The sequence below is a fragment of the Chiloscyllium punctatum genome, chromosome 37 (assembly GCF_047496795.1).
Source record: "Chiloscyllium punctatum isolate Juve2018m chromosome 37, sChiPun1.3, whole genome shotgun sequence".
NCBI lineage: Eukaryota > Metazoa > Chordata > Chondrichthyes > Orectolobiformes > Hemiscylliidae > Chiloscyllium > Chiloscyllium punctatum.
The window spans coordinates 10,951,439-11,095,617 of record NC_092775.1 but is presented as its reverse complement, the minus strand read 5'-3'; the positions used below and the strand labels follow the sequence as shown (position 1 = coordinate 11,095,617).

The window sequence follows — 144,179 nt, the reverse complement described above, 5'->3', positions numbered from 1 at the left end:
AGTTTGATGGCAACCTTGCACGAATGATTAACTTGTTGTGCAACTCTGCACAGTTGAAGGTTAAGATTCATGATACACTTAATTTCATTTGAATTGGTTTTCTTTAGAAGTAGAAGGTTTAGTTACTAAGATACCATCACTTTGGTTGACAGAGTGACTTCCCTCTACTGTTTTACAGAGCTTCCAGTCATCCATATTGATACTTACCAACCACTGAGGTTGGATTACGGCCAATGATCATAGTTATGCTTACCTGATTAGCATTTAATACATTGCTGTTAACAAAGTGTTTGCTGACACAACAATAATTACCAACTGTACAATCGCGCATTGATTGCACATACACATGTGCAATTAAAAATGTTTTTAAAAAAAAATTAACAAAAATAACTACTTTGCTTGACACTTATTGTCATTGAAAAGTGTGGCGCTAGAAAATCACAGCTGGTCAGGCAGCATCTGTGGCGTAGGAGAGTTAAGGTTTAGGGCATAAGCCCTTCATCAGAAACATTCAATTCTTTGTATTTTGATTTGCTAAGTGGGGATGTTAGCAGGCTTTTTTTGTAACCATTTGTTCACAGGATATGGTCATCATTTACTGATCATCCATATTTGGCATCCAGAAAGTAGTGTGAATAACCTCGGTGATGTGCTGCAGCTCATGTGAGGTAAAGTTAGAAATCACACAGCGCCAGGTTATATTCCAACTGGTTAGAAACTGCACAGCACCAGGTTATAATCCAATAGATTAGAAATCACACTACACCAGGTTATAATCCAATAGATTAGAAATCACACTACACCAGGTTATAATCCAGCTGGTTAAAAATCACACTACACCAGGTTATACTTCAACAGGTTTATTTGGAAGCACTACCTTTCAAAGCGCTGCTCCTTCATCTGGTGGTTGTGGAGTATAAAGCCATAAGACACAGAATTTATAGCAAAGGATTGCAGTCATATACAGAGGAACTTCGATTATCTGGCATTTGATTAACCGTACTTTGGATTATCCACACAAGATCGTAAGGTCCCAATGCTTGGCTACACTATGTTATCCGGCATATGATTATTTGGCATTTGATTAATGGAACAAAATACAGGGGAACCTCGATTATCCGAATACCAATTATCTGAAAATCAGATTATCCGAAAAAGATCTCTAGGTCCCAATGGAAACATTACATCAAAGGTGTGTTTCTAACAGAGATCACGTCTTTCGTTTACAGTGATTAAACAGGCACCGTCTCCAAATAACTGTCTGCTTGCCCTCTCTCTCACCCCACACTTTCCCTGGAGTTCCGCAGAAGGGTGTACCCTAAACCCCCCCTTCCCTACATAATCTCTCCAATATTGTCCTGTACAGGGCAAAGGTGGAATCTGTCAAAACGTTGCAGTAAAAAGTTGTGTGTGTTGCTGTGTGTGTGTGTGTATTTGTGTGTGTGTATGTATGTGTATGTGTGTGTGTATGTGTGTGCGTGTTGTATGTGTTGTGTTTGTGTGTATGTGTGTGTGTGTGTATGTGTGTGTGTGTATGTGTGCGTGTTTGTGTGAGTGTATGTATGTGTATGTGTGTGTGTGTATGTGTGTGCGTGTTGTATGTGTTGTGTTTGTGTGTATGTGTGTGTGTGTGTATGTGTGTGTGTGTGTGTGTGTGTGTGTATGTGTGTTTGTGTGTGTGTGTGTGTGTGTATATGCTAAATGGAGACTTACCACACAAAGGCGACTGCAGCAGCAGTCTTGTTGGTGTACAGTCCAGCTGCCCCAGACAGGGGGCGGGTGGGGAGGCGGTGTTCGATGGGCTTGGGGGGCGGGGGGCAGTGTTGGGGTTGCGGCTTGGGGGCGCTGTGGGATTGGGGGGCAGTGTGGGGTGGTGTTGGGGGCGGGGGTTGGTGTTGGGGTTGCAGCTTGGGGGCACTGTGGGGTTGGGGGGCAGTGTGGGGTGGTGTTAGGGGTGGGGGTGGTGTTGAGGTTGCGGGATGGGGGCACTGTGGGGTTGGGGGGCAGTGTGGGGTGGTGTTGGGGGCGGGTGGGTGGTGTTGGGGGTACGGCTTGGGGGCACTGTGGGGTTGGGGGGCAGTGTGGGGTGGTGTTGGGGGTGGGGGTCGGTGTTGAGGTTGCGGGATGGGAGCACTGTGGGGTTGGGGGGCAGTGTGGGGTGGTGTTGGGGGTGGGGGTCGGTGTTGAGGTTGCGGGATGGGAGCACTGTGGGGTTGGGGGGCAGTGTGGGGTGGTGTTGGGGGTGGGGGTCAGTGTTGAGGTTGCGGGATGGGGGCACTGTGGGATTCTGGGGCAGTGTGGGGTGGTGTTGGGGGTGGGGGGTCGGTGTTGAGGTTGCAGGATGGGGGCACTGCGGGGTTGGGGGCAATGTGGGGTGGTGTTGAAGGCGGGGGTGGTGTTGTGGGCGGGGGCACTGTGTGGGGGCGGGAGGGGCAGTGTTGTACGGTGTTGTGGATGGGCGGGCAGTGTTGGGGGTGGGGGCAGTGTTGATTGTAGTTGGGGGGTGGGGAGACAGTGTGAGGGCAGGGGAACGGTGTTGCAAGGGGTTAGGGGGTGATGCCTTGCGTGTTCTGCGCTGCTGCATCGTCTTCTGAACGGGGAACAGATTTAAGAACTCTGACCCCCAGAGGAAAGGCATTTAATCGATTAACCAAATAATCGATTATCCGAATGAAATAGTGCCCGGCCATCATGTTCTGATAATCGAGGTTCCTCTGTACTCCCACCCATGTCCTCTGGATAATCGAGGTTTCTCTGTATTGAACAAACCTGGATTGTTAATTCTTTCATCTTTTAGAATGCAGGTTTCGGCTCAATAATATGCAAATCCCAGAAGGTCTGGGATTTGCATATTATTGAGCCGAAACCTGCATTCTAAAAGATGAAAGACTTAACAATCCAGGTTTGTTCAATATATCACTATATGACACTGTAATCTTTTGCTATAAATTCTGTGTCTTACAGTCTTATACTCCACAACCACCTGATGAAGGAGCAACGCTCTGAAAGCTAGTGCTTCCAAATAAACCTGTTGGACTATAACCTGATGTTGTGTGATTTTTAACTTTGTCCACCCCAGTCCAACACCAGCTCTTCCACATCACGTGAGGTAAGTGCCCCACAGGGCAGTCACGAGGGGTGGCACTGAGGGAACAGTGATATATTTCCAACTCAGGATGATCATGGCTTGCAGGTGGAAGTGATGTTGCCATGTATCTGCTGCTGTTGTCCTTCAAGTTGGTAAGGGGCATGGATTTGGAAGGCATTGTTGAAGGAGTCCTGGTGAGTTGTTGCACTGCATCAGGTAGATGGCACACACTGCTGTGCCTGTGTTGGTGGTTAAAGGAGTGACTGAGTGAGTAAGGTGGTGAATAGAGTGCCAATAGGATGATTGCTTTGTCCTGGATGGTGCTGAGCTTCCTGAAAAGTACTGGAGCTACTCTTATCCAGGCAAGTGGGGAGTATTCCAGCCTACTCTTGGCTTGCGCCTTGTGAATGGTAGACAGGCTTGGGGAGTCTAAAGGTAAATTATGTGCTTCAGAATACCTCACCTCTAATCTGTCCTTGTAGCCACTATATTATTATGGTTGGTCTAGCTTAGATTCTGATCAGTAGTAAACCCCAGATGCTGACAGTTGGGACTTCAGTGAAGGTAATGATATTAACTGTCAAGCAGTGATGGTTAGGTTCTTAGTTGTGTGGTCTGTTATATCTAAAACTCCAGGAAAGCAAAAGCATAATGAGTTTAAGGATTTGTCACAATTTACATGAGCTAATCTTGAATAAAACAAAGAACTTCGAACACTGGAGACCTGAAATGAAAACAAAAATTGCTGCTGAATCTCAGTGGGCATGGCAGCATCTGTGGGGAGAAAGCTGAGTTAATGTTTCGAGTCCAATGACTCTCATCAGAATTAATCTTGACGTCTGTTCTTTCAATGTTGCAATGCACTATTTTAACCACAGCAATAATCTGTGATGATTGAGATTGTTAAATGTTGATATAAGGCATAAGTTACTTTACAGAGATGCATCCAAGTAAGGGACATCAAACTAGGAGATGGTAACTTAGTGGACAAAGAGATTAGGTTAATGCTTCCAAAAGAGGGAGGTAAGTGAAATGAGTGGAGAGTTAAGAGTGGAGAGTTAAGAGAGCACCACTTGGCTCTGGCCAGTTGAAGACATGGGCACCAATGGTGAAGGGAGCAGGTGAACGAGGAATGAATTCACCTGAGCTTCAAGTTGAAGGATATGAGAGACATAGAGTGCCAAGTTGGGTGGTGGTTAATATTGTGCCTGAGGTGGTTATGAGAGTGAGGGAGAAGACTGAGAGTGAGAGAGAGTGAGTGAGAAAGAGAGAGAGAGAGAGGTGAGCCCAATGAGGGATCTAAATACAATGGTAAAATATTAACACTTAAGACCTTGGAGAACTGGCAAAAGACTTGAGAGGGTACTCCTGATTGAGGTGCTGTCTTTTTGGTGAGAAGTTAAATCGAGGCTCCAATATCTTTTGGGTAGAGGGAGAAGCATTCCATGGTGCAGCTTTGAAATGAAAGGTGCCATGGAAACCCAATACTTTCCAGGTTCCTGTTGCAAGGTTAAGGTCATTGAGGTGCGCATTCCACTCCAACCACCCAACCCTTGTTTTACATTTTAATAAACAATCACTTCTCCATATAAAATAGCAGAGCCCAGTAAATACACGAATAAACCATATGATTGGCAGTGATGTGTGCATTTGAACATTGCCAGTCAATTGGTCATTAGGAATTGATTAACTCTGCGGGTCCATTTACTTAAAACAACAAAACACGTTGTAAGGTATTAAAGAAACACTACAACAAAGGAACAGATTTCTCTGAGTGCAGCTTCTAAACCCAGAGATAATTGTCAGGTGGAGTGACAATGTTGTGTACTTAGAGCACATGAAGTCCTTAAAGATGAACTCTCTTAAAGGTAAGACACACACATACAACAGTGAATCTCATTAAAATGTATAAGGTTGAGGGAGTTTGACAGAGGAGATGCTGAGATGCTGTATAAAATTCATGACTTTTCCACCTCTCTCTTCAGTTCTGAAATGTTAACAGTTTCTGCCTCTCCACAGATGTTGCCTGACTCAATCTGTTTCTCCAGTATTCTGTTTTTATTTCAGATCCACAACATCTGCAGTATTTTATTTTTGTTTGAGATGCTGAGATGACAGTTCCTTTATGGGAGCATCGAGAATGAGAGGGCTCCCATTAAGACGGAGACAGGAAAGAATTTGTTCCTTGAAAGGTTGTAAATGCTTAGAACAGTCTTATCTTGTCATAGAATCATGCAACATGGAAACAGGCCCTTCAGCCCAACTCCTCCATTCCGAACAGCATGCATTTCCCAGATGCCAGTCAGCATTACCCAGGCGACTAAGAATTGCACAATCTGCCAAATACCAGCATCTGCCCTCAAAAACCCTTCCTTTGCATGTATCCATCCAGATGCTTTTTAACCATTATAATTGTACCAACCTTCACCACCTCCTCTGGCAGCTCATTCCATACACGCACCACCCTCTGTGTGTAAAGGTTACCGCTTACGTCCCTTTTAAATCTTTCCCCTCTCACCTTAAACCCTCTAGTTTAGGACTCCCCACCCTGAGGAGACGACCGTGTCTATTTACCCTATCTATGCCCCTCATGATTTTATAAACCTCTCTAGGGTTACCTCTCAGCCTCTGATGCTCCAGGGAAAAGAGACCTAGCATATTCAGCCCCTCCCAATAGCTCAAACCCTCCAATCCCAGCAACACACTTGTAAATCCTTTTCTGAACCCTTTCAAGTTTAACAACATCTTTCCTATAGCAGAGAGACCAGAGTTAGATATAGTATTGTAAAGGTAGCCTCACCAATGTCCTGCAGCAGTAAGATGACATCCCAGCTCCTATACTCAATGCACTGATCAATGAAGGCAAGCGTGCCAAATGCCTTCTTCACCATCCTATCGACCTGCAACTCCACTTCTAAGGAACATTTGCACCTGCACCTCTAAGTCTCTGCTCAGAAATACTCCCCAGGGTCCTACCTTTAACCGTATAAGTCCTACCCTGGTTTGCCTTATTATTATGCAAGACTTTACATTTATCTAAACTAAACTCCATCTGCCACTCCTCAGCCCATTGACCCATCTGATCAAGGTCCTGTTGTACTCTGAGGTAACCTTTTTCACTGTCCGTTACACCTCCAATTTTGATGTCCTATATTCACATCCAAATCATTTATATAAATGATGAAAAGCAGTGGACCCAGCACCAATCCTTGCTGCATTTTAAACATTCTGAAAAACGAGGGTGGAAACATTGTATTAAGGTCTAACAGAAAATTGACATATCTAGTTGCTTAGTGAAAAATGTGAGTTTGGTTGGGGGAGTTTAGCAGTCATTCTGTGGGAAGTAACCACAATATAAGAGTCAAGTTCTCCTCACACTGAGTTAACATTTCAAAAATTGAAGAAGTGTCATTAACTCTATTTCTCCCTCTACAGACGCTGCCAGATCTGCTGAGTTTCTCCAGCAATTAATGATCTGAAGTTTGCTACTGGACAGCGAGCTAAACAATAATTTTCAAAACAAAAAGAATTAGATAAAGAGGAGGAATAATTGCAAGGCTATAGGAAAAGAACTGAAGAGTTATATTAATTGGATAGACTTTAAGAATATTCTTTATGCTGCAATCAGAATTGAAGTGCTCTCTGTGAACAATAATACTTCACTCTTTAGCTTGGTTTGGTATTTTAAATTCACAGAATCCCTATAGTGCAGGGAGAGGCCATTCAAACCTTCAAAGAACATCCCACCCCATTTGTTTAACTCGAATGGCAAGTCCACACATGATGGGCAATTTAGCACGGCCAATCCACATAATCTGCACATCTCTGTATTGTGAGAGAATATACAAGCTCCACAGAGACAGAATAGAACAGGGTTCTGTGTATTAATGCATGTAGCCACCCAAGGCTGGAATCAAACCTGGGTCCCTGGTATATGCGGCAACAGTGCTAACCACTGAGACACCGTGCCATCCTAATAACTGCTAATAGGTTTAACCAGTGTGAATGAAGGGTTGGATAAAGCAGGTTACTGATTAACAGGGCTGACTGTGCAATAGGTTCTCATCTGGGAAACCGTCACAGCTCCTCATTCTTCGCCTCATGAGACAGAGCTTCCTCACATCCTGCCTAGGGGCGACTCAGCCCTGTCTCCTCCTGGGAAACTTTGGCAACTTTCCAAAGGAAGAATCTTTCTCTGGTAAATCGGTCTCGGGTCTCTCCACTCTCCCACTCCCTGCACACTCACATCCTCTTCCCAGATGCCAGTCAGCATCTCCCAGGCCACAGTGGGTTGCACAATCTGCTGTGATGAAACGTTAACTCTGTGTGCAAACCACAATCACAGGAAGAGGCTGTGTTTACTGAGGTGCACAGCCAGAATCCTGCCTTCTCAGACTCGACGCAATACCTCACCCTCGAGTCACTGCTCACTTGAGAGCAAAAGGAGGCTTAAAAATAACATTCTTCAAAATCAGGAAGGGTTTTGCGAAGTGAAATGTTTCCACCGTAACTGGAGTGTCGGTAACTAGAGAAGACTGATTAAAAAACAAACAAGATGGGGGGGGGGGGTTGAAGAGAATTTTTTTCCGCACAGTCAGTTCTCATTTGTAATGGTCAAATTCAAGCAAGATATTGCGGAAATCTGAAATAGAAACAGAAATTGCTGGGGAAATTCTGCAGGGTTGGCAGCATCTGTGAAGAGAGAAATTTGGAGGAGGTCTACAGCGTGGGTTCAATTCCTGCACTGACCAAGGTTACCATGAAGGACTCTCCTCAACCTCCTCCCTTGCCTGTAGTGTGGTGACCCTCAGGTTAAACCACCATCCGTTGTTTCTCTCTATGAGAATCATATCTCTCTAATGACAGTGCAGCCCCGCGGTGTGGTAGGACTATGACAACTTCACCTTTTGCAACACAGAAAAAGGCCCTTCAGCCCGTCGAGTCCATGCTGGTCAAAATCAAGCACCTAATTATTCTCATCTATACTATTTAATCTACTCTATCCCCAACAGAGTTAATGTTTCGAGAACTGAAAAAGAGTAATTGACTCTGTTTCTCCCTCCACAGACGTTGCCAGACCCTCTGAGTTTTTCCAGCAATTAATGATTGATATTTGCTGCCTGACAGCTGCTTAAATAATAATTTCAAAAAAGGTTTTGGGCAAATATTTAAACAATGGAAGAGGAACAGTTGCCAGGCTATGGGTAAAAGACAGGATAGTAAGATTAATTGGATAGATCTTGCCTAGGACAAAATAGGCATATTGGGCCCAATCACTGCCTTTTTCTCCGGGTCAGACTAAGATTCTCAGTATGCTCAGGCTGCACTCACAATGGAACATTTATAGTGTAGTCTGTCAGCCAGTTCAGTTGAACTTAGTCTAAAACAAGGTTATTGATATTGCCACTTAAGTGCAGTAAATGATATTTGGCACAATGGTTCCTTTAAGATGTGTTTATACAAGATCACATGAGAATTTTAAAGAGACAGTATATGGATGGACACGGGAAAGAGAAATCAAAGGGCTCTTTGGTGGCCACAATAACTTTCATCAAAGTATTACTGAAAAAGATGCATTTTGTCAAAAGTTTTCATCTTGCACTGATCAGGACATTTTACATTAATACAAAATCAAGAGGAAATTAGAATTTATACTTCATCGGGGAGAGTGCAAATTGCTTGACAAGTGGACTATAGATGTGTTGCCATTAAGAATGCAGCCATCAGTGCTGATTGACAGTTAATTGTCAGGTTTTGTTCAATTTATAAACCATGCAGGTTGACTCTGATTGGATAGGGCATTGCCAGAGAAATGAACCAGCAAATGCTGTCCCTTATTTAACTGAGGTGAAAGAGGTGAAGTCTGTGTACATGTTCTTTCTGACTGAATAGAACAGGGACCTGTGTATTAATGAATGTAGCTACTCAAATTCAGGTTACCACAAACCTCACTGACTAAATTGGTTGCCAGTGCAACTCCTGACACTTTCAGCATTATCCAGCAAAAAATTACCAATTGCAGAATCACAGAATGATTAGACACAGTGATATGAGTTTTGCAGGTGTATGCTAGTTGGGTGCAGTCAATACCTTGTTTGTTGCAAACAGCAGAAGGGACATTCTTATGCATTTGTATAGCATTTTCTAACATAGTAAAGCTTGCCAAGGAGCATCATGGAAATCAATTTGATGTTGAACTATTGGAAATGTTAAGGCAAGTGAGCAAAGGTTATGTCAATGGGTTAGGAGTGGGAGTGAAGTCAAGGTGCTGAGAGAGTTAGAGGCAGAGAATGTTGGGGGGATGGTACGGCAGTGAGAGTATACACCCTTGGCAGCCGAAGACACAGGTCAGAAACAATGGGCTGAATGGTATTTTTCTCGGCTCAGTCGTGAGTTTATTGGAGAGATTCTTGCTGAGAGGCTGAGCAAGATTTCTCATTGCATCTTACTGAACTTTGCCACATTAACTACCTTTCCCCTCCCCTGTGATGTCCCTCTTGTCTGAATCTAGCCCCATCTCTGCATACACCCTTCCCAGAACCACTCACAACTCTGTGGATATCTGCCAAAAGGCCAGTACCCTCACCCTGGTGCCACTTCTAGCACACATAGCTAAGCACCATCAATTTGTAACAACAACAGAGGTTGCTGGAAAAGCTCAGCAGGTCTGGCAGCATCTGTGAAGAGAAATCAAGTTAATGCTGTGGGTTGGGTGACCCTTCCTCAGAACACAGTCAGTCTGTGGCTGTTTCGCACAGGTATACCTGACAGAGGGAAATTGGTGACATTGGTGCCTTGCTTTGTAAGCAGGGACCTGGATGTCCTGGTGGAAGGGATGGTGCAGATGCAGGACTTCCTCATCCCCCAGGACCAGAAGTGGACCTCATGACTCCAGACCATGACAACCTGGTGAGAGGTTGCCACCAAGGTCAGTGCAGTCTCAGCTGTCTGGAGGAATGCCCAGCACTGTAGGAGGAAGGTCAAAGCTCTCCTCCATTTTGCTATCTTCTCTGTGATATCCCACACTTGGGCAGCACGGTGGCACAGTGGATAGCACTGCTGCCTCACAGCGCCAGAGACCCAGGTTCATTTCCCGCCTCAGGCGACTCTCTGTGTGGAGTTTGCACGTTCTCCCCGTGTCTGCGAAGGTTTCCTCCGGGTGCTCCGGCTTCCTCCCACGGTCCAAAGATGTGCAGGTCAGGTGAGTTGGCCATGCTAAATTGCCCGTAGTATTAGGTGAAGGGGTAAATGTAGGGGTCTGCTTGGGTTGTGCTTCGGCGGGTCAGTGTGGACTTGTTGGGCCGAAGGGCCTGTTTCCACACTGTAAGTTATCTTTCTAATCACTCACTCTATCTGTGCCCACCTCCCAGCAAGGTTTCTGCTCTACCATTCTCTCTGTTGCCAGCAACATTGTCCCCAATTGATTTCATTCATCCTAACCTTTGACCTCACGAACCCTGCATCCCCTCCACACTGCCTACAGCTCCCCACCTGCAGTGCCAATAACTTTCATCCCCTGGAACAACTACCTCACTCTCATTCCAGGAAGAAGACCGCCCACAATAGGATGGAAAGAGTCACATTGGATTGTGTAGTGCTCAATATTTGGCTCCCCACCTCTTATTTCGAGAGGATCCTGGACTTTGACTGCTCCAAGGGGCTCACTGTCAATGACTGGTATCAGAGGTTGCCGTTGTCTTGGGACCTGAAGGCTTTGCTCTTGATTTGAATGAGGACTGATGACGGTCCTGCCAAGTGTCCTGGTTTTGTGTCTGTGCTCAGTGGCACGGCAATCCAGCTGTACTCTGAGCCTGGTATCTCTGGCTGAGGGGGCAATGAGCACAAAGTAAAGGCACAGGTCTATAGGAACAGGAGAAGGTCATTCAGCCCCTTGAGCCTGTTCCACCATTCAATGAGATCATGGGTGAGCTGTGGCCTAACTCAATATATCTCCCTTTATCCCATATCCCTTAACACCTTTGCTTGACAAAGATTTATCCATCTCAGGTTTAAAATTAGCACCTCCTCCACTGCTATTTGTTTGATTAGATTCCCTCCAGTGTGGAAACAGGCCCTTCAACCCAACAAGTCTACACCGACCCTCCGAAGAGTAACCCACCCACACCTATTCCCCTACATTTATTAATGCACCTAACACTATGGGCAATTTAGCATGGCCAATTCACCTGACCTGCACATCTTTGGATTGTGGGAGGAAACCCACTCAGACACAGGGAGAATGTGCAAACTCCACGCAGACAGTCTGCCCGAGACGGGACTTGAACCTGGGTCCCTGGTGCTGTAAGGCTGCAGTGCTAACCACTGAGCCACCGTGCCGCTTGCAGAAGAGAGTTTCAAATATCTACCACCCTTGTGTATAGAAGTGCTTCCTAATGTTTCTCCTGAGCAGTCTGGCCCTAATTGTTAAAGTATACCCCTAGATCTAGAACCCCTGACAAATAGAAATAATTTGTCTTCATCTACCCTGTCTTTTCCTATCATATTGGGAAGACTTTAACCAGATCACACCTTTACCTTCTAAATTCTAGAGAAAACCTAATTTGCATAATCTCTCCCCATGACTTAACTCCTGAAGTATAGGTGTCATTCTTGTAAACTGTACTCCCTCCAAAGCCGATATAACCATCCTGAGTTGTGGTGCCCAAATCTGCTGACAGTATTCCAAATGGGGGTCTAACCAGGGCTTTATATAGCTGCACCATAACTTCTGCATCCTTGGCAGGGAAACTGTGAGCATTCAGGTTGGCTCAGAGGGTGTGAGTGCTGTGAGAGGGGGTGAACAGTCCAGAGATGTAGCCTGGCCGAATCCATGAGCTGGTACAGTAGTCCTTACTGCAGCATTACAATGACCGTTTGCAGTGCAGCCCAATGTAAGTAGATCTGAGATGTGCCCTTTGGGTTCTGAGTTACTGAGCTGTATGTAGCTGGTGCCCGTAGAGTGTGCCCTGAGAAGAGAGTGCTCAGTGTCCCACATGGAGGTCCCTTGGATCAAGTGGCGAGCTGTCATTGCCAGGTACCTGCTCTGAGTTCCTTGTCAAGAATTCTTGGCGTTGAGCTTGTTTGGTGAGGTTGGTAAACTGGAAAGCTGAGTTGCATAATTAAAAAGACAATTAACAAGCAATAACACCCCTAAATTAACAACAGTGTGTTGCCTAATGAGAAATTTGCCACGGTGTTTGTCAAAGTCAAGATTGCATGAGATATTCCTAACACCAAGATGGACCTTGGTGGAAGACTCATCTGATTTTGCTGTAAATCTGGCCAGAGTAGACAGGCAGGAAGCTGGAAGAACACAGCAAGCCAGGCAGCATCTGGAGGTGGAGAAGTCAAAGTTTCGGGTGTAATCCAGAACGTCAACTACTCCACCTCCTGATGCCACCTGGCTTACTGTGTTTTTCCAGCCTCCTGCTTGTCTACAAATCAGGCCAGAACCCACATCGTTCAGACTCCTGTAAGATTCCACCCACTGGACCACTGACTGCAGAGGGTCAGCCCTGTCTTTTCAGAGAACAGGGAAGAACTGAATGCCAACAGAAACTCCATTGTTCCAAGATTAATCCTGATCTTCAGCTATCCTCTGGCTCATCGCACTTTCTGAGAAGACAGTTGTGAAATCTCATGTTTACACGGACGACCAGAGTTAATGCCCCTGCTCTGTAATGGATTACAACAGTAACATCATTACTCAAGAGGTTAATTTGGCTTTCAATCCCTGAAACTATTCTGAGTAATCAAGAGCTTGCATTATTTTGATTTTGCAATCAAATATAGCTTCTTATCATTAAAGGAAAATGTTACACAATGAAGGACATTGCAAAAAGTCAGTTTTCAAAATGATGTTCATGCTTTATATAACAAATGCATTTTTGCACATAATTAATATGCCATCTATTCTCACAAAGTTGTTTATTTGATGCTAGAATTCCAGGGCTCGGAGAGGCCACTTTTAGAAAACTGCGTACAATTTTGGTCACTCTTGTATCGGAAGGATATTGTTAAACTTGAGAGGATACAGAAAAGAATGAGGGGCATGGGTGGGGTAAATAGACAAGGTCTTTTTCCTGGGGGGAGGGAGTCCAGAACGAGAGGGCATAGGTTTAGGTTGAGAGAGGAAGCACTTAAAAGGGACATAAGGGGCAACCTTTTTATGCAGAGGGTGGTGTGTGTATGGAATGAGCTGCCCGAAGTGGTGGAGGCTGATACAATTACAGCATTTAAAAGGCATCTGGATGAGTATGTGAATAGGAAGGGTGTAGAGGGATATGGGCCAAGTGCTGGCAAAAGGGACTCGATTAATTTAGGATATTTGGTCAGCATGGATGAGTTAGACCGAAGGGTCTGCTTCCTTACTGTACATCTCTCTGACACAATGACTCTATTTACAAGGACGTTGCTGGGACTGGAGTGTTTTAGTTACTGGGGAGAGGCTGAATAGTCTGGGGCTTTTTTCCCTGGAGCATCGGAGGCTGAGGGGTGACCCTTTAGAGGTTTATAAAATCATGAGGGGAATGGATAGGGTGAAAAACCAAGGTCTTTTTCCCAGGGTTGGAGAGTGCAAAACTAGAGGAAATAGGTTTATGGTGAGAGGGGAAACATTTAAAAGGGACCTAAGGGGTAACGTTTTTTTGCAGAGAGTGGTGCGCGAGCTGCCACAGGAAGTGGTGGAGGCTGGTGCAATTACAACATTTAAAAGGCATCCGGATGGGTATATGGATAAGAAGACGGACAAGAAAAATGATTGGAATGGAAGTCTGTTGGAGAGAGGAGCAAAACGTTTTCAAGGTGGATATATTGATAGAGAGATGTGGCAATGTGTTAATTACAAAATAACTGAGGATGCTGGAAATCAGAAACAACAACAGAAATTGCTGAAAAAGCTCAGCAGGTCTGGCAGCATCTGTGGAGAGAAATCAGAGTTAAATTTCAGGTTCAATGATACTTCCTCAGAATAGTTCAGTGTGGATGTGGAAATGTTTCTCTGCGTGGGAGAGTCGAGGGCCAGAGGACATAGTCTCAGAATAAGGGCTTACACATTTATGACAGAGATAAGGAAGAATTTCTTCTCTCAGAGAATAATGAATCAGTGGAATTCTTGACTACAGAGTGCTGTGGAGTTTGGGTCATTAAGTGTATTGAAGGCTGAGATAGACAGATTTTTTTGACCATGAAGGGAAATCAATGGCTCTAGGGAAAAGGCAGGGAAATGGAGTTGAGGATTATCAAATCAGCCATGATTCTGTTGAAAGGCAGTACAGTCTCAATGGACTGAATGGCCTGTTTCTGCTCCTATTTCATACAGTTTTATGATCTGCAAATGGTAGCAACGGATTGTGTCAGCATTCATGTCCCAATGGAGTTAAATACATATCTTTTTAAATATCTGTGTCTGCCTCAGTCTCAAGAGAGTTCACAGCACGGTCCCTCAAGTCATGAACGAATATACAAATGAAGTATGAATAGGGAGGAGGTGGATGCCAGTGAATCTCTCACACATATTCCCTTCCAGAAGTTAAAAGAAAGACATGTATTTATGCAGAGACTTCCACAACCACTGGATATCTCCAGTCACTTGACAATCCAATGGAATACTTCTGAAGATGATTTGAAATATTAACTGTGTTTCTTTCTCCACAGACGCTGCCAGACCTGCCGAATTTCTGCAGCACTCAGAGCGTAATTACTGTTGCAATGTAGAAAAGATGACACCCAATTCGCAAGCAGCAAAGCTCCCTCAGACAAATGTGATACTGACCAGATTAACAAGTCTTTGTGATATTGCTTGAGGGATACATCTTTTGGCCAGGTGTAACTTTCTTCTGTGGATTTGTAGCTGGGGGACCTCTCATACCCACCTGAGATCGCAGTCAACAGGGAATGATGACAGAGTCTTCAGTTTAATATCCCCATCCAAGAAATAGTACTTCCAGTGAGAGCAGCACTCCCTCAGGACTGCATTATGTTTGTACAGGATATGATGCAGAGGGAATCGACAATATTCCCTGTTAATAACGTTGGGGAATCTCAAAGGTGTGTGCTGACTAACACAGCACACCTTCCATTATGTCACAGGATAATTCAATACATTTACAGTCAGCGGTGGACTTTCCGAGCATAACCTCCGTGTTAATGCAGGAAAGGAACCCACAAAAAGCAATGATATAATGAACAGGTTCCTATAGAATAGTGACTGTCAGATCTTTTCCATTCACGAGAGTGGGTACATGGACCTTTGATTTAATATCTCGTCTGAAAACCTGTAGCTGGAGCTGGTGAACATTTATAAACCATTAAACAAATTGGCGCTGTCTGTCTTTACTGTCCATAAACTACTCAAAGTGGCCATCACAGATTTCACTGTTTGTTTGCATCTCCCTGCAGTAAAACAGAGAAGATCAGTTAATGTTTACTCCCTCACCTCCCTCTCTCTAGCTCTGTTAGAAGTACTGAGTCTTGAGGTTAGCATTCTGTGAGTACCAACAGCCCATTTAAGATTGCTTCTGTGTCAGTGCACTAGCTAGATACCCAGGCTTTATGAGTTCAAGTTGTGAAATCCAACATGATCATTTACATCTACGTAAAGGAGCAGATGGATCCACAGTTTAAAGTCTCATTCAAAAGAGAGTATCTCTGACTGTGCACTACTGCTCTGGAGAGTCAGCATAAATTCAGTAAGGATCAGTGCTTACCCAGCTATTACCATAATATATATATTATAATATATATATATATAACTGACCCGGCTGAGTAAACCAAGACCAATCTCCAAGTTTGCTGATGAGACAAAACTGAGCAGGATTGTGATTTGTAAGGAAGTTGAAAAGTGATATGGACTAGTTGAGTGATGGACAAGCACAAGGCAGATGCAGTACAAAATGACTTAGTGTGAAGTTACCTGCTTTGGTATGAAAAACAGCAAGGAAGAGAGAAATATTGGGAATTGTGGACATACAAAGGCATTTGGTTGTTGTACACCAGTCAGTGAATGCAAACAGATGCAGCTAGCAATTAACAAGGCAAATTGTATATTGGCCTTTTTTGCAAGAGGACTTGAGTTCAGAAACAGGGATGTTTTACTGTGGTTATATAGGGCCTTGGTGAGTTTTGCTGCAGTTTTGGTCTCCCCACCTAGGAAGGGATATACTTGCTATTGAGGGAGTGCAGTGGAGATTCATTTGGCTGAATCTGGGAATGGCAGCATTGTCTTATGAAGAGAGATTGCTTCAACTAGGTTACACCAGAATTTAGAATTGTATAAGATTCTAACAAGGCTGGGCAGACTAGATGCCGGGAGAAGGTTATTGGTTGGGAAGTGTAGAAGTAGGGCACACACAGTCTCAGGATAAAGGGTGGACCTTTTAGGACTGAGATGAGAAAAGCTTTCTTCACTTGAAGAAGAGTGAACCAGTCGAATCCTCGACCACAGAAGTCTTTGGAGCTAAGCTACTGTTTATATTCAAGAAAGTGATCGATACATTTTTAGATTTTAAAGGCATTAAGAATTACGGGAGAAAGCGGGAATATGGCATTGAGGTAGAGGATCAGCCATGATCATAGCATTTAAATACTTGAAGGGGACAAATTACAGGGGAGTAGCATTTATATGAACAATCAAACCAGGAACAGGAGTGGGTCACTCAAGCCTGCCACATTATTCAATAAGATCGTGGCAGATCTAGTTGCATTCCCACCAACTTCTGATAACCTTTCAACACCTTGCTCACCAGGAATCTATCTATCCCTATCTCAAAAATGTGCAATGACTTAGATTCTGCCAGCTTTGGAGAAAGAGAGCTCCAAATACTCATGACCTTCTGTGAGAGAAAAAAATTCACCTAATCTCTGTCTCAAATGGGCAATTCCTTATTTTAAAATAGTGACCCCTACTTACAGAGGTTTCATGAGGGGCATGGATAGGGTAATTAGTCAATGGTCATTTCCCCAGAGTGGGGGAGTTCAAACATTGAGGACATAGGCTTAGGGTGAGAGGGGAAAGATTTAAAAGGGACCTGAGGGGCAACGTTTCCACACAGAGGGTGGTGCATGTATGGAATGAGCTGCTGGAGGAAGTGGTGGAGGCTGGTACAATTGTAACATTTAAAAGGCATCTGAATGGGTATATGAATAGGAGGAGTTTGGAGAGATATGGGCCAGGTGCTGGCTGGTGGGACTAGATTGGGTTGGGATATCTGGTCGGTATGGACGGGTTGGATGGAAGGGTCTGTTTCCGTGCTGAACATCTCTATGACTCTATTTGCACAGAGATTTTAAGAAATGCCTGTGGCGTAGGTGGGACTTGAACCAAGGCTACAGGTATGGCCACTACCATGTACCACAAGAACCCATCTGCTTGAGTTAAGTAATTCCCATCGAAACCTTTCCACCGCTCTCTCCTCCCTTGGATTCTCTGTAAAACAATCCCTTTGTCCACATTTTTTGTCACTCGTCCTGGTCACATTGTGTCAAAATAATTATTGACGATATGCACATTGATTATCTTGAAATATTTTATGTAAAACCCAGCACAAATTCAAGTTGTTTTGAACTTGATGATACTTTTTAAAAAAATGTCTCAATATGAATGGTGTGGGGTCAGGGTAAGGGCAAGGTGGAAATTCACATTTTCACTTCTCCCTTCACCCGCCCTACCCACTGCTTCCCTTCTTTCTTGTCTTGCTTTCGTTTTGTGCTGTGCTTATATGCAACACAGAGTCCGTGCTCAAGGGAGGGAGAAGGATGAAGCAGAAACCTCCCACGTTATCCTCTGGGAGCAGATACTTGGCTCGTGTGAAAGTTCCGTGGGAAAGCAAGTTGAAACAAAGTGGGAAAAGCCACCAACACCACCCCCTCCTCCTTGGAACAGAGGTCAAAAGAACTACACTGAGGATAGCAAGAGGGAAGCAAACAAATACATGCTAACGGCAATTTTCCGAGTCAGAAAGGCAGTACTTTCCTGTGAATTTAAGACTTTTTTTTAGCTCTTCACCTAAAGTATTGCAGCAACATGAAAATTACATCTTAGCATCAAGTGTTGCCTCTGTCACTGCCCCAGGATTGCTGTGGCTCAGTTGGAAGCAGTCTTGTTTCTCCACGGCGAAAACATGAGTTTAAATCTCACTCCTGAGAGCTACATCAGTCCTGGCACGCCCAATGCAGTTTTGAGGCAGGTCCCATCTCTCAGTTGAGATGTTGAACTGAGGGTTCTGCCTGTCCTGATGGGTGAAGGTTAAAAAGATATCCAGCTTCCACTGGGTTAAAGAAGAGCAAAAGAGCTCTACCTGGGCCAATATTTGTCATTCCAACAATACCGCACTGCCACACTGCTGTTTGTGAGAGCTCGCTGTGCTTAAATTGGCTCTACATTTCTTACAATGGTGGTTTACAAACCAAAATACAATTTCTTTTTCTTTACCAAGCTTAGAAGTGAGGTAAAGGAAATTGCACTTACCTAGCACCCCTTGCAAGCACTCAATGACTCAGAGCCTTCATGGTGAATGGAGCACTGTTGAATTGTCGCTACTGTTGCTAAGTGTCATGACAACGGATCGAAGCTGTGAACTATTTATGAACATCTCGGTCTTTTAATTTCAACAGGTACTTTTAAAGCAGAGCTTTGGTCCAGCCGACAACTGACTTCAAATAGTAAATCCAGTGACTGTCTGGCATGGTCCTGTTTGGTGAAATATCACACTTGCACAGACTCAGGGAAATTCAAACCGAAATAACGAAAAGGAAGAGATATCAAGAGATATCTCTTGATACCCCTTTCCTCTCACCCCATCAGGAAGCCATCTCTTGCAGACATGATTGTGTTTTATCCTTCCAAGGATATCTAGAAAGTTTGGCTAAAAACTGACTACAACCCCAAATCTGTCTGTTAGTGGCCTAATGTACAGGTGTGCAGATTACTGTACTGCAAGGATCACAGTTTGAGAGCAGCCATTAATCACCCCTGCAATGCAAGTAAAAGAGGAATTATCTATGTTACGCTGAGTGTTACCAGCTTACTACCCAAAAGAAACCAGGACAAAAGCATTTTAATCAACCTGCAAAGCTAGATTGTTGAAATCAACTGCTCAACAATCAATAATTTTTTATTCTTTCATGGGATGAGGGCATCACTAGGTAGGTCAGCATTTATTGCCCATCCCTAATTGCCCAGGGGCAGTGATAGGGCATGTAGGTCAGACCAGGTATGGATGAGAGCTTTCTTCCCAACAGGACCAGATGGGATTTTCCTGGCAATAGCAATGGATTCATAGTCCTCATGAGAGTCTTAAGTCCAGGTATTTATTGGAGTCAAGTTCCACCATCTACCATGGTAGGATACAAAGCCGGGTGCCCAGAACGTTTCCTGGGTCAACAGTCCAATGGTCATAACACTCCAAAGGAGTCCATTGCTTCCACAACGTGAATGGTAATGATGCCATCCAATGTTTAGATTAGATTGGATTACTTACAGTGTGGAAACAGGCCCTTCGGCCCAACAAGTCCACAGCGCACCCACCGAAGCGCAACCCACCCATACCCCTACATCTACATCTACACCTTACCTAACACTACGGGCAATTTAGCATGGCCAATTCACCTGACCTGCACATCTTTGGACTGTGGGAGGAAACCGGAGCACCCGGAGGAAACCCACGCAGACACGGGGAGAACGTGCAAACTCCACACAGTTAGTCACCTGAGGCGGGAATTGAACCCGGATCTCTGGCGCTGTGAGGCAGCAGTGCTAACCACTGTGCCACCATGCCGCCCACGGTGTTGCAATGTTCTATCATCTACTCTTTACAAAGACTCAGAAACTGATCGATAAAACCATAAGACTATAAGACAGAGGAGCAGAAAATAGGCCATTTGGCCCATCAAGTCTGTTCCACCATTTGCTCATGGCTGATAGGCTTTTCAATCTCATTTCCCTGCTTTCTCCCCGTAACCTTTGATCCCCTTGGCAATCAAGAACTTATCCACCTCTGTTTTAAATGTACTCAATGACCTGGCCTCCACAGCATTCTGTGGTAATGGATTCCATAGACTCACCTCTCTCTGGTTAAGGAAGTTTCTCCTTATTTCCGATCTAAAGGGTCTTCTCTTTACTCTAAATACAGTAGTGCCTCGATATACGAACGACCCCGTTCACGAACAAATTGGTTTACGAACAGGATAGCAAGTAAAATTTTGCTTCAAAGTACGTACGAAATTCAAGGTACAAATGAAGGTACAAACACAAAAAGCCCGTGGTTTCATTGTCATTGTTCTGCTTTTCTACACACGCTTTGAGCGCAAAATCTCTCGGGCCCAGCATGATCTCATTCAGTTCATCTTTGGCGCGTGCGCGCTGTGAACATCCAACGTCCAAGTATTCTTACGCTTGTTTTTGTTCTTTGCCTTAAAGTAGCCCTCATTGTGGCTCCCAAGAAAGTGAAAAGTGGTAGTGTTAGTGGTGTTAAGAAGCCTAAACGTATTACTGTAGAAGCGAAGAGAAGGAAATAATAGCTAAACACGAGAATGGTGCTCGCGTACCTGATCTTGCTATGCAATACAACATGGCAAAATCGACTATCTGTACTATCCTAAAGAACAAAAAGGCACTATAGGCAGCTGACGTGGCTAAAGGAGTGACTATTTTAATGAAGCAAAGGTCTAAATTGTTAGACAAGGTTGAAAAATTATTATTAGTTTGGATAAATCAAAAAGAGCTTGCTGGAGATAGTGTTAACGAGACTATAATCCACGAGAAGTCTCTACACATACACCGTGATTTGTTTGCGACACCGCCGAGTACAAGTACTGCTAGCGTTGAAGAATTTAAAGCCAGCAGAGGGTGGTTTGATAAATTTCGTTGACGACCTGGAATCCATAGTGTAATAAGGCATGGAGAAGCAGCTAGTTCAGACAAAAAGGCAGCGGAGGATTTTGTGAAGGGATTCAATAAGTTTGTTGAAGGTGAAGGTTATGCCTCACATCAAGTTTTTAACTTGGATGAAACTGGACTTTTCTGGAAAAAAATGCCCATAAGGACCTACATAACCCAAGAGGAGGAGGCACTACCGGGCCACAAACCAATGAAGGACAGGTTAATGCTTTCATTGTGCGCAAATGCAAGTGGGAATTGCAAGATTAAGCCTCTATTAGTCTACCACTCTGAAAATCCTCGTGTTTTTAAACCTCGCATGTTGAAGGCTAAACTCCTGGTAATGTGGAGGGTGAATAGCAAGGCTTGGGTCATGCAAATGATTTTTATGGAATGGTTGACGAATGTTTTTGCACCAGCTGTCAAGGAATATCATGAAACAAATAATTTGCCACTTAAGTGTTTTCTAGTAATGGACAATGCTCCTGCCCATCCTCCAAATTTGGAAGAAGACTTGGACATTGAACACGACTTCATAAAAGTAAAGTTCCTTCCTCCCAATACCACTCCTCTCATCCAACCCATGTCATTGGAATGTCATTGTAAATTTCAAAAAATTATATACGAAGGCTCTGTTCGCCAGGTGTTTTCAGGTCACCAACGACACAGATTTGACCCTTGGTCAGTACTGGAAGGACCACTTCAATATTCTCCACTGCATAAGCCTTATTGATAAGGCATGGAGCGAGGTCTCTTTCCATACGTTGCAGTCAGCCTGGAGGAAACTTTGGCCAGATTGTGTACCTGAGAGAGACTTCGAGGGTTTTGAAGAGGAGACATCAGTAAATGTAGTGAACGAGATTGTGACCCTGGGCCAAAATATGGGCTTGGAGGTCGACGAGGATGATGTGGTGGAGCTGGTGGAGGACCACAGACAAGAACTCGGCACAGAAAGATCTTGTTGAATTGCAACAGGAGCAGGTGAAGGTTATGCAGCAGGAGCATTCTGGAGAGCACGAAGAAGAGAGGGAAGATGTATTGAGTGTTCAAGTCAAAGACATTTGTAGCAAATGGAGTGAAGTTCAGGCTTTTGTTGAGAGGCATCACCCTAACAAAACTGTGACCAACAGAGCAGTGAACATTTTAAATGACAATGTGATGTCCCATTTTCGGAAAATTCTGCAACAAAGTAAAAAACAAGTTTCTCTGGATTGTTTTCTTGTGGCATCACCAACCTCCAAGAGACAAAAAAGAGAAAAGACTCCGGAAATATCTGAACAATGAGAAAATTGATTCAGTTCGCGAACTTTTCGGTTCGCGAACCGGGTCCCGGAACAGATTAAGTTCATAAGTCAAGGTGCTACTGTATATCCATTTTCAACCCTTATCTTTTTCTGTGGACTCACTTCTTCTTGCTAAAGTCACTCTGTTGTTAACACAAGCAAATCTGGTTAAATTATTCCCTTAAAAGCAAACATTCATTTGGCCTGGGAGAAAGGTATCCACAAAGGAAGGACTCTATCTCAAATTAACCTTGTCCCCAATGAAGGGGATGTGTGCATAAAGAAAGGGAGCCAATTCACCCATCCTCAAATGGGAACGTAAAAAATTTGACAGATCCTGCCTGGACCTGTCACACCTTGGGGAACCTTGCCTGCTGACTGGTTGGAACAGATGTGGGCCATTTTGTACAGAGAAGGATCCCACAGACAGCAGCATGATAATGACTGGCTGATTTGTTTCCCCACTGTTAGAAATTGATCAGGAAGCTGAGAAAAAATCAGAGCAGGAGCAAATACAAACAACATCTCTGCACGCGCCGATTGATTTCCAAAACACCTTCAATAACTAATCCTAGAAAAGGCCATTTGAAATGGCCCCTAGGACCCATCGGAATGGTGTGTAGACTTTAGGGCTGATTGCCATTTAGTTTTGTTCAAGTCCAAAAGGTAAAGTGAATAGGCCAGGCTAAATTTCCCATAGTGTCCAGGAATGCATGGGTTAAGTGGATTAGGCATGGACAACGCAGAGTTATAGGGACAGGGTAGAGGGATGCTCTTTGGAGGGTCGGTGTGGACTCGATGGGCTGAATGGCCTAGTTCCACACTGTAGGGATTCTATGATTCCAAGTGTGTTTTTGCAGGGCGGGGGGGGGGGGGGGGGGGGAGTGGGGGGGGGGGGGGGTGGTGGGGGGGAGTTATTGACAATGGCAGCTCATAAGCTGGAGTTCCATGGAAATCACTGGCAAGGGCACTGCTTTTTCAGGCTCTGTATCAATAATTTAGATGCAATGAAGAATTGCAAGTTCACACAGATTTTTTTAATTTTTCTTGTGGTACAGAAATAGGCCATTCAGCCCCACAGGTCAAAGTTTGTTCTGCACATGAGTGTTCTCCCACCTTATTTCATCCACCCCTGTCAATGTATTTATCTCTTCTTACCTCATGTACATTGCTGGCTTCCCCCACAATGTAATGAATAGAAGTAGGGGAAGGACCTTGTGCTGACTCCACTATTCAATTAGATGCAGGCTGACCTTCCATCTCAACTTTACCTTCCCACCTGATCCCCACCTCTCTTATGGTCGAACAAACATCCATAGTTTTTTGTGATAGAGAATTCAAAAGATTCACAACTTTCTAAGTCAAGAAATTCCTATGTGTTTCAATCTCAAGCCCTTCTCCTGAGGATATAACCCCTTAGATATCAACTTTCTAGCCAGGGAAATGTCTATGCTATTTGTTCTCAGCTACTCTGTGTGTCAGTAAGCTCCATGTTCCCACACTCACTGAAGTTTACACTTGACACAATGGTTTCTGTGAGAACTAGGATATTAACCTAAATAAATATACTACAACCAGAACTAGATACACTGGGGCAACAGGTTCATGTACAGCAGGTATGTTGCAATATAAATAGCTTCAGCATGATGTATTTAGGTCGGAATCATTGCAAACCTATGTACACCAAACTGGCCTGTGCATTTAAGCTTGGGTTTGTAGATCATGAAACATTGAACATTCTTTTCACACAGAAGGTGCTATGTATACGGAATGAACTTCCAGAGGAAGTGGTAGATGCATGTAGAGTTACAATATTTAAAAGACATTTGGACAGGTCCAGGGATAGGGATATGGGCCAAACGCAGGGAAATTGGACTAGTTTATTTTGGGGAACTCTGTTGGCATGGACAAATTGGACTGAAGGGTCTGTTTCCATGCTGTATATCTTTATGACCCTATGATTCTATCTGAAGCTGTACAGCAAGTGGGTGAGGCAATAGCATGCGAGGTTAGAATAATCCAATATCAAATTGGAAATGCAATCTTACCATTGCATCATTCTAATAATATTGTGTAGCAACTCTTACATAGTCTCAAGGCACTGCACAGAAGTATGAGCAAAGATTGAATATTAAATTCCAAACACTGGGGCACCGGGAATCAATGTAGGGGACAATACTTGTTGAGTTGGGAATTGGTCTGGTATTAAAATTCTAGAAGAACTGGAAGTTGATGGAGTGTGTAAAATGGGAGTCTGACTGGGAGAGTTCAGGAATTATTTCATATTTCAGGAAATAATTCTTCTTGAATTAGATCATGGATTGGTTGGTGTCAATTCCAGTAAAGAAGATCTTTTAGATGCAATCTTCTATTCACTTATTTATCGGGAATTTACACTGAAGCATTGGTAAGAGCCTTGCATTGCACAATAATTATAGTGAGTGTGGAGGTGACTATAGAGTAACATGCATGAGGCTGTAATCTTCATTGAGAATCTTGTCACTCGCTCCCCCTAATGGTCCTGTTAGGAAGTGCAGCAAACTGTGTGGGGCCGACAAAGGCAGCTTCAAGTTGATTATCAGTTGGTGCCTGAGTTAGCTGTTAACCGAGACAGTGAAAGAAAAATTCACAATAACTTCATTGACTCGGCTTGATAAAAGGGCAAGTCAACCAGAGCTCAGAACTTGACTTACAAACAAAAAAGTGTAGCAGAAACTCAAGCAGGTCTGGCAGCATCTGCGGAGAGAGAAAGAGAGTTAATATTTTGAGTTCCAAAGTTTCGAGTTCAGAACAGACTCGAAAAGTTACAACTCTAGTTCTCCCTCCGCGGATTCTGCTAGATCTGCTGAGTTTCTCCAGATTTCAGATTTCCAGCATCCGCAGCATTTTGCTTTTATTTGAGAGAGACTCTGTGTTCTCCTGACACTGTTGTTTGAGAGGAATAATGCTATTCAGGTATTGCCCAGGGTGTTCTTGTAACGATTCCCTGGCACTGCCCAGTGTGTGGATACAGCGACTTGGCATTGCAAATTCTTCTTTCATCTTCAGATGGATGTATCCAGAAATATAGCACTTGCTGTTTTTTTTACTGTTGTTTTAAATCCATACCTTGCTGTTTATTTTTTAAAGTTGCCCCCTAATAACATTGCTCTCACACATTCGCAGTAACGGGAAAGATGAATACATTGAAGTTCAGAAACGACCACATGTAGGTTCTGTCAACTAATAATTGTACTACACTGCCACCGATTGGCGAAACACGAATATTGCAGATTACATTGCATTTCATCGACCTCTGTCATTCATCAAAAATAAATTAAGACGCAGAGTTTTCCATTTGAGAGTGTGAGCAAACACAAAATGCCGTGCCTCAGACTTTGTTAAAAGCTCTTGATTGTTTTATAAAAGTCAGATCTTGTTTCCTCAAATCATGAACAGCTGGAGACCTAAGATGTTAATTTATGCAGTTTTATTGTTATCTCTGCAGACATACCACTGACAGCACATCAGATTATATAGATGGTACTGAGAATAAACCAAGTAAAATACTTCAGTAATTGAGCAATGTAAATGCTCCCTGTGTCCCGTCAGAATTTGCAGGGAGTCAGCTTTATAAACAGCATCGCATGCGACATTTGGAGCTTGTTAGTTCAGTTGGCTGGATTGCTGGTTTGCAATACACCACCACACCAACAGCATAGCTTCAATTCTCACTCCAGCTGAGGGTACCATGAAGGAGTTTCCTTCTCAACCTCTCTCCTCAACTGAGGTGTGGTGACCTTCAGATTAAACCATCCTCAGTTTGCGTGTAGTCTCTTTCTCTAATATTAGAGAGACTCCCACATAGTCTGGAAAGACAATGGTGACTTTGCACTTACATACCTTCCACACATCAGTATTGATCTATGAGCTCAGGCCCAAGTTATCTGAGGGGCAGCAATGTGGAGGACATGCCTCCAATGTTGAGGACATGTCTGTATCAATGGTGCTGAGGTGGAGATGGTTGATAGCCTCAAGTTCCTAGGCGCAATGATCATCAACAATCTGTCCTGGATATCCACGTCAACGCTATGGTCAAGAAATCACACTCAAAACCTCTACTTCCTCAGATGGCTCAGGTAATTTGGCATGTCCACAATGATTCTTACCAATTTCTATAGATGCACCATAGACAGCATCTTATCCAGATGCATCACAGCGTGGTATGGCAACTCCTCAGCCCAAGATCAAAAGAAATTACAGAGAGTTGAGAATACAGCCCTGTCCATCACGAAAACCATTGACTCCCTCTGCCTCGGTAAAGCATAATCAAAGACCTCTCTGACACCACTTATACTCTCTTCCACCATCTCCCATCGGGCAAAAGATACAAAAGTTTGGAAACATTTCAAAACAGATTCAACAACAGCTTCTTCCCCGCTATTATCAGACTTCTGAATGGACCCTTCATGTATTAAAGCTGATCTTTCACTGCACCTTCTCTGTAGCTGTAACACCACATTCTGCAGTCTGTTCTATTATCCTGGTGTACTTATGTAAGGTAGGACTTACACACAAAACAATACTTTTCACTGTATCTAAGTACATATAACAATAATAAATCAAATCAAATCAAATGTTCCTTGTGATGAGATGAAGAAGATGGTCATCATTCTGCAACATTCTGTAATTCACGATTTTTAACACATAACCCAGAGAATGCTGGAGAACCTCAATAGGACAGGCAGCATTTGTGCAGAGAGAAATGGAGTGATATAGGACTCAAAACGTTAACTTTGTTTCTCTCCACAGTTACTGCCAGACCTGCTGAGTTTCACCAGCATTCTCTGTGTTTGTTGCAGATACCCAGCTTCCTTGTAATTTTGCTTTTATTTGATTTTTAAAATGACTGCCCATGGACTGACCTGATTTTAACTCTGCCTAACGGAGGTTCCAACATGGAATCCTTTATAGTGGAGTTTGATGCTATGTTCACTCAAGTTGCAGCAGACTGAAGGGCAGAACCTGCATTTACGTAGCACCATTTATATATTGAGGCATCACAAAGCTGTTTGTAGCCAAAGAAGTGTAATTACAAATACAATTTTGGGATACAGCAAGCTCCCATAGAGAGCAATGTGACCACAACCAGATCATCTGATTCACTGATTGATCACAGGGTAAATGTTGGCCAGAGCACCAGAGAAAGCTCACATTGCACTGCTTTGAATTGTGAATTGTGTGGTCTTTTAGATCCACTGCAGATGACAGATAGGATCACAGAGGAACACTGTATTGCTTTGAAGGGCCAACTTGGATCTTGTCATGTTGCCCCTGTGGGACTCTGTCCTTCAGAAGAGTGAGACTGGCAGAATGCCCAGCAGTGATGTAAGGATGATTCTTGACTGAATTGCCTCTCCTGAGAGGTGTTGAGGCTAATGGCACCAGCCTGATTGCTGCTCTAGCTGAGTTGAAAGGGCTCAAGCAGGGGCTGACATTTAAGAGGGGCACCTTCATGTCTTGCCTGGCTCTGTATCACCAGGGTTGATATGTCTGAGCTTGAGTGGTGTGGTCATACTTGAACACATCCAAAATAACGCCAATGGCAAATAGGCACACAAGGGGCAGATAATGTGGAGAGGTCCAAGCCAGAGAGTAAATGAATTCCCCTGTCAATCATTCCCTGAAACAGCACAGTTGAGATCACCTTTATACCCATAATGTGCAAGGGGGATATGCTGGCCCAAGGCATTATCATTAGACCATTAGACCATTAGACCCAAGACCCTGCAACCATAGGGAATCAATATGGATTTCACCAGTTTCCTCATTTCCCCTCTCCCCACATTATCCTAGTCTTAAGCCTCCACTCTCTCAACCTGTCCACCATCTTTCCCACTTATCCGCATCCACCCTCCTCTCCAAACTATTACCTTCTCCCCCTCCTTCTCTCTATGGCATTGTCAGCTACCTTCCCCCCAACCCCACTCCCCTCCCATTTATCTCTCAGCCACCCGGCTCACAAGCCTCATTCCTGATAAAGGGCTTATGCCCGAAACGTCGATTCTCCTGCTCCTCGGATGCTGCCTGACCTGCTGTGCTTTTCCAGCAACACAATATCAACATTATTCTCAAGACCCAAGAAATGTTCTTGGGACCTGAGTCCCAGTGATGGAATTTGAATTAAACAAAAATACTTGGGAATTAAGAGACTAATGATGACCATGAAACCATTGTCAATTTTTGGGAAAATGCCCATTTTGCTCACCAATGACGTTTACTGAAGGAAATCTGCCATCCTTACCTGGTCTGGTCTACATGTGACTCCAGAACCACAGCCATGTGGTTTACTCTTAACTGCCCTTTGGGCAATTGGAGATGAGCAATAAATGTTGGCCTAGCCAGTGACGCCCTCATCCCATGAATGAATAGGAAAAAATAACTATCCTCCAACTGCAATTTGTTGGGATATTTTTCTTCCCCTGTGAGATGCTACTTTGCAGTTTCAGTCCCGAGTTCTGTTTCCTATTGTGTCAAAGTATTCTTTTTAAATAGACTTTGTAGACTGCTGCAGAGTAAATAGACAAATTGCTGTAAAGTGGACTCCTTTGGTTGGAAATTCCCTCCCTCTTCCTTCAGATTGAAGGCAACTGACACATCCTACCCTCTCCGTTATTTTGCTCAAATGGACAAGGCAAACGATTTGGTTCTTGCTCTCCAGAAATGAAGTTGTGGGAGGTGGTGGTGACTGGTGTCCCAATCGCATGAGGTCATTTCCAAGCTTATTCCTCCAGTAAAACTTCAGAGTGGGGAATAGTTACATAATATTGTGGATGCCCGTGGAATCCTACACACTTACAGCAGTGCTGTGTCAGGACATGAGTGATAGAGGATTTACACAAGTGTAAGTATAACATCTATTACAACTGCCCAACAGTCCCCACCACCAAATCCCCCATACCTCTCCATCCCTCCTCCCCCCTCCCCCCTCTCCGCCCCCAGCCCACTGTCAGCTACCTTGAATCTGAAGGGAGAGATGGAATAACACAGAAAGAAAAACATGGAAATAGGACTTATAAACAAGATTAGGGAGAATCCTAAAATAGTTTATAAATACATTAAAAGGAAGAGGTTAACCAAGGGCCCATTAGGCAACGTGCGTGTGAAGCCACAGGGTTTTGAAAGGATTAACTACATATTTCCCTTTGATTTTTCACTCTGGAAAAGGAGAACATAGGTTCTGGAATTCAGGAAAAGGGACTATGAGGAATCTACACGGTTTGACATAGGAAATTGGAGGCTCTGTTGGGCTTAAAAATGGACAAATCCCCTGTCCTTAATGAATTGCAGAAACTCTAACACAAATTTTTAATTCCTCTCTGGCCACAGTGCAAGTTCCAGGGGACTGGAGGACAGCTAATTGGTTCCACTTTGTAAGAAGGGTGATAGAGGTGAACCAAGAACTTACAGACTGGTGAGTCTCACATTAATGGTAGCGAAACTATTGGAGAAATTTCTGAAGGAGAGAATAAATATCCACTTGGAAAGGTTTGGATAATTAGTGATGGAGTCAGCATGGCTTTGTCAGAAGGAGGCCATTAGATTTTTTCGAAAATGTGGTCAAGTGTGTGGATGAGGGAAGTTCAGCTGATGTAGTTTATATGGATTTTAGCAAAGCTTTTGACAAGGTTCTGCATGGGATTCTGATTGAGAAGGTTAAAGCACATGGAATTCTGGGAAACACGGTGAGATGGATCTGACACTGGCTTAGTCATAGACACAAAGTTTAGTGGTAGAAGGCTGTTTGAGTGACTGGAGGCTGGCATCTGGCAGGGTACCACAAGGATCAGTACAGGGACCCTTATTGTTTGTTTTATACATAAATGGTATAGATGAAAATGTGGGGGGAATGTTAAGCAAATTTGCAGATATCACCAAGATTGGTTAGTAGCGGAGCAGATGGTTGTAGGTTACAGGAAGATGGGTTAGAAGAGTTGGCAGAGCAATGGCAGATGGCATTTAACTTTCGGTAAGTGTAAAGTTATGCACTTTAGAAGAAACAAGATGAGTGTGCATTCAATGAATGGCAGAACACTTGGTAGCTGGAAGGAACATAGGGAGATTGGGGTAATTACTCACAGATTCATGAAGTTGACAGACAACATGAATAGGATAGTTAAGACGGTATATGAGACACTTGCTTTCATCAGTCGTGGCTCAAGAGTTTAAGAGTGAGGAGGTTATGTTGGAGTTATACAGCTGCAATAAGTGTACTGTGAGCAGTTCTGGTCACCTCACTGCAGAAGAATGTGATAGTGCTAAATGGAGTACAGAGGAAATTCTCCAGGATATTACCTGGGTTAGAGCAATTGAGCTATAAGGAGAGACGAGATAGGCTTTGATTATTTTCTCTAGAGCAGAGAACACTGGGGGCGGGGTATGACTGAGATGATTAAAATTATGAGGGATATGGAGAGGGTGGATAGAACGCCGCTGTTCCCCTTGGTTGAGGGGTCAATCACGAGAGGGCATAGTTCTAGTGTAAAAGACAGGAGATTCACAGAGGATTTGAGAAAAAATCTTTTTCATTCAGCAGGTGGTGGGAATCTGCAATGCACTGTCTGAGAGAGTAGTGGAGGCTGGAAACCTTACAACCTTGAAAAGATATTTGGATGAGTATTTGAAATATCATAATATTCAAAGATATGGGATAAATACAGGAAATTGGGATTAGTGTGCCTTTGTGGTAGTTATCACAGACTCAATGGACTGAAGGGCCTTTTCTGCACATTTGAATCTGTCTTTATGAAAGTTCAAAATACAACAAGTGGAACAAGGAAAGAGAACTATAAGTAAAGGATTAAATCTCAGTAAATGTTCACAATGAAAAAAAAAGACTCTGCAGTCAGCAGCAACACAGTTATTTTTATTTTATGTTTATTTTCATGAAGGTATGCCAACAGCAATTTTAGAATGAAGGTGGAGTCTGTTGCGATTGGTTTGTTTAAATACACTGTCTGTCAGGAGGTGGGTTATCAATGAACATCTCTAACTGAGAATTGGTTTCCCTTCATGGAACAGGTCAAGTGGTGAACCCTGAAAGCAGCTGTTTGGATTATACATGCTGCATTGATCAGAAACCCATTTAATTCAGGTTGCCTGAACATTTATTGGACTCAAGGCAGCCCTGAGGTGTTTAAGGTTATGGGAATATGAATACAGTGGGAAAAATGGAGGTGATGTAACATTGTGCCTCTAGAGTAACAACCTTCCAAAAGTGTCTGGGGAGGGGGGTTGAGGGGTTCAGGGACACTAAAACAAATTAACACAGAAAACAAAATTCTGAACGTTTTTATTTATTAAACTGTAAGATTTGGGCAATTGATGGCAGTTTGACTGCCTAATTGAACCTGGAATGATCCGATCAGATAATGAAGAGTCTTCTTTGCTTTCCAATTGGTTTGGGAGGATAGGATGTCACAAAGAGGGATATCTTAGGCAACCAACGGTGGGAGAGTGAGGGTAGGGCTGTTGACACCTGGAGGTTATGTGATGACATCAGCATGAATAAATTGTGACAAAATTGGTGACCCAAATTTGCAACTCTCTTCTGCAATTATATTTTCTGTCAGTGGGTCCATTCTTGAGATGAGGAGTGTGTCTCATGAAGAGAGTTTGTGCAGTTTGGGCCTACTCTTTCTGGATCTAATTGAGACATATATGGTGCTAAAGAAGATTGACAAAGAATATGTAAAGTAGATGTTTTCCCTTATGGGGCAATGAGAAGTCATTGTGTTAGGATAAGAGGTTACAGCTTGACAGTAAATGTTGAAGAGGATGTTTCCTCCAATGGGAGAGTCTGGGACCAGAAGACACAGTCTCAGAATAAAGGGACACCAATTTAAGACTGAGATGAGGAGGAATTTCTTCTCTGAGGGCTGTGAATCTTTGGAACTCCTTGCTACAGAGAGCTGTGGGAACACAGTCCTTGTGTATACTTAAGGCTGAGATAGATTCTTGATCAGTCGGGGAATCAATGGTTATGGGGAAAAACACAGGAAAATGGGCGTGAGGAATGTCTCACTGGATCAGCCGTGATCCTACTGATTGGTGAAGCAGGCTTGAGGGCCTGAATGGCCTACTCCTGCTCCTATTTCTCACGGTCTTAGTTAAAACAGAGATATGGGGAAATTACTTGTCTGAAAAGATTATGAATCTGTCAAGTTCACTGCCCTAGAGTATAGTGTATGCTGGAGCATTGAGTAAATTTAACGAGGAGATAGACAGATTTTTAATTAGTAATGGGTTGAAGGGTTGGGGAAATCAGGCAAGAAAATGGACTCGAGGCCGAGATGAGATCAGCCATGATCATAATAAACGGCAGAGCAGGCTTGAGGGGCTGAATGGCCCACTCCTGCTCCTAATTCTTATGCCTTTTTAATTCTTTTTGTCTTCTAACCAGAATGAGAAACTTTATTGAGGTGAAGGAAATTCACACAAATACACTTAGATGGGGGAGCAAGTAAGAAATAGGCCGTTTGGAGCCTGCTTTGGTATTAATTAGATCGCAGTAGATTTGATTGTGGCCTTAACTTCACTTCCTTGTCTATCCCTCATAAACCTTGACTCACTGAGAAATCAGAAATTTGTCAAACTCAGCCTTCGACAATCCACTTCCATTTCTGTCTGTGGTAGAGAATTCCAACCACGCTTGATAATCTAAGAGGAGGAGTTTCTCATCTCTGTTTTAAAAGGGAGACCTCTTATTTTTAAACCATGCCCCCAGTTCTAGATTTCCCATAAGGGAAGCCTCTGCCCTGTCAAGGTCCCTTGGATTGTTTCAATATGATCACCTCCTGTTCTTCCAAACTCCAATGAGCATCAGCCCAACCTGCTCATCTTTCCCTCATAAGCCAACCCCTTTAACTCAGGAATCAATCGTGCCAACCTTCGCTGAGCTGCTTCAAAAAATGGAGAAAGTTTCTAGTCTCCTTGCCTTGACTTATTGGCTATCTTGGAATAATGAAGGGACAAAAATTGGATGTGAGTAAAGGGCACCATAAGTGGAGTGTCCAATTTTGTGCAGTCTAACTTTACATCCATTTTGGTGACTTGATGGTGAATCGGACTAGCTCTCTGCGATGTTGGGAGAACCCGTTGGAATTTTCTCTGTGTCAAAGACCCTTTGGTGCAGGAGCTGGAAAGAAAAGTCTCAGTTTTCACAAACCGATCAATAGGAAATTGCAACCTTGGAGAAAGGGTGCAAAAGATACCTCAACATAACTAAAACTCTCCACATATGTGGAACTTCAGTTCCATAACGAGACAAGAAAAGCAGGAATTGTTCTCTGCATGGAAAAGTTGGTTAGGCCGCGGCTGAGACTGTTGTTCACTTCTGGAATCCACATTATAGGAGGGTTGTGACAGTACTGGAGAGGATGCAGAGGAGATTTACCAGAAAGTTGCCTGGACTGGAGAGTTTTAGTTATGTTGAGGTATTGGAGTTGTTTTCCTTAGAGCAGAGGAGACTGAGGGGTGACATGACTAAGATGTATCAAATTATAATGGGTGTATACAGGATAAACAGGAAGGAACTTTTCCCATTGATGGAGCCATCAATGACCAGGGGCAGAGACTTAAGGGCAGGAGGTTTAGAGGAGAAATGTTGTTCCACTCAGAAAATGGTGGGAATTTGGAACTCACTGCCTGTAAAGGTGATAGAGACAGAAACCATCTTAACACTTAAGAAATATTTAAATGCGCACTTGTGATGCATACAATACTGTGGGATAGAAAATGGGATGACAATAATGAGGTGCCTGTTTTTGGCCAATGCAGATTCGATGGACTATTGGGTCTTCTTCGGTGCTGGAAACGTTAATGACTTCAAGAGGGGCTACTCAAAGTTGTGTGGGTTTTCTTAAGAGTGTATCTAAAGAGGTATTTCCACCGGTGAGAGGTCAGTAATCACAGAGAAATTTCAAATCAAAACAGAGGGACGATGAAGACTGTGTTTTAAATTGTGAATTGGAATGAGCTGCTCAAAAGCTTGTCAAAAGCAGCACTTTCAAAGGGAATTCAATAAAATAACAAAAGGGGGAATGAAATCACCTCATAATATTGAGATGGCCTCCGACACAGGCCTCAGAGCTGACAACATGATCTGATCCAATAAGGGGCAGTCAGTCCAATCCAATTACTTCTTCGATAGATCTCCACATGCCTCACAGTTTCTTCAGGTGAGAGGGTTGCACATGTCTGTTCTTTAGTTCTGGTCTATATCACTGCTGCGTTGCTGGGATATTCAGCACTCTCAGTGGTCACTCATGCTGAGGAAGTGACATGTCAATCTGCCACCATCCACACAACAGTTCACTGAGGTGGGTAAACATTGCACAGGACGCCATGCCTAATCATCTCTCACATGGCACAAGATATGTCGTAACTCGGATCTTCGCATGCACAGATCAAACACTTTAAACAGCAGTAAGTGCTCTGAAATGGAAAACTAGTCGTGGATCATGGAATTCTGGAGTCATGGAAGCAGTGAATAACAGACAAAAGGAGGCTACTCCATCCATCTTGTCTGTGCTAACACATAAATAATAGAGTAAGGGATTGCACACCTAAGACAGAGATAAGGAGGAAAATCTTCTCTCAGAAGGTAGTGAATCTGTGGAATTCTTTCTTGCAGAGGACTGTCCAGATTAAATATATCCAAGACTGAGACAGACAGATCATTAATCAGCAAAGGGAATGGAGAGTTATGGGGAAAATGGCAGTAGAGTGTTGAGGGTTATTGGAATAGCCATGATCTCACTGGATGACGGTTCAGACTTGATTGGCTGACTGGGCTGATCACTGCTCCTGTGTCTGTTTTAGGAACAGTTTGATTTGACCCAAACTCCTGCTGTGATCCCAAAACCCTGCAAATGTCTCTCTTTCGATTATATATCCAATTCCTTTTTGCAGAGAAGTAAACAGAATCATTCCAAAATTGGACTCAATGCTCTTGCTCACTGAGAAAATAAATTTATCCAGAATCCTTTATTGGATTTCTTAGTAATTATCTTATGTTTATGGTAATCAAGTTTTTGGTCACCCCGTCCAAATGAAAACATTTTTGGAAAATTACAAATGAATCTGCTTCCCCCATGTTTTCAGGCAGTACAGTCCAGGTGCTAAGAGGTCCTTTAAGGACAAGCCTGTCACTGATCCAGAGCCGCATGTTTTTATCATTCCAAGCCACTTGCTTGCATTATGTTGTGTCTTTCCCAACATTTCTATTTGGAGTGGGGAGGGGAAGAGATGCTTGCAATTCTATTAAAGAATCTGAGGCTCCCAAGCAAACAAATCTGGATATACTTCCTGATCAACTTGTTCACAGATGCTCTGACATACTTTTAAAGCAGGTGGGGCTTGAACCTGGGCTTCCTAGACTCAGAGCTAGGGACACTACCACTGCACCACAAAGCCCTCAGCAAAACCCAGACAACATTTTTCTTGTCTCAAAAGCTAATTGATTTGCCAATGGATTTAGTTCCCATTTCTGTCTCCTGAATTACCACATGGGTAGCAATTACAACTGGTAATTAAAGAGGGCAGCAGCTTGTTAAAGGCTGAGCTAAGTTACCAGAACACTCATGGAACATATGGGGATGTCATGACTCAGAGTGTCATTATACTTGTCTTCTTGCCAAAATCTTCTCCTCAACAATGTTGCTGACAGGAACTAAGGAAATCAGCAGCAATAACACTAAGTTCTATTATGTAACGTCTTAGCATTGTTAAAATTCCCGAGGCATTTCAAAGAAGCCTGAATGCAACAAGATTGAACACTGAGGCAGATAAGGAGATATGAGGACCTGGTGCTTGAAAACTTTGCCCATGAGGTAGATTCTAAGCAACGTTGTAAAGCAACAAAGGTATATGGAGATTTTTAGAAAGGGAAGTCCAGGGTTTAGGAGGAAAGAGAGCAGAGAATGTTGGAGAAACTCAGCAGGTCTGGCAGCATCTGTAGCAAGAGAAACAGAGTTAATGTTTCACGTTGTGAAGAAAAGTCTCATTAGACTCGAAATGTTAACTCTATTTCTCTCTTTCGGGTGCTGTCAGACCTGCTGAGTTTCTCCAGCACTTTCAGATTTCCAGCATTAAGAGCCTTTTGTTTTTATCCAGAGCACAGGCAGTGGAAGGAATGAGTGTCAGTGGTGAAGTGATGGAAATTAGAAATGCACAAGAGGACAGGAAAAGACTCAAGGTGGCAGGTTTTACTGATATAGACCTTCAAATGAAACACCCCTGGATAAGTAAAATGCAGGATTTTTGGGTTAGGAAAGGGCTGGGGCCCTAAATATTCAGATCAGCCAGAAATCTTTTCACATCAGTAAGGAATCACCTCTTAAAGCCAATCTATGGAAGTGGGACCATTTGATTAAGACTTCACACTGGAATTCACATTATAAAGGAGACCTGTTTCATAAAGGGCTTAGGCACTGGTCCCTCAGGTTCCCGTTTTGGGTTGGATACTCTGTACTCTTGACAAGCTAACAGGGATTTGGGCATCCCCTGGTGACCCAGTTGTTAGAGCCATTTTGTGCTTTGTTTCAAGTGGGCCCCGTTTCAGAATGGGTGAAAATTGTCTCTCTTCATCTCTGGGGGGATGCCTGGAAAGGGTCAGAACCAGAATGCACGCTGCGATTGCTGTTCCTCCCACGCTGAAAAGGATGGCGCCCACCAGCTTGCTGACCTCCAGCGCCTCATTGTACTCGATGGCACGCCTGTCCACCACGAGGAAATCAGCCTCCCCGATACCTTCGATCTTCGGGGGCACCAGGTAACCAGTAGTGACTGTTGCTAGGCCAACGAGGAAAAGGATGGTCCCTGCTGACAGGCCCACCTAAAAATGCAAACACAAAGAAGTCTTTGAGCTATCAGACAGTCCGGTTAATGTTCAAGGAGAAATAATGAGGCTAACTTCCACAAGTCGGCCTCCCAAGGTGGAGCTTTTCCCAACAGGAACACATTCCCAGCAGGAATTCATGTCCTTTCTCCATGGACGAATTCCTGCCCTAATGAATATAAATTATGCGCTCAGGTCCTAGTCTCTCCTACTAGTGGAAGCATCTTCTCCATGTCCACTCTATCCAGGTCTCTCAGTATTCTATAAGTTTCAATCATGCCCAGGATCATCCTTGTAAACCTTCTCTGGATCTCCTCCAACACCAGCCGATATGAGGCCCAAAGCTGCTCACAATATTCCAGATTAGAGCTTGACCCCAGTGTGAAATGTATTACTGACTGGCTGCACGCTCAGCAGGAGATCCAAATGTATTTGCTTATGTTTGCTAAAGGTAGTCTGTATCTCTTAAACAGAAGGTACATTCAGACTGCAGCAAGTGCTGGAACTGTCAACATCAGAGCACAATTTGGATTGACAATGATGTAGCAGGATAGTGAGAGAGGGGTGGCATGGTGGCTCAGTGGTTAGCACTGCTGCCTCATAGCACCAGGGTTCCAGGTTCGATTCCAGCCTTGGGTGACTGTCTGTGTGGAGTTTGCACATTCTCCCCGTGTCTGCGTGGGTTTCATCCAGTTGCTCCGCTTTCCTCCCACAGTCCAAAGATGTGCAGGTCAGGTCAAGTCAGGTGAGCTGGCCATTCTAAATTGCCCATAGTGTTAGGTGAATTAATCATAGCGAAATGGGTCTGGGTGGGTTACCCTTTGGAGGGTCGGTGTGGACTGGTTGGGCCGAAGGGCTTGTTTCCACATTGTAAGGAAGGAATCCAATCTAATCTTTGTTGTGATGTTGGACAGTGTTTCCTCTAAGTTGTTTCATAGTTAGCTACTGTAAGTTGCTACTTAGAGGAAACACTGTCCAACATCACAGCAAAGATTAGATTGGATTCTTTCCTTACAGTGCAGAAACAGGCCCTTCGGCCCGACCCTCCAAAGAGTAACCCACCCAGACCCATTTCGCTATGATTAATTCACCTAACACTATGGGCAATTTAATCATAGCGAAATGGGTCTGGGTGGGTTACCCTTTGGAGGGTCGGTGTGGACTGGTTGGGCCGAAGGGCTTGTTTCCACATTGTAAGGAAGGAATCCAATCTAATCTTTGTTGTGATGTTGGACAGTGTTTCCTCTAAGTTGTTTCATAGTTAGCTATTGTAAGTTGCTACTTAGAGGAAACACTGTCCAACATCACAGCAAAGATTAGATTGGATTCTTTCCTTACAGTGCAGAAACAGGCCCTTCGGCCCGACCCTCCAAAGAGTAACCCACCCAGACCCATTTCGCTATGATTAATGCACCTAACACTATGGGCAATTTAGAATGGCCTCCCAAGGTGGATCTTTTCCCAACAGGAACACATTCCCAACAGGAATTCATGTCCTTTCTCCCTGGACGAATTCCTGCCCATAATGAATATAAATTGTGGAGGGGAATGAGTGAGTCATGTTCTCCAATAGACTCACTTCACTCTGGGAGCAGAGGAATGAAAGAAGCATAAGGAATCAGAGGAACCCTAACAACTTGGCGAACATTGTTCCCCACCAGTTCCCTGCTTCTGCCTTATGTCCTGGGAAAGCTTCTCCAGCAATAGAGAAGTGTCAGTGCATTGCAACATGTTTGGCTGATATTCTTGTCTTAGCAGAATAGTTGCAAGTATGTGGAGGCTGTGAGATGTGGGTAGGAGTGGTAAATGTGCAAGCTGAGCTTGATTTCTGACTACTGACTGATGGAGTGTGGTGCATTGAGCAGCATATGAAGCTGATGGTGTGGTAGTGGGAGATAACAGTTGAAACTACATCCATTGACCTTGATGACTGAAGAGAGGTCTTTTAAATTCCTGCAGACAAGATTACCAGGTCAGGCTAATGACTCACATTGTTTTTGACAGTCTGAGTCTTCAGGGTCTCCTGGCCTTCTATAGAAACATTATTTCCCTCTGCCTTTCTACCTCATGGACTCAGGCCTCCACTACAACTGTCTTATTTGGCATTGCGATGGCAATTTATTTAGCTGCAATGTCTCTTTAAATTTTTTTGCATGGGCGTGGAAGTTGTAACGTGAAAGGGCTGCGTTGTGCATGACCAACTTACAGTAGCTAACTATGAAACAACTTAGAGGAAACACTGTCCAACATCACAACAAAGATTAGATTGGATTCCTTCCTTACAGTGCCTGCATCATGCCAATCGATTATGTCAATGTATTATGATACCCATGCTGCAAAGGGTTTGATTGAATGGAGGCAGGCTATCCCATAATTCATAGCTGCAGTGAAAGCCCTCTGCCATAGCTGCAGCTAATCCACTCTTGTGTCTACTTGTTTAATTCCACTCACACATTTCATCATTGGGCCACTGTGAAGATAAACAGCAAGATACAGAAGGAAGAAGTGAAATGAATGCTGAAGATAAACAGAAAAGTCTATAGCCATATAAAATATCCACAGAGAATGTAGGTGAAATTCAGCAGGACCGGCAGCATCTGTGGAGACAGAAACATAGTTAATGTTTCAAGATTCATGGAAGGATACCATTAGCCATCTCTTGTGTCTTGTACACTAGTCATAGAGTTTAACTACATGCACTCAATGTTGCTAAAGTTTCCAGGTCCATTAAAAATGACAGTCATTATATCAGACATGGAATCATGGAATGATTTCAGCACAGGAGGCCATTTGGCCCATCCTGTCCCTACCTGTTCTCTGTCAGAGTTGCTTCATCTATTCCATTATTTCCTCAAAATTCTGCAAGTCTTATTTTCTCTTTGGATAAGTATCCAATTCGTGCATGAAAGTGCCAATGGAACCTCTCTCCTCTGCACTATGAGGCACTGCATTCCAGACCCTAACAATTTGCTGTATAAACTCACCACTGCTTCTTTTCCCAGTCACCTTAAATAATATCCCCTGCTTCTCCATTTTGCTGCCGATGGCAACAGTTTTTGTTTCGATTTACTTGTCTAAACCACTCATGCTATTTTTTTCTTTTATTCTTTCACATTGCATGGGTCTGTTTAGAAAGACCAGCATTTATTGTCCATCCCTAGTTGTCCTTGAGCTAAGTGACTTGTCAGGCCATTTCAGACAACACTAGAGAGTCAATCACATTGCTGTGTGTCTGGAGTCATATATAGGTCAGGAGGCAGGAGGCCACCTGAGGAATCCTCCAGGAATAGGCAAATCTCCCTCCATTCTCCAGGAATTCTACAAGAACTCTAGACTTAGGACTTTGTCTGACTTGATATCAAATTTCCTTTAACAACTGTCCCTGCAGAATGCCCGGGCAAGTTCCACTAAATTATATCTGCCAGATAAATGCACTTTGTTGTTGTACAGCTGCCTGACTAATGTCAGCAATTTGTAGTAACAGCGTCTTTTGGACTCTGAGCTGCTTTTTAATTCATTGCAAGTCCCATCTCCTCAATGATATGACTCATCGTGGAACACTGTGCGTCTGGAGCTGAGGGCCGTTCACAAGTGAAGCTCACCCTGTCAAATGCTCTTTTGCCCTTGGATCTGTTGCCAGCGATTACAAATGGCTTCACCAAATTATAAGCAGACACACCTTCCCATCTCCCCATCCTCCACTGTCTTTGTCGCCACCCTTCCCCCACTACCCAGAGGCTGGACCCTGTCTCTTCCCTTCCCCCCCAACAGACCTAGAAAGCTCTATTTCCACGACGTTGCCTAGCAGCCGAGCTGTAAGCTGACACATCCCATTACGTGAATGATTTAATGGCCCTTTCATCTTTAAAAGCGCAAACAATGAATGCGTGACCAGAAGGCATCAGTTAAGACATCATTTGACTTAGCACTCTTAACTGTCCTTGCTCTCCGACTCGGAGTCCAGGAATTAATGCGACTCCCTGTGTCACGAACTGGTGAGGGTAGAAATAGGAGGACAGAGCAGATGAATGCCTGGCTGAGAAGCTGGTGATGGGGAGAAGGATTCACATTTTTGGATCATTGGAATATCTTCTGGGGTAGAAGTGACCTACATAAGAAGGATGGATTGCACCTGAATTGGAAGGAAGCCAGTAGACAGGCGGGGAGATTTACTGGAGCTGCTCAGGAGGATTTAAACTAGTAAGAGGGGTGGGGGTGATGGGAGCCAGGGAGATATTGAGGAAAGATATCAGTCTGAGACTAGAACTGTTGGGAGAAAGAGTAAGTCAAACAGACAGGGCAGGAGGGAACAAAGTAGAGAACAAGACAGCACTGATAAATTAAACCACATTTATTCCAATGCAAGAAGCCTAACAGGTAAGGCTGATGAACGGAGGGCATAGTTTGAAACATGGGACTGAGTGATCATAGCAATTAGAGAGACATGGCTCAGGAATGGACAGGACTGGCAGCTTAATGTTCCAGGGTTTGGAGCTATTGGAAAAATCGAAAAGGAGGGCAGGTAAGGGGAGGAGGCGTGGTGTTTTAGTTTAAGGATAACATTACATCAGTCTTTAGGGAGGATATTCATGGGAATAAGTTCAAGGATGCTATTTGGGTGGAACTGAGAAATAAGAAAGGGATGAACACCTTATTGAGATTGTATTATAGACCCGTCAACAGTCAGAGGGTAGTCAGAGGGAAATTCAGAAGCAAATTTGTAAGAAGATCTCCATTATCTGTAAGAAAAATAGGGTGGTTATGGTAGGGATTTTAACTTTCCAAACATAGATTGGACTGTAAAGGGTTTAGATGGAGAGGAATTTGTTCAGTGTGTACAAGAAAATTTTCTGATTCAGTATGTGGATGTACCAACTAGAGAAGGTGCAAAACTTTACCGACTGTTGGAAAATAAGGCAGGACAGGTGACTGAGAAGTCAACTGGAGAGCACTTAGTCTAGATTAGTTCTAGTGCTCGTCTAGACTAGCACTTAGTGGCCAGTGACCATAATTCTATTAGCTTTGAAATAGTGAAAATTCTAGAAGATAAAGTTCTAAATTTGAGGAAGGCCAATTTTGATGGTATTTGGCAAGAACTTTCAAAAGTTGATTGAGGCAGATGTTCACAGGTAAAGGGATGGCTGAAAATGGGAAGCCTTCAAAAATAAGACAATGACAGTCCAGAGACAGTATGTTCTTGTTAGGGTGAATGGCAAGGCTGGTAAGTTGTAGGGAATGCTGGATGATGCCAAAAATGGAGGTTTTGGTTAAGAATAAGGAGGAAGCATCTGTCAGGTATAGACAGCAGAAATCAAGTGATTCCCTAAGAGAGTATAAAGGCAGTAGGAGTATTCTTAAGAGAGAAATCAGGAGAGCAAAAAGGGACATGAGATAGTTTTGGCAAATAGGGTTAAGGAGAATCCAAAGGGATTTTACAAACACATTAAAGGACAAAAAGGTAAGAAAGGAGAAAATAGGGTCCTTAAAGGTCAGCAAGGCAGCCTACATGGAGATTCGCAGGAGATGGAGGAGATACTGAATGAGTATTTTGCATCAGCATTAATTGTGGAGAAGGAAATGGAAGACAGAGAACGTGGGGAAATAAATAGCAACATCGTCAAAAATGTCCATATTACAGCAGAGGAGGTGCTGGATGGCATAAAGATGGTCAAATCCCTGGGACCTGATCAGGTGTACCCGAGAACTCTGTGGGAAGCTAGGCAAGTGATTGCTGGGCCCCTTGCTGAGATATTTGTATCATCGATAGTCACAGGTGAGGTGCCGGAAGACTGGAGGCTGGCAAACGTGGTGCCACTGTTTCAGAAGGGCGGTAAAGACAAGCCAGGGAACTATAGACCAGTGAGCCTGATGTCAGTGGTGGGCAAGTTGTTGGAGAGAATCCTGAAGGACAGGATGTACATGTATTTGGAAAAGCAAGGACTGATTAGGGATAGTCAACATGGCTTTGTGCTTGGGAAATCATGTCTCACGAACTTGATTGAGCTTTTTGAAGAAGTAACAAAGAGGATTGATGAGTGGTGGATGTGATCTATATGGACTTCAGTAAGGCATTTGACAAGGTTCCTCATGGGAGACTGGTTTGCAACATTAGTTCATGTTGAATACAGGGAGAACTAGCCATTTGTATGCAGAACTGGCTTGAAGGTAGAAGGTGGTGGTGGATGGTCAATTTTCAGACTGGAGGCCTGTGACCAGTGATGTGCCACAAGGATCGGTACCTTGTCCAATGCTTTTTGTCATTTATATAAATGATTTGGATGTGAATAAAGGAGGTATAGTTAGTAAGTTTGCAGATGACACCAAAATTGGAAGTGTAGTGGACAGCGAAGAAGGTTACCTCAAATTACGATGATCAGATGGGCCAATCTGTCAAAGAGTGGCAGATGGAGTTTAATTTAGATAAATGTGAGGTGCTGCATTTTGGAAAGGCAAATCATGACAGGCCTTCTGCACTTAATTGTAAGGTCCTGGGGAGTGTTGCTGAACAAAGAGACCATAGAGTGCAGGTTCATAATTTCTTGAAAGTAGAGTCGCAGGTAGATAGGATAGTGAAGAAGACATTTGGTATACTTGACTTTATTGGTCAGATTATTGAGTATAGCAGTTTGGAGTCATGTTGCAGCTCTATAGGACATTGGTTCGGCCGCTACTGGAATTCTGATTTCCTTCCTATCGGAAGATTGTTGTGAAACTTGAAAGGGTTCAGAAAACATTTACAGGGATATTGGCAGAGTTGGAGGTTTTGAGCTATAGGGAGAGGCTGAATAGGCTGGGGCTGTTTTCCCTGGAGCGTCAGAGGCTGAGGGGTGACCTTATAGAGATTTATAAAATCTGGGGACATAGGTAGGGTGAATAGACAAGGTCTTTTTCCCTGGGTGGGGCAGTCAAAAACTAGAGCTTTAAGGTGAGAGGGGAAAGATTTAAAAGGGACCTAAAGGACAACTTTTTCATGCAGAGGGTGGTACGTGTATGGAATGAGCTGCCAGAGGATGTGGTGGAGGTTGGAACAATTACAATATTTAAAAGGCATTTGGATGGGTATATAAATAGGAAGGGCTTAGAGGGATATGGGCCAAATACTGGCAAATGAGACTAGATTAATTTAGGATGTTTGGTCAGCATAGATGAGTTGGACCAAAGGGTCTCTTTCCATTCTGTACATTTCTATGACTCTATGACTAACACACGCAGTGTTCTTTCATAAGTGGATATAGGGAAATCTATAACATTGTGGTCCACTTTCATCTATGCTGCTTGGTCTGTAAAATGTGTCATAGCGGATCCACTCATTCAGTAACACAAGTGATGGGCATTCCCATCAATTTTAGTGGTGAAACAAAACTTCTGCTGTGAGTTATATCATGTAAGTTTGAAAGAAGAGTTAAACTCAAAATGTTAACTCTGTTTCTTTCACCTCAGATGCCACCACCAGACCTGCTGAGCCCTTCCAGTGTTTTCTGTTTCAACTTCCGATCTCCAGCATCCACAGCTATTTGTTTTTTTATTTCAGGGCAATCTTCCCTGTCGGTTACATATAATGCAGGGTCAATCAAACATTGACTCTATCATAATAACAGATATACCCTTACTCAGGGAGGGGGATCTAGGGCATAGTGGGTCCTTCCTTTTGGTCAGAGCTCAGGGTTTTGTCCCATTGATGAACCTAAATAGAGTCATTCAGCACCGAAACAGACCCTTCAGTTCAACTCGTCCATGCTGACCAGCTTTCCCAAACTAAACTCGTTCCACTTGCCTGCGTTTCACCCATATCCCTCTAAACCTTTCCTGTCATATACCTGTCCAATGTCTTTAAAATGTTATATCTGTATCTGCATCTACCACTTTCTCTACAGAAGTCTACGGCACAGAGGGATTTGGGAGTCCTCATGCATAACTCACAATAAGTAAGTATTCAGGTTCAGCAAATAATAGGGAAAGCAAATGAAATATTGGCCTTTATTTCAAAGGGAATAGAGTATAAAAAAAAGATTTTGCTAACACTACATCAGGCACCAAATAGAATATTGCTGGAATACTGTGAACAGCTTTAATCTCCTTCTTTAAGGAAAGATATACTGACATTGGAGCCAGTTCCAAGAAAGTTAACTGGGCTGATACCAGCTATGGAGGGACTATCATATGTGGAGAGATTGAGCAGATTGGGCCTGAACTCCCACTGGAGTTCCGAAGAGTGAGAGAAAGCCTTATTGAAATATACAGTATTCCGAGGGGATTTGTTGGGGTAAACACAGAAGAGTCGAGGATCAGAGGACATCGTCTCAAAATGGAAAGCGAGGAGAATCACTCATTTAAGGCAGAGCGAAGGAGGGATTTCCTTTCTCAGAGGGCAGTGAATCTGTGAAATTCTACAGTGCAGAAGGCAGTTGACACTGGGTCATTACATATATTCAAAGCAGTGATTGACAGATTTTCAATCAGCAAGACAATCGAGGGTTATATGGAATAGAAAGGAAAGTAGAATTGAGGTTTTTCAGATCAGTCATGATCTCATTGAATGGACCAGCAGACTTGAAAGGCTGAATGGCATATTTTGCTCCGACATTTTATAAACATAACGTTGATGGTCAAGGAAGGTGCATTTGTACTTGATAAAGTGTGGTGCTGGAAAAGCCACAGCAGGTCAGGCAGGATCTGAGGACCAAGAGGTTCAATATTTCGAGCATAACCTTTCACCAGGACTCATAGCCTTCCTAACATGGCCAAAAGGATTAAGCTGCAAATGCTTCTAACAGATGCTAATGGTAAGCAGTAAGAGGGGGAGCGATTTCTGGGATGGAAACCAACTGGAGCCTCTACCATCACTAGCTGTAGCTCTAGGCTATAACATACAGATAAAGGTGTACATTTCTGCAGTGACTGGGACTTCCTGAGTGAACTGTAATGTTCTGCCATCACTGTACATAGAGATGACTGAATTATCACTCATAGTTGAGGTGCTAATTCTGTTAAAGTACTCTTTATATGAATGACAAGGGTCAGCATTGTCATCTTGTCCCTGAGTATGGTCCTCGCTGATGTCCGTTTTCCGATGCTGTTGACTTTGATTGCTTTCCGATACTGTGAGATGTTAACAGGATTATTTCAGTGCGATTTGTGGTGAATGGCGAATTCACTCTGACAGGACTACAGCTGAGTTTGGATCTCTGCTCTGTCCTCACTGAACCCTCTGGTGTGATGCCTGGAACAGAGCTAAATTAAGAATGTGTTCCTTTCTCTACAAGAAATAATCCTTCACCTCCATAAGTCATTTTGAAAAATGTCATTTAGGAAATGTCGATACGAATCTCTCCGCAATAAACACAAACATTGAGCAGGGGTAGGCTACTTAGTGCCTCCAGCCTGCTCTGCCATTTAATAAGATCGGATTTTAGTCTCAACTCCATATTCCTGAATATCCCTGATAATCTTTCATCCCCTTGACCATCAAGAATTTATCTACTTCTGCTTTAAAAAGATTTAAAGTTTCTACCTTTCAAGGAAGGGAATTCCAAAAACCATAACCCTCTTTGAGAAACAAAAGCTTCCTAATTTCTGTCTTATATGGGTAACTGATCATTTGTAAATGATGATTTCCTTGTTCTCGATTCTGCCAGTAAAGGACATCGCAGCGGCTATGTGAGATCCTTTAACTCCTGCAATCTCAACAGGTAGCAATTAGAATCACACAAAGAAAGATACCCATTGAGTGACCTCCCCCATGATGCAGTTGGTATCTGGGGGAAAGTGGTTACAACAATGGGAAGACTTGCCCACCGCGTCACTAATTGTGGGCCTTAAGTGCACTTCATTAATGCCCACATAAAGTCCAACCTCACCACTACACCTGAAACCTCCTGATGCTGCCTGGCTTGCTGTGTCCTTCCAGCCTCAGGCCTGTCTACTTTGGATCCCAGCATCTGCAGTTTTTTTGTCTCTAATCCTGCAGTGGGCCAGATGCCTCTCCGTGCGGGAAGCCTGAGGAAGAAACCCCTGTGGGGTTGTTTGCAGACGATCAGGGTATTGTGGGGGGAGGGGGGGCAGTGGATTTGGTTCCTTGACCACAGGCCTATCAAGAGAATGGGGGAGCCATGCTGATTCCTTTCCCTTACTGTTGCTTCCAACCACTCCTTGATCACCCCCTCACCACTGTAACCCAACCCGTTACACCCCATTCTGCCATCACTGTCACCCATGGCCTGGTTTTAACCTGGCTCCTATGCCCAAGCTCAGTTTGTCAACAGCAGCACTTTACTGGTGATGCTGCCATTGAATATTCCAGCCTCTGATTTGGTCAGTTCTCAATTGGTGGAACTTTGACCCCAAGGCTCCGTCAACCTGGGGTAAGTCAGTCACTGCTCTGTCAAAGTGCCTGAGACTTCTCAAAAAGGCTATTGCTGACTCTCTAATCAACAGGTGAGACCCTCATCACCTCCATGTGGGGAAGCAATGGCTTAGTGATATTATCACTGGATTATTAATGCAAAGAGCCAGGTAATATTCACTGGACCCAGGTTCAAATCCCTACAGGGCAGAGAATGGAATTTGAATTTAATAAAAATCTGGGATTAAAAATCTAGAGATGATCATTAGATTGACAGAAAAATCCATCTGATTCACTAATGTTCCTAAGGGAAGGAAATTTGCCACCTTTACCTGGTCTGGCCTACATGTGACTCCAGACCCACAGCACTGGGGTTAATTCTCAAATGCCTTCTGAGCAAATTAGGTTTGACTGGCAACATCCAATGTGAATGAATAACAAAAAATGCCACTCACAATCAAGATTCAGACTTAATCAAAAACATCGACTCACACACACGCACATTCTCTCATTATTATATTTTGACTGTGTTTGATTGTTTGTAGGAAGTGAGCATTAACAGAGGATTGACTTATACTTTTATATAAGGAAAATTGGGAACTCTTGTGGGTGCAGTGGTAATGTTCCTACCTTTGAACTCAGAGACCTGATTCAAATCCAAACCTTTGCAGATGTGTTTAATAATATCAGTGAATTGACTGATTACAAAACATACATAAAGGAATGGTTTGAAATTAAGCTAGCTGGATTTGAAATGTTTGTAATGTGTACATTTGTAAGTAAATGCTTATAAAAATAAAGATTTAATTCTGGTTTATTGTTTTTCACCCTGGCTTTCTGGTGTACAACATGCATGAATTCTCACATGCCCACACTTGCGTATAAACTTGCATGGACGCACACACATACATTTGTGCATTCACACTCTCATATATGTACTTACACAAACTTCTGCAAATGGTACTTGCACATATGAACGGACTGGCTGAGATTAACAATGAGGCCCATGTTCAGAAGAAAGTGATTTGGAGGAAAAATTTGAATAACATTGGAGAGGGTGCAGAGGAGATTTCCCAGTACGTTGCCTGGTCTGGAGAGTTTCAGTAATGTAGAGAGATTTGACAGTCTGGGGTTGTTTTCCCTTGAGCAGAGGACACTGAGAGGGAACATGATCGAGATGTATAAAATTATTAGGGGCAGGGATAGGGCAGACAGGAAGTAACTTTCCCTTTGATGGAGTTATCAATGACCGGGACAATAGATTTAAGGGCAGGGGCAGGTGGTTTAGAGAACATGTGAGGAAAAACCAATTCACCCAGAGGGTGGTGGGAAACTGGAACTCAATGCTGGTCAGGGTGGTAGAGGCAGAACGCCTCATTACATTTAAGAAGTATTTAGATATGCACTTGGGATGCCAAGGTGCCCCAAGGTTATAGGCAAAAGCTGGAAAATGGGATTGGAATAGTTAAATGGCTGTTTTTGACTGGCACAGATGCGATGGGCCGAAAGGCTGTAGATCTCTATGATTCTATGATAATGAATGCACACACACACACACACACACACACACACACACGTGTAGATGGTTATTGTACACTTGCACACTCACACACCTACACTCACACACACACATTCTCATGCACAGACTCACTCAACTCTGGACACGAATGAACCTTTGTGATGGTTCTGCAGAGAATGGGTTTAATCTAAGCAGAGCCACACTCAACACAGGTCTGGGAATTGACTCAATGAGTGGGAACAAAGATGGGAAGGAAACTACCCCTTTGGATAGCAAACCTGGCTATAGAAGTAAAGCACCCAAACCCCTGGAATCTGACAGACTCATTGAACCAGCAATAAGTTTTTTAGAGATGAAATTACCCAGATTCATGACCATTTCCTGGATTGATAAACGCTGTCTGTTTGTACACAGCCATTTGTATTTTCACATCATGTTTTGTTGCCTGAGATAATTTGTCAGATAAATTGTGCTGATGTAATATTTAACAGGCAATGTCTACAGTGTTCTAAAATAGAACTGACTGAGAGACAGCTCACTTTAGCACATCAGGAGCAAAACTGAGTAGGAATGGTAAATAACAATGACATTTTCCTTACATTCTTTCAACAGGAATTGATGGTTGCATTGTTTACCAATCCCAAATTGCCCAGAGGGCATTTAAGATTCAGCTGTACTGCTGTAGGTCTGGAGTCACATGTAGATCAAGTTCTCATCCAAGCCACTCATCATCCTGACTTGGAAATATATTGTCGTTCCTTCACTGTCGCTGGAATTCTCTCCCTGATGGCATTGAGGAATGAGCAGTGAACTGCAGCGGTTCAAGATGGCAGCTCAACAGCACCTTCTCAAGGGGCAACTAGGGACAGGCAATAAATGCTGGCCCAGCCAGTGGCATAAATGAATGAAAGAAAAAGGCCTGACCAGGTAAGAACTTCAGATTTCCTTGCCTAAAGGGCTTTAATTGAACCAGATGGGTTTTTCCCTGATAAATGATTCCTTGGAGACCATTAGATTCTTAACTGCAGTTTGTGTTTTAAAAAGTGAATTCATGTTTCACCGTTTTTTTAATGAACCAATGCGCCCTGAACATTTTCTGGGGTTTGGAATTACTCGCCCAATGACATTATCACTCGGCCATCACCTCCCACTCTCTGCTTCAATATACCAACTTTAGTTTAATAAAACATTGCCAGGCACTTCACAAAAGCAAATACCAGCATGCAGGGTTTGACATAAAGATATTGTAATGATTGGAAACAGGTTAGCCAGGTGGATCTCACTGAGTTTGAATTCCCTGATTGGGGCTATTAACCTGGGCCAACCAGGGATCCCAAACTCAGAGAGCCACCTGGCTCTTGTTCCAATCGCTGCAGGGATCAACTGAGTTATTAGAGGAGGTGACCACAAGATTGATTTAAAGGAGATTCTTAGAGGTCAGCAAGGCAGAGAGGTTTTGGGAGGTAGTTCTATCAGTGGACTCAGACAGTTGACTACCAATGGAGGAGTGATTAAAGTCACTGATACCAATGAGGCCAGAATTAGAAAAACACAGTGGATAAAACAAGCTACTCTAAAATGTTAAAATGCTAATCTGTTGTGAGGAAGAAATAGTTTGGTCATGGTTTGTGAAGTAGAGTTTAGTGTAGGTCTATAATAGTTCCAAAGAGCCACTTGCTGTTGAGGGGCCTAGGTGAGATCCTAGATCCATCAAAGAAAGGTTGCTAGTGTTTGTGCAATAATTCAAGTGATGGAGTCTTTTCACTCTTTTAGGGGCTCCTGGGTAGACCTGAATCTCAGTCTGCTCTCACCATTCACACCTCAGCTGGTGCACAGGCAAAATCAGGTTTTACAAACCCACCGACTCCCACAGCTAACTGGATTACACCTCTTCCCACTCTACCTCCTGCAAAATGTCATCCTGTATTCCCAATTCCTCTGCCTCCGTCGTACCTGCTCCCAGGAGGACAAGTTCCACCACAGAACACACCAGATGGCCTCCTTCTTTAGAGATCACAATTTCCCTTCCCACGTGGTTAAAGATGCCCTCCAATGCATCTCTTCCACATCCCAACCCTCCACTCTCAAACCCCACCCCTCCAAACGGAACAAGGACAGAACGCCCCTGGTACTCACCTTCCACCCTACCAACCTTCGCATAAACCACATCATCCGCTGACATTTCTGCCACCTCCAAACAGGCCCCACCACCAGGGATATATTTCCCTCTCCACCCCTTTCCGCAAAGACCGTTCCCTCCGTGACTACCTGGTCAGGTCCACATCCCCCAACAACCCACTCTCCCGTCCTGGCACCCTCCCCTGCCACCGCAGAAATTGCAAAACCTGTGTCCACACCACCTCCCTCACCTCCATCCAAGGCCCCAAAGGAGCCTTCCACATCCATCAACGTTTTACCTGCACATCCACCAATGTCATTTATTGTATCCGTTGCTCCTGATGAGGTCTCCTCTACATTGGGGAGACTGGATGCCTCCTAGCAGAGCGCTTTAGGGAACATCTCCGGGACACCCACACCAATCAACCCACCGCGCTGTGGCCCAACATTTCAACTCCCCCTCCCACTCTGCCGAGGACATGGAGGTCCTGGGCCTCCTTCACCGCCGCTCCCTCACCACCTGATGCCTGGAGGAAGAACGCCTCATCTTTTGCCTCGGAACGCTTCAACCCCAGGGCATCAATGTGGACTTCACCAGTTTCCTCATTTTTCCTTCCCCCACCTCACCCCAGCTCCAATCTTCAGGCTCAGTACCGTCCCCATGACCTGTCCTACCGGCCTATCTTCCTTTCCACCTCTCCACTCCACCCTCCTCTCTGACCTATCACCTCCATCCCCACCCCCATTCATCCATTGTACTCTTTGCTGCCTTCCCTCACCCTCCTCTCTGACCTATCACCTCCATCCCCACCCCCATTCAGCTATTGTACTCTATGCTACTTTCTCCCCACCCCCACCCCCCTCTCATTTATCTCTCCACTCTGCAGGCTCCCTGCCTCTATTCCTGATGAAGGGCTTTTGCCCGAAATGTCAATTTTCCTGCTCCTTGGATGCTGCCTGACCTGCTGTGCTTTTCCAGCACCACACTAATCTAGACACAGGCAAATTCAGTCTGTCAGATTAAATAACATGTCGTCATGTAAAACCAAGGCTGAAAGTCCAGGCGTCCTGGACACAATCTAGTCTCTGACACTTCACACACTTTGCACTCCATGAAGAGCCAGCTCCAAGGTGCATTATTCTACAGACCTAGGCACTGAAACGTCTTGCCCACTCAGCAGGTTTCATCGCTTCTATGTACCTGTGCAAGGAAACTCATGAAACATACAGTAGTTTGGACGGAATGGCCTATTTCTGTGTTGTAAACTCAATGTAATTATTGACTTCCTTAATCCTGCTGTGACCATCCGTTCAACAAGCAATGTATGTTAATTCCTGCGTTTCAGAGGGATATAAAACAAGCATGTTCCTCATATCTAAGGGAAAATATCTGAAAATAAGGGAAAGTGTGTGTGACTCTGTATGAGTGACTGTTTGTCTGCCGATATGTGTTTCTGAATGTTTCTGTCTGCCTGTGTCAATGTTTCTGTGTGTCTGTCTGCCCATGTTAATGTGTATCTGCCTGTGTGTGTGTGTTTCTGCGTGTGTCTGGCTGCCCATGTTAATGTGTATCTGCCTGTGTGTGTGTTTCTGCGTGTGTGTCTGCCTGCCCATGTTAATGTGTATCTGCCTGTGTGTGTGTGTGTTTCTGTGTGTGTCTGCCTACCTGTGTTAATGTGTATCTGCCTGTGTGTGTGTTTCTGTGTGTGTCTGCCTACCTGTGTTAATGTGTATCTGCCTCTGTGTATGTTTCTGCGTGTGTGTCTGCCTGCCCATGTTAATGTGTATCTGCCTGTGTGTGTGTGTGTTTCTGTGTGTGTCTGCCTACCTGTGTTAATGTGTATCTGCCTGTGTGTGTGTGTGTGTTTCTGTGTGTCTGCCTACCTGTGTTAATGTGTATCTGCCTGTGCATGTGTGTCTGCCTGCCTGTGTTATTGTGTATCTGCCTGTGTGTGTGTGTTTCTGTGTTTGCTTGTCTGCCTGTGTTAATGTGTATCTGCCTGTGTGTGTGTTTCTGTGTGTGCCTGCCTGTGTCAATGTGTATCTGCCTGTGTGTGCATTTCTGTGTATGTCTGACTGCCTGTGTCAATGTGAATCTGCCTGTCTGTGTCTGTGGGTAACTGCCTGCCTGTGTTAATATGTATCTTCCTATGTCTGTGTTTGTGTGTGTCCATCTGCCTGTGTAAATGTGTATCTGCCTGAGTGTGTATTTCTGTGCGTGTCTGCCTGCCTGTGTTAATGTGTATCTGCCTGTGTGTGTCGGGCTGCCTGTGTTATTGTGTATCTGCCTGAGTGTGTCTGCCTTCCAGTGTTAATGTGTATCTGCCTGTGTGTGTGTGTTTCTGTGTGTGTCTGCCTGCCCGAGTTAATGTGTATCTGCCTGTGTGTGTCTGCCTGCCTGTCATATTGTGTGTCTGCATGAGTGTGTCTGCCTGCCTGTGTTAATGTGCATCTGCCTGTATGTGTGTGAGTATTTCTGTGTGCGTCTGCCTGCCCATGTTAAAGTGTATCTTTCTGTGTGTGTCTGCCTGCCTGTGTTAATGTGTATCTGCCTGTGTGTGTCTGCCTGCCCGTGTTAATGTATACTGGCCTGTGTGTGTCTGCCTGCCTGTGTTATTGTGTATCTGCCTGTGTGTGTCTGCCTTCCAGTGTTAATGTGTATCTGCCTGTGTGTTTCTGTGTGTGTCTGTCTGCCTGTGTTAATGTGCATCTGCCTGTGTGTATTTCTCTGTGTGTCTGTCCGCCTGCCCATGTTAATGTGTATCTGCCTGTGTGTGTCTGCCTGCCTGTGTTATTGTGTATCTGCCTGTGTGTGTCGGGCTGCCTGTGTTATTGTGTATCTGCCTGTGTGTGTCGGGCTGCCTGTGTTATTGTGTATCTGCCTGAGTGTGTCTGCCTTCCAGTGTTAATGTGTATCTGCCTGTGTGTGTGTGTTTCTGTGTGTGTCTGCCTTCCAGTATTAATGTGTATCTGCCTGTGTGTGTGTGTTTCTCTGTGTGTCTGCCTGCTCGTGTTAATGTGTATCTGCCTGTGTGTGTCTGCCTGCCTGTCATATTGTGTGTCTGCCTGAGTGTGTCTGCCTGCCTGTGTTAGTGTGCATCTGCCTGTATGTGTGTGAGTGTTTCTGTGTGTGTCTGCCAGCCTGTGTTAATGTGTATCTGCCTGTGTGTCTGTTACTGTATGTGTCTGCCTGTGTTAATGTGTATCTGCCTGTGTGTGTGTTTCTGTGTGTGTCTGCCTGCCTGTGTTAATGTGTATCTGCCTGTGTGTCTGTTACTGTGTGTGTCTGCCTGTGTTAATGTGTATCTGCCTGTGTGTGTGTTTCTGTGTGTGCCTGTCTGCCTGTGTTAATGTGTATCTGTCTATGTGTGTGTTTCTGCATGTGTGTCTGCATGCCAGTGTTAATGTGTATCTGCTTGTGTGTGTGTATTTCTGTGTGTGTCTGCCTGTGCATGTGTATCTGCCTGCCTGTGTTATTGTGTATCTGCCTGTGTGTGTGTGTGTTTCTGTGTGTGTCTGCCTGCCTGTGTTAATGCGTATCTGCATGTGTGTGTGTGTTTCTGTGTGTGCCTGTCTGCCTGTGTTAATGTGTATCTGCATGTGTGTGTGTTTCTGTGTGTGTCTGCCTGCCCATGTTTGTGTGTTTCTGTGTGTGACTGCCTGTCCGTGTTAATGTGTATCTGCATGTGTGTGTGTGTGTGTTTCTGTGTGTGCCTGTCTGCCTGTGTTAATGTGTATCTGCATGTGTGTGTGTTTCTGTGTGTGTCTGCCTGCCCATGTTTGTGTGTTTCTGTGTGTGACTGCCTGTCCGTGTTAATGTGTATCTGCATGTGTGTGTGTGTGTGTTTCTGTGTGTGCCTGTCTGCCTGTGTTAATGTGTATCTGCCTGTGTGCGTGTTTCTGTGTATGTCCACCTGCCCATGTTAATGTGTATCTGCCTGTGTGTGTCTGCCTGCCCGTGTTATTGTGTATCTGCCTCTGTGTGTGTGTGTGTGTGTGTGTGTGTGTGTGTGTGTGTATTTCTGTGTGTGTGTCGGCCTGCCTGTGTTAATGTGTATCTCCCTGTGTGTGTTTTTCTCTGTGTGTATGTCCGCCTGCCCATGTTAATGTGTATCTGCCTGTGTGTGTCTGCCTGCCTGTGTTAATGTGTATCTGCCTGTGTGCGTCGGGCTGCCTGTGTTATTGTGTATCTGCCTGAGTGTGTCTGCCTTCCAGTGTTAATGTGTATCTGCCTGTGTGTGTGTGTTTCTGTGTGTGTCTGCCTTCCAGTGTTAATGTGTATCTGCCTGTGTGTGTCTGCTTGCCTGTCATATTGTGTATCTGCCTGAGTGTGTTTGCCTTCCAGTGTTAATGTGTATCTGCCTGTGTGTGTGTGAGTGTTTCTGTGTGTGTCTGCCAGCCTGTGTTAATGTGTATCTGCCTGTGTGTGTGTGTTTCTGTGTGTGTCTGCCTGCCTGTGTTAATGTGCATCTGCCTGTGTGTCTGTTACTGTGTGTGTCTGCCTGTGTTACTGTGCATCTGCCTGTGTGTATTTCTGTGTGTGTATGTCTGCCTGCCCATGTTAATGTGTATCTGCCTGTGTGTGTCTGCCTGCCTGTGTTAATGTGTATCTGCCTGTGTGTGTGTGACTGCCTGCCTGTGTTAATGTGCATCTGCCTGTGTGTATTTCTGTGTGTGTATGTTTGCCTGCCCATGTTAATGTGTATCTGCCTGTGTGTGTCTGCCTGCCTGTGTTAATGTGTATCTGCCTGTGTGTGTGTGTTTCTGTGTGTGTCTGCCTGCCTGTGTTAATGTGCATCTGCCTGTGTGTCTGTTACTGTGTGTGTCTGCCTGTGTTAATGTGTATCTGCCTGTGTGTGTGTTTCTGTGTGTGCCTGTCTGCCTGTGTTAATGTGTATCTGTCTATGTGTGTGTTTCTGCATGTGTGTCTGCATGCCCGTGTTAATGTGTATCTGCTTGTATGTGTGTATTTCTGTGTGTGTCTGCCTGCCCATGTTAATGTGTGTCTGCCTGTGCATGTGTATCTGCCTGCCCATGTTATTGTGTATCTGCCTGTGTGTGTGTGTTTCTGTGTGTATCTGCCTGTCTGTGTTAATGTGTATCTGCCTGTGTGTGTGTGACTGCCTGCCTGTGTTAATGTGCATCTGCCTGTGTGTATTTCTGTGTGTGTATGTCCGCCTGCCCATGTTAATATGTATCTGCCTGCCTGTGTTATTGTGTATCTGCCTGTGTGTGTCGGGCTGCCTGTCATATTGTGTATCTGCCTGAGTGTGTCTGCCTTCCAGTGTTAATGTGTATCTGCCTGTGTGTGTGTGAGTGTTTCTGTGTGTGTCTGCCAGCCTGTGTTAATATGTATCTGCCTGTGTGTGTGTGTTTCTGTGTGCGTCTGCCTGCCTGTGTTAATGTGCATCTGCCTGTGTGTATTTCTGTGTGTGTATGTCCGCCTGCCCATGTTAAAGTGTATCTGCCTATGTGTGTCTGCCTGCCTGTGTTAATGTGTATCTGCCTGTGTGTGTGTGTTTCTGTGTGTATCTGCCTGCCTGTGTTAATGTGTATCTGCATGTGTGTGTGTTTCTGTGTGTGTCTGCCTGCCCATGTTTGTGTGTTTCTGTGTGTGACTGCCTGCCCGTGTTAATGTGTATCTGCCTGTGTGTGTGTGTTTCTGTGTGTGTCTGTCTGCCTGTGTTAATGTGCATCTGCCTGTGTGTATTTCTCTGTGTGTATGTCCGCCTGCCCATGTTAATGTGTATCTGCCTGTGTGTGTCTGCCTGCCTGTGTTATTGTGTATCTGCCTGTGTGTGTGTGTGTCGGCCTGCCTATGTTAATGTGTATCTCCCTGTGTGTGTTTTTCTTTGTGTGTATATCCGCCTGCCCATGTTAATGTGTATCTGCCTGTGTGTGTCTGCCAGTCTGTGTTAATGTGTATCTGCCTGTGTGTGTGTTTCTGTGTGTATCTGCCTGCCTGTGTTAATGTGTATCTGCCTGTGTGTGTGTTTCTGTGTGTGTCTGCCTGCCTGTGTTAATGTGCATCTGCCTGTGTATCTGTTACTGTGTGTGTCTGCCTGTGTTAATGTGTATCTGCCTGTGTGTGTGTTTCTGTGTGTGCCTGTCTGCCTGTGTTAATGTGTATCTGTCTATGTGTGTGTTTCTGCATGTGTGTCTGCATGCCCGTGTTAATGTGTATCTGCTTGTATGTGTGTATTTCTGTGTGTGTCCGCCTGCCCATGTTAATGTGTGTCTGCCTGTGCATGTGTATCTGCCTGCCTGTGTGTGTGTGTTTCTGTGTGTATCTGCCTGTCTGTGTTAATGTGTATCTGCCTGTGTGTGTGTGACTGCCTGCCTGTGTTAATGTGTATCTGCCTGTGTGTGTGTGTTTCTGTGTGTGCCTGTCTGCCTGTGTTAATGTGTATCTGCATGTGTGTGTGTTTCTGTGTGTGTCTGCCTGCCTGTGTTAATGTGAATCTGCATGTGTGTGTGTTTCTGTGTGTGTCTGCCTGCCCATGTTTGTGTGTTTCTGTGTGTGACTGCCTGCCCGTGTTAATGTGTATCTGCCTGTGTGTGTGTGTGAGTGTTTCTGTGTGTGTCTTCCAGCTTGTGTTAATGTGTATCTGCCTGTGTGTGTGTGTTTCTGTGTGCGTCTGCCTGCCCATGTTAATGTGTATCTGCCTATGTGTGTGTGTGTGTTTCTGTGTATGTCCACCTGCCCATGTTAATGTGTATCTGTCTGTGTGAGTCTGCCTGCTCGTGTTAATGTATACTGGCCTGTGTGTGTCTGCCTGCCTGTGTTATTGTGTATCTGCCTGTGTATGTCTGCCTGCCTGTGTTAATGTGCATCTGCCTGTGTGTATTTCTGTGTGTGTATGTCCGCCTGCCCATGTTAATGTGTATCTGCCAGTGTGTGTCTGCCTGCCTGTGTTATTGTGTATCTGCCTGTGTGTGTGTGTGTGTATTTCTGTGTGTGTGTCGGCCTGCCTGTGTTAATGTGTATCTCCCTGTGTGTGTTTTTCTCTGTGTGTATGTCCGCCTGCCCATGTTAATGTGTATCTGCCTGTGCATGTGTGTCTGCCTGCCTGTGTTATTGTGTATCTGCCTGTCTGTGTGTGTTTCTGTGTGTATCTGCCTGCCTGTGTTAATGTGTATCTGCCTGTGTGTGTGTTTCTGTGTGTGTCTGCCTGCATGTGTTAATGTGTAACTGCCTGTGTGTCTGTTACTGTGTGTGTCTGCCTGTGTTAATGTGTATCTGTCTATGTGTGTGTTTCTGCATGTGTCTGCATGCCCGTGTTAATGTGTATCTGCTTGTGTGTGTGTATTTCTGTGTGTGTCTGCCTGCCCATGTTAATGTGTGTCTGCCTGTGCATGTGTATCTGCCTGACTGTGTTAATGTGTATCTGCATGTGTGTGTGTTTCTGTGTGTGTCTGCCTGCCTGTGTTAATGTGTATCTGTCTATGTGTGTGTTTCTGCATGTGTGTCTGCATGCCCGTGTTAATGTGTATCTGCTTGTGTGTGTGTATTTCTGTGTGTGTCTGCCTGCCCATGTTAATGTGTGTCTGCCTGTGCATGTGTATCTGCTTGCCTGTGTTATTGTGAATCTGCCTGTGTGTGTGTGTGTTTCTGTGTGTGTCTGCCTTTCAGTGTTAATGTGTATCTGCCTGTGTGTCTGGTACTGTGTGTGTCTGCCTGTGTTAATGTGTATCTGCATGTGTGTGTGTTTCTGTCTGTGTCTGCCTGCCCATGTTAATGTGTATCTGCCTGTGCATGTGTGTCTGCCTGCCTGTGTTAATGTGTATCTGCCTGTGTGTGTCTGTTTCTGTGTGTATCTGCCTGCCTGTGTTAATGTGTATCTGCCTGTGTGTCTGTTACTGTGTGTGTCTGCCTGTGTTAATGTGTATCTGCCTGTGTGTGTGTTTCTGTGTGTGCCTGTCTGCCTGTGTTAATGTGTATCTGCATGTGTGTGTGTTTCTGTGTGTGCCTGCCTGCCTGTGTTAATGTGTATCTGTCTATGTGTGTGTTTCTGCATGTGTGTCTGTATGCCCATGTTAATGTGTATCTGCTTGCGTGTGTGCATTTCTGTGTGTGTCTGCCTGCCCATGTTAATGTGTGTCTGCCTGTGCATGTGTGTCTGCCTGCCTGTGTTATTGTGTATCTGCCTGTGTGTGTGTGTTTCTGTGTGTATCTGCCTGCCTGTGTTAATGTGTATCTGCCTGTGTGTCTGTTACTGTCTGTGTCTGCCTGCCTGTGTTAATGTGTATCTGCCTGTGTGTGTGTGTTTCTATGTGTGCCTGTCTGCCTGTGTTAATGTGTATCTGCATGTGTGTGTGTGAGTGTTTCTGTGTGTGTCTGCCAGCCTGTGTTAATGTGTATCTGCCTGTGTGTGTGTGTTTCTGCGTGTGTCCGCTTGCCCATGGTAATGTATATCTGCCTGTGTGTGTGTGTGTGGGGGTATTTCTGTGTGTGTCGGACTGCATGTGTTAATGTGTATCTCCCTGTGTGTGTGTTTCTGTGTGTGTATGTCAACCTGCCCATGTTAATGTGTATCTGCCTGAGTGTGTCTGCCTGCCTTTGTTATTGATTGTCTGCCTGTGTGTGTCTGCCTTCCTGTGATATTGTGTATCTGCCTGAGTGTGTCTGCCTGCCTGTGTTAATGTATATCGGCCTGTGTGTGTCTGCCTGCCTATGTTGTTGTGTATCTGCCTGTGTGTGTCTGCCTTCCTGTGTTAATGTGTATCTGCCTGTGTGTGTGTTTGTTGCCTGTGTTAATGTGTATCTGCCTGTGTGTGTCTGTTTGTAACTGCCTGCCTGTGTTAATATGTATCTTGCTGTGTCTGTGTGTCTGTGTGTGTCTGCCTGCCTGTGTTAAGACAATAGACAATCGAAGCAGGAATAGGCCATTCAGCCCTTCGAGCCTGCACTGCCATTCAATATGATCATGGCTGATCATTCCCAATCAGTATCCTGTTCCAGCCTTATCTCCATAACCCTGGACTCCACTATGTTTAAGAGCTCTATCCAATTCTTTCTTAAATGAATCCAGCGACTGGGCCTCCACTGCCCTCTGGGGCAGAGCATTCCACACAGCCACCACTCTCTGGGTGAAGTAGTTAACGTGTATCTGCCTGTGTGTGTCTGCCTGCCTGTGTTAATGTGTATCTGCATGTGTGTGTGTTTCTGTGTGTGTCTGCCTGCCCATGTTTGTGTGTTTCTGTGTGTGTCTGCCTGCCTGTGTCAATGTGTATCTGCCTGCGTGTGGGTGTGTTTCTGTGTGTGTCTGTCTGCCTGTGTTAATGCGTATCTGCCTGTGTGTATTTCTGCGTGTGTCTGCTTGCCCATGGTAATGTGTATCTGCCTGTGTGTGTCAGCCTGCCTGTGATATTGTGTATCTGCCTGTGTCTGCCTGCCTGTGTTAATGTGTATCTGTCTGTGTGAGTGTTGCTGTGTGTGTCTGCCTGCCTGTGTTAATGTGTATCTGCCTGTGTGTGTGTTTCTGCGTGTGTCTGCCTGCCTGTGTCAATGTGTATCTGTCTGTGTGTGTGTTTCTGTGTGTGACTGCCTGCCTGTGTCAATGTGTATCTGCCTGTGTGTGTCTAACTGCCTGCCTGAGTTAATATGTATCTTACTGTGTGTTTCTGTGTGGGTCCGTCTGCCTGTGTGTGCCTGCCTGTCGATGTTAATGTGTATCTGCCTGTGTCTGTGTGTGTCTGCCTGCCTGTGTAAATGTATATCTGCCTGTGTGTCTGTTTCTCTGTGTGTGTGTCTGCCTGTGCTAATGTGTATCTGCCTCTGTGTGTGTGTGTGTGTGTTTCTGTGTGTGTCTATCTGCCTGTGTTAATGTGTATCTGCATATGTGTGTATTTCTGCGTGTGTCTGCTTGCCCATGGTAATGTGTATCTGCCTGTGTGTGTGTGTCTGCCTGCCTGTGTTAAAGTGTATCTGCCTGTGTGTGTGTATTTCTGTGTGTGTCTGCCTGCCTGTGTTAATGTGTATCTGTCTGTGTGTTTGTTTCTGCGTGTGTGTATGCCTGCCTGTGTTAATGTGTATCTGCCTGTGTGTGTGTATTTCTGTGTGCGTCTGCCTGCCTGTGTTAATGTGTACCTGCTTGTGTGTGTTTGTATTTCTGTGTGTGTCGGTCTGCCTGTGTTAATGTGTATCTGCCTGTGCATGTGTGTCTGCCTGCCTGTGTTATTGTGTATGTGTGATTCTGTATGTTTCTGCCTGCCTGTGTTATTGTGTATCTGCCTGTGTGTGTCTGCGTTCCTGTGTTAATGTGTATCTGCCTGTGAGTGTGTGTTTCTCTGTGTGTCTGCCTGCCCATGTGTGTGTGTGTTTCTCTGTCTGTCTGCCAGCCCATGTTAATGTGTACCTGCCTGTTTGTCTCTGCGTGTGCGTCTGCCTGCCTGTGATATTGTGTTTCTGCCTGTGTGTGTGTATTTCTGTGTGTGTCTGCCTGCCTGTGTTATTGATTATCTGCCTTTGTGTGTCTGCCTTCCTGTGATATTGTGTATCTGCCTATGTGTGTCTGCCTGCCTGTGATGTTGTGTATCTGCCTGTGTGTGTCTGCCTTCCTGTGATATTGTGTATCTGCCTGTGTGTGTGTTTTTCTGTGTGTGCCTGCCTGCCCATGTTAATGTGTGTCTGCCTGTGCATGTATGTCTGCCTGCCTGTGTTATTGTGTATCTGCCTGTGTGTGTGTGTTTCTGTGTGTATCTGCCTGCCTGTGTTAATGTGTATCTGCCTGTGTGTGTGTTTCTGTGTGTGTCTGCCTGCCTGTGTTAATGTGTGTCTGCCTGTGTGTCTGTTACTGTCTGTGTCTGCCTGCCTGTGTTAATGTGTATCTGCCTGTGTGTGTGTGTTTCTGTGTGTGCCTGTCTGCCCATGTTAATGTGTATCTGCCTGTGTGTATTTCTGCGTGTGTCTGCTTGCCCATGGTAATGCGTATCTGCCTGTGTATGTCTGCCTGCCTGTGTTAAAGTGTATCTGCCTGTGTGTGTGTGTGGGGGGGTATTTCTGTGTGTGTCGGCCTGCATGTGTTAATGTGTATCTCCCTGTGTGTGTGTTTCTGTGTGTGTATGTCCACCTGCCCATATTAATGTGTATGTGCCTGTGTGTGTCTGCCTGCCTTTGTTATTGATTATCTGCCTGTGTGTGTCTGCCTTCCTGTGATATTGTGTATCTGCCTGAGTGTGTCTTCCTGCCTGTGTTAATGTATATCGGCCTGTGTGTGTCTGCCTTCCTGTGTTAATGTGTATCTGCCTGCCTGTGTCAATGTGTATCTGTCTGTGTGTGTGTTTGCCTGCCTGTGTTAATATGTATCTTGCTGTGTCTGTGTGTCTGTGTGTGTCTGCCTGTCTGTGTTAACGTGTATCTGCCTGTGTGTGTGTTTCTGTATGTGTCTGCCTGCCTGTGTTAATGTGTATCTGCCTGTGTGTGTGTTTCTGTGTGTGTCAGCCTGCCTGTATTAATGTGTATCTGCCTGTGTGTCTGTTACTGTCTGTGTCTGCCTGCCTGTGTTAATGTGTATCTGCCTGTGTGTGTGTGTTTCTGTGTGTGCCTGTCTGCCTGTGTTAATGTGTCTCTGCAGGTGTGTGTGTTTCTGTGTGTGTCTGCCTGCCCATGTTTGTGTGTTTCTGTGTGTGACTGCCTGCCCGTGTTAATGTGTATCTGCCTGTGTGTGTGTTTCTGTGTGTGTCTGCCTGCCCATGTTTGTGTGTTTCTGTGTGTGACTGCCTGCCCGTGTTAATGTGTATCTGCCTGTGTGTGTGTTTCTGTGTGTGTCTGCCTGCCCATGTTTGTGTGTTTCTGTGTGTGACTGCCTGCCTGTGTCAATGTGTATCTGCCTGTGTACGTCTGTGTCTAACTGCCTGCCTGAGTTAATATGTATCTTCCTGTGTCTGTGTTTCTGTGTGGGTCCGTCTGCCTGTGTGTGCCTGCCTGTCGATGTTAATGTGTATCTGCGTGTGTCTGCCTGCCTGTGTTAATGTGTATCTCCCTGTGTTTGTGTTTCTGTGTGTGTATGTCCGCCTGCCCATGTTAATGTGTATCTGCCTGTGTGTGTCTGCCTGCCCGTGTTAATGTGTATCTGCCTGTGTGTGTGTTTCTGTGTGTGTCTGTCTGCCTGTGTTGATGTGTATTTGCCTGTGTGTGTGTCTGCCTGTGTTTAAATATAACTGCTTGTGTGTGTGTGTGTTTCTGTGTGTGTCTGCCTGCCCATGTTAATGTGTATCTGTCTGAGTGTGTGTTTCTGTGTGTGTCTGCCTGCCTGTGTTAATGTGTATCTGCCTGTGAGTGTGTCTGTGTGTGTGTCTGCCTGTGTTAATGTGTATCTGCCTGTGTGTGTGTGTGTTTCTGTGTGTGTCTGCCTGCCCGTGTTAATGTGCATCTGCCTGTGTGTGTGTGTTTCCGTGTGTATCTGCCTGTGTGTGTGTGTCTGCCTGCCCATGTTAATGTGTATCTGCCTGTGTGTGCGTGTTTCTGTGTGTGTCTGCCTGCCCGTGTTAATGTGTATCTGCCTGTGTGTGTGTGTTTCTGTGTGTGTCTGCCTGCCCATGTTTGTGTGTTTCTGTGTGTGTCTGCCTGCCTGTGTCAATGTGTATCTGTCTGTGTGTGTCTGCCTGCCTATGTTAATGTATACTGGCTTGTGTGTGTCTGCCTGCCTGTGTTATTGTGTATCTACCTGTGTGTGTCTGCCTTCCAGTGTTAATGTGTATCTGCCTGTGTGTGTGTGTGTGTTTCTGAGTGTGTCGGCCTGCCCGAGTAAATGTGAATCTGCCTGTGTATCTGCCTGTGCATGTGTGTCTGCCTGCCTGTGTTATTCTGTATCTGCCTGTGTGTGTCTGCCTGCCTATGTTATTGTGTATCTGCCTGTTTGTGTCTGCCTTCTTGTGTTAATGTGTATCTGCCTGTGTGTGTGTGTATTTCTGTGTGTGTCTGCCTGCCTGTGTTAATGTGTATCTGCCTGTGAGTGTGTTTCTGTGTGTGTCTGCAAGCACATGTTAATGTGTATCTGCCTGTGAGTGTGTGTTTCTGCGTGCGTGTCTGCCTGCCTGTGATATTGTGTATCTTCCTGTGTGTGTGTATTTCTGTGTGTGTCTGCCTGCCTATGTTAATTTTGTATCTGCCTGTCTGTGTGTATTTCTGTGTGTGTCTGCCTGTCTGTGTTAATGTGTATCTGCCTGTGATTGTGTCTCTTTTGTGTCTGTCTGCCTGTGTTAATGTGTATCTGCCTGTGTGTGTGTGTGTCCGCCTGCCTGTGTTAATGTGTATCTGCCTGTGTGTGTGTTTCTGCATATGTGTCTGCCTGCCAGTGTTAATGTGTATCTGCCTCTGTGTGTGTGTGTATTTCTGTGTGTGTCTGCCTGCCTGTGTTAATGTGTATCTCCCTGTGTGTGCGTGTGTGTCTGCCTGCCCATGTTAATGTGTACCTGCCTGTGCATGTGTGTCTGCCTGCCTGTGTTAATGTGTATCTGCCTGTGTGTCTGCCTGCCTGTGTTATTGATTATCTGTGTGTGTGTGTGTCTGCCTTCCTGTGATATTGTGCATCTGCCTGTGTGTATCTGCCTGCCTGTGTTAATGTATATTGGCCTGTGTGTGTCTGCCTGCCTATGTTATTGTGTATCTGCCTATGTGTGTCTGCCTTCCTGTATTAATGTGTATCTGCATGTGTGTGTGTTTCTGTGTGTGTCTGCCTGCCCATGTTTGTGTGTTTCTGTGTGTGACTGCCTGCCTGTGTCAATGTGTATCTGCCTGTGTGTGTGTTCCTGTGTGTGTTTGCCTGCCTGTGTCAATGTGAATCTGCCTGTGAGTGTCTGTGTGTAACTGCCTGCCTGTGTTAATATGTATCTTGCTGTGTCTGTGTTTCTGTGTGTGTCCGTCTGCCTGTATTAATGTGTATCTGCCTGTGTGTGTATTTCTGTGTGTGTCTGCCTGCTTGTGTTAATTTGTATCTGCCTGTGTGTGTATTTCTGCGTGTGTGTCTGCCTGCCAGTGATATTGTGTATCTGCCTGTGTGTATTTCTTTGTGTGTCTGCCTGTCTATGTTAATGTGTATCTGCCTGTATGTGTGTATTTCTATGTGTCTGCCTGCCTGAATTAATGTGTATCTCCCTGTGTGTGTGTTTCTGTGTGTGTGTCTGCCTGCCCATGTTAAATGTGTATCTGCCTGTGCATGTGTGTCTGTGTTATTGTGTATCTGCCTATGTCTGTATTCTGTGTGTGTCTGCCTGCCTGTGTTAATGTGTATCTGCCTGTGTGTCTGTGTTCTGTGTGTGACTACCTGCCCGTGTTAATGTGTATTTGCCTGTATGTCTGTGTTCTGTGTGTGACTGCCTGCCTGTGTTAATGTGTATCTGCCTGTGTGTGTCTGTTTCTGTGTGGGTCTATCTGCCTGTGTGTGTGTCTCTGTGTGTGTGTCTGCCTGCCCGTGCTAATGTGTATCTGCCTGTGTGCGTGTGTGTGTGTGTGTGTTTCTGTGTGTGTGTCTGTCTGCCTGTGTTAATGTCTATCTGCATGTGTGTGTGTTTCTTTTACTGTGTGTCTGCCTGCCCATGTTTGTATGTTTCTGTGTGTGTCTGCCTGCCTGTGTCAATGTGTATCTTCCTGTGTGCGTGTATTTCTGTGTGTGTCTGCCTTCCTATGTTAATTTTGTATCTGCCTGTCTGTGTGTATTTGTGTGTGTGTGTGCCTGTCTGTGTTAATGTGTATCTGCCTGTGATTGTGTCTCTTTTGTGTTTGTCTGCCTGTGTTAATGTGTATCTGCCTCTGTGTGTGTCTGCCTGCCCATGGTAATGTGTATCTGCCTGTGTGTGTGTATGTGTCCGCCTGCCTGTTATAATGTGTATCTGCCTGTGTGTGTGTTTCTGCGTATGTGTCTTCCTGCCCGTGTTAATGTCTATCTGCCCCTGTGTGTGTGTATTTCTGTGTGTGTCTGCCTGTCTGTGTTAATGTGTATCTCCCTGTGTGTGTATGTGTGTGTCTGCCTGCCCATGTTAATGTGTACCTGCCTGTACATGTGTGTCTGCCTGCCTGTGTTATTGTGTATCTGCCCGTGTGTGTGTTTCTGTGTGTGTCTGCCTGCCTGTGTTAATGTGCATCTGCCTCTGTGTGTCTGCCTGCCTGCCTGTGTTATTGTGTATCTGCCAGTGTGTGTCTGCTTGCCTGTGTTATTGATTATCTGTGTGTGTGTGTGTCTGTCTTCCTGTGATATTGTGCATCTGCCTGTGTGTATCTGCCTGCCTGTGTTAATGTATATTGGCCTGTGTGTGTCTGCCTGCCTATGTTATTGTGTATCTGCCTATGTGTGTCTGCCTTCCTGTATTAATGTGTATCTGCATGTGTGTGTGTTTCTGTGTGTGTCTGCCTGCTCATGTTTGTGTGTTTCTGTGTGTGACTGCCTGCCTGTGTCAATGTGTATCTGCCTGTGTGTGTGTTCCTGTGTGTGTCTGCCTGCCTGTGTCAATGTGAATCTGCCTGAGTGTCTGTGTGTAACTGCCTGCCTGTGTTAATATGTATCTTGCTGTGTCAGTGTTTCTGTGTGTGTCCGTTTGCCTGTGTTAATGTGTATCTGCCTGTGTGTGTGTTTCTGCGTGTGTGTCTGCCTGCCAGTGATATTGTGTATCTGCCTGTGTGTATTTCTTTGTGTGTCTGCCTGTCTGTGTTAATGTGTATCTGCCTGTGTGTGTGTATTTCTGTGTGTGTCTGCCTGCCTGAATTAATGTGTATCTCCCTGTGTGTGTATTTCTGTGTGTGTCTGCCTGCCCATGTTAATGTGTATCTGCCTGTGCATGTGTGTCTGTCTGCCTGTGTTAATGTGTATCTGCCTGTGTCTGTGTTCTCTGTGTGTCTGCCTGCCTGTGTTAATGTGTATCTGCCTGTGTGTGTGTTTCTGCATATGTGTCTGCCTGCCAGTGTTAATGTGTATCTGCCTCTGTGTGTGTGTGTATTTCTGTGTGTGTCTGCCTGCCTGTGTTAATGTGTATCTCCCTGTGTGTGTGTGTGTGTCTGCCTGCCCATGTTAATGTGTACCTGCCTGTGCATGTGTGTCTGCCTGCCTGTGTTAATGTGTATCTGCCTGTGTGTCTGCCTGCCTGTGTTATTGATTATCTGTGTGTGTGTGTGTCTGCCTTCCTGTGATATTGTGCATCTGCCTGTGTGTATCTGCCTGCCTGTGTTAATGTATATTGGCCTGTGTGTGTCTGCCTGCCTATGTTATTGTGTATCTGCCTATGTGTGTCTGCCTTCCTGTATTAATGTGTATCTGCATGTGTGTGTGTTTCTGTGTGTGTCTGCCTGCTCATGTTTGTGTGTTTCTGTGTGTGACTGCCTGCCTGTGTCAATGTGTATCTGCCTGTGTGTGTGTTCCTGTGTGTGTCTGCCTGCCTGTGTCAATGTGAATCTGCCTGAGTGTCTGTGTGTAACTGCCTGCCTGTGTTAATATGTATCTTGCTGTGTCAGTGTTTCTGTGTGTGTCCGTTTGCCTGTGTTAATGTGTATCTGCCTGTGTGTGTGTTTCTGCGTGTGTGTCTGCCTGCCAGTGATATTGTGTATCTGCCTGTGTGTATTTCTTTGTGTGTCTGCCTGTCTGTGTTAATGTGTATCTGCCTGTGTGTGTGTATTTCTGTGTGTGTCTGCCTGCCTGAATTAATGTGTATCTCCCTGTGTGTGTATTTCTGTGTGTGTCTGCCTGCCCATGTTAATGTGTATCTGCCTGTGCATGTGTGTCTGTCTGCCTGTGTTAATGTGTATCTGCCTGTGTCTGTGTTCTCTGTGTGTCTGCCTGCCTGTGTTAATGTGTATCTGCCTGTGTGTCTGTGTTCTGTGTGTGACTACCTGCCCATGTTAATGTATATTTGCCTGTGTGTCTGTGTTCTGTGTGTGACTGCCTGTCTGTGTGTGTCTGTTTCTGTGTGGGTCTATCTGCCTGCGTTAATGTGTATCTGCCTGTGTGTGTGTCTGTGTGTGTGTGTCTGCCTGCCCGTGCTAATGTGTATCTGCCTGTGTGTGTGTGTGTGTGTTTCTGTGTGTGTCTGTCTGCCTGTGTTAATGTCTATCTGCATGTGTGTGTGTTTCTTTTACTGTGTGTCTGCCTGCCCATGTTTGTATGTTTCTGTGTGTGTCTGCCTGCCTGTGTCAATGAGTATCTGCCTGTGTGTGTCTGTGTGTAACTGCATGCCTGAGTTAATAAGTATCTTCCTGTGTCTTTGTTTCTGTGTGTGTCTATCTGCCTGTGTTAATGTGTATCTGCCTGTGTTTGCCTGCCTGCCTGTGTTAATGTGTATCTGCCTGTGTGTGCATTTCTGTGTGTCTGCCTGCCTGTGTTAATGTGTATCTGCCTGTTTGTGTATTTCTGTGCGCCTGTCTGCCTGTGCTAATGTGTATCGGCCTGTGTGTGTGTGTTTCTGTGTGTGTCTGCCTGCCTGTGTTAATGTGTATCTGCCTGTGTGTGTGTGTGTTTCTGTGTGTGTCTGCCTGCCTGTGTTAATGTGTATCTGCCTGTGTGTGTGTCTGCCTGTGTTAATGTGTATCTGCTTGTATCTGTGGGTATCTGCCTGCCTGTGTTAATGTGTATCTGCCTATGTGTGTTTGCCTGTCTGTGTTAACGTATATCTGCCTGTGTCTGCCTGCCTGTGCTAATTTGTATCCGCCTCTGTGTGTTTGTCTGCCTGTGTTAATTGTATCTGCCTGTGTGTGTGTGTGTGTGTGTGTGTGTGTTTCTGTGTGTGTCTGCCTGCCCATGTTGATGTGTTTCTGCTTGTGTCTGTGTATGTCTGTTGCCTGTGTTAATGTATATTTGCCTGTGTCTGCATGCCTGTGTTAATGCGTATCTGCCTCTGTGTGTATTTCTCTGTGTTTCTGCCTGCCTGTGTTAATGCGTATCTGCCTGTGTGTGTCTGTCTGCTTGTGTTCATGTGTATCTGCTGTGTTAATGCGTATCTGCCCATGCATGTGTTTCTGTGTGTGTCTACCTGCCTGTATTATTCTGTATCTGCCTGTGTATGTCTGCCAACTGTGTTAATGTGTATCTGCCTATGTGTATGTGTCCGTGTCAGCCTCCAGGTAAGTGTGTGTATATCCGCCTGTGTGCATGTGTGCCTGTGTCTCAATCCTAGAAGAGAACTGAGACAGTAACAGCGTTTGTATAATGAATACAACAGCTTGGTTGAATGTGGCACCATTAAGGGTTAGCTGTATCAAAGCACCAGGCCACAGAAGTCACTAACTTGGACAAAGATGTATGTTTTAAGGAGCACCTTAACTCAGGTTGCTTGCACATCTGAGTTCAGCTACTCCACCAACATCGGTTGTGCTTTCACCCAGAGTCTAAGTCCTGGAGTTCTTTCTGAAGCCTTTTCGCGTTGCTGCTTATCACTCTTCTCCTTTGACAGGCTCTGTCAAATCTATCTCTCTGAGCACGCTTTTTGATGGGCCCTTCTCGTATCTCCGACGATGCATCACTTGGATGTGGACGTACCCTGGGGGCGCGTTTCCCTGGGTTAACGGCAAACTGTTGATGATGCTATATTGGGGTCAGATGGAGCACATTCTAATGAAGCATCTTACCTTCCAGAGAGCTGACCGCCAGCCACTGGAGGAGCGCTGCCTGTTCAGCTCATCCGGTTCATCATCCTCCAGCATTGAGCCAGTGCAGTCCTCATAGAATAAGTGCAGATAGGATCGTACCCCATAGCGCTGCTGCTGCTGCTGCTGCTGATCCCCTCTCATTTGGGTCATGCACAAATCTCCGCAGCCCGCCATGGAGTTGGTCTGGAAAACAAAAAATACCAACAAGCTATTTGATTTGCACAATAAAGAGAGAGGAGCAAAGAGACATCAAGGCCACTCCTTGTGCGTAGTGCCTACTATTGCGCACACCACTGCCTCTTCTGTTTAAATGTGTAAGGAAACAGGCTGGGGATTTTCTCCTTCATTAAAAACTCGAAAACGCTCACTCACTCACTCACACACACACTTTTACACTAACACACACACACACTTTCACACTCTCGCACAAACACACACATTTACACTCTCTCAAACACACACACACACTCTCTCTCTCACTTACTCTCACCCACAAACGAAATCATAATGAGTATTAAAAATCACTGCCTTTTATGCAATGTTCAACTGGACCATGAAGCTTAGCCTGAGCTCCATGGTCACACTGATCTCTCTGCATGTGAAAAAACATAGAATGACGTAGTACCACAGCGTCCCTCCAGCCATGGAGTCTGTACAGCCAAAGATACACTGCCACCTACACTAGTCCCACTTTCCAGCACTGGGCCCATAGCCCTGAATTTTATGACACCTCAAGTGCTCATCTCAAATACTTTTTAAAACTGTGAGGTTTCCTCAACTACAAGCCCAGGCAGCACATTCCAGATTCCCATCATCCTCTGAGTGAAAATTTTGTTTCCTCAAATCTTCTCTAACTTCCTGCCTTCCACTTTAAAATTTTGCCTCTTTGTTGAAGTCTACTCAACAATCAGAAGCAATGTGCACCAATCAACTAATTTCGTCATTTTAGTTGCTTCTACTATATTGCCACACAGTATTGGCCCAATTTACTTCTTCATCCCAGGCAACCTCTTCGTAACTCTGTGTTGCGTCCTCAAAAACTCTCAATATCTTTCTGGTAACGTGAAGCTCAATATCTCGGACAGTGTGTCAACTGCAGGTCCTTCCCAAACTCACAGCTTTGGCTTTCTCGCTTTCCCACTTTCCTATTCCAATTAAAATTCACAATTCCTGTAGTGTGGCCTATTATAAAACCCTTCTGTTCAAACACAAAGGCTCCACAACAACCTACCTCCTCACTTCCATTGCCATTAACACAAGAACTGAGATCACAAAGTTGGACACAGGTAGTCTTCAAAATTAATTTTCACTTGTAGGCATTTCGCATTACAATTGCTTTATTTTATTCAGTGCACCATCATTATTTATGAAGAGCAGCTTTTCCGGGAGTGCTAAATGTACTCGGCCAAGCCTTGCGGTTGGCAGCCATTGATGGTTACAGGAGAGTGAGGGACATTTTCTTTATTGTGGAAAAAACAACACGGTTTTGCATTCATTCTTTATAAAATCTTCATATTCATCTCTAGTATTACAGTTGCCACTCTGTAGGGTGGGTTCAGCTTACCCTTTCTTCTATGCATTATAAAACATAGAAAATAGGAACGGGAGGAGGCCAGTCAGCCCTTCGAATCTGCCCTCCATTCAATGTAACCATGGCTGATCATCCAACTTAGTCTCCTGTTCCCACTTTCTCCTCAAACCCTTTGATCCCTTTAGTTCTGAGAACTATATCTAACTTATTGAAAACTTTCAATATTTTGGCTTCAACCGCTTTCTGTGGCAGTGAATTCCGGAAGGTCACCACACTCGGGATGAAGAAATTTCTCCTCAATTCAGTCCTAGATGGTCTGCCTAGCAGCCTTAAACTGTGACTCCTCGTTCTGGACTCCCCAGTCATCAGGAACATCCTTAAAATCTGTAAGGGATATTTTCAAAGAGCAATCTCAGTGATGGCATTTAAGATACAGATGAACCGGAAGTCCTGCAGGCAGAACGGAATAAGAGGCCTTTTGGCCCCTTATTCTCTTACCTTGAATGACTCATTCTGCTACATCTTCCCCTACCCTCCCAAACATTCCCAGGAACACCAGGGCCTTCCATGCTCCTGTATACCTACTCCACATGCCCTCCCCAGCCACAAGCCTTTGTGCAGAGGCTAGTCTTGTGGCTGTCCCCTCCCTTGTGCTTGTGGAGTTAAATGACTTTACAATTGCTCACAGCCGACTGGTGCATGGCTATTTCAAACAATTATGAACTGTGAGATTCTTGTGTTTGGTTTCCCTAATGCCCTGAGGAAGGATTCTCATTTACGGTTCATTCTGCATTTCCACAGAGCCAGGAGGAAATATGGCATCAGTCAGGGTGGAAGAATGACATAGCAGGAACAGCAATCCCACAGGTACATTCCTGGAGGGTTCAGGCCATTAATTCAGCTCCTCTGTTACTGAAATTTTTATTCAGTAATCTGTTGCCTACAGACTGAAATAATTCCACTGCAATTCTACTTAGTCTTCCTTGCATAAACCCCGAGTCATCCAAACAGCCAGATTTTAATTTCCTCCAAATCTCTACACCACCCCCGCACCCCCTCTTCACTGACCCACAAGCCGGTTTCAAACGCGTTGGGACAGTATTCCAACACATGGTGGTTAGAATGCAGTTCCACCACTCTCTCTACTCCCTCGTTCTGATATTAATCATTTCAAGGACACGGTCTCTGGTTGATCTGGAATGGTATAACAATAGTGCTCTTTTGTGATCTGATGTCCTCTCTATGGTCTCTTGCTCTATCCCATGGAGTACTGTGAGCAGATCTGGGCACCACAACTTTGGAAGGATACACTGGCCTTGAAGGAAGTAGAACATAGGTTAACAAAAATGATACCTGGACTTCAGAGGTTATGAGGAGAGGTTACATTGAACATAGAACAATACAACATAGGACAGGCCCTTTGGCCCTCGATGTTGTGCCTGCCTTTTATCCTACTCTACGTTCAAGCGAACCTACATACCCTTCATTGCACTATCTTCCATGTGTCTATCCAAGAGTCGCTTAAATGTCCCAAACGTATCTGACTCTACTACGACCACTGGCAGTGCATTCCACACACCCACCATTCTCTGTGTAAAGAACCTTTCTCTGACATCTCCGCTAAACCTTCCCCCAATCACCTTAAAATTATGCCCGCTCATGATAGCCATTTCTGCCCTGGGAAAACGTCTTCGGCTATCCACTCTATCTATGCCTCTCATCATCTTGTACATCTCTATCAAGTCACTTCTCATCGTTCTTTGCTTCAACGAGAAAAGTCTTAGCCTTTCTTCATAAGACATGTCCTCCAGTCCTGGCAGCAGCCTGGGAAATCTACTCTGCGCCCTCTCTAAAGCTTTCACATTCTTCCTATATGAGGCCTTTTTTCTCTAGAATTTAGAAGATTAAGGGGTGATCTGATTGAAGTCTTCAAGATATTAAGAGGGAAAGCCATGGTAGATAAAGATAAATTATTTCCACTGGTTAGGGATTCTAGAACAAGGGGGCGTGGTCTGAGAAATAGAGCCAGACTGTTCAGGAGATATGTTATGTAGCTCTTCTACACACAAAGGAAGGTAAACTCTCTTCCACAAAAGGCAATGTTGGATCCATTGTTCATGTTAAGTCTGAGAAATTAAATATTTTGTTAAGCAGAAATATTAAGGGATATGGGCCACGCTTTATGGAGTTAGGCCACAGATCAACCATGATCTCATTAAATGGTGGAACAGGCTGGAGGGGCTGAAGGGTCTACTCCCTTTCCTATGTTCCCATGGTTCCAGTATCCCTTACTGTAAGATTATGGAGTGTAGGGGGTTAACAGCTATGGCGCTGACTGTTGGAGTGCATCATCAGTGATGTCAAGTGATGTCAGATCCACTGGTAGCTAGAACCTGAGACTTAAAGGTTCTGATGAATTCCTCTAAATCCCTATCTTGTCAATCCTATAAATATTCAATGTTCAACTCTTTGCACCAGAATGAATCACAGACATCACAGAAGCATAACAGTGCAGAAGACAGAACTCTGTGGGAAGCTAGGGAAGTGATTGCTGGGCCCTTTGCTGAGATATTTGTATCATCAATAGCCACAGGTGAGGCGCTGGAAGACTGGAGGTTGGCAAATGTGGTGCCATTATTTAAGAAAAGTGGTAAGCACAAGCCAAGGAACTATAAACCAGCAAGCCCAACGTCGGTGGTAGGCAATTTGTTGGAGGGAATCCTGAGGGACAGGATGTACATGTATTTGGAAAGGCAGGGACTGATTAGGGATTATCAACATGGCTTTGTGTGTGGGAAATCATGTCTCACAAAGATGATTGAGTTTTTTGACGAAGTAACAAAGAGGATTGATGAGGGCAGAGTGGTAGACATCATCTATATGGACTTCAGTAAGGCATTCGGCAAGGTTCCCTATGGGAGACTGGTTAGCAAGGTTAGATCTCATGGAGTACAGGGAGAACTAGCCATTTGGATACCGAACTGGCTCAAAGGTAGAAGACAGAGTGGTGGTGGAGGGTTGTTTTTCAGACTGGTGGCCTGTGACCAGTGGAATGCCACAAGGATCGGTGCTGGGTCCACTACTTTTCATCATTTTTATAAATGATTTGGTCGTGAGCATAAGAGGTATAGTTAGTAAGTTTGCAGATGACACCAAAATTGGAGGTGTAGTGGACAATGAAGAAGGTTACCTCAGATTACAACAGGATCTTGCTCAGATGGGCCAATGGGCTGAGGAGTGGCAGATGGAGTTTAATTTAGATAAATGTGAGGTGCTGCATTTTAGGAAAGCAAATCAGAGCAGGACTTATTCACTTAATGGTAAGGTCCTAGGGAGTGTTGCTGAACAAAGAGACCTTGGAGTGCAGGTTCATAGCTCCTTGAAAGTAGGGTCACAGGTAGATAGGAGAGTGAAGAAGGCGTTTGGTATGCTTTCCTTTATTGGTCAGAGTATTGAGTACAGGAGTTGGGAGGTCATGTTGCGGCTGTACAGGACATTGGTTAGGTCACTTTTGGAATATTGCATGTAATTCTGGCCTCCTTCCTATTGGAAGGATTTTGTGAAACTTGAAAGGGTTCAAAAAAGATTCAGAAGGATGTTGCCAGGGTTGGAGGATTTGAGCTATAGGGAGAGATTGAATAGGCTAGGGCTGTTTTCCCTGGAACATCAGAGGCTGAGAGGTGACCTTTTAGAGGTTTACAAAATCATGAGGGGCATGGATAGGGTAAATAGACAAGGTCTTTTCCCTAGGCTAGGTAAAAACAATGACTGCAGATGCTGGAAACCAGATTCTGGATTTGTGGTGCTGGAAGAGCACAGCAGTTCAGGCAGCATCCAAGGAGCTTTGAAATCGACGTTTCGGGCAAAAGCCCTTCATTGGAGGGATATGTGCCGGGTCCTGGCAGGTGGGACTAGATTGGGTTGGGATATCTGGTTGGCATGGACAAGTTAGACCAAAGGGTCTGTTTCCATGCTGTATATCTCTATGAATCTATGTCTGCAACAGAATAGTTTCCAAATCTCTCCTATCAAAGACACCCAGAGCCCAGTCATGATAATAACACAGATAACACTTACTTGATCATTCAGTTTGTTGGTTCTGCAGGCTGCGAATCACAAGAATTTATACTAATCTCTTACAATATTAATCATGCAGATTCTGTATCTACTTCTTTCATATTTACTCATTCACCGAATCTAGCAATTAGAAATTCAGTTTTCACCACCGATATTTTCTTTTGACATTTTCATACATCCCTCTGTCTCTTGCAGTTTCCCATCCCTGGGAGACGGTGAAGGTTTGGAAAAGGATAGGCAGCATCTGATCTGTGTCCCTAATAGTGTTGTATCATTAGCCACTTAGGAAATTGAGGGAACAACAGTATTTGTCTTTATCAGATACCATCTGGGATATCCCAAAGTGCTTTGCGTCAAATGATGTGTTGTCATTATTGTGTAGAGTGAAATGAAGCAAACAATTTGTGCAGGACATGAATCAAATAGTGAGAGAGACTACAGAATGTTGTGGTGCAGAGGGAGTCAGGTATTCCCAACAATTAATTAGAGAGTTAGTGTGCAGCTATGTTTCCTCATTTCTTTTTCCTCTTGTGGGACCTCCAAGGTCTGTCTGCGGCAAAGACTTCCGAAACTGGAAATCAGTGCTGGGAATGGTATCAGCACAGACCCTCAGAAGGGCTGCAAAACTGCATAGAAGGTGTGGCAGGGAATACAAGCAATTAAGATTTGGAAACGAGGGTGAGAATTTTAAAATTGAGAATTGAGCTGATATAGATCAGTGAGCCCAGGACGGACAGGTGAATGGGGTTTACTGTGAGTTAATAAGACCATGAGATCATAAGATATAGGAACAGGAGTAGACCAATCATCCCCCTGAGCTTGCTCTGCCCTTCAACAGGATCATGGCTGATCCAACATTCCTCACTTTCCTGCCCTTTCCCCATAAACCTTGATTCCCCAGCTGATCAAGAATCTATCTCAGCCTTAAGTATACACAAGGACTCTAACCCTCCCCCACCCCACCACCCCCCCCCCCCACCCCCCCGCCCAACCACCACCACCCAACCACCACCGCCCAACCACCACCGCCCAACCACCACCGCCCAACCACCATCGCCCAACCACCACCACACACATACACACACAGCTCTCTGTGGCAAGGACTGCCAAAGACCCAACCCTCTGAGAAAAGAAATTCCTCCTCATCTCAGCCTGAAATTGATGGCCCTTTACTCTGAGATTTTATCCACTGGTCCTACACTCTTCCCTGTGGGGAAACATCTCTCAGCATTGACCCTGTCAACTCCCTGAAGAAACCGATACGTTTTAATGAGGTCACCTCTCAATCATCTAAACTCCACTGAGTAGAATCCTTGTTTAGCCTTTGCTTGTAAGACAATTCCTCTATACTAGGATCATCCCAGTGAAACTTCTCTGAACTTGCTGCAATGAAACTGAATCCTTCCTTAAATGTTAGGAGATGGGCAGTGCTAGAAGAAATTATGCTAAAGGAGAGAAGGAGAGACTGGCCAGGAGAAATATCCAGTGGAATAGTCAAATTCAAAGGTAACAAATGAATGGGTAAGGGTTCCAATAGCAAATGTTAAGAAGTAGCTGCCTAGACAGGCAACTTTTCGAAGATGACAATCTTGGTGATGGAGCTGATATGGGGTTGGATGCTCACTTCAGGGTCTAGAACTATGGGTTGACTAATTCAGCCTCAGTCGTTAGCCAGACAGAGGGGTGTAGTCGGTGATTAGGGGAGAGGAAGTGATCGAGATCAAAGACAGTCATGGATTTGGAGGTCTCTTTCGGTTTCTTTCCAAAATCCTAGTCTTGTTCCATGAGGAAGGTAGCACCAAGGGTGTGACCAGGCTGTGTTAGTCGCTCAATTCAGCATGAAAACAAGAAGGTGTACCCCCACCCCCCAGGATGAAGAAAAGATTTCAGGGTCAGGAAAACTCCCATCTCCCAACATCTGTCTCCGATGAAAGTCTCTGCACAGAGAGTTTGTGTTTATAGAGCAACATTAATGTTAGAAAATCATCTCAATGTAATTTGTCAGACACAAACCTATCACTGAACTCTGTTGGCAGATGACAGAACAGCTTGATCCAAGGTAAGTTTTAAGTAGTGGCTTATAAAAGGGGATTTTCTTTGGGTGTACAGTTTGACTGTGGACAGGCATAACCTTGACTTGTGTTGATACATTGCCTCAATTAGGTCTCTTGTTCATAACAGGATCCCAGCGAGCTGCAGCCATTATTTATTCATCAGCCCCTTTGGCATCTCCTTGCAGATAAATCTAGCATTCTAGAACATTTGTACACCTGTCTGGGACATGTGGAAGCAAAGCGGTTGGAAATTACTGTAAGTGATGTTAACGCACGATTACTTAATAAATTAATGTGAGATGACTTTGTCAGTTCTTTGATTCAAAAAGCTGTGCATTTTATTTTACAAGCTGGCTAATAGATTCAAATTAATTTACCAATGGGAACAGCAAAATTAGTCATCGCAACATATTCGTTTGAAAACTAATTTTAGCACCAAGGGCAACTAAACATGCTACATGGACTGGAAGCGGGATACTAATACTGCCCAAGAATATTCTACATTTTGTAAAGCATTGCAGATTGTGCAATTAAGATTTGCAAGATGATACCAGATATGAAGCGGGAATTGAACCCGGGTCTCTGGCGCTGTGACGCAGCAGTGCTAACCACTGTGCCACCGTGCCGCCCACAGTGAGGGGGATAAAGGGGCATTCTGCTCAGGGCTAAGCTGGTTCATAAACCCTCTAGGGTGGTGTGAACCATGCCTGCTCATCAAATGGCTCCATTAACATTGAGACAGGAGGGGAGGGTGGTGGGCATGTTGAATCACCAATCCCGCCCAGAGCTGGCAAATGTGGAAGTGCAGCATAGGCACGCAATGCCCAACCCTGGGAGGAAGTCCTGGAAATGGGAAGGGAATCCTGGAATCGAATCACATCCACCCACCCAATTCGACGTGACTTCCCGAAAATCTAAGCCTTTCATTCTATCATTACTGGGTCACGTCCAAACCAGAATCAAATATCTTCCTTTCCCTTTGGTGTTTAGAAACCTATAAGGATGATATCATGTCACACAGATCAGACGATCATGATCGTACACCCATCCAGCAAGACAGCAACTCATTCAATTTTTTATGGTGCATTAGTAACTCAAAGTCGTTCTTGCTGCTCTCCCTATAGCTGTGGGTGACTGCAGTAGGTGAGTCAAAACACAACTCGTCTCAAATGCGTAGAGTTGAAGCTATAATCTAATCTATCATGATCTTACTAAATGGTGCAGCAGGCTAGAGGGGCTGAATTGGCCTACTCCACCTCATTCAGAGGAATGATGTTAATTGTCCCACCAATGCTGGCTATACCTTCAGCTGCTTCAGTTCCAGAATTTCCCCCAAACACCTCTTCACCTTTCTTTCCTTTTTCGATCGAATGTTTGAAGACTTTAAGCCAGTTATGGGCCAGCTGTCCTTATGCTGTTCAGTGCCAAATTTTATACTGCCCCATATTTTACAATGCCCATCCTTACCTGGTCTGGCCTAAATGTGACTTTAGACCCACAGCAATGTGGTTGCCTCTCAACTGACCATTTGAAACGGCCTAGCAATTCACATAGTTCAAGGACAATTAGGGGCAGACAACAAATACTGGACCAACCAACAACACTCACGGCCTGTGTGTCAATAAAAGGTATAGCGACCAATGGTAAATCAATTACAATTGAAGGTGCTGTAGAGACCAGAAACAGAGGGGCACACATATCACAGAGGATTGTGGGTCTGGAGGAGAGTGCAAAAGTCAGGAGAGACAGACAAACCAGTAAGCTTAAAGCTAATTGTAGTATCTTCACCAGAGGAGGGGAAGAGAGTCAAGATGCTTTATAAACTAGAGATTGGATGATCCACAAATGGAAGGAGAGAATGGCAGAAAGAGAATTAAATAAAGAGAGAGAGAGGTTGGGGTTACAGAGAAGACATGGCCCTGTTCCATCCTTTCAGGTCATTTACAGCACAGTTTAGATACATCTCCTCAAAGCTGCCTCATTAAATATTTCCCAAGTGGATCTTGATCACCTGGGCCAGTGGGCCAAAGAATGGTAGATGGAGTTTAATTCAGATAAATGTGAGGTGTTGCATTTTGGTGAAACAAACCAGAGCAGGACTTACACAGTTAGTGGTAGGGCCCTGGGGAGTTTTGTTGAACAAAGAGACCTGGGTATGCAGGTACATAGCTCCTTGAAAGGGGCATCACAGGTAGACAGGGCGGTGAAGAAGGCATTTGGTATGGTTACCTCCATTGGTCAGAGCATTGAGTACAGGAGTTGGGAGGTCATGATACAGCTGTATAAGACACTGGTAAGGCCACATTTGGAGTACTGGGTACAATTTCGGTCAGCCTACTGTAGGAAGGCTGTTATTAAACTGGAAAAGGTGCAAAACAAATTTACAAGGAAGTTAAGGAGACTGAAAGGTTTAAATTATAAGGAGAGGTTGTTTAGGTTGGGACTGTTTTCCCAGGAGTGCAGGAGGGTGAGGGGTAACCTTATAAAGGTTTATAATATTATGAGGGATATAGATGAGGTGAATAGCCGAGGTAATTTCCCCATAGTAGGGGGATCCAAAACTAGAGGACATAAGGTGAGAGGGGAATGATTTAAAAGGGAGCTGAGGGGTACCTTTTTCATGCCGAGCATGGTGTGTATATGTAATAAGCTGACAGAGGAGGTAGTAGAGGTGGGTACAATTACAACATTTAAAAGAGATACATGGGTAGGAAAGACTTACAGGAATATGGGCCAAATGCAGGCAAATGGGACTAGTTCAGTATAGGATACGTGGTCAACATGGATGAGTTGGGCTGAAGGGCCTGTTTCTTGATGTAATACTCGATGTAACTCTACGTGTGGCAACACTGTTTAGATCCAGAGTAAATGTCCCACTACATTAATACTCTATAATGAACCACACCAGATCAGGCTACACTGACTTCAAACAGAGTTCTTGCTTGACATTAACACCTATGCTGACATGCATTTATGAGATAAGCTTTGAGCTGCTTAGGTGCTCTACATTTCTCCACTTAGTGGATTTGTTGAGGCATTAGATGCTATTGTTTTGATGGGAGCTGGTGCTATTTTTTATAGTTACTCCACGTTCAAGTTCTGCTCTGTCTTTATTTTGGCTTCTTGACAAGTAACTAAAAATAAAACTGCAATGTTCCCTGTGTATTTATTACTCTGGGCTTCAGTTTTTGCTGAGCTGGTGATGTATCTCTCTACACCTTGGTTAATACACAAGAAGTGACTTTAAATTACTGCTGCCTGTCTCCATCAACATAATATGGTAGTAGGAAAAGTGATCACATACATTTGTATGGATACATTTAATGGGAAAGGAGAAGTGTATGTGAGGGAACAAGGGAGAGAAGGAAAAGATAATGGGTGAGATATATTCACATGGCTGGATTAACAGTACAGTAGCACAGCAGAGCAAACCTGGGCTGACCAGCAACAGGAGCTACCAGATAAATACCTGGGGACTGGGTCAGTCAGGGCGGGACTGGGGTCAGTCAGAGTGAGCCTGAGGTTAGTCAGAGCTTTTGCCAGAAACGTCGATTCTCCTGCTCCTCGGATGCTGCCTGACCAGCTGTGCTTTTCCAGCGTCACACTCTCGACTCTGATCTCCAGCATCTGCAGTCCTCACTTTCGCTAGTCAGAGTGAGTCTGGGGTCAGTCTGAGTGAGACTGGGGTCAGTCAGAGCAGGACTGGGGTCAGTCAGAGTGGGACTGGGGTCAGTCAGAGCGAGACTGAGGTCAGTGAGAGCGAGACTGAGGTCAGTCAGAGCGGGACTGGGGTCAGTCAGAGTGAGACTGGGGTCAGTCAGAGCGAGATTGGGGTTAGTCAGAGTGGGACTGGGGTCAGTCAGAGTGGGGCGAAAGTGAGGACTGCAGATGCTGGAGATCAGAGTCAAGATTAGAGTGGTGCTGGAAAAGCACAGCTGGTCAGGCAGCATCCGAGGAGCAGGAGAATCGACGTTTTGGGCAGGAGCCATTCCTGATGAAGGGCTTTTGCCCGAAACGTCAATTTTTCTGCTCCTCGGATACTGCCTGACTTGCTGTGCTTTTCCAACACCACTCTAACCTTGACTCAGAGTGAGGTTGGGGTTAGTCAGATCAAGACTGGAGTCAGTCAAAGTGGGACTGGAGTCAGTGTGAGACTGTGGTCAGTCAGAGTGAGTCTGGGGTCAGTCAGAGTGAGATTGGGGTCAGTCAGAGTGAGATTGGGGTCAGTCAGAATGAGACTGTGGTCAGTCAGAGTGGGACAGGGGTCAGTCAGAGTGAGATTGGGGTCAGTCAGAGTGGAAATGTGTTGCTGGAAAAGCGCAGCAGGTCAGGCAGCATCCAAGGAACAGGAGGATCGACGTTTCGGGCATCAGCCCTTCTTCAGGAATGAGGAAAGTGTCCCCAGCAGGCTAAGATAAAAGGTAGGGAGGAGGGACTTGGGGGAGGGGCGTTGGGAATGCGATAGGTGGAAGGAGGTCAAGGTGAGGATGATAGGCTGGAGTGGGGTGGGGACGGAGAGGTCAGGAAGAAGATTGCAGGTTAAGAAGGTGGTGCTAAATCCGAGGGATTTGACTGGGACAAGGTGGGGGGAGGGGAAATGAGGAAACTGAAGAAATCTGAGTTCATCCCTTGTGGTTGGAGGGTTCCCAGGCGGAAGATGAGGCGCTCTTCCTCCAACTGTCGTGTTGCCATGGTCTGGCCTGGGAACCCTCCAACCACAAGGGATGAACTCAGATTTCTCCAGTTTCCTCATTTCCCCTCCCCCCACCTTGTCTCAGTCAAATCCCTCGAACTCAGCACCACCTTCCTAACCTGCAATCTTCTTCCTGACCTCTTCGCCCCCACCCCACTCCAGCCAATCACCCTCACCTTGACCACCTTCCACCTATCGCATTCCCAACGCCCCTCCCCCAAGCCCCTCCTCCCTACCTTTTATCTTAGCCTGCTGGACACACTTTCCTCATTCCTGAAGAAGGGCTGATGCCTGAAACGTTGATTCTCCTGTTCCATGGATGCTGCCTGACCTGCTGCGCTTTTCCAGCAACACATTTTCAGCTCTGATCTCCAACATCTGCAGTCCTCACTTTCTCCTCAGTCAGAGTGGGACAGGGGTCAGTCAGAGTGAGATTGGGGTGAGTCAGAGCGAGACTGGGGGGAGTTAGAGCGAGACTGGGGTCAGTCAGAGTGGGATTGGGATGAGTCAGAGCGAGACTGGGGTCAGTCAGAGTGAGATTGGGGTCAGTCAGAGTGAGACTGGGGCCAGTCAGAACGAGACTGAGATCAGTCAGAGCGAGGCTGAGATCAGTCAGAACGAGACTGGGGCCAGTCAGAACGAGACTGGGGTCAGTCAGAACGAGACTGGGGTCAGTCAGAGTGAGATTGGGGTCAGTCAGAACGAGACTGTGGTCAGTCAGACGGGGACAAGGGTCAGTCAGAGTGGGACAGGGGTCAGTCAGAGTGAGATTGGGGTCAGTCAGAGTGAGATTGGGGTCAGTCAGAGTGAGTGTGGGCTCAGTCAGAGTGAGACAGGGGTCAGTCAGAGTGAGATTGGGGTCAGTCAGAGTGAGACTGGGGTCAGTCAGAGCGAGACTGGGGTCAGTCAGAGCGAGATTGGGGTCAGTCAGAGTGAGACTGGGGTCAGTCAGAACGAAACTGTGGTCAGTCGGAGTGAGTCTGGGGTCAGTCAGAGTGAGACTGGGGTCAGTCAGAACGAGACTGTGGTCAGTCGGAGTGAGTCTGAGGTCAGTCAGAGTGAGACTGGGGTCAGTCAGAACGAGACTGTGGTCAGTCAGAGCGAGTCTGGGGTCAGTCAGAGTGAGATTGGGGTCAGTCAGAGTGAGATTGGGGTCAGTCAGAGTGAGTCTGGGGTCAGTCAGAGTGAGACTGGGGTCAGTCAGAACGAGACTGTGGTCAGTCGGAGTGAGTCTGGGGTCAGTCAGAGTGAGACTGGGGTCAGTCAGAACGAGACTGTGGTCAGTCAGAGTGAGTCTGGGGTCAGTCAGAATGAGATTGTGGTCAGTCAGAGTGAGTCTGGGGTCAGTCAGAACAAGACTGAGATCAGTCAGAGTGAGTCTGGGGTCAGTCATGGTGAGACTGGGGTCAGTCAGAGCGAGATTGGGGTCAGTCAGAGTGAGACTGGGGTCAGTCTGAACGAGACTGTGGTCAGTCAGAGTGAGTCTGGGGTCAGTCAGAGCGAGACTGGGGTCAGACAGAGCGAGACTGTGGTCAGTCAGAGTGAGTCTGGGGTCAGTCAGAGTGAGATTGGGGTCAGTCAGAACGAGACTGAGATCAGTCAGAGCGAGACTGAGATCAGTCAGAGTGAGTCTGGGGTCAGTCATGGTGAGATTGGGGTCAGTCAGAGTGAGATTGGGGTCAGTCAGAGCGAGACTGGCATCAGTCAGAGCGAGACTGGGGTCAGTCAGAGCGAGATTGGGGTCAGTCAGAGTGAGACTGGGGTCAGTCAGAGTGAGATTGGAGTCAGTCAGAGTGAGACCGGGGTCAGTCAGGGTGAGACTGGGGTCAGTCAGAGGGAAACTGGGGTCAGTCAGAGCAAGACTGGGGTGAGTTAGAGCGAGTCTGGGGTCAGTCAGAGTGAGATTGGGGTCAGTCAGAGTGAGACTGGGGCCAGTCAGAGCGAGATTGGGTTCAGTCAGAGTGGGACTGGGGTCAGTCAGAGCGAGATTGGGTTAGTCAGAGCGAGTCTGGGGTCAGTCAGAGCGAGATTGGGGTCAGTCAGAGCGAGATTGGGGTCAGTCAGAGCGAGACTGGGGTCAGTCAGAGCAAGACTGAGATCAGTCAGAGCGAAACTGAGATCAGTCAGAGTGGGACTGGGGTCAGTCAGAGTGAGATTGGGGTCAGTCAGAACGAGACTGAGATCAGTCAGAGCGAGACTGAGATCAGTCAGAGTGAGTCTGGGGTCAGTCATGGTGAGATTGGGGTCAGTCAGAGTGAGATTGGGGTCAGTCAGAGCGAGACTGGCATCAGTCAGAGCGAGACTGGGGTCAGTCAGAGCGAGATTGGGGTCAGTCAGAGTGAGACTGGGGTCAGTCAGAGTGAGATTGGAGTCAGTCAGAGTGAGACCGGGGTCAGTCAGGGTGAGACTGGGGTCAGTCAGAGGGAAACTGGGGTCAGTCAGAGCAAGACTGGGGTGAGTTAGAGCGAGTCTGGGGTCAGTCAGAGTGAGATTGGGGTCAGTCAGAGTGAGACTGGGGCCAGTCAGAGCGAGATTGGGTTCAGTCAGAGTGGGACTGGGGTCAGTCAGAGCGAGATTGGGTTAGTCAGAGCGAGTCTGGGGTCAGTCAGAGTGAGATTGGGGTCAGTCAGAGCGAGATTGGGGTCAGTCAGAGCGAGACTGGGGTCAGTCAGAGCAAGACTGAGATCAGTCAGAGCGAAACTGAGATCAGTCAGAGTGGGACTGGGGTCAGTCCGAGCGAGATTGGGGTCAGTCAGAGCGAGACTGGGGTCAGTCAGAGTGAGATTGGGGTCAGTCAGAGCGAGATTGGGCTCAGTCACAGCGAGACTTTGGTTACTCAGAGCGAGACTGGAGTCAGTCAGAGAAGGACTGAAATCAGTCAGAGGGAATCTGGGGTCAGTCAGAGCAAGATTGGGGTCAGTCAGAGAAGGACTGAAATCAGTCAGAGGGAATCTGGGGTCAGTCTGAGCGAGACTAGGGTCAGTCAGGGTGAGACTGGGGTCAGTCAGAGGGAACCTGGGGTCAGTCAGAGGGAAACTGGGGTCAGTCAGAGTGGGACAGGGGTCAGTCAGAGTGAGATTGGGGTGAGTCAGAGCGAGACTGGGGGGAGTTAGAGCGAGACTGGGGTCAGTCAGAGTGGGATTGGGATGAGTCAGAGCGAGACTGGGGTCAGTCAGAGTGAGATTGGGGTCAGTCAGAGTGAGACTGGGGCCAGTCAGAACGAGACTGAGATCAGTCAGAGCGAGGCTGAGATCAGTCAGAACGAGACTGGGGCCAGTCAGAACGAGACTGGGGTCAGTCAGAACGAGACTGGGGTCAGTCAGAGTGAGATTGGGGTCAGTCAGAACGAGACTGTGGTCAGTCAGACGGGGACAAGGGTCAGTCAGAGTGGGACAGGGGTCAGTCAGAGTGAGATTGGGGTCAGTCAGAGTGAGATTGGGGTCAGTCAGAGTGAGTGTGGGCTCAGTCAGAGTGAGACAGGGGTCAGTCAGAGTGAGATTGGGGTCAGTCAGAGTGAGACTGGGGTCAGTCAGAGCGAGACTGGGGTCAGTCAGAGCGAGATTGGGGTCAGTCAGAGCGAGACTGGGGTCAGTCAGAGCAAGACTGAGATCAGTCAGAGCGAAACTGAGATCAGTCAGAGTGGGACTGGGGTCAGTCAGAGTGAGATTGGGGTCAGTCAGAACGAGACTGAGATCAGTCAGAGCGAGACTGAGATCAGTCAGAGTGAGTCTGGGGTCAGTCATGGTGAGATTGGGGTCAGTCAGAGTGAGATTGGGGTCAGTCAGAGCGAGACTGGCATCAGTCAGAGCGAGACTGGGGTCAGTCAGAGCGAGATTGGGGTCAGTCAGAGTGAGACTGGGGTCAGTCAGAGTGAGATTGGAGTCAGTCAGAGTGAGACCGGGGTCAGTCAGGGTGAGACTGGGGTCAGTCAGAGGGAAACTGGGGTCAGTCAGAGCAAGACTGGGGTGAGTTAGAGCGAGTCTGGGGTCAGTCAGAGTGAGATTGGGGTCAGTCAGAGTGAGACTGGGGCCAGTCAGAGCGAGATTGGGTTCAGTCAGAGTGGGACTGGGGTCAGTCAGAGCGAGATTGGGTTAGTCAGAGCGAGTCTGGGGTCAGTCAGAGTGAGATTGGGGTCAGTCAGAGCGAGATTGGGGTCAGTCAGAGCGAGACTGGGGTCAGTCAGAGCAAGACTGAGATCAGTCAGAGCGAAACTGAGATCAGTCAGAGTGGGACTGGGGTCAGTCAGAGCGAGATTGGGGTCAGTCAGAGCGAGACTGGGGTCAGTCAGAGTGAGATTGGGGTCAGTCAGAGCGAGATTGGGCTCAGTCACAGCGAGACTTTGGTTACTCAGAGCGAGACTGGAGTCAGTCAGAGAAGGACTGAAATCAGTCAGAGGGAATCTGGGGTCAGTCAGAGCAAGATTGGGGTCAGTCAGAGAAGGACTGAAATCAGTCAGAGGGAATCTGGGGTCAGTCTGAGCGAGACTAGGGTCAGTCAGGGTGAGACTGGGGTCAGTCAGAGGGAACCTGGGGTCAGTCAGAGGGAAACTGGGGTCAGTCAGAGTGGGACAGGGGTCAGTCAGAGTGAGATTGGGGTGAGTCAGAGCGAGACTGGGGGGAGTTAGAGCGAGACTGGGGTCAGTCAGAGTGGGATTGGGATGAGTCAGAGCGAGACTGGGGTCAGTCAGAGTGAGATTGGGGTCAGTCAGAGTGAGACTGGGGCCAGTCAGAACGAGACTGAGATCAGTCAGAGCGAGGCTGAGATCAGTCAGAACGAGACTGGGGCCAGTCAGAACGAGACTGGGGTCAGTCAGAACGAGACTGGGGTCAGTCAGAGTGAGATTGGGGTCAGTCAGAACGAGACTGTGGTCAGTCAGACGGGGACAAGGGTCAGTCAGAGTGGGACAGGGGTCAGTCAGAGTGAGATTGGGGTCAGTCAGAGTGAGATTGGGGTCAGTCAGAGTGAGTGTGGGCTCAGTCAGAGTGAGACAGGGGTCAGTCAGAGTGAGATTGGGGTCAGTCAGAGTGAGACTGGGGTCAGTCAGAGCGAGACTGGGGTCAGTCAGAGCGAGATTGGGGTCAGTCAGAGTGAGACTGGGGTCAGTCAGAACGAAACTGTGGTCAGTCGGAGTGAGTCTGGGGTCAGTCAGAGTGAGACTGGGGTCAGTCAGAACGAGACTGTGGTCAGTCAGAGCGAGTCTGGGGTCAGTCAGAGTGAGACTGGGGTCAGTCAGAACGAGACTGTGGTCAGTCGGAGTGAGTCTGAGGTCAGTCAGAGTGAGACTGGGGTCAGTCAGAACGAGACTGTGGTCAGTCAGAGCGAGTCTGGGGTCAGTCAGAGTGAGATTGGGGTCAGTCAGAGTGAGATTGGGGTCAGTCAGAGTGAGTCTGGGGTCAGTCAGAGTGAGACTGGGGTCAGTCAGAACGAGACTGTGGTCAGTCGGAGTGAGTCTGGGGTCAGTCAGAGTGAGACTGGGGTCAGTCAGAACGAGACTGTGGTCAGTCAGAGTGAGTCTGGGGTCAGTCAGAATGAGATTGTGGTCAGTCAGAGTGAGTCTGGGGTCAGTCAGAACAAGACTGAGATCAGTCAGAGTGAGTCTGGGGTCAGTCATGGTGAGACTGGGGTCAGTCAGAGCGAGATTGGGGTCAGTCAGAGTGAGACTGGGGTCAGTCTGAACGAGACTGTGGTCAGTCAGAGTGAGTCTGGGGTCAGTCAGAGCGAGACTGGGGTCAGTCAGAGCGAGACTGTGGTCAGTCAGAGTGAGTCTGGGGTCAGTCAGAGTGAGATTGGGGTCAGTCAGAACGAGACTGAGATCAGTCAGAGCGAGACTGAGATCAGTCAGAGTGAGTCTGGGGTCAGTCATGGTGAGATTGGGGTCAGTCAGAGTGAGATTGGGGTCAGTCAGAGCGAGACTGGCATCAGTCAGAGCGAGACTGGGGTCAGTCAGAGCGAGATTGGGGTCAGTCAGAGTGAGACTGGGGTCAGTCAGAGTGAGATTGGAGTCAGTCAGAGTGAGACCGGGGTCAGTCAGGGTGAGACTGGGGTCAGTCAGAGGGAAACTGGGGTCAGTCAGAGCAAGACTGGGGTGAGTTAGAGTGAGTCTGGGGTCAGTCAGAGTGAGATTGGGGTCAGTCAGAGTGAGACTGGGGCCAGTCAGAGCGAGATTGGGTTCAGTCAGAGTGGGACTGGGGTCAGTCAGAGCGAGATTGGGTTAGTCAGAGCGAGTCTGGGGTCAGTCAGAGTGAGATTGGGGTCAGTCAGAGCGAGATTGGGGTCAGTCAGAGCGAGACTGGGGTCAGTCAGAGCAAGACTGAGATCAGTCAGAGCGAAACTGAGATCAGTCAGAGTGGGACTGGGGTCAGTCAGAGTGAGATTGGGGTCAGTCAGAACGAGACTGAGATCAGTCAGAGCGAGACTGAGATCAGTCAGAGTGAGTCTGGGGTCAGTCATGGTGAGATTGGGGTCAGTCAGAGTGAGATTGGGGTCAGTCAGAGCGAGACTGGCATCAGTCAGAGCGAGACTGGGGTCAGTCAGAGCGAGATTGGGGTCAGTCAGAGTGAGACTGGGGTCAGTCAGAGTGAGATTGGAGTCAGTCAGAGTGAGACCGGGGTCAGTCAGGGTGAGACTGGGGTCAGTCAGAGGGAAACTGGGGTCAGTCAGAGCAAGACTGGGGTGAGTTAGAGCGAGTCTGGGGTCAGTCAGAGTGAGATTGGGGTCAGTCAGAGTGAGACTGGGGCCAGTCAGAGCGAGATTGGGTTCAGTCAGAGTGGGACTGGGGTCAGTCAGAGCGAGATTGGGTTAGTCAGAGCGAGTCTGGGGTCAGTCAGAGTGAGATTGGGGTCAGTCAGAGCGAGATTGGGGTCAGTCAGAGCGAGACTGGGGTCAGTCAGAGCAAGACTGAGATCAGTCAGAGCGAAACTGAGATCAGTCAGAGTGGGACTGGGGTCAGTCAGAGCGAGATTGGGGTCAGTCAGAGCGAGACTGGGGTCAGTCAGAGTGAGATTGGGGTCAGTCAGAGCGAGATTGGGCTCAGTCACAGCGAGACTTTGGTTACTCAGAGCGAGACTGGAGTCAGTCAGAGAAGGACTGAAATCAGTCAGAGGGAATCTGGGGTCAGTCAGAGCAAGATTGGGGTCAGTCAGAGAAGGACTGAAATCAGTCAGAGGGAATCTGGGGTCAGTCTGAGCGAGACTAGGGTCAGTCAGGGTGAGACTGGGGTCAGTCAGAGGGAACCTGGGGTCAGTCAGAGGGAAACTGGGGTCAGTCAGGGTGAGACTGGGGTCAGTCAGAGGGAAACTGGAGTCAGTCAGTGCAGGACTGGGGTCAGTCAGAGTGAAACTCTGGTCAGTCAGATCAGGAACTGGGTGAGTCACAGTTGAGGACGTGTGGGGAGTGGAGGTGAATCTATAGGTGGGTCTCGATGTGAATGTAGGAGTTATAGTTAGTAAGTTTTCAGATGACACCAAAATTGGAGGTTTAGTGGACAGCAAAGAAGGTTATCTCAGAGTACAATGGGATCTTGATCAGATGGGCCAAAGGGCTGAGGAGTGGCAGATGGAATTTAATTTAGATAAATGCAAGGTGCTGCATTTTGGAAAAGCAAATCAGGGCAGGACTTATACACTTAATAGTCAGGTTCTGAGGAGTGTTGCTGAACAAAGAGAGCTTCGAGTGCAGGTTCATAATTTCTTGAAAATGGAGTCGTAGGTAGATAGGACAGTGAAGAAGGCGTTTAGTATGCTTTCCATTATTGGTCAGAGCAAATTTAAAAGGGACCTAAGGGGCAACTTGTTCAAGCAGAGGGTGGTGCGTGTATGGAATGAGCTGCCAGAGGAAGTGGTGGAGGCTGATATAATAACAAAATTTAAATGGCATCTGGATGGATATATGAATAGGGAGGGTTTGGAGGGATATGGGCTGGGTGCTGGCAAATGGGACTAGATGAGGTTAGGATATCTCATTAGCATGGATGAGTTGGACCAAAGGTTCTGTTTCCACGCTGCACATCTCTATGGCTCTATGACTCCAAAGGTGGTGTCAGTTTGGCTGCTCAGGACCAGGTCTACAGGGTGAGTGAGTAGTGTCAGGAGGGCGATAGAGTGTAGTCTGTTCTGATATTATGTGATAGTTCTATTCCTGTGCAATCCCACATTATAAGGATATTGTGCAAGAGCATCACCATTTAAACTAACAGGGCCAGAATCACATTATTGCTAATACAGGTAAGAAACATTCTTGTTCAACAAATAACAGCCTTAATTTTTCAATCACATTATTGTTAATTCACATGGAAGAAAAACTTGTTAACATGGAAGAAGTACTCGCTTCTGTTGATGTAGTTTGGCAGGAATAGAATGCAACAGCAATAAATCTGATTTTGGGACTATTGGGCACGGTTGTGTAATTGGTTTGCAGGTTATATATCACTGATGCCAGGGTCAAGGGTCTCTCTAAGCAGGCACAAGATATTCTAAATTGGGGAGGGTGAACAGCCAGAGATTGTGATCCATATTGATACTACTAACATAGGGAGAAAGAGAGATGAGCTTCTGCAAAGGGAGTTCAGTAAATGAGGTAGGAAGTTGAACAGCAGGTCCTCTAAGGTTATAATCTTGGGATTACTCTGTGTCATGTACTAGTCATACAGTCATGGAGTCATAGAGATGTACAGCATGGAAACAGACCCTTCGGTCCAACCCATCCATGCCGACCAGATATCTCAACCCAATCTAGTCCCACCTGCCAGCAGCTGGCCCACATCCCTCCAAACCCTTCCTAATCATATACCCATCCAAATGCCTCTTAAATGTTGCAATTGTACCAGCCTCCACTACGTCCTCTGGCAGCTCATTCCATACACATATCACCCTCTGTGTGAAAAAGTTGCCCCTTAGGTCTCTTTTATATCTTTCCCCTCTCACCCTAGACCTATGCCCTCTAGTTCTGGACTCCCCAACCCCAGGGAAAAGACTTCGTCTATTTATCCTATCCATGCCCCTCATAATTTTGTAAACCTCCATAAGGTCACCCCTCACTCTCCAATGCTCCAGGGATAACAGCCCCAGCCTGTTCAGCCTCTCCCTGTAGCTCAGATCCTCAAACCCTGGCAACATCCTTGTAAATCTTTTCTGAACCCTTTCAAGTTTCACATCTTTCCGTGAATAGGAAAATAATACAGTTGAACGTATGGCTAAAGAGCTGGTGTTGGAGTGACAGCTTCAGATATCTGGATCATTTGGATCTCTTCCAGGCAGGTGGGACCTGTACAAGAAATACAGTTTTCACCTAAACTGGAAAGAAGATCAATACCTGTGTGTGTGTGTGTGTTGGGGGAGGGGGTGAAAACCAGAGTCGTTGGCCAGCATGTGGAGTGTTTGAAAAGAACAGAGTAGCTAAATCAAGAAAATTTAATTGGAAGAATAAGTATGGCCAGTTTAATCAACACAGCGAGGACTAGTAGACTGAAGTATATTTATTTTAATGCAAAGAGTATAACAGGCTTATAAGAGGCTTAACATCCTTAGAGCTTGGATGAGCACATGAGATTACGATGAGGTAGCCATTACAGAAACCTGCTTGAGAGAAGGGTGGGCCTGGCAGCTCAATGTTCCATGGTGTAGATGTTTCAGTCACGATAGAGAGGAATGTAAAAGTGATGAGGGGGTGTTGCATTACTGATAACTAAGGGAGAACATTTTGGAGGGCTCATGCAGCAAGGTAGTATGGGTAAAACTCAAGAATAAGAAAAGTGCAATCACTAGGATGGGGTTATATATAGGCCTTCCAATAGCCAGTGGGAGATAGAGAAACAGATATGTAAGCACATCATGGAAAGATGTAAAACAGCAGGGTTGTTGTAGTGGGATTTTAATGGGATTTTAATTTCCCCAATATTCATGGGGGGGGGGGATCCTTTAGTATCAGGGACATAGATGGCACAGAATTTAATAGGCACATCCAGGGAGAATTCTTGAAACAATATGCAGATAGTCCTACAAGGGAAGGGTCTGTATTAGACCCAGTATTGTGGAATAAGCCTAGCCAGGTCATCGAAGTTTCAATGGGTGAGCATTTTTGGATCAGTGACCATAATTCTTTAGGTTTTAAGATAGTTGTGGATAAGGATAAAACTGGTCTTGGGGTGAAAGTGCTAAATTAGGAGGAGGCTAATGACAACAGTATTAGGCAGGAACTGGGAGAATTGTTCCTGTGTTGTACTGTTCTATGTTCTGAAGTTTTCACACTTGTGAAAATGCAAATTAATTAAGATGACGACCAGACACAGGCTCCCAGTGCAAGCAGTAAAAACCCACTGGACTACTGGGTGAGATAAATAGTGGGGGATGGATGTTTGTGTGGAGTGAAAACAATTATCGATAAGTTGGGTTGAATGGCCTGTTCCTCTGCTGTAAACTCCATGTCATTCTACACAACTCTCTTTATTGTAAAAAAAACCCTGGAACTTCACAAACAGCTAACTGGGAAGGACATGTATTGGAAGAAAGACCAAGAGGTGGAATTTAACATGACTCCTAAAGGGAGTGAGAAACACAGGAGTTTGAGGTTTGGGTTGAGATGAGATGGTGACCACCTCTATACAGACAACATTCCAATCAGTTCAGGAAGGAGGAGCTGGGGATGTATTGTGGCAAGTTGGTGGGATTCCACTGTCAAAGCAAATCTGACTTTTCCACCAGGGAAGAGAGATAGATTTTGATGGTAAGCATGTTGTTATTTTATAAAACTAATGCTAAAAATGTTCCAGATTGTTAAGCTGCCTTCAGCTGACTGTAGATTGTAGAGAATGTGAAAGGTGGCATGACTCCTGGTCAACATACCATATCGACAAATCCTGATAGCCCTATCGCTATTGCCCAATGTAAAAGAAATGCAATATGTTGGACAGGAGGACTTCAGGTCATTCTGCCATAACGCTCATTTTGTCAATGCAAATTCACTGTAACATGATTGATGAATTTGGGACCCTGTTTCTAAAGTGCAAACTTTTAAAACTTGTGTTAACTGTAATGCAATTATATCACCAACACTTTAAGCGCTGTTTCTCTAGTACGATTCTTCTATACTGCCGGGTTGCACAAGAACACAACTATCGTGTTAATGGAGAACTGACTGTACTTGGCCATAATTTAAGTTTTATTACTTGATTAATTTATTTTGAAGCAGTTGAACAGTTTTGACCGTTTTCCTGAATTGACATATATTCTGATATTCAGAGAGGGTCCATATGCATATCAATATGGTAGCATTCTGCAGACAAAGCCTATGGTAGGCAGATTAGAAAAGATGCTTGTGTGCTGTAGATAAGCAGATATACATAGCACACATCAGTTCGAGGTTAACTCTATATGTGCATCAGGCAGTGTTGTTGGATTATGTAGGTCTGACATAACATCACATGCTGGGGAACATGAGGCATGTTGTGTACAGATAACAGCACAGGACAAGTGGTACTGATGATAGATGAGCTGCTATTCACCCTGAGGTCGACAGAATGTTGACCAGGCACAATAACAAAATAAAGTGACAAAAATTGAATATAACACTTTTCACACTCTCGTGCTTTACAGCATTCATTTCTGTCATTGCAGGGATACATCACATCCGTTTACACACAATCAGCAATTTAAACACATGCTGAATACTGTTTTGTGAGGAATAAATATTGGACAGGGAGAACTTCTCAGCTCATCTTTCAAGTTGTGCAATGACATCCTGTAAGTTCGCATTTTATCCTCAGGACTGTGAGTGCCTGCTGCGGCTCTGTGATAAAGTTGCCACTTGAACCCCCAACCTTCTCACTCCCAGAATGAACATGTTACCCAGAGCCAACAAATTAAGGATGTTTATGGTACATTTAGCTCTCTGTATGACACATGAATATCAAGTTTAAAAGATTTGTACTGTGCGTGCACATGGAAAGCAAGGGCTAAATAGACATCATAAGATTACAGCAGATGACTGCTGGAACTATTGCTAAGTGGAAAGATTTCAGCTGTCACACCTTTACATGGGTTGGTGCCAGTATAAGATACAATTTTCCGTTTTCTTTCTCTTACAAAATTATCAAACAGAAGGATTCTCATTGCCAAGATGTTCAAAAAAAACGTGTGTGCAACTGTGAATGAGTCAGACTTGACAGCCAGAGACAGACACATTTAGACATATCAAGTTACAGATACAGACAGACAATTATATTTATGTCATGCATCAATATCAGTAAAACACGCACGTACAAATACAGACATGTTTTATACATACTTATAAAGGTGAATATTGAAAAGCACATTGTTGAATACAGTAAATCATATACCTGCTTTTTGATATCACTCACAATACTGGCCCCCGTCCATAATGTCCCCTTACATAATTAGAAGGAACTGGAGAGAAAGAAAGACGTGGAGGTGAAGTAACAAGCAAAACAAAAACAGTTGGTGGGGTCAATTGACACAATTAAAATGGAAATAATGAAGGAGCAGATTAGTGCAATCAAAATCAACAAGAGGCCATTGGAAAGGAGAAATGTAACAGATCATTTGTGAAAAGGTGTCATGTGGAGCTGAATACAGAGGAAGGAGAGATGAGGCGTGCACCTGAGTGCAGAACAGAATGTACAAACACAAATCTGTGGAGAGCTTTAACTCTTACTGGGGTGTAGTGAATGGTAAGGCTAGCCTTTGTTAGTTAACTTCTCCCAAACAAGCGCATCTTGTTCAGCTATTCCAATTCCTTCCTTTGCCAAGAAGAAGTATTTGAATAAAGAGATGCAGGAGTTCAGTGAGAACCAGCTTTCAGAAACCCTGAACTTTAGCTGATGTAGGCACAGGAAGAGGCCATTCAACCCTCAAAGTTAATTCAGCCATCACTGTGTGGCCCCCAAGGTAGAGATTTGGAAACGTGGGTTTGAGCCCTCACCATGGCATTTGGTGAAATTTGATTTCAATAAAAACCTTAGCTTGATTGCAATCATTTATTCCATGTTGATTGTCAAACCAAAAGGGGTTCATGAATAGGGAAGGAAACTGCCCCTCCTTCCTTGGTCTGGTCTACATGTGACTCCAGGCACACATCAATGTGGTTGATTCTAACTCTCCTCTGTGTAATCAGGGATGGGCAATAGAAGCTGGCCCAGCCAGGAACACCCACATCCCAGAATCAAGTATTAATGGCTGGTCTGTATCTTTAACTCCATTAACCCTCTTTGGTCCCATATCCTTTAATAGCCTTGCCAAGTAAAAGTCTCCCTACACTCACTTTTGAAATTTTCCACAGAACCCTAGCCTCACAACATGTAGGCAGGGAGCAAGTTCCAACTTTCTTATTGTGTGAATGCAAGAGTACTGGGGTGGCCCAGTGACTCAGTGGTTAGCACTACAGCCTGGGTCCTGGGTTCGATTCCAGCCTTGGGTGACTGCCTGTGTGAAGTTTGCAGGTGCTCCTGTGTGAGTCTTCTCTGGGTGCTCAGGTTTCCTCTCACAGTCCAAAAATGTGCAGGTTAGGTGGTTGGGCCATGCTAAATTGTCCATTGTGTCTGGGGATGTGAAGCCTAGATGGGTTAGCCATGGGAAATGCAGGGCTATAGGGTGGGTATGGATGGGATGCTCTTTCGAGGGTTAGTGTGAACTTGAAGTTCCAACTTTCTCATTGTGTGAATGTAAGTGTACTGGGGCGACACAGTGGTTAGCATTGCTGCCTCACAGCACGAGGGTCCCAGGTTTGATTCCAGCCTTGGGTGACTGTCTGTGTGGAGTATGGACATTCTCCCAGAGTCTGCGTGGGGTTCCTCCGGGTGCTCCGGTTTCCTCCCACAGTCCAAAGATGTGCAGATCAGGTGAATTGGCCATGCTAAGTTTCCCATAGTATTAGGTGCATTAGTCAGAGGGGAATGGGTCTAGGTGGGTTACTATTCGGAGGGTCGGTGTGGACTGGTTGGGCCGAAGAGCCTGTTTCCACACTGTAGGGAATCTAATCTAATCTAAAGGCCTGTTTTCACACTGTTATGATTCTAAATACATCACCCCTAAACCAGGTGAGTCTGATTTCAAGTCTTACCTCCCCCTGTTCTGTTCTCCTCCACCAGCAGTTTCTCTCTATCCACCCTGACAACCCCTACATTCATCTTCAGCATTCTGATTAGATCATTCTCAATCTCCTACCCTCGAGGGAATACAAGCCCAGTCTGTGTGACCTTTCCTCATTATTTAATCCATTTAACCCTGGTATAATTCTGTTGAATCTTAGGACAGCGTCCCCCCCGAAGGCCAATGCGTCTTGGAGATACATTGAGGAAGAGAGGGAGGGGCGAGGGGAGGCCGGAGAATAAACAGTTTGGAGGGAGAGAGTTATAACGAGAGAGAAAATGATTGGGGTGGGGGAGGGGTTGGAAAGACGGGAGGAACATTGGATAAAGAACAAAAACAAAGAGTGACAAAAAGCCTCAAGATATTAGACAGTTAAAAAATATCAGCTGCAAATGTTGAAAATATCAGGAACCTTTCAAACAGAATTTGAAAGCCATTACAGTGAGGAGGAACAGCTAGAGTTACAGACGAGAATAAAGTCAAAAGACAGAAATCTCAGACCTTCATCCAACAAGACTTGTCGATCTTTCTATAGAAAAAAAATCATTTCAACTACACGCACAGACTTAAATCTAATACATGTAGTTCAGAGCTGCATACCTTTCCCGCTGTCTTATTTTACAGAGAGATATCAAAATTAAACTTCCACATTTTGACTGGCGCTGCTATGAAGTGACAGAGACAGACATGGAGAGAGACAAAGACAAGCTAAAGAGAGGATGTGAGAGGGAGCGAGGCAGCGGGAGCTCACTCTCCTGCACGCTTTACCTGTTGCAGCACGGAGGTTGAAAACTGCCGGCTAACGCAGCGGTTCCATCCACCAGCCCCGAATGTCAGACGAGGATCAGCCCTGGACTCGAGCTGGAGATGAATCTTTCCTGTGGCAGACTGCACCTGCAATCTGGTAGCTCCACACTGGGAGAACACATTTGCATCCACACTCACTCACACATCCACACAGTCACACACACAACCCTGAACACCGTGCAGACGTACAGGAAGCACCCGAACTAATTAGGTTATGCAATTCCTGTCCCCTCGGCTCTCTCCTCCAGAGCTGGGCGCGTTTATTGGAGAACGATGCCTATTTTTTTTTCATTCTGAGAGTCCAAGGGAAGATGCAATGGATTAATCATGTTCGGACAAAACCCCGACTTCTGGAAGTCAACTAAAAGACAGGATTGCAAATCCCCTCATACCGTTTTCTCCCAGACAGCTGAGATTTCGTCCTCAATATTGTCCCAAACACGGGCACAAACATTATCCCAGTCATCTTATGTTACAGAGGGAGGGAACTGTTAGGGTGAAGAATGAGACCATTCGGGCCATTGTATCTGCACCAGCTCTTGAAAGGAACAGCACGATCGAATACAAATCTGCTGTCTTTTCCGCGAACCCTTTGCACGCACTATCTCTATCTAAGTAATCATCCAATGTCTCCCTGGAATGCTTCATTTGACCATTTACATTACTATCCTTAAACATCGAATGATTTCAACAGCAATCTATATCTTAAGTTAAGACATTGGCGCAGCAGTAGGCCATTCAGCCCATCCAATCTGTACTGTCATTCAATGAGATCATGGCTGATCTGATAATCCTCATCACCACTCTCCTGCCCTTTCCCATAATCCTTCACCCCCAAATTGCTTAAAATCTATCAATCTCAACCATGAACATACATAGTGCAGTCTGCAGAATCACAAAACTCTGAAAGATGAAATTCTGCCTTTTCTCAGGACTAGGTGGGTGATTATTATTCTGATGTGGAGGTGCCAGTGTTGGACTGGAATGGACAAAGTCAGAAGTCACACAACACCAGGTTATAGTCCAACAAGTTTATTTGAAATCACAAGCTTTCAGAGCACTGCCCCTTCGTCAGGTGAAGTGGAGGGAAGTGCACAGGTACAGAATTTATGGGCAGAGTGATCATTGCGAGGTAATTCCAGATAATTAAGAATGTCAGAAGATAGTACAGATGGTATGGGTGGAGTGTCAACCTGAACAATAGGTCTCTGCAGGTGATCAAAAGTGTCAAATGGTGTGAGTATAGTGTCAATAATTGAGCATCAAGTGAAGGGATGACTATGATCCAATTAATTGAGGCAGAGGGATAATTATAAGAAAACAAAAATAAGATGGTGCTAGAGACAAACCAAATGACCACTTATTCTGAGATTACAGCCTCTGGTCCTAGACTGTCCCACAAGAGGAAACAACCTCTCCACAGCTATCCTGTTGAGTCTCCTAAGAATCTATATGTTTCAATAATGTCACCTCTCATCCTTCTAAACTCCTATGAGTTTAGGGCCACCCTACTCAACCTCTTTTCATAAGACAGTCCATCCATACACAGCATAGACCGAGTGAACCTTCTCTGGACTGCCTCCAATGCCAGCTTGTCTTTCTTTGGATAAGAGGTCCAAAACTGTTCACAGTATTCCAGTTGTGCTCTAACTAAGGCCTTGTATACTTTTAACAATACATGTCTTTTTTTATACTCCTTTCTCATTGAAATAAAGAACAACATTTTATTTGTCTTCCCTATTAGCTGCTGAACTTGGATGTTGACTTTTTGTGATTTATGCCTAAGGACTCCCAATTCCCTCTGTTCTGTCGCTAACCGCATTTTTTCTTTTTAAATAATATTCAACTCTTCTTTTCTTCCTGACAGAGTGCATATCCTCAGACTTTTATCTAAATGATATAGTTTTGCTCAACACCACATACGGGTGCAACTTTATTTATGAAGCCAACCTGTTCAGACAAGTTATGGTACACCTTTGTGGCAGTTGGTACTTGAATCCAAAAGTGAGGACACTACCACTACATCACAATTCAAATGTCACCACCCACCATGGTGGAAGTTGAAGCCATATCCCCAGAATACTAACCTAGATTTCTAGGCCAGCGACAGGATCACTATCACATCACAGTTCCCTCATGTAAATGGCAAAGCCAGGCAATGTCACCTCCCAGCACTATATGTCAGCATGTTATTCCATCCAATTATATATATTCACTGAAGAAAGAAGATTCACTTTTATAAACCTCCTTTCACAACTTCAAGATCCCAAAGTGCTTTCCATCCAAAAAGTATTACCACAGACGTGGTGTCAGATACACTGCAACTGATTTGTCCACAACAAGTACCCACACATAGGAGCGCGTTAATTACCTGACAGAACATTGTTGTCCATTTTCAGAAGTAATCTAGCCACTGCTTTAGTTCTTTGTTCTCCCCCCCCACCAAGAGAATTGCTGCCAATTTTATCAACATTTTCTTAAATTAATTCTGACAGCTCAACATTTAATATGTTGATCGAGCCCTCCACAATCATCTGATGAACGAGTGTCGCTCCAAAAGCTAGTGTGCTTCCAATTAAACCTGTTGGACTATAATCTGGTGTTATGTGATTCTTAACTTTTACACCCCAGTCCAACACCGGCATCTCCAAATCATGATATAATACTCAACTGACAACAACAACCCCTTATATTTATACAGTGCCCATAATACAATAAAACGCTTCGAGGTGTTTTGTCCAAATATTTGGCTGAAGGGCGTTTCAAAAGGAAGGGATGTGAGGTAGAGGCTGGAAGATACATGGAGACAATTCCACAGTTAACCTTAACTGACCAGGTAACTGAAAGCACAATGGTGAGGATACACAAGAGACCAGAACGAGAGGAGAGTGGTGGGACTGGAGGAGATTACAGAGATAGGGAGGTTTAGAGGTGTGGATGGATTTGAAAGCAAGGCTGAGAATTGTTTTAAAAAGACATCACTCGACTGGAAACCAATGTAGGTCAGTGCAGCCAGGAGTGATGGAGAAGAGAGAACTTGGTACAAATAAAGACACAAGCAGCAGAGTTTTTGATTACCTGCAGTTAAAAAAGGATACACTGTGGGATACCAGCCAGGTGCGCATTAGAATAATTGAATCTCGAGGTAACAGAGACAGGAATGAGTATTTCAGCAGTAGATGAGCAAAGTTGTGTGATATGACTGAGATGAAGATCGATGGATCAAATGTCATCCCGAGGTTGCAAACAGATTGACAAAATCTCAGTTTGTTTCCAGGTGAGGGATGGAGTTGGAGTTTGGTGAATGGAGTTTGGAAGCGGGTCTGAAAACAATAGCTTTGATATTCCCAATTTTCAACTCGAGGAAGTTTCTGTGTATCCAGGACTGGATGTTGGATAAGAAATCGGAGAATATTACCCTATTTACAATGGCCATAGATCCTCATTACAGTTGCTATTTCGGTGGGTTTGATTATCATTTTAGCAGGAACCTTCATTAAACCTGCCAATCCCTTTCCCATTGTAGTGTAATGAACTTGCAAAGGATTTACTTGTAAAGGATGAGTGCTTTTGGGATACCTTTAAGAGATTCCAGTTTTTCATTGGCTGATGCCAGCCAATCCCCATGTTGGCTACAGTGAGGTGGACCTTTAGCATGAATTCTCTGAAATATATGACTGAACTGTCTCATAATTGAGTTCACCAAGTTGTTACCCTGGAAACCTGTCCAGTTGTTTGACATGAAAGCATAACAGAATGGCCTTTGGCTGAATGGTTGGCATTCCCATGTCTCAGGAGATTCTTCAAATGCCAACTTGAAGCTTCAGCTCAGGATTGGCACCCAGATGTATGTTAGCTTCTGGTGTGGAAGAAGGTGAACTGTTCTTTGTGGTTTGTTGGTGTCTACATAGCTCTCTTGTGATATGAGGCTGGCTTCTGTCCAACCCCATCCTCCACCAATGAGGTTTTTAAAAATTGGCTGGTCCAAGGTGTGACAGCTAGCATGCAATTGCAGGAATCTCTTCAGAAGGCAAATGGTATGTTAGCCTTTATTGCAAGAGGTTTTGAGTACAGGATCAAAGAAGTTTTCAACATCCAGGGCTTCCCATTGACCAGAAGCAGAGCTGGAACAGCCACATACATACACAACACCAAATACAAATATCTACTGTGTTAACCACAGTAGGTCAGAGGCTAGGAATTCTATGGTGTCTAACTCACCTCCTGACTTCCCAGTACCTATCCACAATGTTCGAGGCACAAATCAGGAGTATGATGGAATAATCTCCACTTGCCTAAATGAGTTCACTTCCAAAAGCAATCCATAAACTTGACACCCCTTTAGACAAGGCAATCCAATTGATTGGCAAACCATCCATGATCTTCATTCCCCTCACTATCAATGCATATTGGCAGCAGTATGCACAATCTATAAAATGCACTGCAGTAATTCATCACACCTCCTTTGACAGTTCCTTCCACTCTTGCAATCTCTACATCTTGAAGGACAGAATAGCAGATACATGAGCAAATGTGGGTTCCCCTCCAAGCCACACGCCATCCTGACTTGGAAGTATGTCGCTGTTCCTTCGAAATCACTGGGCCTCCCTCCCTTACAGCACTGTGGGTACCAACGATCATAACACCTCAGAAAGACAGCTCACTGCCACCAGTTTGAGGGTAATTAGGGATGGGCAATAAATGTTGGCCTAACTAACGATGCGCACATCTCATGAATTAATAAAAAGAAAGTCTTGCTCCAATTCTACAGAACACTGGTGAGACTGGACCTGGAGTATTATGTGCAATTCTGAGCTCCTTGCTATTGAAAGATGAACTTGCCATTGGAACAGTGCAGTGCAGATTCACCAGACTAGTTCCTGAGATGGTGGGAGTGCAATGTAATGAGAACTTGAGGAGACAGGGCCTATAATCTCTGGAGAAAGTGAGGACTGCAGATGCTGGAGATCAGAGTCGAGAGTGTGCTGAAAAAGCACAGCAGGTCAGGCAGCATCCGAGGAGCAGGAGAATTAACACTTTGAGCATAAACCCTTCATCAGGAATGAGGCTTGTGGGTCGGGCTGAGAGATAAATGGGAGGGGTTGGGGGTGGGGGATGGGGGGAAGGTAGCTGGGAAAGCAATAGGTGGATGAAGGTGAAGGAGAAGGTGATAGGTCAGAGGGGACAGTGATGGATGGGTCTGGAGGGCTGTGCTGAGTTGGAGGTTGGGATTGGGTTAATGTCGGGGGAGGGTAAATGAGGAAGCTGTTGAAATCCACTGTACTCTGTGGAGTTTAGAATAACGAGAGGGAATCCACAAATTCTGTAGGGCTAGACAGGGTGGATTCAGAAAGGATGATTTCCTGGCTGTGAAGTCTTAAGAGTCAAAGAAATATGGTGCTGGAAAAGCACAGCCGGTCAGCAACATCTGAGAAGCAAGAGAGTCGATGTTTTGAGCGTAATCTCTTCATCAGGAATGTGGGGGAGGCCCAAGGGGGTTGAGAGATAAATGGGAGCTGGGTGGGGTGGGAGGGTGGGGGGGGGGGAGGTGGCTGGGAACGGGATAGGTGGATAAAGGTGGGGGGGTGATGGTGATAGGTCCGAGCGGAGAGTGGAGCAGATAGGTAGGAAGGAAGATGGACAGGTGGGACAGTTCAAGAGGATGATGCCGAGTTGGAGGGTTGGATCTCGGAGAAGGTCATGGGAGGGGAGATGAGGAATCTGGTGAAATCAACATTGATCTTGTGTGGCTGGAGGGTCCCAAGGTGGAAGATGAGGCGTTCTTCCTCCATATGTCGGGGGGCTAGAATCTAATGGTGGAGGAGAGGAATAAAATCTCTTAATGGAAGGCAAGTCATTGAGTATTGAGATAAGGAGGAATATCTTCACGCAGAGAGTGGTGAATCTTTAGAGGATGATGAAAGCTCAGTCATTGAACAAATTCAAGACAGAGATTGATAGATTTCTAGCTATTAATGACATCAAAGGATAACGTTGAGCTGATGGTCACCTATGTTCAAGCATTGAGGAGCCAGTTTGAATGGCTTACTCCTGCCCCTATGAACAATGTACCCTGTGCCTCCCAGATCAATCAAGTGATCAAGTAGAAGGACCAGAGATGTAGGAAAAGGGGCAGGAAAGTGGGTATGAGGAGTGTTGGATCAGCCTTGATCCTATTGAATGGTGCAGCAGGCTCGAGGGACTGAATGGCCTACTCCTGCTCCTATTGCAGCCGGTCAGACTGTTCATCAACCTGAAACCTCTTCCAGGGGTTTACATAATGCTTCCAGAGATGGGAGTGGAAGGAGGGGGTGTTGGTTCCTGGTGGAGTTGAAGCATGAAGATGGGTCATCAGATGGAGCCCCTGCTTGTTCCTGGCTTGTTTGGAAAGGGATAGAATCTAACGAGGTGAGCCCATGACCATAACCTGATACACTCTGGAAGAACTTTTACATTTGCAATCGGATTTTAATTTTCTGGGGTGTCCAGTCATTCATGGTTGCCCTGGAATCTTCAGAAGGTTGTTGTGAATAACTCCCTGGAGGCAAATAATTATTAGCTATAAGAGTATCGCTGAAGTTTCCAAAAATAGAAGGTGACTGGAGACATGATGTCTTATTGGGAAGCCTCTAGGATTGGAGTTACCAACTCTAAAAGGTGGGTGGGTGTCTGAAATGTGTCAATATAAGCCTGATTATAATGTTTAGAGTTGTTTGTTTGGGGTGGGGTGGATCAGAGGGGACCTGTAGGATATGACCCGCACTCACCTGGTTATGAACTGAATGGGATCACAATGCTTTGATCTCTGTGTTTCCCCCACAGCTCAAACAATGTGGATGGTACTCTTATGGAAGGAGCTGCCTGGCTTCAGATCAGTTCAAACCCTTCCCCTCTTGGCTCTCATTGATATGTCCTTAGCCTTTTCGGGGAAGGCTCTTGTGTGACAGGCTGCATTGAATATATCTGAGTTGTACACATTGAAGATGTCTAGCCTCAATGTCTTAACATTCATGGTCTACACCAACAAACTGAGTTACAAATGTTCCAATTGCCTTTTAAGTGTTAGACCCCAACAGCAATAAACAAGTAGAGCTCAGCTCAAGAAATAGTTGAGGTGCCCCTCACTGCCAAGATACCAAGAAAAGCTTTGAATAGCTATTTGAGAAGAGTTGTTGACAGAAATATTCATCTGTCTATCCACTTCTTTTTCAAGTGACTATTGGCCTTGCTTGAGGGTTTGGTTAGCTCCGTTGGCTGGACAGCTTGTTTGTAATGCACTGTGATACCAACAGCATGGATTCAGTTCCTACACTGGCTGAGGTTACCATGAAGGATTCTCCTTCTCAACCTCTCCCCTTCACCTGAGGTGTGGTGACCCTCAGGTTAAACCGCCATCAGTCATCTCATGTTAGATTGGAAGAGGGTAACAGGCATCAGTGCTGGGCTTTCAACTATTTATGATCCATATCAGTGATTTGGATGAAGGGATTGAGTGTATTGTACCTAGGTTTTGTGATGGTGACAAAGTTAGGAAGGGAAGCAAGTTGTGAGGCGGATACAAAGTCTGCAAAGGGAGTTATATAGGTTAAGTGAGATGGAGTATTGAGTGTGGGAAATGTAAGGTTTGCCACTTTAATGGAAAGAATAGAAATGTTGAATATTGTTTGAAAGGAGAGAGACTGTGGAATGTAACATTACAGAGGAACATCTGAGCAGGACTTATACAGTAATGGTAAGGTCCTAGGGAGTGTTGCTGAACAAAGAGACCTTGGAGTGCAGGTTCATAGCTCCTTGAAAGTGGAGTTGCAGGTGGATAGGACAGTGAAGAAGGCGTTTGGTATGCTTTCTTTTATTGGTCAGAGTATTGAGTACAGGAGTTGGGAGGTCATGTTGTGGCTGTACAGGACATTTGTTAGGCCACTGTTAGAATATTGCGTGTAATTATGGTCTCCTTCCTATCGGAAAGATGTTGTGAAACTTGAAAGGGTTCAGAAAAGATTTACAAGGATGTTGCCAGGGTTGGAGGATCTGAGCTACAGGGAGAGGCTGAACAGGCTGGGGCTGTTTTCCCTGGAGCATCGAAGGCTGAGGGGTGACCTTATAGAGGTTTTCAAAATTATGAGGGGCATGGATAGGATAAATAGACAAAGTCTTTTCCCTGGGGTTGGGGAGTCCAGAACTAGAGGGCATAGGTTTAGGGAAAGATATAAAAGAGACCTAAGGAGCAACATTTTCACCCAGAGGGTGGTACGTGTATGGAATGAGCTGCCAGAGGAAGTGGTGGAGGCTGGTACAATTGCAACATTTAAGAAGCATTTGGATGGGTATATCAATAGGAAGGGTTTGGAGGGATATGGGCCTGGCGGTGGCAGGTGGGACTAGATTGGATTGAGATATCTGGTCAGCATGGACAGGTTGGATTGAAGGGTCTGTTTTCATGCTGTACATCTCTATGACTCTATGACTCTATGACACGAATCAAAAGTGGTTGATAAGCAGGTTCAGCAAGACAAATGGAATGTTTGCCTGTGTTACAGAGCTGATGGGTATTAAATGTCAAACTATGACTGCACAGTATATTGGTGAGTACACAACAAGTGTATTTTGTTTCTGTCTCATTACTTCCATATGTGCATTGGAAGAAGTTCAGAGAAGGTTCCCTAGTCCACTTCCTGGGAAGAAGGAGCTGTTAATGAGGAAAGATTGGGTCCATGCTGGATGGAATTTTAAAGAATTAGAGATGATCTTATTGAAGTATCTAAGGTTCTGGGTGAAATTGAAGGATTGATGCTGAGACGGTGTTTCTGCTTGTGAATCTAGAACTTGGGGGCACAGTTTCAAAATAGGGGATTTCTGTTTAAGATGAGAATGAGGAGGTATTTGTTCCCTCAAAGATTCAGTAATCTTTTAAGTTAACAGAGGAGGCTGGGTTATTGAACAACTTTAAAGCTGCATTACACAGGCTTTTCACTTCCAATGTGCCAAGTGTTATGGGGAAAAATGGAGTTAATACTGTAATCAAATCATCCATGATCTTATTGAATGGTGGAAGCACTTCAAAGGGCCGAAAGGCCAATTTCTGCTCCTACTTCCTATGATCTTGTATTCGCAATATCGTTCAGTTCACATTGCCATAACTCATTGCTCCCAGTAGGGCAGTACACGCGTTAGTCAGAGCTGTATAACCTAAAGCCTCTCACAGCTTATTTTTCAGTTTCCTACTTCACAGTCCACATTTACGAACAAGGGATTAATGTGCCTGGTTTCTATGGTAATGCAATGAATGACGTCTATGAGTCACCCACAGCTCACAGGAGGATGTGATGGGAATACCAGCGTTGCAGAACAATAAAAGATGAGTTCCTGGGTAGTGTAAATGGTGGAGAGGGATGGTGATGTACCTGAAGCCAGAATGCTGGGTATTAACATGTTGATCCTGCAAGTCTCAAGGCTGGTTTCAGTTATTCAGTAAGTAATTCTAAAGCGTTTAATATCAAATCGCGAAAGTCCTGTTTTCCAGTTTAAAAAACATGAAACATACCTTTAGGCTGTTAGCTGTTGGATCATCATCTGATACAGCGGTGTTTATCCAGGTGATCAGTCCTGGGATCTTGTGGTGTTCTCGTTTACCAGTAAGTGCTATTAGGTAAAGGTTACTAGAGGAAGTTCACTAAGTCATAGAGTCATATAGCAGGAAACAAACGCTACAGTACACCTCATCCATGTCGACCAGACATCCCAATCTGACATTGCCCTGTATGCCAGCCTTTGGCCCATATTGTCTCTAAACCCTTCCTATTCATATGCCCATCCTCTTGCCTTTAAAATGTTGTCAGTGTACCAGCCTTCACCAGTTCCTCTGGAAACTTGTTTCAAATGCACACCACCCTCTGCGTGAAAAAGGTAACCTCTCACATCCCATTTAAATCTTTCCCCTCTTACCTTAACCTATGGCCTCTAGTTTTTGACTCCCCCATCCTCAGAAAAAGACTTTGCCTATTCATCCTATCCATGCCCCTCGTAATTTTATGAACCTATATAATGTCACCCCTCAGCCTCCGGCGCTCCAGCGAAAACAGCCCCAGTCTATTCAGCCTCTCCCTGTAGCCCAAACCCTCCAACCCTGGCAACATCCTTGTAAATCTTTTCTTCACCCTCTCAAATTTCACTGCTGCCAATCCTCCATTGTCTTTGTTTTGTCTTGGACCCATCTAATGACCAAAGTGGAGGATACACCAATGTAGAGCAAGTACAGAAAGACACTGTTCTTAGACAATGAAGTTTATTGCATGATGGCAATAAATCCAATTAAAGTGGTCAGGCATAATTACTAAACCCATGGGAACTGGTACATATACATCTGCTCCCTCAGAAACTGGAGTAGAACTCTTGTACCCGCTCACAAATTGTGCGCGACCTCCATAGAATGGATGGAGCCAATGTAGCAGTGACATGAACTCATTCAGGTTTATAAACAATTGTCAGCATAAGATGGCAAACAGCGTCTGAATTGTGTGTCACTTGGTTCCTTGGTGACTCTGGGATCTTGCAGTGCATGAACTAGAGGCTGTGTTTCCCCACATTATGGCAGTGACTGCTCCACCAATCTGCTTGGTCAATTGTGAAGTCTTGAGGATGCAAAAGCCTTCACCTCGATCTGTCTCTCGTCTTGTACCATGTCAAAATATGCAGACCCTGGAAATCCGAAATAAAGACTGAAAATACTCAGCAGAACTGTCCATCAATTATTTGCTCTCTCTCCATAACTGCTGTCTGATATGCTGAATACTTCTGGCATTTCTCATTTCTTAAACCATCCTTTTGTCAGTAGAACTATTTCAGCCAAATCCGAAGAAAATGTTTGTTGATTTCGATAATTGTTTTTTGTGTGATTATATTTTGAACTGCAGCTCTGATTTTGAAATGAAAATTAGTTTGTCTGGGAATGCCAATGTTAAAATAAAGTCTAGGGTGTAGGTTTGCTCACTGAGCTGTAGGTTTGATATCCAGATGTTTCATTACCTGGCTAGGTAACATCATCAGTGGTGACCTCCAAGTGAAGCGAAGCTGTTGTCTCCTGCTTTCTATTTATATCTTTCTTAGAAATATAAATAGAAAGCAGGAGACAACAGCTTCGCTTCACTTGGAGGTCGCCACTGATGATGTTACCTAGCCAGGTAATGAAACGTCTGGATATCAAACCTACAGCTCAGTGAGCAAACCTACACCCTAAACCTCAACCTAAGCTACAAACCTTCACAAACCTTGCGAAAATAGTCTTCATCAACAAAGTGAGAAAGCACAGCGTGATTAAGATATTTGAATGCACGGTGACTATATTATCTGTATACCTTGGCCAACATGGACTCGATAGTTCAAATGGCCTCTGTGTGTATGGTAATTACTCTAATAACTTGCACATGTACTGCACCCTATTGCACATGGGTTGGGTAATGTCATTTGAAGAGCAGCTGATGCTCAATCCTGGTTTCTCAATGTTCCAGTGACAGCCTTCCTCAACGATGGTGTGATAGATATTGGACCCATCTTAGTCACAGAGTTGTAGAGATGTACAGCAGGGAAACAGACCCTTCGGTCCAACCCGTCCATGCCGATCAGGTATCCCACCCCAATCTAGTCCCACCTGCCAGCACCCAGCCCATATCCCTCCAAACCTTTCCTATTCATATACCTATCCAGATGCCTTTTAAATGTTGCAATTGTACCAGCCTCCACCACTTCCTCTGGCAGCTCATTCCATACACGTACCACCGTCTGTTGCCCGTAGGTCTCTTTTGTATCTTTCCCCTCTCACCCTAAACCTATGCTCTCTAGTTCTGGACTCCCTGACCCCAGGGAAAAGACTTTGCCTATTTACCCTATCCATACTGGTTGCTCGTCACTCCCCCACCCAAGCTCTCCTACTGCTGAAAATGTCTCTTGTGTGTTTGTTACCTCCAGAGCTGCTTATTCCATGGCTGTCCTGGCTGCAAGAATGGGCAGCTAATCCAGACCACTGCTGTCCTGAGATTCAATCCCATTCACTCACTTTCCCTGTTCTCATTGAGCTACACTGACTCCCAGTCAAACAACACTTTAATTTTATCATATTCATTCCTATTTCCAAATTCCTTCATGGCCTCACCCAATTTCTGTAACCCCCTCCAACTCCACAACCTTCTGTGATCCCAATTCCTCTAACTTTGGTCTTTTGCACTTCCCAGATTTCATTGCCAGCCATTGACAGCTGTGTATTCAGATACCTCAACCCCTGTGCTGTGGGATCCCCTTCCTGGATCTCTCCAATTACTTTTCAAATGTTCCTCAAGATTTACCACTTTGTGTCTTTTGGTGGCCTGCCCTACAACCTCTTCATGTAACCTGATATTAAGCTCCTCTCTCCCTCTCTCTGATGATGTATCTTGGGAAGTTCTTACTGTGTTTGAGGTGCAGCATTTCATACTGTGAAAGAGCTATGGTTAGGTTACAAATGCAATTTTGTGTTGCACGATGAATGAACGTATACAGTGATAAGCCCATCACTGCGGGCTTGTAAACAACGGGTCAGATGCTCCCAAAAACAATTACATCATTGCGTTTTCCCCCAAGGAGCAAAGTAATGCGTCAGTTGTGGAATGTTGTCCTTCCAAAACAGTGAGCAACAAGTCAGTGTAGTGCATGGCTTCCCATTTCTGACTCAAACTGGAATGAACTGGAGGAACATCCATCCAAACTGAGAATTGTGTAGTGCCAGTCTGAAACTTAGAGCACAGTGGAGGACCTTCAGCCCACCTGTTTGTGCAATGAGACTTTGTACTCAAGAATATTCAGTGAGAACAGGGGTGACCCCATTGGAAGAATACGAGCTCTGTTGATACCTTATCTCAGAAAATTTCATTTTGCTCTGCCAGATTGTTCTCTTTGGAATCCAGAAAGATCAATAAAAACACACAATTGAGTTAGTTTTTGTTTTCACATTACCACAGCCGCTGAACAGCTTTAGAACGACAGTTTGTGGTGATGATGCTATTGAGTTGCTGAGGAAATGTCCACTTCATCCCCTTCCCCCAAAGCATCTCCATTAAAGCTGCTGTTTGACTTTTGTTTTGCTTCAGGCAGTTAAAAGGAAACAAGTGAGATTTTCAGTAATAAATGTGGATCTTGTCATGTCCTGAACTGAGGTTATTTGTAAAACAGCAGCCACAACTGTCCTCTACTCTGTCATAATACCAAACACTCTTCCTCCAAGGGCCATACCCAGTCGAGGACATAGAACATAGAACATAAAACAATACAACGCAGAACAGGCCCTTCGGCCCTCGATGTTGCACCGACCTGTGAATTATTCTCAGCTCGTCCCCCTACACTATTCCAAAATTATCCATGTGCTTATCTAAGGATTGTTCAACTCTCCCTAATGTGGCTGAGTTGACTACATTAGCAGGTAGGGCATCCACGCCCTTATCACCCTCTGCGTAAAGAACCTGCCTCTGACATCTGTCTTAAATCTATCACCCCTCAATTTGTAGTTATTCCCCTGGTACAAGCTGACGTCATCATCCTAGGAAAAAGTCTTTCACTGTCTACCCTATCTAATCCTCTGATCATCTTGAATGTCTCTATCAAATCCCCTCTTAGCCTTCTTCTTTCCAATGAGAACTGACCCAAGTCTCTCAGCCTTTTCTCATAAGGCCTTCCCTCCAGACCAGGCAACACCCTAGTAAATCTCCTCTGCACCGTTTCCAATGCTTCCACATCCTTCCCGAAATATGGGGACCAGACTTGTACACAATATTCCAAGTGTGGCCACACCAGCGTTTTGTATAGTTGCAGCATGATATTGCGGTTCTGAAATGCAATCCCTCTCTGAGTGAAATCTTACACACCGCATGCCTTCATAACAGCACTATTCACCTGGGTGGCAACTTTCAGGGATCTATGCACATGGACTCCAAGATCCCTCTGCACATCCACACTACCAAGGATCTTTCCATTGACCCAGTACTCTGCCTTCTTGTTATTCTTCCCAAAGTGCATCACCCCACATTTAGCTGCATTGAACTCCATTTGCCACCTCTCAGCCCAATTCTGCAGTTTATCCAAGACCCCCTGCAACCTGTAACATTATTCCAAATTGTCTGCTACTCCACCGACTTTAGTGTCATCTGCAAATTTACTAATCCATCCATCTCTGCCTACGTCTAAATCATTTATAAAAATGACAACCAGTAGTGGTCCCAAAACAGATCCTTGTGGCACACCACTAGTAACTGGACTCCAGACTGAATATTTTCCATTAATCACCACTCGCTGCCTTCTTTCAGAAAGCCAGTTTCTAATCCAAACTGCTAAATCACCCTCAATTCCATGCCTCTGCATTTTTTCCATCAGCCTGCAATGTAGAACCTTATCAAAGGCTTGACTGAAGTCCATGTATACCACGTCAACTACCCTACCCTCATCTACATGCTTGGCCACCTTAAAAATACTCACTGAGGTTTGTGAGACATGAAACCATGTTGACTATCTGAAATCAAATTGTTGCTTGCTAGATGATTATAAATCTTATCTCTTATAATCCTTTTCAAAACCGTTCCTACTACAGAAGTAAGGCTTACTGGTCTATAATTACCTGGGTCATCTCTACTGCCCTTCTTGAACAAGGGCACAACATTTGCAATCCTCCAGTCCTCAGGTACTAAATCTGTATACAATGATGACTCAAATATCAAAGCCAAAAGCTCTGCTGTCTCTTCCCTATCTTCCCAGAGAATCCTCGGATAAATCTCATCCGGCCCAGGGGACTTATCTAATTTCACTCCTTCTAGAATTGATAACACCTGTGCGTAACTAACTTTGCTCCTTTCTAGTCTAATATCTTGTACCTCATTCTTCTCCTCTACAATAGTCTCCTTTTCCTGAGTGAAAGCCGATGAGAAATGTTCATTTAGCACCTCTGATCTCCACAGGGTCCACATTCAACTTCCCACTTCTGTCTTTGACTGGGCCTATTCCTACCCTAATCATCCCTTTATTCCTCACATACCTATAGAAAGCTTTAGGATTCTCCTTTATTCTATTTGCTAAAGACTGCTCGTGTCCTCTCTTTGTTCTTCTTAACTCTCTCTTTAAATCCTTCCTAGCTGATCTGTAACTCTCCATCGCCTCATCTGAACCATCTTGCCTCATCAACACATAAGCCTCCTTCTTCTTCGTAACAAGAGATACAATTTCTGTAGTAAACCACGGTTCCCTTACCTTGTCACTTCCTCCCTGCCTGACAGGGATATACCTATCAAGGACTGCAATATCTGTTCCTTAAACCAGCTGCAGATTTCCATTGTCTGCATCCCCTGCATTTTGCTACCCCATTCTATGCATCCTAATTCTTGCCTAATTGCATTATAATTGCCCTTCCCCCATCAATAACTCTTGACCTGTGGCATGTACCTATCCCTTTCCATTGCTAAACTAAATGGTCACTCTCTCCAAAGTGCTCACCTACAACTAAATCAAACACCTGGCCTGGTTCATTACCAAGCACCAGATCCAGTGTGGCCTCCCTCTTGTTGGCCCTTCGACATACTGTGTCAGGAAACCCTCCTGTACACATTGGACAAAAACTGATCCATCCAACGTACTTGAGTTGTAGCATTTTCAGTCAATGTTGGGGAAGTTAAAGTCCCCCCATAATGACCACCCTGTTCCTTTCACTCCTACTCAGAATAATTTTGCTAATCCTCTCTTCCACCTCCCTGGATCTCTGTGGAGGCCTATAAAAAACTCCAAGCAGTGTGACCTCTCCTCTCCTGTTTCTAACCTCAGCCCACACTACCTCAGTAGATGAGTCCTCATCAAAACTTCTCTCAGCCACCGTTATACTATCTTTGACTAACAAGGCCTCGCCTCCCCCTCTTTTATCGCCTTGCCATTCCATTCTCTGTACCCTCTCCATTCCCTTTAAATGGCCTCATTTTATGCATGAACCCTTCAAGCTACTTTGACTGAAAACAAAATGCTGGAGATCACAGTGAAGCAGCTAGCATTCATGGGGAGAGGCACGCTAAATCTAGATGACTTCATCAGGGCTAACATGAAGTGTAGAGGGGGCAGCATTTATACTACAGTTGGAGGGAAGGTGGGCAAAATGCAGTGCTGGCAGAGAAAGGATATCGATAATTCAGATTAAGAACAATGGCGTGTCTAACTGCCAGACGGGGGCGGCACAGTAGCTCAGTGGTTAGCACTGCTGCCTCACACTACCAGGGTCCCAGGTTCGATTCCAGCCTCGGGCGACTGTCTGTGTGGAGTTTGCACATTCTTCCTGTGTCTACGTGGGTTTGCTCCGGTTTCCTCCCACTGTGCAGATCTGGTGAATTGGCCATGCTCAATTGCCCACAGTGTTAGGTGCATTAGTCAGAGGGAAATGGGTCTGGGTGGGTTACTCTTCGGAAGATTGGTGTGGACTGGTTGGGCCACACTGTTTCCACACTGTTAGGAATCTAACCTAAGCTAATCTTCGATGTCTTTAATATCTCTATGACTCTATAATATCGCTCTGGAGTTAAGAATTCCAAAGACTCACAAAACTGTGAGGGAAGACTGACTCCTTAATCAGAATTTGTGGCACCTACTTAGATTCTGTACCCAGCGGAAACAACGCAACAGCATCAAACTCTCGAGGAATTTCCTACAAGGAGGTCACTCTTACTGCACTGAACACTTAAGTCCTGAAGCACTGCACTTAGAGAACTCGAATGACATTTCCAACTGCCAGCAACAAGCTTGGATGTTATCCAGCTTTTCATGGCAAGAGTTCAGTCATTAATGGAGGAGTTGTAAATGGAGATGGAAACAGTGAAATTATCAGTGAACAGCCAAAGCTTAATATTCAGGATGCTGCTGTGTGTAACACCTCTAAGAAAAGAAATACTGATGTATCGCTTGTAAACCTGAATGTCTACACATTCATACACACACAAGATGGGAAGTTATTCAGCTCTGAAAAGTTATTATGGGAGTAGCATTGGATTTATTAAAAATCTTGTGTATGAACAGCCTAATCCATACGGTTTGAGAGAGGTGACCTTCCATCAATTCTTTTGTTTTCCTTCTACAAGACTCTGCTGCTGTTAATTGCAAGGTGATGAAGGTTCTCAGTAGGTAATGGTCAGTTCGACCCAGGTCTTTTATTGAGTTTAAGGCTCAGGTTTTAGAGTCTTTAGCATTGTCTTTTACTCACAGAGTGAGAGAGGGAGGAAATTCTCTGACATTCCCTGAACAATGCTAGAAACTTCCAATTCTCCAAAATGAAACGTAGGGCATGAGGATGATAGACCTGAGCAATCAATTGTAGGGGCTGTGGTGATAGGAGAGAGAAAGTTATGTGAAGGCATTACCAGGGGTCTGTCCAATCAGAGCTGGTAAACTTTAGTAGGAGCCATGCACATATGAATGTACATGGATAGCCCCTCACACACTGTACATAGATAGCCCCTCACACACTGTACATAGATAGCCCCTCACACACATCTCTGCCTGTAGCATTCAATAGGATGCCTTGACGGATACCTTACCAAGTTGACAATCCAAGTCTGTTTCAAGGCAGTGCTTACACGGTTCTGTCATCTAATCCTCACTGTCATTGGCCCTCTACATGTGAGGAGCTGATTGGAAGAAATCTGCCAAAAAATATAATGACAACCGTAACTCAAGCCTTGGTGATGACTGGAAGGTTCACAAAATGGTTCTGATCCAGGATTAACAATCCAGAGACAAGATGTCAAGTAACACCATGGAAGCTGAGCTATTCAAATGTAGTTAGTTAAATCACCATTGTCATTGCCAATCCCCTCAAAATGAGGGTGACATCTGCCAATCCTCAGGATTTGTGTGTCTTCAGCTGACTCCTACGCCAGTCCTGGGGCCTGTGGGCAGAGAGGCCTACTGCTATCCTGAGGAATTGAGGGGAATCGATAGGGCATTTTCGAAGGAGTGACAAAGGAGATTGATGAAGGCTGAGTGTTGGATGTTGTCTATATGGGCTTCAGTAAGGCGTTTGACAGGGTTCCGCATGGTTCTTCAATTGTCCGCTGCAGTGTTTACACACTCAACGTCAGAACATGCTGTGGTTTTTTTGGAATGAGGCACAGTGTGGCACATTGTGTGACAGGTTCCTGTCAAGTATGTGCATCAACTTACCCCCTTTCCACTGAGGCCTTCTGAGTGTCCACTATACTGCTATCTCTGCCCCCCTTCGAGATTGGGGGCCATCCTAAAGTTGTGGAAAGGGCATCTGCTTCAGAAACCAACGGACGCAGTTTCAGGAACAACGAATACAAAACAACCAGATTGTCATTTAAAAACCCAATTGGTTGATTATGGGAGCAAATCTGCTGTCCTTACCTGGTATGGCCTATACATGAGCCCAGACCCACAGCAACCCACAGTCTTAGCTACCCTCTGAAATGGCCAAGAAATGCACCCAGTTTTTGAGAATCCAGCTCAGCATCCACCTTTCAAGGGAATTCGGTGATGTGGAAGAATGCTGCTTATTTCAGTGTCGTAGAGCTATCGGGTCATATAGTACAGAAGCTGAACATCCTACCCAACTCATCCATGCTGACCAACTGTCCTAAACTGAACTCGTCCCATTTGCCTGCATTTGGCCGTTATCCCTCTTAAACCTCTCCTATCCATGCACCTGTCGAAATGTCTTTTAAATGTTGCAATTGTACCCATCTCTACCACTTACCCTCTGGCAGTTCATTCTATATATGCACCGCTCTCTGCATGAAAATGTTATTCCTTAGGTCCTTTTTAAATCTTTCCCCTCTCACCTTAAACCTATGCCCTTTAGTTTTGAACTCTGGGGAAAAGACCTTGTTGATTCACCCTATCCATGTCTCTCATGATTTCATAAACTTCTATAAGGTCACCCCTCAGCCTCGGGTGCTCCAAGGAAAAATGTCCCAGCCTGTTCAGCATCTCTTTATAACTCAGATCCTCCAGTCTCGGTAACGTCCTCGTTCATCTTGTTTGTACCCTTTCCAGTTTAATAACAGCAGGTAAAAGTGAATAAACCTAAGCCTAATAACTAGATAGGCCTCTGTCGATGGATCATCTTTACTGACCTCATCTTCCAAAACATCAGCTATGTTTTAACATTAATGTAAGGGAGTTGTGTGGGAATTTTGAATGAAAGGCAATTCCGAGGTGGCATACGATTTCCATTCCTGTGTCATTGAGAACAGGGTTCATTGACTGATTAAAGTGATTAACTCTGAACATGACTTTGCACCATCTGCTTATGATAAAATCGATCAAGTGTCTTCTCATCTGCTTCTGAAAAATTCACCCTTAAAAATTAAGAAAAAACCCACTGCAGCTAGCAAAGGGGCCCTTGTCTCCTCCCAATCTCTGCAACTTCATCCAGCCCTACAACCCCTCAGGACCCTCTGAATTCTGTCTACTCCTCATTCCTCATTGGTCCACCATTGTTGGCCACATCCCCAGATGCCTAGGCTCCAAGCTCTAGAATTCCCCATGTAAATCTCCCCTTATTTTAGATGTTCCTTAAAGCTGATCCCTTTGACCATCTCTTGGTCACTTTCCCTATTATCTCCTTACGCAACTTGGTGTCAAATTCTCTTTGATAACCTTGCTGCCCCCGCCCTATCCACTGTGCCACTCCTTCACTGCTCCACGGCGTGAAAGGTGCACTCGAAATGCAGTTTGTTGGAGTTATTGATGGGTTCAATCCCACTCTTGGGCGATGGTCTGTGATGGGTTTTCATGTTCTCCCCATGTCTGTATGTGCTCTGTTCTCCTCCCACAAGTTGAAAGATGCACAGGGTAGGTGGAGTGGCCATGCTAAATTGCCCAAAATGTCCAGGGATATGCAGGCCAAGTGAATTAGCCATGGGGAATGCAGGGTTCCAGGGATAGGGTGGGTCTGGGTGGGATGCTCTTTGGGTGGTCAATGTAGACTCGACAGCCCAAACGGCCTCTTTCCACACGGGTACATATCCTGCAATTCTATGATAAGTGTACTCAGAGTGGGAACACAACAGGTGAAAAGCACGTTCACTGCCCAACATAAGAAAATGCAGGTCAACCTCAATCATCCTCCAGCCAGCCATAACGGGTTTTGACCAAGTGACGATGAAGGAATGCTGCTGTGTGTCCGTTTGGGAGAGTATGCTCTGAAGTCGAAGTTGTTGCCTCTTGTTTCTAACTGGTACAACACCAATTTGTGATAATTAGGTCTATCAGGGGAAGGAGGGGGAATTTAAGTGTCTCGAGCTAATAGCTTCACTTGGAAAATACATTTTGTATCCCCACCACGCTCCCTTAATTGGTCTCATAACAATGAGTCGGGAAAGCAAATAGATTACATTAGCTGCTGCAAGACCAGCCCACACTTTAGCACCAGAATGAATCCCTCGATGACTGCAGACTATTTGATTCACACCATTTTTAACACCAATGGACGAAGAAGCGTGGGTCATGTCTGACTCAGCTCTGACTCAATCCTTTTATCTTCGCATCACCCAGCATCTCTGTCATGTTCAGCCAAATATAGAACAAGAGGTGGAAGTTTTTTTTTTCTCTCCACCCCCCTGCTGCCTCTCTCTGGGACTATTTCTCCATTCTGCGGGTCCCGCTATTGTGTTTCCTTTTTCACAGAAGAGACGCCAAATAAATTAAAACGCAAACAGCAGTGACATTTATCCACAGAGATTTAGATAACAGCAGCCAGTGAACTGAAACCAAGCCCCAAATAATTGCCAGCTTTTGACAGGCTCATAATGAGAGCAAGTATGAGAAAGAGTAAGCTGCGATATTTGTGATATTCATCAGCTGAGGCAATGACACACAGTGCTTTAAGATTAGAAACTTCAGGAGCAAAATTAAGACAATTGTTTGTGAAAATATGTGCAATGACGTCCATGCACTCACTGGGATTGCAATGGACGTGGGCTGGCATTTGCTCAGTGGCAGTGAAAAGCTGGATCTCAATCTTGTCACCTCTACCATCCATTGCCCCAAGTATCCCCCACCACCCCCCTCATGTGGCACCTACCATCCTTTGAGTAGGTTACATGAGAACGAACAGCTTACCCAGATACGAGCGAGTGAAATAGGAACAGGAGTATGGATTCAGCCATCTGAATCCACTCTGCTGTTCAACAGCATCTGATTGTGGCCTTCTGTCTACACTTTGCTGCTTTCCTGTCACTACTCCAGTGCATACATCAGGCCTCCCTCATTGCTCAACTATCTGTCCAGCTCAGTGGTCACAGCGGGTCAGACAGCATCCATGGAGAGGGAGCAAGATAATGTTTAGAATCGAAATGACTCTTCATCAGAGCTTCAGTCCTAGCTCAGTGATCTGTTGCGTTCTGCCGTTTCTGATGAAGGGCTTTTGCCCGAAACATCAATTTTCCTGCTCCTTGGATACTGCCTGACCCGCTGCGCTTTTCCAGCACCTACTCTAACCTTGACTCTCATCTCCAGCATCTGCAGTACCCACTTCTGCCCTGCGTTCTAAATTGGTTGATCACCACATTTGGTGCAGCAGTATCTGTTAACAGGCTTGCCACATGTCAACAAGTGGCACTTTGGGGCTGCACGGGGGCACAGTGGTTAGCACTGCTGTCTCACAGCGCCAGTGACCTGGCTTCAATCCCAGCCTCAGACGACTGTCTGTATGAAGTTTGCACATTCTCCCTGTGTCTGTGTGGGTTTTCTCCCACAATCCAAAGATGTGCAGGTTAGGTGAGTTGGCCATGCTAAATTGCCCATAGTGTTAGGTGTATTAGGCAGGAATAAATATAGGGAATGGGTCTGGGTGGGTTTCTGTTCAGAGGGTCGGTGTAGACTTATTGGGCCAAAGGGCCTGTTTCTACACTGTATGGAATCTAATCTAATCAAAGTGCTCCCAACAAATCCCTGTCCTCTGGGTCTCAGCAAAAGGGGGCTAGGTCTTGCACCACACACTCACTGGCATCAATTACTTTGCCAATGTATTCCACTCTTGTCTTTGTTGTTGATAAGCTCAAGATCGAACCTGTAGGCAGTGAGATCACTAGAGAACCAGCCTTGGTACTGAGGGATTGGTTACTGTCCACCTAATTGTTCATCAATTAGCTGCCTCCAAACTATGGTCGAATTTTCCCAGGAACCTTGACGTTGAGGCGTAAACTTTCAAATCCCCTCCCCCTTCCCCCCTCCCACCCCACCCCACCATCACACTCCGTATTGTGTATCTTGAGGCCTGCTTCATAGCCTTCAGTGGATATGGTGTCCAAAACCTTAGCAATATTCCAGCTGAGGCTGAACCAACTTTTACAAAGACTCGTCATCACTTCTGACTTGACATAGGAAGCCGATAATTGCCTCTGTTTTAATTCTCAACATCTTGCACAGGAATAAAAATATCACAGTGACGCAATGTATTTAAGATTTTGTGTGAAGACAGTCATAGTGACTTAAACTGAATGCATATCCTTTCAAATTTCTTCAATTATTAATTGGCATCCTTGCAAGAGGATTTGCAGTAGGGTTAAAATCAACGAGGTACTGCCTTGAAGAAGTTTGCCTCCTCTCTCTACAAGAATCTCAGGGAGTCCCTCTCCCACTGCAACTCCCAGGTACTCTATGCTACTCTCTCCCCACCCCCACCCTCCTCTAGCTTATCTCTCCACGCTTCAGGCTCACTGCCTTTATTCCTGATGAAGGGCTTTTGCCCGAAACTTCGATTTCGCTGCTCCTTGGATGCTGCCTGAACTGCTGTGCTCTTCCAGCACCACTAATCCAGTACTTCGCCCATGCAGCCTACCCTCCTCATACTGGCCAGTGAATGTCAGCAGGATGGTACACGCAGTTCAGTCAGACTTAGCTTTGTCAACCCTGACTCAGTGATTCACAATCTCACTGACAAGTGGCTACTCACCTAATCACAGTCTCACTGAGAGACTGTGGACAATGCAATAAGTGGATTTATTGGTGACATATTTATGACTCTTAATTTTGAGGTTTCCCCACCCAACACCCCAAATCAATAGCATCCCCCCCCCACACACACTGACACATGTGCGTGCACATATACACGCACTGACACACTTACAGAAACACACATGCACGCACACAGACAAAAACATGCACACACACACTCACAGATGCATAGATGTGCATGCGCACACAGCCGCACACATGCACACAAACACATACACACATGCATGCACATAGACATACACATGCACATAGGCTGATACACGTGCACACACATGCAGACATGCATGCACACGCAAACACCTGCACTAAAACACACATACACATTTGCACATATCGACACACACGTGCGTGCAAATACACGTGCACACACACATGCACACACTTTTGTGCATGCACACATGCACAGAGATACACAAGAGTACACAATCATATGCATACACACCCAGACACTAACACATACATACACATGCACATACACACAACACACACACACACACACACACACACACACAAAGACTCACACACGTGCAGGCACAAATATGCAAAGAAGGAATGTAAAACCATAGTCCTTTGTTAATGTTAATCCTGTCCCTCTCTCCAAAGATGCTGCCGACTTGAGTTTCTCCAGCATTCTCTGTATTTGCTCCATCTCCTCTCTCAGGTCAACATAGACGATTCCATGATGATATTTCATCGAAGAGCTGAGGAGTCCCAGCTAATATTAATCATCTCAATCAATCTGTGTTAAAAAAAAGTTATATTGTAATATACTTGTCAGTTTTGATTAGATTCCATTCCCTACAGGATGGAAACAATACCTTTGGCCCAACAAGTTCACACCAACCCTCTGAACAGTTACCCACCCACCTACCCTATATTTACCCCTGACTAATGCACCTAACAGTATGGGCAATTTAGGATGGCCAATTCACCTAATCTGCTTACCTTTGGATTATGGGAGGAAACGCACGCAGACACTGGGAGAATGTGCAAGGTCAACACCGACAGTCTCCCAAGGTTGGAATCGAACGCGGATCCCTGGTGCTGTGAGGCAGCAGTGCTAACCACTGAGCCACCTCCTCACACCATGGGGTGGCACTGGGGCTCAGTGGTTAGCACTGCTGTCTCATAGCACCAGGGTCTCAGGTTTGATTCCATCCTGGGTATCTGTGTGGAGTTTGCACGTTCTCCCCATGTCTGCATGGGTTTCCTCCAGGTGTACCAGTTTCCTCCCACAATCCAAAGATGTGAAGGTCAGGTGAATTGGCCATGCTAAATTGCCCACAGTGTTAGGTGCATTAGTCAGAGGGAAATGGGTCTGGGTAGGTTACTGTTTGGAGGGTCAGTGTGGACCGGTTGGGCCAAAGGGCCTGTTTCCACACTGTAGGGAATCGAATCGAAATTTGGGAGCTTTCTGTGTGGAAATTGGCTGCTGATTTTCCTACATTCTTAGACTGACGACACATCATTAGCTAAAAGATGCTGTGTGATGCCTTGAGGTTATGAATGGTGCTATATCAATGTAAGGCTTTCCTTTTCTCCACAACTACTCTATAAAGCCCAGTTGTAATCTTAAAGTCATCCTACAAATTTTTCTATTGAATTGAATACAGTACATCATTTGGAGTGATAAACTAATCTATGATGATACAAGGTACTACAAATTCTCAAGCTTACACTGAGTCTGGCTATGTTTAGCACACATTAATGCATTCTCTGAAATGTTATGCGTGGGCTGTTGCAACAGGGATACTCACTCATTAATCTAAATGCTAATTTTAAAGGAAAGCAATTTAATGGGTTTGAAAGGAAGGAGGCAGGAAATGGAGCGTATTAAATAGCTTTCCTCAAACTGAAAACACAAATAAGTAGATTTATTTTCATAAGGTATCTTCAGGATCTTTTCTCCATCCAGTGCAATAATCCTGAATGAATCTCTGATTAACGAGCTTTCAGTGTGTGGAGTTCGAGTGGCCAAGCACTGACCTCCAGATGGAGACTACTGCAGCCTGAGACCTAGCCGTGTGATAATGCAATGACAGTCCCCATTCTCACTGAAGTCTGCTTCTGAGATGGGCGATTTGGTACATTATGGGTGCAGTGGGAGGCCATTCAGCCCTCATATTGGTTACCGGACTCTGTTAGGTACAGTCCATTTACATTTTGCATTTCTTTGTACATTTGATCACCACAAGTCTGATTTTAGTTTAGAGACTATCAATGGGATCCCAATCTCCACCATGGGTGGGGTGAAGAGATGGTCCCAAACCAAGCCAGCCATAACAAAGATGGTACTCGGTGTGGTTGGGAGCTGTCTGATCTGCATTAATTGTCTAGACAACAAAGCCAAGCCTTGTCTCCACGTCCCTACCTCATATCCACAGCGTCCAACCCCCTCTCCCAAAGGGTTTGGGCAGTATGATGGCTCAGTGGTTAACACTACTGCCTCACAGCACGAGGGACCCGAGTTCGATTCCAGCCTCGGGCGACTGGCACATTCTCCCTGTGTCTGTGTGGATTTCCTCCCATGGTCCAAAGATGTGCAGGTTAGGTGGGTTAGCTGTGTGACATGTAGGGATAGGATAGGGTAGGGGATTGGGTGGGATGCTGTTTGGAGGGTCAGTGTGGACATGAAGGGCCGAATGGCTTGCTTCCACATTGTAGGGATTCTATGATTCTGTGGTAACATACACTTTCTAAGTCACAGTCTTAGGACACAGGTTAGGTCATTAAGAACTGAAATGAGGAGAACTTTCTTCACCCAGAGAGTGGTGAGCCTATGGAACTCACTGCTTAAGAATGTGGTTGAGGCTAAAACATTGAAGGTTTTCAACAAAGAGTTGGATATATTTCTTGGGGCTAAAAGGAGGGCATGGGGAGAAAGCAAGGGGCTGAGTTGGATGATCAGCTGTGAACATATTGCATAGTGGAGCAGGATTAATGTGTTGAATGGCCTCCTGTTTTCCATGTTTTTAAGTATGTTATCCAGGAAGAAACTTTTGTGAGACGCTGAGGTGGTCCTGATATGTTCTCTGGGAGTCTGGTGACTTTACCTTCTGAGGTTCAATTAAACTTTGAGTTGGTATCTCTGCGTGGTGTGGGAGTGTGGAGCCAGGCCATAAGGGACCACAGGAATCTCTCTCCATTCCCAAGAGACAATTGGTTATGTATAGCTTGAGGGTACCACTTCCACAAGTGTGCAGTGAAGTGAGGAATTAGGCCTCACTCTCCACCGGTATCAGCACAAGGATGGAACCCAGACTGCTGGGTTTATACTGTCCTACCCGGCAGGCAATGAGCCAGCTGAGCTCATGAACACCCCACATGGTGGGGCTTACCAGCTCTGAAAACAAACAGACTGAACAAGGGATTCTGAAGATACTTGACACGACTATTGCTAAATTAATCTCTCCAGGTGATTATCAGGTGTTATTATCAGGGGCAGTGTGTATTATCAGAACAGTGTGTATTACCAGGAGCAGTGTGTATTACCAGGAGCAGAGTCTATTATCAGGAACAGTATGTATTACCAGGAGCAGTGTGTATTATCAGGAATGGAGTGTATTATCAAGAGCTGTGTGTATTATCAGGAGCTGTGTGTATTATCAGGAGTGGAGTGTATTGTCAGGAGCTGTGAGTGTATTAGCAGAGCAGTGTGCTTTTGCTCTCTTTTACTCTGAGCTAATTTTGGAACAAAGGAAGAGGATTAGGCCATTTGGCCCCTTGATGCTGTTCTGCCATTCAATGAAATGGTGTCTGATCTGTAGCCTACCTCCATAAACATATTTTGATTAATTTTTTGAAAATCTGTCTAGTTTACACCTTACACATTTCCTGACTAGGAAATATATGGCTGTTCCTTTACTGTCTGGTTCAAAATCCTGGAACTCCCTCCATATATCATCACTCCACAAATCTGCAGTGGCTCAGAAAGGCCATTCACCACCACTTCCTGTTGGCCAATTTGAGGTAGACAAGAATTGCGGCTCAGCCCTTAGCACTCACACAACTCCCATGAACGAATGGAAAAATCAATTAAAGGGATGAGAATTTAGGATGTATGGTTAGTAAGTTTGCAAATGACACGACAGTTGGGTGAGAGTGAACATTAAGAGTGGAATTTTGAAATGAAAGTTAAGCCTGAACATTTCATAGAGGCTTTTGAAGAAATGAAAAGGATAGATTTCAATTAGCTGTAATGGACCAGACCAGACCCCCTCAAAATATTTCAAGAACGTAGACCAGATCCTAACTTTGCTGGTTGTTTTAAACAGGTGTTATGCAGATATTCCAGGAGAGATGCAGTTGGTCAAACCACTTAGTTGTAAAAAAAACAGAATTTATTTACAAGATTACCGAAAGAAACACAAACAAAAGAGAACAGAATACAGAATAACTCAACCTGTCTGAAAACCCAACAGATTATCCCAGCTTAGCGATGCTGCTCCTGATACTTGCAACAATCCCCATAAACACCTCTTGGCACAAAAGGTAAAATCAAACCCAGGGTCTTACACGAGGGAGAGAGAGAGAGATGGCAGCATGGAACACCCTGTTCCATGTAGTTGTTACGTGGATCAGCAACCTCAAACTGCATGACTGCTTTCAGTGAATAATCAGACTGACAAATCAAACCAGAGAAAAGCTGAGCTGGGAGAGCTAGCCACTCCCAATTCATTGTACAAGGGTGTTTTGAAAAAAAAACTCGAAAGCCTTTTATCTGAGGCAGTATCTGTTAGCTATAATCAAACTGGTCCCAAAACCCATCGAATGCCAGAGCTTTCAGGATCACTGCTTTTACAATCTCTCTTAAAAAAAAGCAAAGGACAGCATAACCTTGTTAAAGGAGCAGCATCCCCACAATCCCATAGCACAGCCTGAGCTATCCCAAACAACTTTCCCACAATAAAGTACTGGTGTGATGTGGGATCCGGGTGTGTGGACTTGCACACAGCATGATCCCACAAATCAGAGTCACAAGCAAATCTGCATCTTGCTTTGCTTTCCAAAGAATACAAGCAGAATCTTTTCTGTTCACCTCAAATGGCTGACGTGATGAGCTGTCATTGACATTGCATCTGAAAGACAACACCACTGACAGTGGAGCACTCCCTCAACACTGCCCTGCACTCCTGCCAATGCACAACATCCACACAAAACAACAAAAGATTGACATTTAGATTAGATTAAATTCCCTACAGTGTGGAAACAGGCCCTTTGGCCCAACCAATCCATACCGACCCTCCGAAGAGTAACCCACCCAGACCCATTTCCCTCTGACTGATGCACCTAACACTACGGGCAATTTAGCATGGCCAATTCACCTGGCCTGCAAATCTTTGGACTGTGGGAGGAAACCCACGCAGACACGGGGAGAATGTGCAAACTCCACACAGACTGTTGCCTGAGACTGGAATTGAACCTGGGATCCTCGTGCTGTGAGGCAGCAATGCTAACCATTGAGCCACTGTGCCACCGCACATAGTGCCTTTCACAACCTCAGCTTGTCCTGCAGTACTTTCTGAGTAATAAATTACTTTTGGAAATTATCATAGAGCCATAAAGTCATACGGCATGGAAACAGACACTTCGATCCAACCAGTCCGTGCCAGACATAATCACAACCCAATCTAGTCCTACCTGCCTGCTCTTGGCCCATATCCCTCCAAACCTTTCCTATTCATTTATCCATCCAAATGCATTTTCAATGTTGTAATTGTACCCACATCCACCACTTTCTCAGGTATTTCATTCCGCACATGAACCACTCTCTGTGTAAAAAATTAGCCTCTTATGTCTTTTTTAAATCTCTCTCCTCTCACCTTAAAAACATGCTCCCAGTTTTGAAAATCCCCATCTTAGGAAAAAGACAAATACCATCAACTCTATCTGTACTCCCCATTATTTTACAAACTTCTATCAGGTCACCTCTCAACCTCCTACACTCCAGTGAAACAGGTCCCAGCCTATCCAGCCTTTCTTTATAACTCAAACCTTTCACACCCGGCATCATCCTGGTAAATCCCTTCTGGACCCTCTCCAGTTTGATGATAGTGCAGGAAATACAACAGCCATTGTGCACACTGCAAGGTGCATTTTTGAGGACCATGGTTGAAGGATAAATAGAACAGCAGGAACAGGCCCTTTGGCCCACTATGTCTTGCTCAAACATGATACCATTCTAAACTAATCCCATCTGCGTACACATGGTCCATATCCCTCTGTTCATAGAATCACTACAGTGCAGAATGAGGTCATTTAGCCCATTGAGAGTGTACCAACTTTCCAAAGATCAGCCCACCCAGACCCAAACCGCCAATCCTATCCCCATAACCTCATCTTTACAATAGCTAATCTACCTAGCCTGCACACTATGGGACAGTTTAGCATGGCCAATCTATCTAATCTGCACATTTTTGGACTACAAAGAAAGAACAATGAAAACTTACAACCCAGGAACAGGCCCATCGGCCCTTCAAGCCTGAGCTGATCCAAATCCACTGTCTAAACCTACCACCCAATTCCTAAGCATCTGTATCCCTCTGCTCCCCACCTACTCAAGCATCTGTTCAGATGCACTTTAAATGAATCTACCGTGCCTGCCTCTACTACCTCTGCTGGCAACGCCTTCCAGATGCCCACAACCCTCTGTGTAAAGTACTTGCCACATTTATCCCTTTAAACTTTTCTCCCCTCACCTTGAACGCATGACCTCTTGTCATTGAATCCCTCACCCTGGGAAAAAGCTTATCTCTATCTACCACGTCTATACCTTACATGATTTTGTAGACCTCAATCAGTCCCCTCCTCAATCTCCTTTTTTCTAATGAAAACAATCCTAACCTACTCAGCCTCTTCATAGCTAGCACCTTCCATACCCAGTGGGATGGGACTGGAGATGGAACAGTGGGAGGAAACCCACAAAGACACATGGAGAACGTACAATCTCCACACAGACAGTCACCCAAGGTTGGAATCAAACCCAGGTGCCTGTGTCACTGTACCACCTGCTCATGTGTCTGCCTGAATGCCTGTTAAAAGTTGTAATTGTATCTGCTTCTACCACTTTCCCTGACAGTGCATTCCAGGCACCCACTATCATCTGTGTAAAAAACCTTCCTCACAGATCTCCTTTAAACTGCTCCCTCCCACCCTTCACCTGAGCCCCATTGGCCAGGAACACTAGAACAAGCTTCCCTGCTCCTTTCTTTGCAAAGCTTCATGAGAACTTTTTTACATTTTCCCGAAAGTGTGATGGGAGACTTGTTTTCAAGTCCCATTTGAAAGATGGCCCTTCTGAAAGTGAGAGCTCCCCTCAGGTACTGCACTGAAATATCAGCCTGGATATTCAAGTCCGGGCAGTGAGCTCATCATTCTGCTTCTGAGGTGAAACTGCGACCAACTGAGTCCCACTGGCACCTACAAGTAGATGTCTTTCATGGCTTCGTATTGCTGGAGCTCATGTAATGGGTCTTACTCAGGAACTATCAAGTCCCACTCTCCTGCACATCACTCCTCAGTATTCCTCTCAGAAAATCAAAGTTTTATATGTGCATTAATCATAGAATCCCTACAGTGTGGAAACAGGCCCTACAGCCCAACAAGTCCACACTGACCCTCTGAAGAGTATCTCACCCAAACACATTCCCCATTACTCTACATTTCCCCTGATTAATGCACCTAAGCTACACATCCTTGAACACTATGGGCAACTTAGCATGGTCAATTCACCTAACCTGCACATCTTTGGATTGTGGGAGGAAACCAGAGCACCTGAAGGAAACCCATGCAGACATGAGGGGAATGTGCAAACTCCACACAGTTGCCAGAGGCTGGAATCGAATCCGGGTCCCTGGCACTGTGAGGCACCGGTGCTAACCACTGAGCCACCGTACCACCCATTAAGTTCTGACATTTTTGTGTAGGTATTGTGGCTTTACAAACATGTTACAGGATGGACCTATTTCTCTTTTAAATTCTGCTGTGAGTCCTTCTGGCAAGATGAAGTTGATAGTTTGCTTGGCCATTTCAGAGAGCAGTTAACTCACCCACCTCACTGTGGGTCTACATTCACAGGTAGGCCAGATTGGACAAGGAGGGCAGATTTCCTTCTGGAATGGTATGTAGTGAACCAGTTGGGGTTTTAAGACAGTTGATAGAGTCATAGAGATCTACAGTCATAGAGACCTACAGTACAGAAAATGGCCCTTTGGCCCATCAAATCTGCACTAGTCAAAAGCCACCACCTAACTAATCTGATCCTATTTTCCAGCACTTAGCTCATACCCTTGCACACCTTGGCATTGCAAATACACATTTAAATACTTCTTAAACATCGTGATATTTCCTGCCTCTCCCACCTTTACAGGCAGTGAGTTCCAGATTCTCTGAGAGAAAATGTTTTTCCTCACATTCCCTCTAAACCTCCTTGATTTAGTTTGATTTATAATTGTCGCATATACCTAAGTGCAGTGAAAAGTTTTGTTTAGTGAGCAGTACAGGTAGATCACAACAAGCTGGGTCATAGAGGTGAAAGGGGGCTCAGACAGAGCAAGGCATATGGCTGCACAGGAGGTGCATAAAAGCACGATCAACATTAGAGAGGTCCATTCAGTACCCTAACAACAGTGGGGAAGAAGCTGTTCTTGAACCTTTAAGCTTTTGTATCTTCTGCCTGATGGAAGAGTTTGAAAGAAAGTATAATGTTTCCACGACAACGAGACGCCCTAGTAAATCCCCCCCCCCCCCCCCACCTCTTATAATGTGGGTTCCAGAACTGCACACAATACTCTAGCTGTGGTCTAGTCAATAGTTCCAGCAAAACCAAGTCTGTTCTTAAAATCAGAAACAAAAACAGGAATTGCTGGAAAATCTCAGCAAGTATGGCAGCATCTGTAAAGAGAAATCAGAGTTAACTGTTTTGGATCAAGTGTCCCTTCCTCAGGATGCCTGAGTCTTGTGAAAGGGTCACTCGACCTGAAACGTTAACTCTGATTTCTCTCGACAGATGGTGCCAGACTTGCTGAGCTTTTCCAGCAATTTCTGATTCTGATTTACAGCATCTGCAGTTCTTTCAGTTTTTATTCTGTTTTAAAACCTATGCCTCAGCTAATAAAAGAATATTTCATATGACTTCTTAACCACTTTATTTATCAGGTAAAAGCAATGACTGCAGATGCTGGAAACCAGATTCTGGATTAGTGGATGAAGGGCTTTTGCCCGAAACGTCGATTTTGCTGCTCCTTGGATGCTGCCTGAACTGCTGTGCTCTTCCAGCACCACTAATCCAGATGCTTTATCCATCTGTCATGCTGCCTTGGAGGATTGGTAGATGTACACACCAATGTCCCTCTGATCATCAGTGCTTCTCAGAGCCATAACATTCACCATGTATTCCCTTGTTTTGGTTGGCCTGCCCAAATATATATCTCAAATTTATCCAGATAGAATATTCGGATAGTTAGAGTAACAAAAAGATGGGGTACTGGGCTAATGGCCGGATACTTGGTAGTGTGGATGAGCAGAAGAATCTTGGTGTCCATGTACACAGATCTTTGAAAGTTGCCACCCAGGTAAATAGTGCTGCGAAGAAGGCATATGGCGTACTGGCTTTTATTGGTAGAGGAATTGAGTTCCGGAGTCCTGAGGTCATGTTGCAGTTGTATAAGACTCTGGTGCGACCGCATCTGGAGTATTGTGTGCAGTTTTGGTCGCCATACTATAGGAAGGATGTGGAAGCACTGGAACGGGTGCAGAGGCGGTTTACCAGGATGTTGCCTGGTATGGTAGGAAGATTGTATGAGGAAAGGCTGAGGCACTTGGGGCTGTTTTCATTGGAGAAAAGAAGGTTTAGGGGTGACTTGATAGAGGTGTACAAGATGATTAGGGGTTTTGATAGGGTTGACCATGAGAACCTTTTTCCACGTATGGAGTCAGCTATTACGAGGGGGCATAGCTTTAAATTAAGGGGTGGTAGGTATAGGACAGATGTTAGGGGTAGATTCTTTACTCAGCGAGTCGTGAGTTCATGGAATGCCCTGCCAGTAGCAGTGGTGGACTCTCCCTCTTTATGGGCATTTAAACGGGCATTGGATAGGCATATGGAGGATAGTGGACTAGTGTAGGTTAGGTGGGCTTGGATCGGCGCAACATCGAGGGCCAAAGGGCCTGTACTGTGCTGTATTTTTCTATATTCTATGTTCTATGTTCTATGATCACCATTACTAAAGCTAACTTTTCTTTTTAATTCCATTGGTTGCCCTGTGGGCTTTAGAATCCATGTTCCCAGAACATTAACTGGGGCCTTCACCAGCTTCTCTCTATTAGTCCTAGGCAGAAATGCAATAGCATAGTGATGTGATCATTAAACTTTTAATTCAGAGACCTATCTAAAATCCTGATGACCTGGATTCAAATCCCACCAAGTTTACGGTGGAATTTGAGTTCAATAAAAACAACCATCAATTGTCGGAAAATCCAGCTGGTTCACTAATGTCCTTTAGGGAAGGAAATCTGTCAACTCTACCTGGTCTGGCCCGCAAGTGACTCCAGACCCACAGCAAAGTGGTTGACTCTAAGTTGTCCAATGAGGGATGAGTATTTTTGTTATGGGCGGTGCGGTGGCATAGTGTTTATTATTGCTGCCTCACAGTGCCAGAGACTTGGGTTCAATTCCTCCCTCAGGCAACTGTCTGTGTGGAGTTTGCACATTCTCCCCGTGTCTGCGTGGGTTTCCTCCGGGTGCTTCAGTTTCCTCCCACAGTCCAAAGATGTGCAGGTTAGGTGAATTGGCCATGCTAAATTGCCCGTAGTGTTAGATGCAGGGGAATGGGTCTGGGTGGGTTGCTCTTCGGAGGGTTGGTGTGGACTTGTTGGGCCAAAGGGCCTGTTTCCACACTGTTTCTAATCATTAAATGCTGACCTAGCCAGTGACACTCTCACCCCATGAATAAATTTTTAAAAAGAGTATTCCTGGTGATATTGGTGGGGAACCAAGTGGAATTCTAAAGATAATTGGCATGCCTGCTTCAGTGGTGACCAATGAGCAGGTTGGCACCTCTGGTGGTGAGACTGACCTGCACTGGAGTGTTGGTCTCTCATTCTATGCCTTTCAAATTTAAAATGGCAAACTTTGGAGTTGGAGGTAAGAGTTCCCTCAACTTGCCATGGCTCAGGGAAGGTATCCAGGCAGGGTGCTGTGAAAACACTGCAGTGGTTATGTTTATACAGAATTAATTTGAATATGTAGGGATCGTGTGGGGTACAGTGCTACATCCCCAGCTCTGAGCCCGAAACTCAATGACAGGATCTGTGGGCCGTGGATGGGGCCTTAACGGACCGTGCTCAATAAGTTGAACCTCCTTCCATCATCTAATCCTCTCACTATAAAAACTCTCCCGGTCAGACACGTGTCAGACCTCGCCTTCACGCAAATCACCTCAATCACTCCCTTGCAGTGGTGACTTTTGCACTCACAGCATCCTTCGGAAGTTCCTTCCTAATTGGATTTCTTGATAACCATCTTACACAGGACCTACCAAAAACCTTCACCACCTTACGGCTAGATTCCCCATTTTGTCTGCGGTTAGCACATTTGCAAATTGCATTTCTGTGCCATGTTAGCACAGCTGTTTCCTCATCTCGTATAAATGTTACAGACAGTTTTGTGTAAATGAGTTTAGCAGTGTGGAGCTAACTCCCCTCCAGACAGGCATTTCTCACTACCGTCCATAGAGGTCACTGTAACCATTCCTTCCTCTTGGTAGGTGATCTTTCAGCTCTATCTGCTGGTTTTGTATGAAACAGGCAGGTTTTCCACATGCTGTTTACACAAGCTCTGTACTCTATCTGGATCAGCAACCTCACTAGGCCATCTTTTAAAATCAGTTGCTCCGCTCTTGAATTAAAAGTCTGCTTTACTTCTTGCTTCTTGCCACACAGAGTTAACCGTCCCAGGGAAGCAACATTGCCACAAGACCTGCCACATCTTGATCCTTCAGGACTGTGTTGGAAATGTCAGACATTGCGTAGAAACAGAAAATATAGAGCAGGAGTAGGCCATTCAGTCCTTCAAGCCTACACGACAGGTCAGTGTGATCATGGCTGATCATCCAACGCACTCCGCTGCTCCCACTTTCTCTCCATATCCCTTGACCCCTTAGCCCTAAGAACTAAATCTGCATCTTTCTTGAAGGTCTTCAATGTTTTGTCTGCAACAGTTTTGTTTGGCAGAAAATGAAAGATTAAACTCTTGCAGGCTGCTATAGGATTGTCCTGGGAGAAAGATAACAGCATTTTTATCTTTATAATATTTGAACGTCTTCATTGATTGATGTGGGGAGTGGAATGAAACCATGTTTAACTGGACAGATAGGAGAGGTCAGGAACCAGAAGACAGAGACAGAAGGTGATTGACAACGGTAATGTGAGGTGAAGTGTTTTGCATACTCAGTGAGTAGCATCTGAATAACAAGACATCAGATGACACCAAACTCCTATTTATTAGGCTTTAGCTCCTTCAACATCATGATTCCAGCCAACCCATCTCCAAACTCCAAGAGCTAGGATTCTGCTCCGCCCTCTTCAACTGGATTCTCGATTTCCTGACCTGCAGACCTCAATCAGTAAGGGTAAGACCACAAGACATGAGAATGGAAGTAATGCCATTCGGCCCATCGAGTCCACTCCACCCTTTAATCATGGCTGATGGGCATTTCAACTCCACTTACCCCCACTCTCCCCGAAGCCCTTAATTCCTTGCGAGATCAAGAATTTATCAGTCTCTGCCTTGAAGACATTTAATGACCCAGCCTCCCAAACAAGAGCACCTCCTCCCCAATAATCCTCAATACTGATGCCCTGCAAGGCTGTGTACTCAGGCCTCTACTATACTCCACATACACTCACAACTGTGTAGCCAAATCCTGTTCTCACTCCATTTATAAGTTTGCTGATGACATCAGCACAGTGGATCAGATCAAACAGTAACAAGACAGCGTACAGAAAAGAGATAGACAGCTTACTGGCTCTATGTAAAGACAGCAATCTTTCCCTCAATGTCAGCAAAATGAAGGAGCTGGTCATTGACTACAGGAAATGGTAGACACGCCCTTGATCTGGAGATAGAATTCCTACAGTGTGGAAGCAGGCCATGCGAGCCTTCAAGTCCACACTAACACCCAAACAGCGGCCCACCCCGTCCCTGTAATTCCCATGGTTTATCCACCCAATTTGCACACTATGGGCAATTTAGCATGGACAATCCACCTGACCTGCACAAGTTTGGACTGTGAAAGGAAACTGGAGCACCCGGAGGAAACCCCCGCAGACACGAGGAGAATGTGCAAACTCCACACTCCACAGTTGCCTGAAGGAGGAATTGAACCCAGGTCTCTGGCGCTGTGAGGCAGCAGTGATAACCACTGAGCCACCGTGACCTCAAGAGATCAAGAGCTTCAAGTACCTAGGAGTGATGATCACCAACAATTTGACTTGGTCCATCCACACTGATGCTATAGTCAAGAAAGCACATCAATGACTCTATTACCTCAGAAGGCTAAGGAAATTTGGTCTGTCCAGAATGACTTTTGCCAATTTTTATAAATGCATCATAGGGGGCATCCCATCTGATGTATCAGAACTTGCTATGGCAACTGCTTTACCTAAGACTGCAAGAAATTACAGAGAGTCGTGAATATTACAGAGAGCCCAGTCCATGATGAAAGCCAGCTTTCCATCTGTCTATACTTCCCAATGCCTTGGGAAATCAGACAACATAATCCCAGAGCCCTCCCACCTCGATTATACTCTCTTCTACCTTCTTTCATCAGGCTGAAGTTACAAAAGTTTGAGAACACGTACCAACACATTCAAGAACAGCTTTGTCCCCACTGTTACCAGACTTTTGAATTGACCTCTCATATATTACAGTTGATCTTTCTCTGCACTTGTAGCTGTAATGCTATATTCTGCACTTGTTCTATTACCCTGCTGTACTTATGTAAGTTTTGATTTGTCTGATTAACAAGCAAAATAATACTTTTCATTCTATCTCAGCACATGTTGCAATAATAAATCAAATCAAATCAATCTGGAATACACTGTGGTAGAAATAGGTTCAACTCTGATTTTCAATAGGGAATTGAATAAGTTCCTGACCGGAAAAGAAATGCAGGATTAGAGGGAAAGGACAGAGGAGTGTGACTAGCTTAATTGCTCTTGCAGAGTACTGCACAATGGGCCAAATGGCCTCTTGCTGTTTGTCACTGTTTTTTGTGAAATGCTCAGGAGAAAGTGAGGGACTGCAGATGCTGGAGATCAGAGTCAAAAAGTGTGGTGCTAGGTCAGCACAAGCATAAGCATTCCTGATGAAGAGCTAATGCTCGGAACGTCGACTCTCCTGCTCCTCGGATGTTGCCTGACTGGCTGTACCTTTCCAGCACCACACTTTTTGACTCTGAAATGTCCAGGAGTAGATTTAACAAGATATTGGCTGCACTAGTTCTCAAGATTTCTGATCCTTGAGATTAATTTATCTTTAATATCTTTTATTATGGCAGCTAAAACCTGCCACAGAAAATACAAAAAAGAGTATGTTGGAACATGGAAAGACATTTGAATCATGAATTCTTCCTGGTTTGGGATGAGGCCCATACTTCATAACACAGTGGCCTCGAAAGAGCAGTGTTGGCTTAGGGGAATGATAACATTACAGAGCCAGGCCATGAGGAACAGGATCAACAATGGCTGAAAAGCTGAGGGGCAAAAACCATTAATACAAGTTTGGACTTTGTCGTCAGATCTCTGATTTTACCTCCAGCAGGGTATTTTTAGCTGGTGTGGCAACGTTTATGTTATCCCTCATTAAATGCTAGGCATACATTTTCTGGTATTAAAGAATCTAGTAGACATTTGTTGCAGCTAATTAGTATATATAAATATTACATTTCTCAGACATCTAAGTGCCCAGGCTAACATTAAGCAATTATGTTCTTGATGAAGGGCTTATGCTCGATACCTCGATTCTCCTGCTCCTCAGGTATTGCCTGACCGGCTGTGCTTTTCCAGTACCACACCTTTCGACTATTACATTACAGTACAGCAGTATGTTTCGTGTAGTCCATCATGCTTTAAGTGATTCCCAATTGTATACTGCATGGAAACTTTACAGGTAACATGGTATGACACAGTAATGATGTCATGAGGCTGTGTCCTAAAGGCATACTGACACAGTGTGTCTGTTAACAGACATACTGACCGTGGGGTGTTACACAACCAGCTCCCTTTTCCAAAGATAGAAATATATTTTAACACATACATGGTTGTTGACAAGTATTGTTGTCAATTCCATAATTATTCATAAATAGGGTTTACAAAACTGCCATTTCAAGGTTCCTGGTAACTTTCTGGAGCTTTGAAAACTAGTCCTGATCTATTGATCATCCCCTGCCTGGAGATATACATGTTCCCTGATGTTTAATGATTGGGTTGCCTTGCTGCTAATTGTTGTCAGTCTGCAACACCAAATAATCATTAAAGCCAGAGTGTGCTTCCTCACTCTGTTTGTTCATGACTGGTGCACCATACATAACATGAGAACATAACAGTTACAAGCAGGAGTAAGGCTATCTGACCCTTTGAGCCTGCTCCGCCATTCAGTAAGATCATGGCTAATCTTTTTTTGGACTCAGCTCCACTTACCCACACTCTCACCATATCCCTTAATTCCTTTATTGTTCAAAAACAATCTCTAAGCCTTAAAAACATTTACTAAAATAGCCTCAACTTCTTCACTGGGCAGGGAATTCCATAGATTCACAACCTTCTGGGTGAAAAGGTTCCTTCCTAATTCAGTCCTAAATCTGCTCCCCCTTATTCTGAGGCTATGGCCCCTTGTCCTAGTTTCATCCACCAATGGAAACACACTCTCTACGTCTATCTTATATTGGCTGAACTGACTTCTGTTACTTTTCCATATAGCACCATAATCAATGATGGTGTTGCATGATCTGGGCTGGTTTCATAGATGAGAAATTTTTGCTGGTATCCCTGTAGTTATATATGGATGTCTGCCTCATGTAGTCTAGGTAAAACCAATGACTGCAGATGCTGGAAACCAGAGTCTAGGTTAGAGTGGTGCTGGAAAAGCGCAGCAGTTCAGGCAGCATTTGAAGAGCAGTAAAATCGATATTTCGGGCAAAAGCCCTTCATCAGGAATACAGGCAGAGAGCCTGAAGGGTGGAGAGATAAATGAGAGGCTCATGTTGTCTGCCCAGTGCATTAAATAAATAAAAGCAAGAATTCCAGAGGCTGGAAATCTGAAACAAAAGCTGAACTTGCTGAAAAAGCTCAGTATGTTTGAAAGCATGTCTGGACAGAAAGCATTTTGAGTCCAGTGACCCTTCATCTGAACTATCAGCACCTAGAAAATGGTGCTTTATATGCTGATATGGATTAAAGGGGCAGAGGTATAGATGGAACCCAGAGGGAGAGAAAGATAGGCAGTCAAAGGGGTGGACAGTGCCAGGGAAAGACAAAAGCTGATATTAGGGACCATTAGACAGGTGAAAATGGTTGTCTGTGCTGACTGTGGTGTCATGATAAAGCCGAGGGTGTGGTGGTGGAAGACAGATGCTGGAAGAACAGCATCTCACTTTCTGCTTGGGGACCCTATGGTCTTCAGGATCCAATATCAAGTTCAATCATTTTAGGACTTGATAAGCTTCTTCCATGTCTTTTCCCCATCCTGTTTTATAAGCTGGAGTATCACTCTCTGACTGTATATGCTTTTCACATGATGTAGTGGTAATATGATTGTGCTAACTCCTGTGTCAATTCTGGATTTTGGAGTTTATCAACCTATGGTTAGTTGGACTGAAGGGCCTGATTCCGTGCTGTACATCTCTATGACACTATAATCTACAATGTCGCTGCATACTTCCAGCATTTTCACTGTTTATTACTGATCCCCAAGTAGAATCCAGTTGATTTTTGGACTTTTGCTGTTATTGTGTAAGTATCCTTATTCTTTTGGAACCAATTTCATTTGTAAGGCTCCTCAGCTGTCAATATTTTCTTCTTCAGTGTTGGCTGTTGTAGTGTAGCAGGTGTGGATTCCCATCTGTGATTCCCTGAGGAAATTCCCAAATGCAGTGGAAGATGGTGAGCCAACTTGCTTTTTTTCTTTCAAAAAAGAAGGGGGGGATATTGGTCAGTGAATCACTGAGGTGCAGGGTACCTTCCCACAGGCATTTCAGCAAAGGCACTGTCTGCTCTAAGGCACGGCATTAAGTAATTGTCAAAGCAAGATTGAATTCTAAAGTAACTTTGTGCTCTAAATTCACACTCAACGGGAGCGAGACTGAGAATTCCGTTAGCAACATGACATTGAAGGTGACTTGGTGGATGGCTCTGAGGCAGATGGCTGTGGGTTCATCTCCCACTCAACAGTTTTGAATCTCAGCTGACACTGCGGTGCTGAGGCCGTGGGCCACACTGATGCTATGATTCAGGCCGAATGTTAAACCAGCCCTTGTCTACCCTCTGAGGGGAGTGTAAAAACATTCCCCTGGCAGAGGATTCTCCCTGATCAAACAGTCAATTATCACCCCTCAACAACCATGTTGCTGTTGGAGAGAGCTTGCTGCGCACAAATTAGCTGTTGCATTTCCTACATCACAATACTCCAAAAGCACATCAGTGATCAAAATAACTCCATAGGGGCTGGTATTCTGCCACCAAGTCATCCTTTATTATTTTTCCTTTATTCATTCATGGGATGAGGGCATCACTGGCTAGACACCATTTATTGCCCATCCCTAATTACCTAGAGGGCAGAGTTAAGAGTTAACCACATTGCTGTGGGTCTGGAGTCACATGTAAGCCAGACCAGGTAAGGATGGCAGTTTCCTTCTCTAAAGGACATTAGTGGACCAGATGGGTTTTTCCAACAAACGGTTGTCATTTATTTTTATTGAATTCAAATTACACAATCTGCCATGGCAGTATTCGAGCCTGGGTCCCAGAATGTGATCTGGGTCGCTGGATTAATCGGGTCAATGGTGATACAACTAGGTCATCACCTTCTCTTGTGCACAGTGCACTGGCTGTAGCCAGCCAGCTTGGAGTCAGTCCCCTGAACAGAGGAGATTCTAAATCCCCTGTTTATATGATTAAATTAGATTACTTATAGTGTGGAAACAGGCCCTTCGGCCCAACAAGTCTGCACCGACCCTCCGAAGAGCAACCCACCTGGACCCATTCCCCTACATTTGCCCCTTCACCTAACACTACGGGCGATTTAGCATGGCCAATTCACCGAACCTGCACATTTTTTGGACTGTGGGAGGAAACCGGTGCACCCGGAGGAAGCCCACGCAGACACGGGGAGAACGTGCAAACACCACACAGACAGTGGCCTGAGGTGGGAATTGAACCTGGGTCTCTGGTGCTGTGAGGCAGTAGTTCTAACCATTGTGGCACCATGCCGTTCTCTTCTTTATATATTTTTTTTCTTACCCCTGCATTACTGCCTAACTGCTTATTTCTCCTCAGCACGCACGAAGAAAGGAAACACCTGAGTGGCCAGTGACAAGCAGTGCCCTTGTCAAAGGACAATGCTGAGTGATCAAACAGTGAAGGGGAGGACAGGGATTAAATCAAAATAGAGTTGGAGGGGAAGTAAAACACTCCACTCCCTGCGGCGCCCACCTCTCCCTGAACAACTCCAGGGTGTTGGTAGACACCACGTGCTCCTTCTCCAGAGCCACCCGGACTTGGATGTAGCCAAGGAAATCCCATGTTTTCTTTTTTCCATTTTCTGCCCAACTGCTGCAGTGCTTATTTTTTCCCCAGCACCCATGTTGTGCGTGTGTGCAGGTGTGAGACACAGTGATAGACACAAGGTGCACGAATCTTTATTCAATTTCCACCACCAGGAAGATAGGAAAACACCCGGTGGCCAATGACAAGTACTGCCCTTCACAAAAGGCAATGCTGAGTGATCAAACAGTGAAGGGGAGGGCAGGGATTAAATCAAAATAGAGTTGGAGGGGGAAATAATGCACTCCACTCCCTGCAGCGCCCACCTCTCCCTGAACAACTCCAGGGTGTTGGTGGACACCGCGTGCTCTTTCTCCAGAGCCACCCGGACTTGGATGTAGCCAAGGAAATCCCATGTTTTTTTTTAATTTAATCCCCACACTACTGCCTAACTGCGGTAGTGCTTATTTTTTCCCCAGCACCACACTCCTGTTTGTTTTTTTTCTTCACACTAATCTTTTTTATGTGCTAATTCCCTTTTTTTAAAATTAAACCCCCACACTACCGCCTAACTGCGGTAGTGCTTATTTTTTCCCCCAGCACCCATGGTGCGTGTGTGTGTGTGCAGGTGTGAGACACAGTGAGAGACACGAGGTGTACGAATCTTTATTCAATTTCCACCACCAGGAAGATAGGAAAACACCCGAGTGGCCAGTGACAAGCAGTGCCCTTCACATCAAAGGGCAATGCTGTGTGATCAAACAGTGAAGGGGAGGGCAGGGATTAAATCAAAATAGAGTTGGAGGGGGAAATAATGCACTTCATCCCTGCGGCGCCCACCTCTCCCTGAACAACTCCAGGGTGTTGGTGTGCACCGCGTGCTCCTTCTCCAGAGCCACCCGGACTTGGATGTAGCCAAGGAAATCCCATATTTTTTTTTAATTCTTTTTTTTTTCTTTTTTTGGGAAAATTTATTTTTTTTTCTCTATTAAACCCCACACTCCCACCTCACTGCGGTAGTGCTTATTTTTTTCCCCCAGCACCCATAGTGTGTGTGTGCAGGTGTGAGACACAGTGAGAGACACAAGGTGCACGAATCTTTATTCGATTTCCACCACCAGGAAGATAGGAAAACACCCAGGTGGCCAGTGACAAGTACTGCCCTTCACAAAAGGCAATACTGCATGATCAAACAGTGAAGGGGAGGGTAGGGACTAAATCAAAATAGAGTTGGAGGGGGAAATAATGCACTCCACTCCCTGTGACGCCCACCTCTCCCTGAACAACTCCAGGGTGTTGGTAGGCACTGCGTGCTCCTTCTCCAGAGCCACCCGGACTTGGATGTAGCCAAGGAAATCCCATGTTTATTTCTTTTTTTTTCTTTATTTTCTTTTTTTCTTTTTTCCCCGGTTATATCTTTTCTTTAAATTTAACCCCCACACTACCGCCTAACTGCGGTAGTGCTTTTTTTTTCCCCAGCACCCATGGTGTGTGTGTGCAGGTGTGAGACACAGTGAAAGACACAAGGTGCACAAATCTTTATTCAATTTCCACCACCAGGAAGATAGGAAACACCCGAGTGGCCAGTGACAAGCACTGCCCTTTACATCAAAAATCCCATGTTTATGTTTTTTTTTATTTTTTCGTTTTTTTTTATTTTTTCTTTTTTTTTTATTTTCTTTTTTTTTCTTTCTTTTTTTTAATTTTTTTTTTAAGCACCCATGGTGTGTGTGTGTGTGCAGGTGTGAGACACAGTGAAAGACACAAAGTGCACGAATCTTTATTCAATTTCCACCACCAGGAAGATAGGAAACACCCGAGTGGCCAGTGACAAGCACTGCCCTTTACATCAAAAATCCCATGTTTATTTTTTTTTTTTTTTCTTTTCTTTTTTTTTAACTGCAGGGTGTCAGTGGACACCCGCGTGCTCCTTCTCCAAGGACACCCGGGCCTACATTCCTGTTTATTTTATTTATTTTTTTTTCTTTTTTTTTTTGTTTTCTCTCTTTTTTTTTTATTTTTAACCCCCACACTACCGCCTAAGTGCGGTAGTGCTTATTTTTATTCCCCAGCACCCATGGTGTGTGTGTGCAGGTGTGAGACACAGTGAAAAGACACAAAGTGCACGAATCTTTATTCAATTCCACCACCAGGAAGATAGGAAAGACACCCGAGTGGCCAGTGACAAGCACTGCCCTTTACATCAAAAATCCCATGTTTATTTTAGTCAGCCAGGACTTGCTGATTGGTCCAGGTTAACAACCCCAATAAAGGATCTCACAGTCAATGAGGTCCACCTGGTTCCAATCACGAAACGATCATAAAGCCCTTCCCGCAACTGATAAAATGCACTTCATATTACTGCCATTTCGACATGGATGGTGTAAACTGGGAAGTTAATCAAAAATTAGCCATGCGGTTGAAACCATTGAAGTGAAAAGGCAATTTAGCCCTGATACTGAGAGATTTTTAACAAAGACAATGATCCTGACTGAATAAATGTGATGAAAACTCTGGATTGACCTGAAGTGGCATATGGGCTGGTTGCTGGAAGCTGGGATTAGAATGGGAGGCTAGTTCTTAATTCTTTATCAACCGATACGGCAAATGGGTGGCATGTTGGCTCAGTGGCTAGTACTGCTGCCTCACCGTGCCAGGGACCCAGATTTGATTTCAGCCTCAGGCAACTATCTGTGTGAAATTTGCACATTGTCCCCATGTCTACATGGGTTTCCTCTCACAGTCCGAAGATGTGCAGGTTAGGTGAATTAGCCATGCTAAATTGCCCATAGTGTTCAGGGATGTGTAGGTTAGGGGTATTTATCAGTGATAGATATAAGAATACGGGTCTGGGTGGGATACTCTTCAGAAGGTCAACATGGGCTTGTTGGCCTGAATGGCCTGTTTCCACAATGTAGGGATTCTCTTTTTCTCTTCCCTTCCTGTTTTCTTCTCTTCTTGTTCTTGTTGGTGCACACTAGGTGGGCTGAATGGCCTTCCTCCAGTTTATAACTTTTCTATGATTCTATTTAAGAATCAATTAGAAACTCCCCATTATCAGCATACCGGAGGTTACTATTGACCAGAAACTGAACTAGTCTAGCCATATAAATACAAATGGCTACAAGAGCAGGTAAGAGCAGCAAATACTCACTTCCTGATTCCCAAAGCATATCCACCATCTACAAGGCACAAGTCAGGAGTGTGACGGAATACTCCCCACTTGCCTGGATGGGTGTAGTCCAACAATACTTAAGAACCTTTCACTCTCCAGGATAAAGTAGCCCACTTGATTGGCATGACATCCACAAACATTCACTCCCTCCACCACTGACTCTCATTCGCAGCAGTGTGTACCATCTACAAGATACATTGCAGGACTTTCCTCCCTCAGGGCATCGTGGTCTACCTACAGTAGGTACTGCAGTGGTTCAAGAAGGCAGCTCACCACCAAATCCTTCCAGCCAGGGGGACTGAGGATCTTTCAGTAGGTTAAAAAAAACCTGCTTTAATTGCTTTATTTTTGGCTTGATCAGCCTACTACTAGATTTAATGCCCCATAAGACGTTATTCCTGAATCTCACTGGTTATGCATTTATTGGGTTTCAGAACTGTCACAGTGGCCGTCAGAAAATCCTGTGTTCAAACTATTGAAATTTGGAAATTCAAGTTGACAATCCAGGAGTAGTACTGTGACAGTGCTGCAATGTTGGAGGTGCTGTCTTACAGATGAAATGTTACCCCGACTCCCCTTGTCATTACTATACAAGATTCCACAGCACATTTACAAAGAAGAGTCAGAAGAATTAACACAGAAAACAGGAGCCAGACTAGGCCATTTGGCCCATTGAGTCTGCTGTACCATTCAGTATGATCATTGCTGATCATCCAACTCACTGTCTAGTTCTTACTTTCTCACCTGTACCCTTTGATCCCTTTGGCCTTAAGAACTACATCTAACTTCTTGAAAACATTCAATGTTTTGACCTCAGCTATTTTCTGTGGCAGAGAATTCCACAGGCCCACCACCTCTTTGGGTGAAGACATTTCTCCTCATCTCAGTCTTGAATGGCCTGCTCCATATTCTTAAACCATGACCCTTGGTTCTGGACTCCTGGTCATCAGAACATCCTTCCTAGGTTTGTTTAGAACGTTTATGTTTTTCTATGAGATTCCCCTCCCCCATTTTTTAAATTCCAAAAAACATAGTCCTAAATGATCCAGCCAGAACATCCTTCCTCAGATAAGGAAACCAAAACTCATTCAGTACTCTAGGTGTGGTCTCACCAAAGCCCTGTGTGATTGCAGCAACACATCAGTGTTCCTGTTCTCGAATCCTCTTGCGATGAAAGTCAACGTACCATTTGCCTAAATCATTATCTGCTGAACCTACATGCTTACCTTCAGCAAACTGTGTACAAAGACATCCATGTCTTGTTACACCTCCCCTTTCCTTATCTATTGTCATTCCGATAATAATCTGCCTTCCTGTATATGCTACCAAAATGGATAACCTCACCTTTATTCACATTATACTGCATCTGCCATGCATTTGCCCCATTACTCAATTTTTCCAAGTTACACTGAAGCACCTCTGCATTCTCCTCACAGTTCAACCTCCTACCCAGCATTGTCTCATCTGTTACATTTAGATCCCTCATCTAAATCAGTAATGTATATCGTGAAAAGCTGGCATCCATGTACAGGTCCCTACAGTCCCTCACCAATCACTTGTAGCCACTTGGAAGGAGATCTGTCTGTTTTGCTTCATTGATCCTTGTCTGCCAACTAGTTATTTAAACATGTCAGTGCACTATCCTCAATCCCATGTGCTTTCATTTTACACATGTTCCAGGAACACAGGAATAGGAGTTGGCTATTCAGCCCAATGCGCCGACCACACTCTTCTGGGTCATGGCTCATCCTCTCCACCATGCCATTTTCTGGCACTGTCTCCTATACCTTAATGTTATTCCCCAGGCTCTCACTCACAGTCTGAAATGTTGGCTACCTGGCTGCTTTTATCACTCAAACAAAATCACAAACATAGAGTAGCTGCAAATTTCCCTCATTGCTTTTTGTAGAACTTTGCTTTGCACTTTTGCACGGTTGATGGCCTTTTGATATTATCGCTCGGCTTTTAATCCGAAACCCAGGTAATATTCTGGAGACCTGGGTTTGAATCCCACCATGACAGATTTGGAATTTTGATTCAATAAAAATCTGGGATTAAGAGTTCTAATGATGACCATCATTGATTATTGGAAAACCCCACCTGGTTCACTAATGTCCTTTGGGAGGGAATCTTCCAGCCTTACCTGGTCTGGTCTACATGTAATCCCAGACCCACAGCAATGTGTCTGACACTCAGGTGCCCTCTGGGCAATTCGGGCTGGATGATGAATATTGGGGGATGCTGAGAAAAAGTCCCTCATTTTAATAGGCTGTGAGATGTTCTGAAGGAAT

At 45.0% G+C, this 144,179-nt stretch overlaps 1 protein-coding gene across 2 annotated transcripts; it reads right to left on the bottom strand.

Annotated features, from left to right (window-relative positions):
- Positions 1–31,130: 31,130 nt before the first annotated feature.
- LOC140462857 (neurensin-1-like) lies at positions 31,131–97,438 on the bottom strand. 2 transcript variants are annotated; one of them, XM_072556249.1, is made up of 4 exons: positions 96,729–96,873; positions 94,361–94,427; positions 69,654–69,857; positions 31,131–37,121 (listed from the first exon to the last, which is right to left on the bottom strand). In XM_072556249.1, exons 3-4 carry the CDS (start codon positions 69,846–69,848, stop codon positions 36,726–36,728), a joined length of 591 nt encoding a protein of 196 aa, XP_072412350.1. In that variant the 5' UTR covers positions 69,849–69,857; positions 94,361–94,427; positions 96,729–96,873; the 3' UTR covers positions 31,131–36,725. The 2 variants fall into 2 exon arrangements, with proteins under 2 accessions (XP_072412350.1, XP_072412349.1); XM_072556248.1 differs by lacking the exons at positions 94,361–94,427; positions 96,729–96,873 and adding an exon at positions 96,897–97,438.
- Positions 97,439–144,179: the final 46,741 nt, after the last annotated feature.

What these genes read in the sequence shown, in the direction of transcription:
- LOC140462857 (XM_072556248.1), bottom strand. Translation starts at nt 69,848, where the DNA reads ATGGCGGGCTGCGGAGATTTGTGCATGACCCAAATGAGAGGGGATCAG. An exon ending in GGCGGTCAGCTCTCTGGAAG is followed by an intron (nt 37,122 to 69,653) that starts GTAAGATGCTTC and finishes TTGCATTTTTAG; the next exon opens with GTGGGCCTGTCAGCAGGGAC.